The following is a 144,179-nucleotide window of genomic DNA, read 5'->3' as shown; positions in this document are numbered from 1 at the left end:
ATAACTCCTCTGACATACCAAGTGGTGCTAGTGGTGCTAGTGTTGGTGGTGGCGGCAGGCGGGTGAGTGGTATCTTGAGAGGTGCCTGAAGCTAAGCTGGAGGAGGATGTTGCGTCAAGGTTCCGAGCGGAAGCTGTAGAAGATTGGGTGTCCTGTGTTAGCCAGTCAACTATGTCCTCAGAACTTTTCAAGTTCAGGGTACGTGGCCTCTGAAAACTGGGCATTATTCTAGGGCCAAAAGGAATCACAGCACCACAACCACGATGGCCCCTGCGGGGTGGCCTGCCTCTGCCTGTCATTTTTTTTTGGATTAGTGGTACTATGCGTGCAAGCTACTGTGAGACCAGATATGAGTGGCACTGTGCAGTGGCAGAGGTTGGCAGAGTACACGCTGTAGGCCTGACACACCCGCTTGAAGACAACTAACTGCTATTCAATCTATAACAGTGAAAAACGTTTTTTGTTTTTAAATGCACTCTATTGTGATACCAGATATGAGTGGCAATGTGCACTGGCAGAGGTTGGCAGATTACACTCTGTTGGCCTGACACACCCGCTTGAAGACAAGTAACCGCTATTCAATCTATAACAGTTTTAAACGTTTTTTGTTTTTAAATGCATGCTATTGTGACACCAGATATGAGTGGCAATGTGGACTGGCAGAGGTTGGCAGAGTACACGCTGAAGGTCTGACACCCGCTTTAAGGACACTGACTGCTATTAGCTTACAGTGAAAAACGTTTTTTCTTTTTAAAGGCACGCTATAGTCACACCAGATATGAGTGGCAAAGTGCACTTGCAGAGGTTGGCAGAATACACGCTGAAGCCCTGACACCCAGACGCTTGCAGACAACTAACTGCTATTCAATCTATTACAGTGAAAACATTTTTTTTGTTTTTAAATGCAAGCCTAAGCTATTGTGACACCAGATATGAGTGGTGGCACTGGGCAAGTGGGCACAGTATCCACTGTGAGCCTGACACAGAGGCTGGCAGACAACTAACTGCTATTCAATCTATTACAGTGAAAAAAATGTTTTCTTTTTAAATGTCAAGCTTAAGCTATTGTGACACCAGATATGAGTGGTGGCACTGGGCAAGTGGGCACAGTATCCACTGTGAGCCTGACACAGAAGCTGGCAGGCAGGCAACTGCAATTACATTACACAGGAAAAAAAAAAGCAGACTGATGTTCTAGCCCTAAAAAGGGCTTTTTGGGGTGCTGTCCTTACAGCAGAGATCAGATGAGTCCTTCAGGACTCTAGTGGACACTGAATACCCTAGCCTAGCTATCAATTTCCCTATCAAATGAGCAGCAGCTACACTTTCCCTCCTCTATCTAAGAATGCAGCGTCAGAATTAATCTAAAATGGATGCTGTACAGGAGGTGGGAGGGTCTGGAAGGGAGGATCTGCTGCTAATTTGCTGGAATGTGACTGCTGACCGTGAGGCACAGGGTCAAAGTTTGCTCAATGATGACGAATAGGGGGCGGGTCGAACCGCGCATGTGTTCACCCGCCGTGGTGAACGCGAACACGCTATGTTCGCCAGGAACTATTCGCTAGCGAACAGTTCGGTACATCACTAATGCTGAACTAAATTAACGAGGTAAATGTGGGGCAGGTTCTGCAGGGTGTAAGGGACCTCTCGGACGATGGGGGACCCTAGGATATAAGCGGTCAGAGTAAGCTAGTGCTTCTGCCTGTTCCCCCCCCCCACCCTTGACCTGGCTGCTATTCACCCTATGCCTGTGCTGGCTACCAGAGTCCTGTGTGTAATGAGTGTCCCGCTTGGATCCACCGTAGCGCAGCAGGGCGAGGGATAACTCCAGCCCCCGGCTTGCGAGAGGGCGTGCAGCCCTGGACCGCCTTCTCTGGAACTTCTGGTCAGGTTTGTGGGTCTCTTGTTGGGCCGAAGTTTGGTGGCGTGTTTGAGTGTGGGTGGCTTTTTCATGCTTAAGAAGGTGGCTGCCTGTGGCCGGAGCCGCGTGGGTCTGTACTCGTGCTGTAGGTTTCGCTTTCGGTGGCGCCATTTTCGTGCTCCCTTCTTTCTGCGAGGTGTGCCTCGTGGCCGAGGGCGTGCGGTGAATGCTGTCGGTAGGTGCTCTTCCAGAGTGTGTGCCCCAGCCTGCCGTTCTGCCAGTTTCGTCCAGACGGCTGCAAATGTGGCCTCCAGCCGCGTGAGAATGTCGGACCAGTGTGCTTTGTCTTGTTGCTCCGGGGCATTTTCCACCATTTTGGTAAGCGTTGTTTGTGTGTGCTTCCCCCAGGGCTGTTGAGGTCTTTCAGGGACCAGGATGACCCCCGCCGGTCCATAGGGGGGGGAATGGGGTCCGATCGCCAGCTGTTTGCCTCTGAGGGAAACCGGGGAGCGGCCGTCTCCCCAGTGCCATGCAGGCTTGTAGGCCGTAGTTGTCGCTTCAGTGATTCTTGCAGGGATGGCATTGTATTTAGTGTCATCGTGAGCCCCGCTAGTTCACCTCTCAAATGGTGACCCTTTTGGGTCATTTGCGGGTCATTTGTGGCCTGTATGCAGCGATTTTTGCCTTGAAAAGCAGGAGCCATGCTGTTCTGCATCCTCTCTGTTCAGCGGCTAGGCCCGACTCCCCCCCCCTGTTTCGTATTTTGACTATTCTGACTTTCTGTATCCCTTTGACCTTGGCTTGTTTTCTCGTTCTTGTGTACCTGTGTATCCTTTGACCTTGTATTTCTCTGTTTTTCTCTCCTTTTAAGGCACACGTTAAGCTCGGCCACTCTAAGGTCTGGTATACGTAAACTGTCCTTCCTTCTATCCCTGTGTGTAGGGGTTACCCCATCCTGACTGTGACAAAGAAAGGACTATGACCAGAATCAGCACGGGGGGCATTATTTCCGGCAAATTCAGCCCAAGGAAAAAGGTCTGCCCATTTATCCAGGAGTTGAGACATCAAACAATGAAAATATTGTTCAAGGCTTTGATTAGTCCCCTTAGCCGCACCATTAGATTGGGCATGTAAGGCAGAGGAAAAGGCAAGTTCAATGCCCATCTCCTTGCAATAGCCCTTCCAAACTTTATAAATGAACCATGAACCCCTATCAGATTCTATAACATAGGCCATGCCATAGAGTCAAATTGTTTCTTTGATGAAGATGTGTGACAATTCAGAGGAAGATGGCAACTTCTTTAGGGGTATGAAGTGTGCCATTTTGGAGAAACGATCCACAACAACCAAAATTACTGTAAAACCCTTAGCTGGCAGATCAACAATAAACAATCCATGGATAATTGTGACCAAGGAACAGGTGGTACATGAAGGGTATGTAGAAGATACCTGATGGGATGGTTTAGATTGGGCGCATACACTGCAAGATTGAACCTATTGTGGTGGAATCTCGGTAAAAATAAATTTAGTAGGCCGAGATTACCACGTGGCATGTGTACGTGCATATGCTGACGTATCGATCAGTTGGTTGCACGAGGCAAGATACGATCAGTAGTGTACGGAGCATGTGCAAGGATACAGGATGTAGTATTCCCCTCCTCCATTGTGCTGGACAAGCCATGCGGTCAAGCAGGAAGTTAATTCTTATTTGTATTGATTGGTTAAGAGAATGTGCGGGTGGAGCTTAATATGGGAGGAGTTATGTGCCTATATAAGGAGCCTGCACTATTGTCCGGGGCTCAGAACTTGTGGTATTTTGGTGACGCTAGTCCCTCTGAGTCCCGATCGGTGATCCAATAAAGAATCTCTTCCTTCCTGAAGAAACCTGTGTCCATCTCTCTGTGCTTCGCTTCCGTCAGTTTCTCCGGTATCACTATCCTTTAACATCCTTCCTGAGGGACGACCACCAATATTGTACGAAAACCAATTTGATGGTTTTAGCTACACCCATATGACCAGCCAGGTTACTATAAAGAAAATCATGAAACACACGTCTTCTTAGGTTGGGGGGTACATAGTATTTGCCAAGAGGCTTATCTTCCAGCAGGGGGAGCTCTGACTCTGTATTAGATCAGGGGCAGCTCTGAATCTGTATTCCAGCAGGGGAAGCTCTATATTCCAGCAGGGGGAGCTCTGAATCTGTAATCCACAAGGGGGAGCTCTGACTCTGTATTAGAGGAGGGGGAGCTCTGACTCTGTATTACAGCAGGCGGAGCTCTGACTCTGTATTAGAGCAGGGGGAGCTCTGACTCTGTATTAGGGCAGGGGGAGCTCTGACTCTGTATTAGGGCAGGGGGAGCTCTGACTCTGTATTAGAGCAGGGGGAGCTCTGACTCTGTATTAGAGCAGGGGGAGCTCTGACTCTGTATTAGGGCAGGGTGAGCTCTGACTCTGTATTAGGGCAGGGGAGCTCTGACTCTGTATTAGAGCAGGGGGAGCTCTGACTCTGTATTAGGGCAGGGTGAGCTCTGACTCTGTATTAGGGCAGGGGAGCTCTGACTCTGTATTAGAGCAGGGGGAGCTCTGACTCTGTATTAGGGCAGGGTGAGCTCTGACTCTGTATTAGGGCAGGGTGAGCTCTGACTCTGTATTAGGGCAGGGGAGCTCTGACTCTGTATTAGAGCAGGGGGAGCTCTGACTCTGTATTAGGGCAGGGTGAGCTCTGACTCTGTATTAGGGCAGGGGAGCTCTGACTCTGTATTAGGGCAGGGGGAGCTGTGACTCTGTATTAGAGTGTGGTGGAATCTCGGTAAAAATAAATTTAGTAGGCCGAGATTACCACGTGGCATGTGTACGTGCATATGCTGACGTATCGATCAGTTGGTTGCACGAGGCAAGATACGATCAGTAGTGTACGGAGCATGTGCAAGAATACAGGATGTAGTATTCCCCCTCCTCCATTGTGCTGGATAAGCCATGCGGTCAAACAGGAAGTTAATTCTTATTTGTGTTGATTGGTTAAGAGAATGTGCGGGTGGAGCTTAATATGGGAGGAGTTATGTGCCTATATAAGGAGCCTGCACTATTGTCCAGGGCTCAGAATTTGCTGTATTTTGGTGACGCTAGTCCCTCTGAGTCCCGATCGGTGATCCAATAAAGAATCTCTTCCTTCCTGAAGAAACCTGTGTCCATCTCTCTGTGCTTGGCTTCCGTCAGTTTCTCCGGTATCATTTGGTGCATTGGCCGGGAAACTCATCGTTCAACGGTAGCTGAGAGGCAGAGGCGTGAGACGGTCTATCTTTGCCCACGTTCTCTATGGCTGCACCCCTGAACTTCTGCGTGGACCTCCCTTCGTCTCGGCGCCACTGGTCTGTTGTCCAGGAGATCATCGGCCTCTACGTGAGAAGTGCTGGGGTGTCCCCGTCGATGAGTGTGAACTCAGGTTCAGGAACGAGGAGGTAAGACAACTGCTGTTTTAGACGGCAGGACCCACTAGGGGTATACCGATTGTGCGGTAGGCCCAAAGGGGTTTTGAATCTGTGTATCTGCCCCCTCTGTCGGAGGGAAGGAGCGAAGGCGCACCGCTCGATCGAACGCTCTTTAGTCAGACCGTTTGATTTTGTTAGTCAGGCGGGGTCCTGGTGTAAATAGTCCTAGCCGGACACCGGTGTCTTGTCTAGACTAGCGTTCTAGGGTGTATATTACGTTCGCTAGGTCGGAGGGACCGGGAGACTAAGCGGCGCCTGTGTAAATTCGGTTCGCTAGCTCTCAACCTATCTGGGCTAAGTGGGAAGGCGTGTAAATTTGGAACCCACTAGACTTTTGATAGTGCGACTAAGAGGCGCCTGTGTAAATTCGGTTCTCTAGCTCGCTATATATGTGGTGATTGGGCAGTGTGGCTAACCAAAACGGGTGTATATAGTTTTAGGTAGTCCATCAAGGTACTGGCCAATAGTTTAGTTGGGAATTGTAAATGTGTTAACGATTGTTTAGTAAAGTGTATATCTTGTTAGATAGCGCGAGCTCAGCCGTCTAGCGAGAGTGTTAATAGTGTGTTGCTGTATTATAGTGCACGGTACCATAACCCTGTATATTTACTGACACTGTATATAAGTACTAATCATTGTCGTCCATTGCATGTTTAACACCATAACCACTAATAATTGTATTGTGACCTTAACTTGTGCTTTGACCTATGCTAACCGTACTGTAACTGCTATTTGTAAAAGACGATGTTACTGGGGTGTGTTATAGACGGGTAATTCGTATATAGAGAATTATAGCGTGGGTGACTGTATAGTTACGCCAAAGGGCATAATATTGATTATATAGTGACTGGTGTAGCAGCTGTGTGTGTACGGGAATTCCCTGAGTGTTTATTGTTATTGTGTACGTTTCACTTGGTAACCGTACCACGTGGTGCTGTTGCCAGAGGAAACGGGTGTGACTGTTGAATAGTACGCGTGTATAGTATTCGTTGTCGACGACGTTCCATTGTTAAGTATGGGTGCGTCGCAGTCAACGATCCCGGATCCCTTAGGTTGTATGGTGAAGAATTTTAAAAAGGGATTTAAAACTTGTGATTTTGGGGTTAAGATGTCTCCTGTACGTTTGGTCACTTTGTGTACTAGGGAGTGGCCTACTTTGGTTGCGGCATGGCCGCCACGTGGCAGTTTGGATCCAACTCTGGTACAGCGCTTACACGTGGCTGTATCAGGTAGGCCTGAACTTTACGGCCAGTTTCCTTATGTTGATTGTTGGAGACAGGCCGTAAATGACTCGCCAAAATGGCTCCGGACATGCCACGAGGAGCAGTGTCGCCTCATGGTAGCTAGGACTTGTTCGTCCACTAGGACTGGTGTTAGGCCCATTTTGGACACGCCCCCTGAGTCCGAGATCCCTATGCCGCCCCCTTACTTTCCGTTAAGAGGAAGTGACGCAAATGCAGGAAGACCTGCAGCCCTCCCCTCATTACCCCCATCCACTTCCGCTTCCTCCTCCAGTACAGGATCCACCCCCCCTCGTACTAAATCTCCCCTTCCGGAATCAGAACCAACCCCCATTAAAAACGAATACCCTGATTTGGCGCCACTTCAGACTTCCGGTCAAGCTTCATCTAGCTCGGCTCGAAGTGTTCTATTTACAACCTTTTCCCAAAACCAAGCTCCCACATCCCCATACCCTATTTCTCCCCGACTGGAATCCATGACTGACGCCCCTCCACGTAGCCCCATACAGACCCGACAGTTGACTGGTGCCCAACAATTAAAGCACTATCAGATGCCTCTTCGTCTGAATCCCGGGTCAGCCTATATCGATGCCGCAGGCCAAATGGCACATGCTGACCCAGTCTTCGTATATGTCCCATTTACCACAACCGATCTTTTAAACTGGAAGACCCACAATTCCTCGTATACCGAGAAACCACAAGCTATGACTGATCTGTTCACCTCAATAGTGCAGACACATAACCCGACATGGGCTGATTGCCAGCAGTTATTAATGACTTTATTTAACAATGAGGAAAGGACAAGAATAAATCAAGCAGCCATTAAAGCACTAGAGGATAAAGCCCGTACTTTAAACCAAGCCAATCCATCAGCATGGGCCGCAACACATTATCCCAACACTGATCCCGATTGGAACGTAAATGGTGCTGATATGGTTCAACTCAGAGCCTATAGAGACGCTATAATTGCTGGCATGAAAGCAGGAGGAAAGAAAGCCATTAACATGTCGAAGACAGTTGAGGTGATTCAGAAAAGTGATGAAGCGCCCAGTGTCTTTTATGACCGATTATTGGAGGCATACCGCTTGTATACCCCCTTTAATCCGGAAGACGCAGACAATTCCCGAATGGTTAACTCCGCCTTTGTCAGCCAAGCATACGGAGATATTAAGCGCAAGCTACAAAAGTTAGAAGGGTTTGCAGGTATGTCCATCAACCAACTAATGGAGGTAGCGAATAAGGTTTATATGAACAGGGATACAGAAAGTAAGAAAGAGGAAGAGCGCAAGATGCGTAAAAAGGCTGATATGCTAGCGGTAGCGATCGCAGGCGTAGATAGACGGGGCCCAGATAGAGGCGATAATAGATGGAGTAGGGAGCCTTTGAGTAGGAATCAGTGCGCGTATTGCAAGGAAGAAGGGCATTGGAGGAACGAATGTCCGCAAAGAGAGCAGTACGAGAGAGACCAACCCAGGACAGGCTATGGAAACTTTAGAGGCAGAGCGAGAGGTAGAGGAGGCCCCGGAGGGAGTAATGGTTATAGAGGGAGTAATGGGAACAGAGGAAGTGTTAGGGAAGACAGGTATATTCCAGCAGCGCAAAGGTCCCGCGATAGAGAAGGTAGGGACTTCGTAGGATTGGCTGACACGGTCATGGAGGACTATTGATACCGACCGGGCTCCATCCCCCTTGGTCGAGCGGAGCCTATGGTCGATGTATCAATAGGGGGGAAAAGGAGTGCGTTCATGATCGACACTGGTGCTGAACATTCAGTGGTGACTAATCTAGTTGCTCCTCCATCTGGAAGGACTATTACTGTGATAGGAGCAACTGGAAGAAGTGCTGAAAAACCGGTTCTTAAAAGTCGACTCTGTACATTGGGAGGCCACGTAATAAAACATCAATTCCTTTATATGCCTGAATGTCCAGTCCAATTGCTGGGACGTGATATGCTGTCAAAATTACAAGCGCAGATTACGTTCCTACCAAATGGAACAACATCTTTAAAGTTTAATGGACCTTCAGGTATCATGACATTATCTGTACCAAAGGAAGAAGAGTGGCGACTTTATACAGCGTTGACTAGCCAAAACCCTAGGAGTGATGAGACATTATTTAACATACCAGGAGTTTGGGCAGAGAACAACCCACCAGGACTGGCCCGCAATATTCCACCTATAAAAATTGAATTGAAACTTGGGGTTTATCCAGTGAGCCTAAGACAATACCACATCCCGCAGAAGGCTAAGAAGAACATTCAATCCTATCTGGATAAATTCATACGGTATGGTATCCTAAAATTCTGTACTTCCCCCTGGAACACCCCATTGCTGCCTGTTCAAAAGCCCGGTACAGATGAGTATCGACCTGTGCAGGACTTGAGAGCAGTCAATGATGCGGTTGTTAGTATACATCCAGTTGTACCCAATCCATATAACCTGCTTGCTTTAATTCCGGGCGGGGCTACTTACTTCACAGTCTTAGATCTCAAAGATGCCTTCTTTTGCCTCCGAATTGCCGCAGAAAGTCAATGTATTTTCGCTTTCCAATGGGAGAACGCTGTAACAGGCTCAAAACGCCAAATGACTTGGACAAGACTACCCCAAGGGTTTAAAAATTCACCTACCCTATTTGGTTCAGCCCTAAGTCAAGATCTACTGGATTTCGAGTCCATCCCAGGAGAGTGTGTCTTGTTACAATATGTAGATGACTTGTTGATAGCAGCAGTTACAAAAGAAATCTGTCAGCAAGCAACGCACGATCTACTGCACATTCTCTGGAAGGCAGGATACAAGGTGTCTAGAAAGAAGGCTCAGTTGTGTTTGCCAACTGTCAAGTATCTGGGATTCCATATCTCTGAAGGTCAAAGAATTATGGGGCCAGAGAGAAAAGAAGCTGTCTGCCAAATACCAATACCCAAGAATAGAAGACAAGTGCGAGAATTCTTGGGGGCAGCAGGCTTCTGTAGGATATGGATTCCCAGCTATGCGATACTAGCAAAACCTCTGTACGCAGCTATCAAAGGTACAGAGCACGACCCCTTCTTATGGACCCAAGAACAGCAAACGGCATTTGAAGATGTGAAGAAGGCTTTGATGAGTGCCCCAGCATTAGGTCTACCTGATCACACACGACCATTCTACCTGTATGTACATGAGCAAAGAAGAATGGCTGTGGGAGTATTGACACAGTACTTGGGATCATGGCAAAGACCTGTTGCCTATATGTCTAAACAATTGGATGCAGTGGCCAGCGGACTTCCACCTTGTCTAAGAGCCGTAGCTGCAGCCGCCCTGCTAGTAGCTGAAGCCGATAAACTCACTCTGGGTCAAGAACTTTATGTACGAGTCCCACATGCAGTACAGACGTTGTTGGATTACAAAGGAAATCATTGGTTTAGTAATAGCCGTATGACCATGTATCAAGCAATGTTGTGTGAAAACCCAAGAGTGCATTTAGAGACTGTAAACACCTTAAATCCAGCTACCCTTTTGCCACAACCTACTGAAAGTCAACATGATTGTTTGGAAGTAATGGATGAAGTATTTTCAAGTAGACCAGATCTTCGTGATTTTCCCATCCAGAACCCTGATGTTCAATATTATACCGACGGCAGTAGTTATGTGAAAGAAGGGATCCGCTATGCAGGATATGCAGTAACAACAATAGACAAGGTGATAGAAGCTCGGCCACTGGCGAAAGGAACATCAGCACAAAAGGCAGAATTAATAGCACTAACACGAGCGTTACAATTGGCTGAAGGTTTAAGAGTGAATATCTATACGGACTCTAAGTATGCGTTTTTAACCACTCATGCCCACGGAGCTTTGTATAAAGAAAGAGGACTACTGAATTCAGAAGGCAAAGAAATCAAGTACGCAGCTGAAATCCTACAACTATTGGAAGCAGTGTGGGAGCCGAAAGAAGTCGGTATCATACATTGTCGAGCGCATCTGAGAGGAGATGGTGATGTAACCAAGGGAAATCGGATGGCAGATAGTGCAGCTAAGCGTGCTGCTGAATCAGGAAGACAGGAGTATGTGGGGCATATAGCTGCTCTTATACCAACTCCACTGTCCCAATGGACTCCAGTTTATACAGCTCAAGAAAAGGAGTGGTTAAAGACTGAACCGGGAAAGTATCTGGAGAACAAGTGGTATCAGCTAGAAGATGGAAGAATAGTTATACCAGCATCACTAGCAGTAGAAATTGTCCAAAATTATCACAACGGGACACATTCTGGGAGAGACAGTACTGAAGAATCTCTCAGAAAACATTTCTACATACCAAGATTGTCCAACTTGACTCAGGCCATTGTACGCAGATGTGTAACGTGTGCTAAAAATAATGCAAGACAAGGACCAGTAAAGCCACCAGGAGTCCAGTTTATGGGGGGACTCCCCATGTCCGATCTACAAATAGACTTTACAGTGATGCCTAAATCGGGTGGACATCGTTACCTGCTGGTAATTGTGTGCACCTATTCAGGCTGGGTAGAAGCATGTCCTACTCGTACAGAGAAAGCAGGAGAAGTTGTAAGATTCCTGCTACGAGAAATAATACCCCGATATGGACTACCCTGTTCTATAGGATCGGACAATGGTCCAGCTTTTGTTCATCAGTGCCTACAACAACTGACTCATATGCTTGGTATAAAGTGGAGGCTTCATACTGCATATAGACCCCAGAGTTCTGGTAAGGTAGAGAGAATGAATAGAACTATAAAGAACCAGTTGGCTAAAATGTGTCAGGAAACCCAACTTAAGTGGAACGTTCTCTTACCCATAGCTCTATTGCGAATCCGCAGTACCCCTACCAGAAGGATGGGCCTCTCTCCTTTTGAAATTATGTATGGGCGACCACCTCCCGTACTTGGTAACTTAAGGGGGGATTTGAGTCAGTTGGGAGAAGGAATTACCCGGCAGCAGGTTGTAGAGTTGGGTAAGACTATGGAGGAGGTACAGAAATGGGTACAAGATAGATTACCTGTGAATATTTATCCCCCTGTTCATAGTTATCATCCAGGAGATCAAGTATGGATTAAAGAGTGGAATAATGTACCGTTAGGGCCCAAGTGGAGAGGTCCTTATGTTGTTCTTTTGTCTACCCCTACAGCGATAAAAGTAGCCGAAGTGACTCCGTGGATACATCACTCCAGGGTTAAGCCAGCAGCAGTCGATTCTTGGCAAGTTACAACAGATCCAGAGAATCCCTGCAAGATCCGGTTAAAACGCACTACTCAGTCGGAGTAACGAGGAATCGTGTGGATTACAAATTTTATTGTTACAGGTGTGAGTGAGAAGGCCATAATAAAGCCTGTCCGCTTACCAACACATAGTGTATAAGCCAGGAACGTCTCGAAGGGACACCTGTGAAGACGAGCAGAACTCCATTCCCTGCAGCCCTCACATCCTGGAAGCTGAGGTTCCATCGCACGGACGAAGACTGAGGATGACGGCGAAAGATGTGTTTTTTATAGTGTTTATTTATATGTGTTTTTATATTCAGGAAGGTAGAGGTACCGACACTCCTAGCTGTGAGGTATGCATTAAGACTACGAGAACAGGTAACCATATTTCCCAAACCCTAATTTGGCACTCACAATACGAGTGTAAAGGAGATGTATCGAGATGTAGATACTTAAATATAGACTATAGTGTGTGCCATTTAGGAGTAGGAGAACCTAAGTGCTTCAGTCCGGAGTATCAACCTCGTACAATTTGGTTGACTCTCAGGAATGGAGATCCTCAGGGGACCCTAATTAATAAGACGGTGTTAGAATCCGTACATTCTTCGGGTGTTCTGCTATTTGATGCGTGTAAAGCGATATCGAGTGGTAGAAAGCCGTGGAATGTATGTGGGGATCTTAGATGGGAGAGGACGTATGGATCTAACGATAAATATATTTGTCCCAGTAGTAAAAATAAATATGTAAGTCCTAGATGCCCAAATAAAGACTATAACTTTTGTCCATATTGGTCTTGTGTGGGGTGGGCGACTTGGGGACAGACAGTAGATAAAGACATGATAGTGACTAAGTTGCCGACTAGCCCATATTGTAAGTCTATGGAATGCAACCCAGTCCATATACTTATTAATAACCCCGACAAGTTCTTAGATAAGTATGGCAATTTATTTGGGTTTCAGATATACGGGACGGGTTTAGATCCTGGGACATTATTGTTTATAGGAATAGAGACTGATACGGTATCCTCCCAGACTCATCAAGTATACCATTCCTTTTACGAAGAGATGAGTATAGATAATAAGATCCCCCATAATGCTAAAAACCTGTTCATCGATTTAGCCGAAAGTATTGCCGGTAGTCTTAATGTTACCAACTGCTTTGTGTGTGGAGGTACTAACATGGGAGACCATTGGCCTTGGGAAGCAAAGGAGGTAATGTCCGGTTCTGAGGCAGTTGACCAACTAATATCTACACAAGCCGATTACCATATGAGTGTTAGAGGTAAATCTGAGTGGAGATTAAAGACCTCCATCATAGGTTATGTTTGCATAGCAAGGAAAGGAATAATGTATAATACTTCTGTAGGAGAATTAACTTGTCTAGGGCAAAAAGCTTATGATGATGATACAAAGAATACAACTTGGTGGTCGGCTTCAAATGTCTCAGAACCATCTAACCCGTTTGCTAGATACGCCAATTTAAAGGATGTGTGGTTTGATTTATCCATCACATCTACCTGGAGAGCCCCAGCAAATTTGTACTGGATCTGTGGTAAGAAAGCCTATTCGGAGTTGCCACAGGACTGGGAAGGGGCATGTGTGTTGGGTATGCTCAAACCATCCTTCTTCTTGTTACCAATTGAAACAGGTGAGACTTTAGGTGTTAAAGTGTATGATGTGAATCATAGGAAGAAAAGGGGACCCATAGAGATAGGCACCTGGGAAGATAATGAATGGCCTCCCCAGCGTATTATAGATTATTATGGGCCAGCCACGTGGGCTGAGGATGGTACCTTTGGTTACAGAACCCCTATTTATATGCTCAACCGTATTATAAGATTACAGGCGGTGGTTGAGATTATCACTAATGAGACATCACAAGCGCTCAATCTTCTAGCGAAGCATAACACCAGGATGAGGACAGCAGTCTACCAAAATAGATTAGCCTTGGATTACCTTTTGGCAGTAGAGGGAGGTGTATGTGGGAAGTTTAACCTGAGCAATTGCTGTCTTCAAATAGACGACGAAGGGCAAGCAATAGCTGAGCTTACTAGCCATATGGTTAAACTAGCGCATGTGCCTACTCAGGTATGGAAAGGGTACAATCCAAGTAGTTGGTTTGGTAGCTGGTATGAGTGGTTTGGAGGGCTTAAGGCAGTGGTAGGTGGAGTCCTACTAATTTTAATGTTGTGTCTACTCCTGCCGTGTCTTATACCCCTAGTAGTTAGGTCTGTGCAAAGCCTGATAGGAAGTATAGCAGAGAGGAAGGCTGCTGCACAGATAATGGCGATTTATAAGTATGAGGCTTTAGATCAGGGAGAACCAATGCAGGAAGATGAGTGTTGAAGATTCACATCATAAGATAAGTCTGGTCTGGTTCAAGGTAACTTGCGGTGTATGCAAACCAAGGTTATGTGATGCCTCAAGTAATTGTAAAATATCAAGAGGCATCAAAGGGGGGAATGTGGTGGAATCTCGGTAAAAATAAATTTAGTAGGCCGAGATTACCACGTGGCATGTGTACGTGCATATGCTGACGTATCGATCAGTTGGTTGCACGAGGCAAGATACGATCAGTAGTGTACGGAGCATGTGCAAGAATACAGGATGTAGTATTCCCCCTCCTCCATTGTGCTGGATAAGCCATGCGGTCAAACAGGAAGTTAATTCTTATTTGTGTTGATTGGTTAAGAGAATGTGCGGGTGGAGCTTAATATGGGAGGAGTTATGTGCCTATATAAGGAGCCTGCACTATTGTCCAGGGCTCAGAATTTGCTGTATTTTGGTGACGCTAGTCCCTCTGAGTCCCGATCGGTGATCCAATAAAGAATCTCTTCCTTCCTGAAGAAACCTGTGTCCATCTCTCTGTGCTTGGCTTCCGTCAGTTTCTCCGGTATCAAGAGCAGGCGGAGCTCTGACTCTGTATTAGGGCAGGGGGAGCTCTGACTCTGCATTAGGGCAGGGGGAGCTCTGACTCTGTATTAGGGCAGGGGAGCTCTGACTCTGTATTAGGTTTAATATGACGTTGGATAGCTTGAGATTTGCAGAAGTTGACAGATGACGTCGTTCTGTGACGTCATGCCGGTCACCTGAGTGCTAAACCCCTCACAGTCAGAGCCATAGACAGCAGCTCTGGACTCCACAGAAATGGCCGCCTGCCCAGGGACCCGCACGGGCTCGGGTGTTTGGAGCTCTACCTCCCTCACTCTGGGGACTGGCCCTTTAGAGATCTAAGCACTGGAGCAAGAACCCGCCGAGGACGCACTGCCGTAGTAAGCGGAAAGTCCCGCAGATTCCGCCTCGTTCTGGAATTCTGAGAGTCACCCGAGTTCAGACAGAAACACACACCAGCTGGCTCCCGGTACACTCCGTGAGGAAGAGCAGCGGCGGTTTGCTCGTGTGTTTAGCACTCTACATTACGTCACCCGGTGGGCCCAGGTTCCAGGGTGGGCGTGGCCTGGTGGTTTGACAGGCAGTCGCGCTGACCAATGGCTGGTGAGAGAGCAGTGTCCTTGGCCAATGAGAAGTGAGGAGGGCGGGACCGGCTCGTTCTGCTCTGACATGGCGGCGGCTCCCTGTACCGGGTGAGTGGAACCGACTGGGTCCGATATGACGTCATCCCAAAGCGCAGCGCGTCACCGGCTGCCCCCAGTATGACGGGAACCGGCGGGGGTTCGAGAGCCGCCCCCTGAGGGGTTAATATCCCCCCCCACCGCCCCCTGAGGGGTTAATATCCCCCCCCACCGCCCCCTGAGGGGTTAATATCCCCCCCACCGCCCCCTGAGGGGTTAATATCCCCCCCCACCGCCCCCTGAGGGGTTAATATCCCCCCCCCCACCGCCCCCTGAGGGGTTAATATCCCCCCCCCACCGCCCCCTGAGGGGTTAATATCCCCCCCCACCGCCCCCTGAGGGGTTAATATCCCCCCCACCGCCCCCTGAGGGGTTAATATCCCCCCCACCGCCCCCTGTGGGGTTAATATCCCCCCCCACCGCCCCCTGAGGGGTTAATATCCCCCCCCACCGCCCCCTGAGGGGTTAATATCCCCCCCCACCGCCCCCTGAGGGGTTAATATCCCCCCCCACCGCCCCCTGAGGGGTTAATATCCCCCCCCACCGCCCCCTGAGGGGTTAATATCCCCCCCCACCGCCCCCTGAGGGGTTAATATCCCCCCCACCGCCCCCTGAGGGGTTAATATCCCCCCCCACCGCCCCCTGAGGGGTTAATATCCCCCCCACCGCCCCCTGAGGGGTTAATATCCCCCCCACCGCCCCTGAGGGGTTAATATCCCCCCCCCACCGCCCCCTGAGGGGTTAATATCCCCCCCACCGCCCCCTGAGGGGTTAATATCCCCCCCCACCGCCCCCTGAGGGGTTAATATCCCCCCCCACCGCCCCCTGAGGGGTTAATATCCCCCCCCACCGCCCCCTGAGGGGTTAATATCCCCCCCCACCGCCCCCTGAGGGGTTAATATCCCCCCCCCACCGCCCCCTGAGGGGTTAATATCCCCCCCCCACCGCCCCCTGAGGGGTTAATATCCCCCCCCACCGCCCCCTGAGGGGTTAATATCCCCCCCCACCGCCCCCTGAGGGGTTAATATCCCCCCCCCACCGCCCCCTGAGGGGTTAATATCCCCCCCCCACCGCCCCCTGAGGGGTTAATATCCCCCCCCCACCGCCCCCTGAGGGGTTAATATCCCCCCCACCGCCCCCTGAGGGGTTAATATCCCCCCCACCGCCCCCTGAGGGGTTAATATCCCCCCCCCACCGCCCCCTGAGGGGTTAATATCCCCCCCACCGCCCCCTGAGGGGTTAATATACCGCCCCCTGAGGGGTTAATATTCCCCCCCCACCGCCCCCTGAGGGGTTAATATTCCCCCCCCACCGCCCCCTGAGGGGTTAATATCCCCCCCCACCGCCCCCTGAGGGGTTAATATCCCCCCCCACCGCCCCCTGAGGGGTTAATATCCCCCCCCACCGCCCCCTGAGGGGTTAATATCCCCCCCCACCGCCCCCTGAGGGGTTAATATCCCCCCCCACCGCCCCCTGAGGGGTTAATATACCGCCCCCTGAGGGGTTAATATTCCCCCCCCACCGCCCCCTGAGGGGTTAATATCCCCCCCCACCGCCCCCTGAGGGGTTAATATACCGCCCCCTGAGGGGTTAATATTCCCCCCCCACCGCCCCCTGAGGGGTTAATATCCCCCCCACCGCCCCCTGAGGGGTTAATATCCCCCCCACTGCCCCCTGAGGGGTTAATATCCCCCCCACTGCCCCCTGAGGGGTTAATATCCCCCCCACCGCCCCCTGAGGGGTTAATATCCCCCCCCACCGCCCCCTGAGGGGTTAATATCCCCCCCCACCGCCCCCTGAGGGGTTAATATCCCCCCCACCGCCCCCTTAGGGGTTAATATCCCCCCCCACCGCCCCCTGAGGGGTTAATATCCCCCCCCACCGCCCCCTGAGGGGTTAATATCCCCCCCCACCGCCCCCTGAGGGGTTAATATCCCCCCCCACCGCCCCCTGAGGGGTTAATATCCCCCCCACCGCCCCCTGAGGGGTTAATATCCCCCCCCACCGCCCCCTGAGGGGTTAATATCCCCCCCCACCGCCCCCTGAGGGGTTAATATCCCCCCCCACCGCCCCCTGAGGGGTTAATATCCCCCCCACCGCCCCCTGAGGGGTTAATATCCCCCCCCACCGCCCCCTGAGGGGTTAATATCCCCCCCCACCGCCCCCTGAGGGGTTAATATCCCCCCCACCGCCCCCTGAGGGGTTAATATCCCCCCCACCGCCCCCTGAGGGGTTAATATCCCCCCCCACCGCCCCCTGAGGGGTTAATATCCCCCCCCACCGCCCCCTGTGGGGTTACCCCACCGCCCCCTGTGGGGTTACCCCACCGCCCCCTGTGGGGTTACCCCACCGCCCCCTGTGGGGTTACCCCACCGCCCCCGTGAGGGGTTACCCCACCGCCCCCGTGAGGGGTTACCCCACCGCCCCCGTGAGGGGTTACCCCACCGCCCCCGTGAGGGGTTACCCCGCCGCCCCCGTGAGGGGTTACCCCGCCGCCCCCGTGAGGGGTTACCCCGCCGCCCCCGTGAGGGGTTACCCCGCCGCCCCCGTGAGGGGTTACCCCGCCGCCCCCGTGAGGGGTTACCCCGCCGCCCCCGTGAGGGGTTACCCCGCCGCCCCCGTGAGGGGTTACCCCGCCGCCCCCGTGAGGGGTTACCCCGCCGCCCCCGTGAGGGGTTACCCCGCCGCCCCCGTGAGGGGTTACCCCGCCGCCCCCGTGAGGGGTTACCCCGCCGCCCCCGTGAGGGGTTACCCCGCCGCCCCCGTGAGGGGTTACCCCGCCGCCCCCGTGAGGGGTTACCCCGCCGCCCCCGTGAGGGGTTACCCCGCCGCCCCCGTGAGGGGTTACCCCGCCGCCCCCGTGAGGGGTTACCCCGCCGCCCCCGTGAGGGGTTACCCCGCCGCCCCCGTGAGGGGTTACCCCGCCGCCCCCGTGAGGGGTTACCCCGCCGCCCCCGTGAGGGGTTACCCCGCCGCCCCCGTGAGGGGTTACCCCGCCGCCCCCGTGAGGGGTTACCCCGCCGCCCCCGTGAGGGGTTACCCCGCCGCCCCCGTGAGGGGTTACCCCGCCGCCCCCGTGAGGGGTTACCCCGCCGCCCCCGTGAGGGGTTACCCCGCCGCCCCCGTGAGGGGTTACCCCGCCGCCCCCGTGAGGGGTTACCCCGCCGCCCCCGTGAGGGGTTACCCCGCCGCCCCCGTGAGGGGTTACCCCGCCGCCCCCGTGAGGGGTTACCCCGCCGCCCCCGTGAGGGGTTACCCCGCCGCCCCCGTGAGGGGTTACCCCGCCGCCCCCGTGAGGGGTTACCCCGCCGCCCCCGTGAGGGGTTACCCCGCCGCCCCCGTGAGGGGTTACCCCGCCGCCCCCGTGAGGGGTTACCCCGCCGCCCCCGTGAGGGGTTACCCCGCCGCCCCCGTGAGGGGTTACCCCGCCGCCCCCGTGAGGGGTTACCCCGCCGCCCCCGTGAGGGGTTACCCCGCCGCCCCCGTGAGGGGTTACCCCGCCGCCCCCGTGAGGGGTTACCCCGCCGCCCCCGTGAGGGGTTACCCCGCCGCCCCCGTGAGGGGTTACCCCGCCGCCCCCGTGAGGGGTTACCCCGCCGCCCCCGTGAGGGGTTACCCCGCCGCCCCCGTGAGGGGTTACCCCGCCGCCCCCGTGAGGGGTTACCCCGCCGCCCCCGTGAGGGGTTACCCCGCCGCCCCCGTGAGGGGTTACCCCGCCGCCCCCGTGAGGGGTTACCCCGCCGCCCCCGTGAGGGGTTACCCCGCCGCCCCCGTGAGGGGTTACCCCGCCGCCCCCGTGAGGGGTTACCCCGCCGCCCCCGTGAGGGGTTACCCCGCCGCCCCCGTGAGGGGTTACCCCGCCGCCCCCGTGAGGGGTTACCCCGCCGCCCCCGTGAGGGGTTACCCCGCCGCCCCCGTGAGGGGTTACCCCGCCGCCCCCGTGAGGGGTTACCCCGCCGCCCCCGTGAGGGGTTAATATCTCCGCCGCCCCCGTGAGGGGTTAATATCTCCGCCGCCCCCGTGAGGGGTTAATATCTCCGCCGCCCCCGTGAGGGGTTAATATCTCCGCCGCCCCCGTGAGGGGTTAATATCTCCGCCGCCCCCGTGAGGGGTTAATATCTCCGCCGCCCCCGTGAGGGGTTAATATCTCCGCCGCCCCCGTGAGGGGTTAATATCTCCGCCGCCCCCGTGAGGGGTTAATATCTCCGCCGCCCCCGTGAGGGGTTAATATCCCCGCCGCCCCCGTGAGGGGTTAATATCCCCGCCGCCCCCGTGAGGGGTTAATATCCCCGCCGCCCCCGTGAGGGGTTAATATCCCCGCCGCCCCCGTGAGGGGTTAATATCCCCGCCGCCCCCGTGAGGGGTTAATATCCCCGCCGCCCCCGTGAGGGGTTAATATCCCCGCCGCCCCCGTGAGGGGTTAATATCTCCGCCGCCCCCGTGAGGGGTTAATATCTCCGCCGCCCCCGTGAGGGGTTAATATCTCCGCCGCCCCCGTGAGGGGTTAATATCTCCGCCGCCCCCGTGAGGGGTTAATATCTCCGCCGCCCCCGTGAGGGGTTAATATCTCCGCCGCCCCCGTGAGGGGTTAATATCTCCGCCGCCCCCGTGAGGGGTTAATATCCCCGCCGCCCCCGTGAGGGGTTAATATCCCCGCCGCCCCCGTGAGGGGTTAATATCCCCGCCGCCCCCGTGAGGGGTTAATATCCCCGCCGCCCCCGTGAGGGGTTAATATCCCCGCCGCCCCCGTGAGGGGTTAATATCCCCGCCGCCCCCGTGAGGGGTTAATATCCCCGCCGCCCCCGTGAGGGGTTAATATCCCCGCCGCCCCCGTGAGGGGTTAATATCCCCGCCGCCCCCGTGAGGGGTTAATATCCCCGCCGCCCCCGTGAGGGGTTAATATCTCCACCGCCCCCGTGAGGGGTTAATATCTCCACCGCCCCCGTGAGGGGTTAATATCTCCACCGCCGCCCCCGTGAGGGGTTAATATCCCCCCCCGCCGCCCCCTCGAGGGGTTAATATCCCCCCCCGCCGCCCCCTCGAGGGGTTAATATCCCCCCCGCCGCCCCCTCGAGGGGTTAATATCCCCCCCCGCCGCCCCCTCGAGGGGTTAATATCCCCCCCGCCGCCCCCTCGAGGGGTTAATATCCCCCCCCACCGCCCCCTCGAGGGGTTAATATCCCCCCCCACCGCCCCCTCGAGGGGTTAATATCCCCCCCACCGCCCCCTCGAGGGGTTAATATCCCCCCCCACCGCCCCTCGAGGGGTTAATATCCCCCCCACCGCCCCTCGAGGGGTTAATATCCCCCCCCCCACCGCCCCTCGAGGGGTTAATATCCCCCCCCACCGCCCCTCGAGGGGTTAATATCCCCCCCACCGCCCCTCGAGGGGTTAATATCCCCCCCCACCGCCCCCTCGAGGGGTTAATATCCCCCCCCACCGCCCCCTCGAGGGGTTAATATCCCCCCCCACCGCCCCCTCGAGGGGTTAATATCCCCCCCCACCGCCCCTCGAGGGGTTAATATCCCCCCCCACCGCCCCCTCGAGGGGTTAAACATCCCCCCCCACCGCCCCCTCGAGGGGTTAAACATCCCCCCCCACCGCCCCCTCGAGGGGTTAAACATCCCCCCCCACCGCCCCCTCGAGGGGTTAAACATCCCCCCCCACGCCCCCTCGAGGGGTTAAACATCCCCCCCCCCCCACCGCCCCCTCGAGGGGTTAAACATCCCCCCCCCCCACCGCCCCCTCGAGGGGTTAAACATCCACCGCCCCCTCGAGGGGTTAAACATCCCCCCCACCGCCCCCTCGAGGGGTTAAACATCCCCCCCCCCACCGCCCCCTCGAGGGGTTAAACATCCCTCCCCCACCGCCCCCTCGAGGGGTTAAACCCCCCCCCACCGCCCCCTCGAGGGGTTAATATCCCCCCCACCGCCCCTCGAGGGGTTAATATCCCCCCCCACTGTGAGAGGTTTATAAAGCCATGTGAGGGGTTAATATCACCCACGCCGCCCTGTGAGGGGTTAATGTCACACACACTACCCTGTGAGGGGTTAATTTAGCCCTGTGAGGGGTTAATAACATCAATCGGGCTCTATGTGGAGTCCATATATTAAAGGTTTTAACCCCTTCAGCGGCCTTGAGTAACATATATAGACTATAGAGGGCATAGTAATATGTAAAGTGTTTTATACAACTAATAAGCTGTTCTTTCCTTCATAGGTAGTGCACTAACTGCATTGAACGGATAGACACAAGGGCGAGAGGTGAGATATAACTAGTGCAATGCTTGTTTTAGGGCGAGAGGTGAGATATGTGAAGAAAATAGACTTGATTTCGGGATTTTCTTCTGTCAGTCGTTTAAGTTTTATTAATTTGGTAGATTAAACTACCAAACGCAGACCACCCTCTTGGCTCATTATCTACAAAGGGAACAGTCAATTGAGCGCTCTCTGGGCGGCCGCCGTTCGCATAGTCGAACGCTACGTGGAAGAGCAAACAGCGGCCATCTTGTTTGCATGAAAGGGAGCAGCGGGACTTGGTCGTCGAGTGTCTGGGACTAAAATATGACACTCGACTTCCCGAACACCGCTGAAAACATTCAAACGTCTGCTTCCTTTTGTTGCCGAACAGCTAGGAGAGCGCTGTTCGGTAGTTCGGTTCCCACGAACAAGGGGAACAATCGCTCTTATGAGCCAGGAGGCTCCGTTCGTGGTTTTATTAGTTTTTATGCACTTTTCAAAATTGACCTACCGCACACACTGAATTCATGGAACTGTTTTGGGCAGGAGCCTTGTGTGTGTGGTCGGTTAACTAAGACTTCCATACTTTTTGAGAACCCTTGAACCGATCTGGGTGAAATTTTAATATGTTGGTCTCCCAGATCGGGGCTATGGGGGGATATGTAATTTGTGGGGATACCTTGAGTGTAATGGGGTGTTCTAAGTTTTGGGGAAATTGTGTGTCCTTTGCCTGGAGATAATTGGGTTATCCTTAAACTTATCTAATTATCTCCCAGGCAGAGGAAGGGAGGGTTTTACTGTAAATCTGTGTTATGATTGGTTGTCACTTTTGTTTTCTGTGGGAGGTCCTCTTGCAGGAGGATTTCCATAAAAGCCAGTGTAACATCAATAAAACATTATTCCTGTTGTACCCTTCATGAAGTCTAGGCTCATGCTTGGGTAACCTTTTATTTGCTGGGGAGATTCATCTTGGAAGCTGCATTCATTTTTACTATTCCTTTACACCCTAACTGCAGCTATAATCACTTGTGCTCAGCAATTGGAAAGGGAATAGGCGAACTCAGTACCATAACCACTGAAGTTCGTAACAAGATATAACTAGCGCAGTGCGTGTTTTACAGCGAGAGGTGAGATGTAACTAGCGCAGTGCATGTTTTACAGCGAGAGGTGAGATGTAACTAGCGCAGTGCGTGTTTTACAGCAAGAGGTGAGAAATAACTAGGGCAGTGCGTGTTTTACAGCGAGAGGTGAGATATAACTAGCGCAGTGCGTGTTTTACAGCGAGAGGTGAGATATAACTAGCGCAGTGCGTGTTTTACAGCGAGAGGTGAGATGTAACTAGCGCAGTGCGTGTTTTACAGCGAGAGGTGAGATATAACTAGGGCAGTGCGTGTTTTACAGCGAGAGGTGAGATGTAACTAGCGCAGTGCGTGTTTTACAGCGAGAGGTGAGATATAACTAGCGCAGTGCGTGTTTTACAGCGAGAGGTGAGATGTAACTAGCGCAGTGCGTGTTTTACAGCGAGAGGTGAGATATAACTAGGGCAGTGCGTGTTTTACAGCGAGAGGTGAGATGTAACTAGCGCAGTGCGTGTTTTACAGCGAGAGGTGAGATATAACTAGGGCAGTGCGTGTTTTACAGCGAGAGGTGAGATATAACTAGCGCAGTGCGTGTTTTACAGCGAGAGGTGAGATATAACTAGCGCAGTGCGTGTTTTACAGCGAGAGGTGAGATATAACTAGCGCAGTGCGTGTTTTACAGCGAGAGGTGAGAACTAGCGCAGTGCGTGTTTTACAGCGAGAGGTAAGATATAACTAGGGCAGTGCGTGTTTTACAGCGAGAGGTGAGATGTAAGTAGCGCAGTGCGTGTTTTACAGCGAGAGGTGAGATATAACTAGCGCAGTGCGTGTTTTACAGCGAGAGGTGAGATGTAAGTAGCGCAGTGCGTGTTTTACAGCGAGAGGTGAGATATAACTAGCGCAGTGCGTGTTTTACAGCGAGAGGTGAGATATGACTATTTCAGAACGATTTCATATATAATACAAAACATATATAAAATGGCAAAATCCATATATATCAAATGCAAGTGTAAGCATATTTCACATACACAATGGATAGCCATATTAACTCGCATACCAACAATAAAACAGACACAAGGATATTCACTGCGACTGCGGAATCTATTTCCACGTTATCTTCTATTGTATTGAGGTGAGATATAACTAGCGTGTTGTGTCGTAGGGCGTTTAATCGTGGTAATCTCAACCCCCAGCTGCTGTTCGTTGGCAGTGTTTGCAGTTGTAGTCTGCTCTCTCGGCTTCTAGCTTATTCTCAGTTTCTTTACTAACTCCTCCCTGTTCTATGGCTCTCCTCTCTTCCCCATCTGTTGTGTTTTTTTGTTCCACCAAATGGTATGAACATGGTTTCTGTGTAATGCGCAGCTTGATACAGAGCGAAGGCCAGTGCATATGAGGGGGAGAGCAGAATGCACAGAGAGAAACAGGCAGCAGTCTCTAACGCAGAGGATCTGGTGCTTGTTTGTAATTGCTCATCTCTCTTTTGTCAAGGGACCAATGAAGCGCTCTCAGACTCCTCCTGGAACTATGGTAAATGGCGCCCTGCGTTCTCTCTCCCGGGAGCTGGGGAAGGGGAGCGCACTTATGCTTTCTGCACCTGTCCTGGAGCTGCCTAGCCCTGGGGCACGGTCCCCCATGCACCATGAAGGGACCAGATTGGCCAGCCAAAGTGACATCCAAACAGAAGGCAAGTCTGGAGGCACGGTCAAGGTGTACCTACCTAACCAGCAAAGAACGGTGGTAAGCTTTTTTTGGTTTTACTTACTCTTTCCGTGTCATGGCTTAGACCTGCTGGATCTCACTGCCTTTCCTGCCTGCCTGCCTTACAGCGTGCTCTGTTGTTTAGCCCATGTGTTGCTGATATTTGTTTCAGGTTAACGTGAAGCCTGGAATGACTGTCTATGATTCACTCGATAAGGCTTTGAAAGTGCGAGGCCTGAGTCAGGAGTGCTGCGCCGTTTATCGTCTCATACAGGGGTAAGAAAGGATAGGGAAAAAAACCAAAAAACACTGTGAGTGATCTTGGGTTGGTTAACAGGCCTCATTTAATTGTATTCTTGTTACAGCCGTAAAACAATCACAGATTGGGAGACCGATATTACCCCGCTCGTGGGAGAGGAGCTGATGGTGGAAGTGTTGGCTAATGTCCCTCTTTCGATGCACAATTTTGTGAGTGATTATCAGTAAAATATGATTTCTATTTATCAACCTCTGGTACATATACTGTCCTATTTAAATATATGCATTTAATTTTTTAAAATTTATTTCAGCTTGTTCCATTTTTAAGATTTTTTTTTTTTTGACATTCTTTATTTTAAAGTGAAATGGTTACAATACAGGTCAAGTAGTAGCAAGTAACACGGTGTAACAAGTTACTCAGGTCCGTAGGCTTTAGTTCCGATAGTGGTTTTAGGATTTCGGCTCGAGGTTTCCCTCCGTCTTGGACAGGCCCCAGTGCTCCGTTTCTCAGACCTACAGGGAGTGCAGAATTATTAGGCAAGTTGTATTTTTGAGGATTCATTTTATTATTGAACAACAACCATGTTCTCAATGAACCCAAAAAACTCATTAATATCAAAGCTGAATATTTTTGGAAGTAGTTTTTAGTTTGTTTTTAGTTATAGCTATTTTAGGGGGATATCTGTGTGTGCAGGTGACTATTACTGTGCATAATTATTAGGCAACTTAACAAAAAACAAATATATACCCATTTCAATTATTTATTTTTACCAGTGAAACCAATATAACATCTCAACATTCACAAATATACATTTCTAACATTCAAAAACATAACAAAAACAAACCAGTGACCAATATAGCCACCTTTCTTTGCAAGGACACTCAAAAGCCTGCCATCCATGGATTCTGTCAGTGTTTTGATCTGTTCACCATCAACATTGCGTGCAGCAGCATCCACAGCCTCCCAGACACTGTTCAGAGAGGTGTACTGTTTTCCCTCCTTGTAAATCTCACATTTGATGATGGACCACAGGTTCTCAATGCGGTTCAGATCAGGTGAACAAGGAGGCCATGTCATTAGATTTTCTTCTTTTATACCCTTTCTTGCCAGCCACGCTGTGGAGTACTTGGACGCGTGTGATGGAGCATTGTCCTGCATGAAAATCATGTTTTTCTTGAAGGATGCAGACTTCTTCCTGTACCACTGCTTGAAGAAGGTGTCTTCCAGAAACTGGGAGTTGAGCTTGACTCCATCCTCAACCCGAAAAGGCCCCACAAGCTCATCTTTGATGATACCAGCCCAAACCAGTACTCCACCTCCACCTTGCTGGCGTCTGAGTCGGACTGGAGCTCTCTGCCCTTTACCAATCCAGCCACGGGCCCATCCATCTGGCCCATCAAGACTCACTCTCATTTCATCAGTCCATAAAACCTTAGAAAAATCAGTCTTGACGTTTCAGCTTGTGTGTCTTGTTCAGTGGTGGTCGTCTTTCAGCCTTTCTTACCTTGGCCATGTCTCTGGGTATTGCACACCTTGTGCTTTCGGGCACTCCAGTGATGTTGCAGCTCTGAAATATGGGCAAACTGGTGGCAAGTGGCATCTTGGCAGCTGCACGCTTGACTTTTCTCAGTTCATGGGCAGTTATTTTGCGCCTTGGTTTCTCCACACGCTTCTTGCGACCCTGTTGACTATTTTGAATGAAACGCTTGATTGTTCGATGATCACGCTTCAGAAGCTTTGCAATTTTAAGAGTGCTGCATCCCTCTGCAATATATTTTTGACTTTTCTGAGCCTGTCAAGTCCTTCTTTTGACCCATTTTGCCAAAGGAAAGGAAGTTGCCTAATAATTATGCACACCTGATATAGGGTGTTGATGTCATTAGACCACACCCCTTCTCATTACAGAGATGCACATCACCTAATATGCTTAATTGGTAGTAGGCTTTCGAGCCTATACAGCTTGGAGTAAGACAACATGCATAAAGAGGATGATGTGGTCAAAATACTCATTTGCCTAATAATTCTGCATGCAGTGTAGAGCGCGTAATGGACCTGTGTGTTGGGCCTGCCTTTATGGGGGAATACGAAACAGTGTAAGACTTTTTTTTTTTTTTATACGTTATTGAGAATAAAATGTAAAAGTCTTAAAAAAATGGAAGAAGAAAAAAAATCAATCTATGTAATTCCTCTGCTATTTCTGACTGTCCGATGTTATTGGTATTTATATAGAGCCAAATATAGTTATAAAGAGAGCGCAAGTTGAAAATAAACGGCCGACGTAACAAGTCAATAGCCAATCAAGATAATATAATAAATGTCGTACCTCAGGTACTCAAACAATAATAGCTGCTAAAACAGAGAGAATTTTCCCAATTCTAAAAAACAAATATCATATAAGTTTCAGCGCTTATTCAGCAGTGTTTTAATGAGTTCTTCCTATGGAAATTATTATTATTTTATAACGTTTCCTCGTTCTGTCCATCCTGCAGGTGAGAAAGACCCATTTTAACTTGGCATTCTGTGACTTCTGCCTAAAGTTCCTGTTCCACGGTTTCCGTTGCCAGACGTGTGGTTATAAATTCCACCAGCATTGCAGCAGCAAGGTGCCCACGGCTTGCGTGGATATGACCAAACTCCCCAAACACATGTAAGTCGAATGATCCTGCTTCATATTGTCCTATATTTTAACCTGTGCTTTTTCCCTCATATTTTGTGATGGTGGCGTCACATGCAGATCGAAAGATATACGAACCCAAAACGCGGGTAGATATGCTCAGACGTATCTTCTGCTTGTGGGAGGTTGTACAGCAGCTGCTTCTGCTGCCATATTGTGTCATATGGCATGTAGACCATCAGTAAAAAATAGAAACATTTCATTAAAGGGGGTTTATACAGTGGTTTGAATTTACTTACAAAAGCTGTAAGCTGGTTTGTTGTGCGTTTGCTATGAAGCTCTGTGATTTATTTTTGATTTTTTTTTTTTGTATCGTTGTGTCTCCGCTGTCTTCACTCTCCCTTACACTGTGTGTGTTTCATTCATTCTGCCGTCTGACAGATATTGGCTATGAGGTAAATCCCAGAGTCAGTGTTTCATGAAATGTAGGAGGTTAAAACCAGTGTGACAGTAAGGAATGCTTAACTAGCCGTCCCTGTCAACACACACACAACTAGCCGTCCCTGTCAACACACACACACACACACAACTAGCCGTCCCTGTCAACACACACACACACACAACTAGCCGTCCCTGTCAACACACACACACACACACAACTAGCCGTCCCTGTCAACACACACACACACACACACACACAACTAGCCGTCCCTGTCAACACACACACACACACACACACACACACACATACAACTAGCCGTCCCTGTCAACACACACACACATACAACTAGCCGTCCCTGTCAACACACACACACACACACACACACACATACAACTAGCCGTCCCTGTCAACACACACACAAGTGGAGATTCACAGGGTAATTCATAACGAATACTATATTTTTGACATTATGTTACCTTTAATTTGTCAAGTGTTTCTGTTCCTTACATTGATCCGCCTTGGTGGTTGCGTCTATTATTGGACTTTTTCAGTTTCCTTATCTTGAGGGTGTTTGGGGTCACTGACCAGGAGGAAGCTTGATGACACTCTATGTATTTTGTGAGGGACTTCGAGGCTGTTATGATACATGTTTATCGTATTGTTGAGAATACTCACTGACTGTATTTTCTTCTGATTTTTGAAGGGTATCTGATTACCACGACTTCCCAGGATTTTATGACAATACCCCCAGTTTGTCCTACGAGCCCCTAACACCACAGCCACCCAGGTAATGAAGGACACTTTACTATATTATAAGCTTTTCCTTTTCATTTGTGTCCCTGGTTCCCACCCCATTCCATCTCTCCCTTTCACAGCCCTCGGACACAGCACCCAGGATCTGGTTCCTTTTCATTTCCCGGTGAGGGACCACCCCTGCAGAGACACCGTTCCACCTCTACCCCAAACGTTCATATTGACAGCACCACAGGCCCCGTGGATAACTCCATTATTGAGGTATCAGAAAAGTGTCACTTCCTGCTAATCCTGGTAGAATTGCGATCAGTTATAGAACGAGAGACCAGACTTGTCCATTCTGTCAGTGTCACTAGGCTATACGTCGCTGAGGGAGCTGTACAATACGACAGCAGTAACGTCTAGCCATGGTCCCCCACAGGTCTGTTAACAGTTACCTACTGTGTGTAGCAGGAAACCAACAATCCAGAGCAATTATAATCCACCTACAGAAATACCTAGACATCCCAAGGGCCAGTTCTTAACAGCAGCACAGATTGTGGGGCAGTACCACTGCTTGCTTTGGGTTTGTCACTGTTTTGTTGAAATGTGTACAAGATATACACTACCCTAAAAGCTGTTCATCAAGTCAACTCTTATTATAGAGCCGTATGTAGGTACTCCCGCCTCTTATTGTGGACGGGAGGTAGGTGCCCCCGCCTCTTATTGTGGACGGGAGGTAGGTGCCCCCGCCTCTTATTGTGGACGGGAGGTAGGTGCCCCCGCCTCTTATTGTGGACGGGAGGTAGGTGCCCCCGCCTCTTATTGTGGACTGGAGGTAGGTGCCCCCCCCGCCTCTTATTGTGGACGGGAGGTAGGTGCCCCCCGCCTCTTATTGTGGACGGGAGGTAGGTGCCCCCCGCCTCTTATTGTGGACGGGAGGTAGGTGCCCCCCCGCCTCTTATTGTGGACGGGAGGTAGGTGCCCCCCCGCCTCTTATTGTGGACGGGAGGTAGGTGCCCCCCGCCTCTTATTGTGGACGGGAGGTAGGTGCCCCCCGCCTCTTATTGTGGACTGGAGGTAGGTGCCCCCCCCGCCTCTTATTGTGGACTGGAGGTAGGTGCCCCCCCCCGCCTCTTATTGTGGACGGGAGGTAGGTGCCCCCCCCCGCCTCTTATTGTGGACGGGAGGTAGGTGCCCCCCCCCGCCTCTTATTGTGGACGGGAGGTAGGTGCCCCCCCCCCGCCTCTTATTGTGGACGGGAGGTAGGTGCCCCCCCCCCCGCCTCTTATTGTGGACGGGAGGTAGGTGCCCCCCCCCCGCCTCTTATTGTGGACGGGAGGTAGGTGCCCCCCCCCGCCTCTTATTGTGGACGGGAGGTAGGTGCCCCCCCCCGCCTCTTATTGTGGACGGGAGGTAGGTGCCCCCCCCCGCCTCTTATTGTGGACGGGAGGTAGGTGCCCCCCCCCGCCTCTTATTGTGGACGGGAGGTAGGTGCCCCCCCCCGCCTCTTATTGTGGACGGGAGGTAGGTGCCCCCCCCCCGCCTCTTATTGTGGACGGGAGGTAGGTGCCCCCCCCCCCGCCTCTTATTGTGGACGGGAGGTAGGTGCCCCCCCCGCCTCTTATTGTGGACGGGAGGTAGGTGCCCCCCCGCCTCTTATTGTGGACGGGAGGTAGGTGCCCCCCCGCCTCTTATTGTGGACGGGAGGTAGGTGCCCCCCCGCCTCTTATTGTGGACGGGAGGTAGGTGCCCCCCCGCCTCTTATTGTGGACGGGAGGTAGGTGCCCCCCCGCCTCTTATTGTGGACGGGAGGTAGGTGCCCCCCCGCCTCTTATTGTGGACGGGAGGTAGGTGCCCCCCCCCGCCTCTTATTGTGGACGGGAGGTAGGTGCCCCCCCCCGCCTCTTATTGTGGACGGGAGGTAGGTGCCCCCCCCCGCCTCTTATTGTGGACGGGAGGTAGGTGCCCCCCCCTGCCTCTTATTGTGGACGGGAGGTAGGTGCCCCCCCCCGCCTCTTATTGTGGACGGGAGGTAGGTGCCCCCCCCCCGCCTCTTATTGTGGACGGGAGGTAGGTGCCCCCCCGCCTCTTATTGTGGACGGGAGGTAGGTGCCCCCCCCGCCTCTTATTGTGGACGGGAGGTAGGTGCCCCCCCCGCCTCTTATTGTGGACGGGAGGTAGGTGCCCCCCCCCGCCTCTTATTGTGGACGGGAGGTAGGTGCCCCCCCCCGCCTCTTATTGTGGACGGGAGGTAGGTGCCCCCCCCCGCCTCTTATTGTGGACGGGAGGTAGGTGCCCCCCCCGCCTCTTATTGTGGACGGGAGGTAGGTGCCCCCCCGCCTCTTATTGTGGACGGGAGGTAGGTGCCCCCCCCCGCCTCTTATTGTGGACGGGAGGTAGGTGCCCCCCCCGCCTCTTATTGTGGACGGGAGGTAGGTGCCCCCCCGCCTCTAACATATTCATTTCCAGTAACTTGCTCCCCCCCACCTCCCATTCACTAGCTGTCTGTCTAGTTTTCGAATGTACAGTTTCTTTCTGTTTATTCAAACCCATCAAATCATTGATTTGTTATTTTCGCAGGAGGCGCTACGGAGCTCTGCAGTTTCCCGTGAGTATCTCTTCTTTTAATGTTATTAGCAGTGAGCGTGGCACGGCCAGTGGAATGTTATTAGCGGTGAGCATTGCATGGCCGTGGGTGGAATGGTATTGGCAGTGAGCGTGGCGCAGCCGGTGGAATGGTATTGGCAGTGAGCGTGGCGCGGCCGGTGGAATGGTATTGGCAGTGAGCGTGGCGCGGCCGGTGGAATGGTATTGTCAGTGAGCGTGGCACGGCCGGTGGAATGGTATTGGCAGTGAGCGTGGCACGGCCGGTGGAATGGTATTGGCAGTGAGCGTGGCACGGCCGGTGGAATGGTATTGGCAGTGAGCGTGGCACGGCCGGTGGAATGGTATTGGCAGTGAGCGTGGCACGGCCGGTGGAATGGTATTGGCAGTGAGCGTGGCACGGCCGGTGGAATGGTATTGGCAGTGAGCGTGGCACGGCCGGTGGAATGGTATTGGCAGTGAGCGTGGCACGGCCGGTGGAATGGTATTGGCAGTGAGCGTGGCACGGCCGGTGGAATGGTATTGGCAGTGAGCGTGGCACGGCCGGTGGAATGGTATTGGCAGTGAGCGTGGCACGGCCGGTGGAATGGTATTGGCAGTGAGCGTGGCACGGCCGGTGGAATGGTATTGGCAGTGAGCGTGGCACGGCCGGTGGAATGGTATTGGCAGTGAGCGTGGCACGGCCGGTGGAATGGTATTGGCAGTGAGCGTGGCACGGCCGGTGGAATGGTATTGGCAGTGAGCGTGGCACGGCCGGTGGAATGGTATTGGCAGTGAGCGTGGCACGGCCGGTGGAATGGTATTGGCAGTGAGCGTGGCACGGCCGGTGGAATGGTATTGGCAGTGAGCGTGGCACGGCCGGTGGAATGGTATTGGCAGTGAGCGTGGCACGGGCGGTGGAATGGTATTGGCAGTGAGCGTGGCACGGGCGGTGGAATGGTATTGGCAGTGAGCGTGGCACGGCCGGTGGAATGGTATTGGCAGTGAGCGTGGCACGGCCGGTGGAATGGTATTGGCAGTGAGCGTGGCACGGCCGGTGGAATGGTATTGGCAGTGAGCGTGGCACGGCCGGTGGAATGGTATTGGCAGTGAGCGTGGCATGGCCGGTGGAATGGTATTGGCAGTGAGCGTGGCATGGCCGGTGGAATGGTATTGGCAGTGAGCGTGGCATGGCCGGTGGAATGGTATTGGCAGTGAGTGTGGCACGGCTGGTGGAATGGTATTGGCAGTGAGCGTGGCACGGCCGGTGGAATGGTATTGGCAGTGAGCGTGGCCTCTGCGGGAGAGGTCTATTCTCACATTTGTACCCGTGGGGTTCACTCTGCTTCATTTCTGTGTCTGTATGGATTGGAGTTTTATTTTAAATCTATTGTTTTTCAGCCAGTGATGGGGGTCCTAAAAGTACTGCATCACATGGGAGCAAGTCTCCCCAAGCCAAGTCACCGGTGGAAACCACACGAGAACGAAAAACTTCAGCTTCTGATGAAAAGAAAAAGGTGGTGAGTTTCTTTTTGTAAAGACACGCTAAAACACAGACCGTGACGTGGGGTCGGTATGACCAGGTGTACTCTGGTAAAATGCTAGAAGTAGTTACAATAGAAGGTAATGACTTTCCTGCTAACTGCCTTCACAAAAATCCCATCTGTCCCCATGGCACAGTGTGCCCCGTGTAAGGTGCGGAGATCACCTGATACAGCCCCATGTACTCACCCAATGGTCCCTGGACATGTGCATTACCCTCTGACCAGCCAGTGATAGTCCGTTCCTGTGTGTCCTATGTACAATTTATTATAAACGGGAGCTCGCCAATCAATGGCACCTCTGCCAAGCGGCACTCGCGCTTTCAGAAACTCTGTTGATCCGACGCTGGAGGCAGCCTACCTTTAGAGAGCTCCCGTGGGCCCCCTGGCACCATAACAACTTCATTTAGATGAAGTTATTATTATGGTGACTGAAGTCTTCCTTTAAAGGACCGCTATAGTGCCAGGAAAACATACTCGTTTTCCTGGCACTATATTGCCCTGAGGGTGCCCCCACCCTCAGGGACCCCCTCCTGCCCGGCTCTGGAAAGGGGAAAAGGGTTAAAACTTACCTTTTTCCCGCGCTGGGCGGGGAGCTCTCTGCCTCCGATCCTCCTCCGTTCCGCCCCGTCGGCTGAATGCGCACGCGCGGCAAGAGCTGCGCGCGCATTCAGCCGGTCGCAAAGGAAAGCATTTACAATGCTTTCCTATGGACGCTTGCGTGCTCTCACTGTGATTTTCACCGTGAGAATCACACAAGCGCCTCTAGCGGCTGTCAGTGAGACAGCCACTAGAGGATTTGGGGGAAGGCTTAACCCATTTATAAACATAGCAGTTTCTCTGAAACTGCTATGTTTATAAAAAAATGGGTTAACCCTAGCTGGACCTGGCACCCAGACCACTTCATTAAGCTGAAGTGGTCTGGGTGCCTAGAGTGGTTCTTTAAAGAACAAATGCATAAAATGCAAAGTGAGGACATAGCACCAAAAAAAAAAAAAAAAAAGGGGTATATATAATGTTATATTGACAGGCTAATTCTTTGTCTGTAGTCTTAAAGATATTTTATTTTATTAGAAACCACTTGGCTACCGAGACTCTAGCTATTACTGGGAGGTGAACTACACGGAGGTGCTTATTCTGAAACGCATTGGCACAGGATCGTTTGGCACAGTATTTCGCGGCAAGTGGCATGGAGACGTGGCCGTTAAGATCCTCAAAGTCACCAATCCTACCGCAGAACAGATCCAGGCCTTCAAGAATGAAATGCAAGTTCTCAGGTAACTAGAAAAGCTCAGTGTTCCTGTGTCACTGCTATCGTGGACCTGTCACACTAAACTGGGTTTGTTTTATTGGTAGGAAAACCCGTCACGTTAACATCCTGCTGTTCATGGGATTCATGACGCGGCCGAACTTCGCAATAATCACACAGTGGTGTGAGGGGAGCAGCCTGTATCGCCACCTGCACGTGATTGAGACGCGCTTTGACATCTTCCAACTCATTGATATCGCTCGGCAAACAGCCCAAGGCATGGAGTGAGTAATCAGAGCGGCACACTTTGTCCGTTACCATGCCCGTGGTGGTAACGCTCCGTAATGTCTCATCCAGTGTAACTCTTCTACCATTCTCCGATTCCTTTCATGAAACCACCTTCCTCAATAGCTTTCTATTTATACCCAAATCATGATTTCTCCCTCCCCCCCCCCCCCCCCCCCAAACCCCACGGGTTTGCTAGTGGCAGCGTCTAGAAGGGTTTTGGTGTTAGAGCCTTATTTAATGTTGGAGCTCGCCCCGGGAACTCAAAGACCGTGCCTTCCCAGCTATAATGATAATACGGTGACTGCCATTCCATATTATGACTTGTAATTCTGTCTTTAATGTTCTAATAACCCACATATTTAATATGCATTGTGTGATCATAAATTAATAAATCATCCTTTTATCTTTTAGTTACCTCCATGCTAAGAATATCATTCACCGCGACCTGAAATCAAACAGTATCCTTATACTCTTTGTCCCTTGATTCTCTTCTGTCTCCTAAAGGGGGCAGCAGAGTCCTGTGTGTGCTGTTACTGCCAAGGACCATTTGGATAGATATGACATCCATCGCGGGCCATACAAAATTATCAGCTGAAAAATTAGCCTGTCTGTCTCTTTTACCCCTTCCACAGCCCCTCTGTTTCTTTTTGTACCTCCCCACCCCCTTTGTGTGTCCCCCAACCCCTCCATTCATGTGTCTCATTCCCCACAGCCCCCCATTTGTCTCATTCCCCCACCAGCCCTGAGAGGGCCACACCAGATGATTGCATGGGTTGGAACTTCCCCCATTGCCCCAGTCCTCCTATGTGTCTCATTCCACCAGTCCCCATGTATCTCATTCCCACAGCCTCCCAGTTTATCTTATTCCCCCAGTACCTTCATTCATGTGTCCCCTGTGTTACTGGGAACTGAACACATTCCAAATCCAGCTGCTCTGGATTGTAACTCCCATCAAAAGCTGGCTGAGCATGATGGGGTGCTGGTGTTCCAGAGGTTTTCTATTCTGCTTAAGAATGGAATGATTTCCTGCTGCAGTGAAACTGTGAGACCTCTATCAGTAGTTATTGGGTGAGATTTTAACTTTTAGTGTATTTCCCTTTAACTTGTGCACCAGACATCTTCCTGCACGAGGGTCTCACCGTAAAGATTGGTGACTTCGGCCTGGCCACAGTTAAGACACGGTGGAGTGGCTCACAGCAGGTGGAGCAGCCAAGTGGTTCCATCCTATGGATGGTGAGTGTTTGGTGTATTTTTGGTTTGCCATGTGCAGGATGATAAATTGAGAATTACCTTTTTTTTTTTTCCCTCCCTTGTCTCTCGAAGGCCCCAGAGGTGATCCGAATGCAGGAGAACAGCCCGTACAGCTTCCAGTCCGATGTATACGCCTATGGAGTGGTTCTGTATGAGCTTATGGCCGGACTGTTACCGTATGCCAACATCAATAACAGAGACCAGGTGAGTCGTCACATTCTGGTAATCTCTCCAAAGCAAATCCTGCTTGTAATGCAACCGGTTACGTCTTGGCTAATCACTCACAGTCCGTAGGATTTATTGTTACTATGGTTTTCTGTATAGCACAGGTGACAGTCACAGCGTCCAGACAATCGAAGCCCACGGAATGCTGGCAAATTGTTTCGGATTGGCTGCTGGCATCTCCCAGCTGCAATATGTTGTTCTAATCAATAACAAACTATGGTTAGATGGAAACATTAGACTGCTAGATTATTATCTAAGTGGGTTTATGGAAGAAGAATGTCAGGAAACAGATCACATTAGTGTGACACTACCATAGCTGGCTTTAGTGAGGGAGGTGGCTTTCTATAGTAATGGCCGCCTTCTTATGGCATGGAGTATGGAGAGAGCTGTAGGGACAGAATGTTTTACAAGATGGCGCCATGCCAAAAGACGCAATAGGTGACAGACAGGGAACAGGAGAATCGGCTGTTATAAAGCTCCTTTTCTCTGTTTGCACATTATATGATGGGGTGAGCAAATTCAGGAGCTTTCACCCTAGATTACAGAAGAAAGAGAGTCCAAAATCCTGATTTCCTGGCTGGATAAAAGGGGTGGGGGTGGCACTGATTGATTAATTTGCCTTTTACCCCAGGGCAGCAGTTGTATCTACCTAAGCTCTTTTTTATTTTTGTCACAGATCATTTTCATGGTGGGACGTGGCTACCTCTCTCCTGACCTCAGCAAAGTGTCGAATAATTGCCCCAAAGCAATGAAAAGGCTTCTGATTGACTGCTTAAAATTCAAGAGAGAAGAAAGGCCACTGTTTCCCCAGGTAAGGACACGATTCACGGAGGCTGCCACATAAAAAGTCTGTCTTAAAGAAGTTCACCAATGTGACTAATGTCCCTAATGGAGTCAATGGACACAAAGTCACATAGATCACTTCACCTTAATGGAGTGGTCTTGGTGTAGTCCCTTTAATTTTCACCCTGTGATGTAAAACATTGTGGTTTTATTACATACAGCAATGTTTCCACATCTGTAATGCCTGTCCTATGGGCAGCCACTAGTGGCACTTCCTGCCAACAGCCGATCATGTGACCAAATGTGGCTTTAGATTCAGTGCTGTTCTATAAGAAGCATTTGATTGGATGCCAGTGGCACTCGCTGTGCATGCACATTTAGTCCCCATTGCTTCTCTGAGTATTAAATGGACAAACGCGTGTGATGTGACCCCTCCACAAAGACCTCACGGGAGGTGTAGCAGCACAGCTCCAAAGGGAAAAAAGGAAGTTTTTTTTTTTTTTTTTTACACACACAGGGGGACTAATCTAAATGGAGATGGGCGCTATATGGCCCTACAGGTTTGCATTTGTAGTGCTGTAGCGCTCCTATAAGTGTCCTTTGGTCTGTGTGCGATGTATAACAACATTTTCTGTGTTCTGTCTATTGCCTGTGCTCACTTTGTCTCCTTTCTCACAGATTCTCTCATCCATTGAGCTGCTTCAACGAGCGCTGCCCAAGATTGAGCGCAGTGCGTCAGAACCTTCACTACACAGAGCAGTGAATTCTGAGGACCTAAACCCTTTCTTAGTGAACACCCTGCGACTTGTGCCCCAGTGATGGAGTTCTGATATCCTGGCCACTAGCCTACTGTGCATACAGCACCCCATGCTGCAGTACCTACAGATAATGTGACTGTGACGGGATCTTTCACATGTGACAAAGCTGGTGTCATTCTTTGCCGGGGTTGGATGTGGCTTTCTTCTTCTTCAGACACTTTGCTGGCTGTGTTTTCCCTCCGTATAAAGCTTTTTTTTTTTTTTAAATTGTACAAATTCCTCCACCCGCGACAAATAATCTTCATTCCGCTGTAGATGGGTCACCTGGCCGAATCCAGTGTCATAAGTCAGTCTGCCCACCTCTACAACTTGGTTTGCATCGTTAAATGCCCTTTTGTGAGCTCATGCAGAACATTAAAGCAATCTTTGGAATACTTTACCAGTTTTGGGCTGAGATGGGCAGCTGATCCTCCCATCTGAATCTTACAGTTATTTATCAGGAGTTCTGCGATTGGTCGCTAATTAGTGCGTATACATTGTAAACCATTCAACATGTGTCATGTGTATATATATTGCACCATGTTTAAAAAGCGCAGGAGGCATCGTTACACCCTGAAAACACTTTAGAACAAGTCTGTTGTGGCTTATAAAGTGGACTTTGAATTATACATGTGCCTTCCAACTTTGGAATTCTCCATGGACAAAATAAGCTCCTTTTGGATTAAAAATATTACCTATATAGTGACTAAATCTAATGCAATATTGTAAGAATGGTGTCAGGTGGTTACTGTGATGTGAACATCATACTTTAGCAAAATCAACTTTGAGCTTATTTCTTAGAATAGGGTAATTTCCCCATTTACAAGCCATTATTCGTCTCCCGGGAGATGGAGCTATTTATTGCAAGGACTAAAATGTGTCTGATTTGTGCTTCTGGAGCATTCTTTCGAGCGGCCGGGAGAAGCGGAGTCTCCTTTCGAGCGGCCGGGAGAAGCGGAGTCTCCTTTCGAGCGGCCGGGAGAAGCGGAGTCTCCTTTCGAGCGGCCGGGAGAAGCGGAGAATTCTTTGTAATTTTAATGGGGCCTTCTTGTTGGATGCACGTTATCCTGTATTTACTTTAATGCGAGGATTTTTTTAAATTAAGCCTGGTATGCTTGAGAAATGATGTGGAAATAAATAGAACTGTATGGTGAGGGCAGATACACAGAAATTTAAATGGATTTGTGTAATATATAGTTTTAAATAAAATACATTTGGTGTAATTGTAGTCTTTAATTATTGATGTTTTTTGGCTTTTACCGGGGACTTGCCGACTTGCTTTCTGATAATACCCATTCCCTGGGTCCTTTTGCTCAATGTTGTCATCAAAAATAATTTGTAGATGACTCCTACACCATGTAAATTGGTGTAAATGCCAAAACATTTTAACCTTTAACTAGATTTTTAAACAGCTCACCAAGATTACGCCCCTCTTGTGCATTGCTTAGTGGCTAATGTTTAGAAGGAGCGAAGACATGTCTGCTTGTATGTCTTTCATAATAAGCACCTTGACTGGTATATTGAATTTTTTTTTTATATTCCATCAAAATCTGATGAATGCGTTAAAAGGAAAAATAAACATTTTTCTAACCGAACGTTTTCCGTGTTTTAGATATAGGCCCCCACTTAAAAAAAAAAACTAGACGGATTTACTTCTTTAATGCCACACCAGCCTCGCCACAGCCACCCATCTCTGAGATTACCATTGATGATGATTTCAGCCACAAAGAAGTATTGAGTATTTACTGTGCAAATGCATCAATCGCTCTGCTGCACCAATCAGCATCTCCTCAAAGAGATGGATTATACCACAAACACTACATTTAGCTGCAGTAATTCTGGTGCTTACAGTGTCCTTTAAATACACTTACAAGAACGACTGATTCAAGAAAAATGAAAGAAAATATATATATATATATATATATACACACTCTCGCAGAAGTGAAGAACGTTGATTATATCGTAACAGGGTGGGATTTATTAGGCAGGATGTGAACAGTTGGTTCTTGAATTTCACGTGTTGGAAGCAGGAAAAATGGTCAAGCGACTCGATCTGAGTGACTTTGACAAATAGTGATGGTCAGAGCGGATCCAAAACGGCAAGTCTTGTGAGGTGTTCCCGGTATGCAGTGTTTAGTACCTACCAAAAGTGGTGAAAGGAATGGTGAACTGGCGTCAAGATCATGGGCGCCCAACCTTCATTAACGTACATGGGGGCACACTGTAGCCCGTCTCGTCTGATCATACAGGAGAGCTACTGTAGCTCAAACTGCTGAAAAACCTAATGCTGCCCATGACAAAGAGGTGTCAGGTGTGGATGTTCCTTAGACACATACCACCTACCTAGAGATTGTTGCAAACCAAGTACACCCCTTCAATGGAATATTGTTACCTAATGGCAGTGACCTCTTTCAGCAGGAGAACCCTGTCACACTGCAAATGTTGTTCAGGAATGATTTCAGGAACCTGACAGAGTTCAAGTTACCTTGGCCTCCAAATTCCCCAGATCACAACCTGATTCATTGGCACCCCACCACGCACCTTGCTGGACTTAAGCAGGGCTCGACAAATCCCGTTCGCCTAGGAATTTTGCCTTGGCACCTGGGATATGTGAGCCCGTTACCTTGGAGGCCGGCTGGGAAATTGTGGAGGCGGGTGGATAGCTGCACGAATAGTAGGCGGGCGGAGAGGGAGCTGTGATATCCCTGCTCTGCTCCTCGCTTGCCGATTGAGACCGGGGCCGGAATATGACGTCAGAGCAGGGATATCACAGCTCCCTCGCCGCCCGCCTCCACGACCCCCCAGCCAGTCGCCCACTGTACACCACGGGTATCAATACAAGCAGTGTGTGTCTGTTTGTCATGGTATGTATGGTTCTGTCTGTCATTGTGTGTGTGTGTGTTAAAGTAACGAGACCCCTTCCATTTGCAAGGAAAGTGTTTTTACTCACTTTTTTTTTTTCTTTATCCAAGCGGTGCTGGTCTCCACTCGACTGGCCCTTCCTCTATGGCTGAGATCTTCAATCTTGATTATCTCAGCCAATCCAATGTTTTCTCATAGAATTGGCTGCAAAACGCTGCACCAATCTGCATATCCTCAGAGATGCATTGAATCAATGCAACTCAGTACGGAATATTCAGCACCTCCATGCAGAGCGTAGACACGCTGAATAAAGGTGCTGCACACTGTACAACACTGACACAGGAAGCACCTCTAGTGACCATCCTAGTGTCACTAGGAAGCAATGTAAACACTGCCTTTTCTCATTAAGCGGTAGAGGTCCTGGTGACTATCGTGTCCCTTTAAGAATTGTATTTTTGTCGTTTTAATATAAAGCTATGTAAGTTTAAAAAAAAAAAAATCTGTCTTCTAGATTCAAAGCAAATTTGTCAAGCCATGACTTAAAGAATCTGCTACTAATGTCTTGATGCCAGATACAATAGGACACGTTCAGAGGTCTTGTGGAGTCCATGCCTCGATGCAGCACGAGGGGAACAAACAGTGATCACAGCACCATTAAAACCGCCTGTGTAATATCGTGTAAGGGTTTTAATTTGTTATTAGTAATTTCCTTGGCATACGGATGTTTGTGAACTACATTTCTCGTGACGCACTGCCACAATTTAATAAAATCTATATTTGAGTAATGTTATGGCTAACAGTGGGTCTGTGTCTGTATTATGATTGTTGTAGCCATATGTGGCCTAATTAGCTTAAAACAAACCCAGAGATTTAATTAAAGCCTTACGAGGACTTTTCTTGAGAAGTTCTGGAGATCTTGACTCTCAGAGATTGGAGACGTTCATGATATGAAGTATAATCCATTGTGTTTGCACTTTATTGATAAATGCCTTTATAAAGTGAGTGCAGTTTTAATGTTTTACTAAATTGTTATACGAACAATATCACACTGTGTGTACCTTCTTTGTTTTTAGTCTATACAGAGGCTGACAAGTGGAGAAGCTTGTATTCTTCTACGGCACTTCATCCAGTGATTTAAGGAAGTGCGTGTCTCTGGGTTTTGATTGCTTTGGTTAAAGACATTTATTGTGAATTCCATACCTTCGTTATTCACAACAGCAGGCACCTACCTTCTGCCTTATACAATACAGCCTCCAGTTAAGTATTAATAATTTCTTGTCCTTTGTACCGTTCTCTTACTGACCAGGTTACTAGAGAGCAGTGTTTTCCTTGTTAATGTGGTCCTTTTTGGGACATAGATGGACTGGTGGGATCTTACCATTGATTTGTAAAGGGGTACAATTATAAGAAGCTGAATGTCCCTTGACTAAAATGAAGGCCATTTGTCCTGTCATAGTTAAACCTTGGAGTAGGTCTCAATAAATGGAGCTTTGACCAGGAGACGTCTTGGTTCCTTGTTTTTCACCAGATTACAGACTGATAGATATGAGACCATTTTAGTAAACCTGATTGACTCACAATCCTTTCAATAAAATCCACGTTTTACTGTCTGAATTTTTATTTCTTTAGACAAGTCACATCTTATTGCCCCACTGGGTTCACATTATCACACAGACGCGTTCACAAACAATGACAGGCATCTCTCTGCACCTGAGGGCAGCGGTTAGTAACTTAATCATATATAATATATTACTCTTAATACAACATTATTTCACTACTTGAAAGGAACATGGCGCTCACTAACAATCTCGTCACAATATTTACTGCACAGCAAGCTTACGTTACACACAGTACAACAGTGTTACTTCCATACAAATAAGACATGGAGGGAGAGTGACAAAAGGTGGTGGTACAGAAGCATAGACTCAATAAGGGAAAATGGTCAGAGTGTGGCTGGGCTCTGATACGGCAGCAGAGGTCAGTCACTGGGGTGTAGAGCAGGGTCAAGGAAACTAGACCAGTAACAGAAATCTACTTAGAAGGGACTGTCACAGCAACTCACTAGACTGAATCAGAGAGAGACAAATACCGGAGGGATAGATAGCGAGAGTACTTGGGAGGAAGAGTGCAACACTGTGACTGCGTGAACTAGAAAGTGCGCAAACGGGCGCGATGTCTAATATTTTACGCTACTTTTGCTATGACGAGATTTGAAATATTAATATGTATGAATATATTATATATTTATATAAATACGAAGGACTGACACGCACAGACTCTGTATGGACGCCGCCGTCTGGGTGCTTTAGAAATCTTTAATTAAACTCAATCTGTATCACCTTTCTATACCCAGTGCGTACCACAAAGCATTGTGAGTGCCAGTACACATTCCTCTGTTGAGCCAAGCTGGAGCTGACAGATTTGTCCCTCTGCCTGGCTGATCTATAAGATATGTATATATATATATATAAATATTTTTTTTTTAATTATAGAAGTAATGTTATATCACCCCTGACAGAATAGATTTATCTCTTCCTCCCATAGTTTGCTTTCTCTCCATATCTATCTCTATTTGCACTTTCAGGATATAAGCCGTGCATACGCGTTGGGGACAAGAAACGCTGTGCCGGATGAAGGAGGTATGATGTGGTCAGAGGGGTAAGTGATGCTCGGAAACGTCCCCTCAGTCTGAAAAGAGACTAGCGAAAGATTTCCTCAGGTTCCGAATGGTTTCGGCTTTCACCTCATCGTGGCTAAGACTGGAACGTGGAGCTGGAGAGTCTGCAAGGGTGAAGGAGTTGGTGAGGGACTGGGACTTGCTGGACACGCACAATGAAAGGAACGTTAAAATGGAGAAGAGGTTGTCATAAAATTCGGAATGGGTGGTAAAGAATAATGGAACCAAGATCATGATTGAGGGTAGGAAATGGTAGTGAGGAGCATCAAAGCGATGGAAGCGTGATAAAGGACGGGGTGAGTGAGGGCGGATGAAGTCAGTAGAATGCACATGTTTGTATTGGGGAGAAGGAAAGTATAGGTGAGGGCAGATAGACAATAGAAGGGACATTTTGGTTTTATTGGGCAGCAGAGAATGGTTGGGACAGAAGGAGATGAGAACGTTAGAAGGGACATGGCATTGGGGAGCAGGGAAGGGTTGGGACAGAAGGAGATGAGAACGTTAGAAGGGACATGGCATTGGGGAGCAGGGAAGGGTTGGGACAGAAGGAGATGAGAACGTTAGAAGGGACATGGCATTGGGGAGCAGGGAAGGGTTGGGACAGAAGGAGATGAGAACGTTAGAAGGGACATGGCATTGGGGAGCAGGGAAGGGTTGGGACAGAAGGAGATGAGAACGTTAGAAGGGACATGGCATTGGGGAGCAGGGAAGGGTTGGGACAGAAGGAGATGAGAACGTTATAAGGGACATGGCATTGGGGAGCAGGGAAGGGTTGGGACAGAAGGAGATGAGAACGTTAGAAGGGACATGGCATTGGGGAGCAGGGTAGGGTTGGGACAGAAGGAGATGAGAACATTAGAAGGGACATGGCATTGGGGAGCAGGGAAGGGTTGGGACAGAAGGAGATGAGAACGTTAGAAGGGACATGGAATTGGGGAGCAGGAAAGGTTGGGTGGGGACAGATGAAGGGGAGATGAGGTAGTCAGTAGAAGGGACATGTTGGTTGTATTGGGGAGAAGGGAGTACGAGGAGGAAGAGAGAGAGAATGGACCGTTAAAGTCATGCATTATCAAACAGGGTTTGTGCCTTAGTCAATAAAATTACCTATATTATACCCATAGCCTTTGGCTCAAGGACCACAAGTACTTTTGTGTTTTTGCTTTTTCTTTTTGTTAATTTTTTATGATTCATGCTTAAAAGCATACCCTAAATATCTATAATTTTTGTGCTATATAATCCCAAAAATAGATATTTTTTAGACAGAATTTGCATTCACTAGCAAGATCACACATGGTCTAAGCAAGTTGTGATTGAGAAATTATAAGCAAAAAAATAAAAGCACCAAATGGTTCAGTCTGTGTCGATCTTTAGCTCAGTGATTCTGCATGCAACAAGGGATGCAAAATGTAATATATATGAAGCTGAAACCTGTGTGGCCCACCCTGAACCTCGGGGGTTCTTACTTCAGCTGCGGCTGGGGTGGGGGCAGCTCTGGGCCCGGCTTCTGAGCCAGCTGAGGCTTCTGAGTTCCACCAGGACGAGAGGACACCTGTCCAGGTCCCTGGGGGTTAGGCCTGGGTTGCTGGGTCATGGGTCGCTGAGGCTGCTGCGGCTGTTGTTGCTGTGTTGCTCCAGGAGCTGACTGACGTTGCTGAGGAGGGGGCTGCTGTCCCTGTTGGCGGATGCCCTGCTGTTGCTGCTGATGGGCAGGAGGAGGGGGCTTTTGCTGAGGTCCTGCTGGAACAGGTTGCCTTGGTGGGCCAGGCTGCCGGGGCTGCGGTGGCTGAGTTCCCACTGGTTTGGGGCCTGATGGCATTGGAGGGCCCTGCTGTTGACGCTGGGGTGACTGAGCCCCCTGAGAGCTTGGCTGCCTTTGGGGAGACTGTGATTGGCGAGGGCTTGGCTGTTGAGGCCGAGCCTGCTGCGGCTGCTGCTGAGGGATCATTTGTCTTTGTTGGGCCCCTGGGCTGGGAAGATTTGGTGGATGTGATGATGGCTGAGGCCCCAAACCTTGAAGTTGCTGACCCTGAGGGGCAGGCCTCTGCTGGGGAGGAGGCCCCTGGCGTTGAGGTGCCTGAGCGCTCTGAGGTCCACCTGTAAGGCACGAGAAAACACAGACCATGTGACCATTAACTCATACAACCTGCTACAACTTAACCTTCTTAATGTCTGCTGTCCCTCTTACCCAATCCCTCCACTGGCTTCTAATCAGTCCCAAAATACAATTCAAAGTTTTAAATCTTGTCTGGCAAGCTTAACTAATACTGACCCATTATATCTCTGCTCTCCTCTACAAATACTGTCAGGCCCAGGACTTAAACCTTTTCATTCCACTCCCATCTCCAGGACTTCTTCCGTATTGCCCCTATCGAGCTCTATTTTTACATTCTTCTACCCCATCTCCAGTTCTTCTCCAATGCTGCCCCTATTGAGCTTGTGAAGGATTTTCCATGTACTTGCCTGTGGGCCCTCAGTTAAACCCTCTCCCTGCTATTTTAATGCCTGTATCCATTCGGTTCAATATGTATGAAAGAAATGTATCCGTTTACCGAACAGAGACCACACACCCTGGGTAGCAATCAGCATTAGAACACAGAGAAACCGCAACTTAACTGCTACTAGGTGGCCGCCATTCGACATACGAACACATGGCGAGAACAAAGGATGGCGGCCATCTTAGAACTCACGAACGCGGTCAGCGGGACTTATGCAGGGATTGCCTGGAACTAATTTCGGCACGGTAACCATGCGAACGCCCGGTCCCCATGGAAGTCCTGGATGAATACGTTCCCCTCCACGAATTAAACTAGCGTTCGGTAGATAGAATCTACCGAATGAGGGGAACATTCACATGTAACCAGCTGCACCATACGAACTGTGGTTTTCGTGTAGTTAGATGCGAACGGAGACTGGCTCTTGCTACTGATTCTATGGAACTCTAGATCGGATACCTCCACATGGCAAGCCGGTCAAACTTCCACACGATGCGACACGGAAACTACCACACGATGCGACACGGAAACTACTGAACGGAAATTCGTGAAATTTGGATATATGACCACCAGTATCCTCAGCTACCCAGGGATGTTTGTATGTTGTATAAAAAGTACTTTTCTGAAATTGTTAAAAACTGTAAATGTTCTGGCCAGCAGATAATTGAGCTGTGTGTATTGTTAAAACTCAATTATCTAGCCTGGCCCAGAGGAGGAGTTTTATGTTGCATAAATTGTGAGTTCTGTGTGCCAGTAAATCAGTCTTGTTCCAGCATTAAGCTTTGGCTCATGTGTGGATTATTCGGCGATTCCAGGGATATTTCTACTCGTGGAGTATTGGGTGATTTTCTTTTATGGGAAGAAGGGAATACTTGACGGAATAACGGATTGTACCGTCACAACTGGTTGGCAGCGGCGGGATTTTCCCTTCTACTTCTGTACACCAGGATTCCAAGCAGACACTGGGAACAGTGAATGGAAGGCTGGTACACCCTGCTTAAAAGAAATACACTGAAAGAGCTACTGGAAGCTTGTGGAAGGATTGCTAGCAACAAAACCAAGCGGGTCATTATAGCAGAGTTAATGGAGCTAGACCGAGAGAACTTGGTTGCAGCAATGCCAGCGGTACAAGAGATGGAGACACCAGTGATTCAGGAGGAGGAATCACCAGCCAACAAAGAAATGAGGGAGAAACTAGCATGGTTCGGTCCGAACCCAATGGCTGACGTTATCCTGAAAGTTATGAGCCTTTTAGCGGAGGAGGCTAAACAAAAAAGAGACGCAGAGCTACAATTAAAGGTGGCAGCGGTCCAGCAGGCAGCAGCATATTCCCCAAACAGTGAGTACAACACAGCGGATACAAAGAAAATTCCGTTCGGCGCTTTTAAAGCTTTTAAAGGCCCGTTATGCAGTAACCCCAGAGTCCTACCGACAGAAGTTCAGGGACTCACGCAAAACCGCTAAAGATTCCTACGTGGAATGGGCATGCCAGTTATCCCTGTCGGCCTCAAACTGGATTAACAGTAGCCAGGCCACCACCGCGGAGGAGATTTTGCAACTGATGCTCCTGGAACAGTTTTACAACCATATCCAGGCAGATGTCAAAGATTGGGTGAGAGACCGCAGGCCCCTGTCTCTGCCAGAGGCCGCCAAGTTGGCGGATGAGTATGCAGATACTCGCAAAAATAACCCAGTCGCACCACGGGTACAGCCTCCAAAACCTTAAGTGCCATCACACCCACCAGCAGCCCGATACCAACCCCCTAACCGACCGGGGAATTCTAATTCTCGCTACCCACGACAGGATGTCAGTGAGCTCCATTGCTTCCGGTGCCAACAACTGGGTCACATCCGACAGAATTGCCCCATGGACAACCACACCAGGTCAAATTGGTCTCGACCTGGGTACCAGCAGCCACCAGCAGCAGCCCATTGTGTAGATTCAACTTGGGATCCCAAGGAGCTGGGTCAGGAAGAACCATTGGGCACCCTTTACGAAGCCCTCCTGGTGCAATCCACCGTCACAGACAATCGAAAACACCATTGCCAACTGGTTATGGTTAACGGCAAGACAGCACGGGGATTAAGAGACAGTGGTGCAACCATCACGCTAGTACAACGACATCTCATTAACGCATCGGAGAAGCCGGGGAAATCAATTCAAGTGGGCGTAATGAAGGATTTACCCTCGGAAGTCGTGTTGGGCAATGACATTGGGCCCCTGACTTCGGCGTTCGCCTCAACCACCGCTCAGGAGGCCCACGCAGTAACCACCAGAGCACAAAGTCGCGCTGCCGAGAGCCATCCGCTTCCTACTGAGACCCAGGTAAGCCAACCCGACCTACCCCTGACTATAGAACCCTTTCCCTGGGACACCCCAGAAGACTTTGGGCGGGAGGTGACCGGAGACCCTTCCCTCAAAAAGTATCGAGAAAAGGCCAGGAGGGGAACGGGGGGGGGGGGGGGGGAGTTAGAGAAGGAGCAGTTTATCTGGGAAAAAGGCCGCTTATACAGGCTCACCGAGACACGGGCTAACGCACCTGGGCCTAGGCAAAAGCGCCAACTGGTAGTTCCACGGAAATACCGGCGGGAGTTATTGCAAATTGGGCACGACGTCCCTCTGGCAGGACACTTGGGAATACGCAGGATGGGGTATCGGGTAACCCAGAACTTTTTCTGGCCTGGGGTATCCGATGACGTCCGGGCGTATTGCCAGAAGTGCGAGATATGTCAACGCATAGGTAAGAAGGGAGACCACCCAAAGGCTAAACTGGTCTCCATGCTCACAGTAGTAGATTACACCACCCGTTAACCCGAAGCAGTGGCCCTTTCTAACATACAGGCTCTGACGGTGGCAGATGCGCTAGTCAAGGTATTCAACCGAGTGGGCTTTCCCAAGGAGGTACTGTCCGACCAAGGTACACAGTTCACGGCCGAGTTAACCCAGCAGATATGGAAAGTCTGTGGAGTTAAATCCCTGACTAGTTCCCCATACCACCCCCAAACTAATGGCCTATGTGAGCGCTTCAACGGGACTCTAAAGCAAATGTTGAAGTCGTTCACGGGGGCGTACAAGGATTGGGAGCGATTCCTGCCACACCTTCTCTTTGCCTACAGAGAGGTGCCGCAGGAATCAACCGGATTCTCACCCTTCAAACTCTTATATGGGAGGCGGGTGAAGGGGCCTTTAGATCTTATCAAGGACCACTGGGAGGGGCAGACCGAGATAGAGGGAACGGTAGTCCTAGTACCAAAGAAGGACGGGACAACCCGCTTCTGTGTGGATTACCGTCGACTCAACGACAAAACAGTTTCGGACGCCTATCCAATGCCACGGATGGACGAACTGCTTGACCGTATCTCTGCAGGGAAGTATCTGACCACAACTGACCTATGTAAGGGATATTGGCAGATTCCCCTAGCGGAAGATGCCATACCCAAGTCTGCTTTCATCACCCCGTTCGGCCTATACCAATTCCGGGTTATGCCATTCGGGATGAAGAACGCCCCGGCCACCTTCCAACGGATGGTGGACCAATTACTGGGAGGTCTCCAGGACTACGCATGCGCCTACCTGGATGACATCGCCATCCATAGCGATACCTGGGAAGCACACCTCGAACACGTAGGGGTAGTATTAGATAGGATAAAGGGGGCCGGGCTGGCCCTGAAACCAGACAAGTGTCATTTGGGTATGGCGGAGGTACAATATTTGGGCCACCAAGTAGGATGCGGTAAGCAACGGCCGGAGCCGGCTAAGATCGAGGCCGTTGCCAAGTGGCCCACTCCCCAAACCAAGACACAAGTCATGGCTTTCTTGGGCACAGCCGGCTATTACAGACGCTTTGTACCCGACTATAGCGCCCTAGCCAAACCCCTGACCGACCTGACCAAAAAGAAGTTACCCCGACAAGTCCTGTGGTCCCCGGAATGCGAGGTGGCTTTCCAAGCACTAAAGAATGCTCTCGTTAATGCTCCAGTGTTGGTTACCCCAGATCCTAACAAAAGGTTTATTGTCCACACAGACGCTTCAATGTTTGGACTGGGGGCAGTACTAAGCCAGATCGGAGAGGATGGGGGGGGAGCACCCGGTGGTATACCTGAGTCGGAAGCTGTTGCCAAGGGAGTGTTTGGCCTTGGTATGGGCACTCAAAAAGCTCACACCCTACCTCTATGGCCGGGCCTTCACCCTCATCACGGATCACAATCCCTTAGTTTGGCTCAACCGGGTCTCAGGGGATAACGCCCGTTTGCTGCGCTGGAGACTGGGGTTACAGCCCTATGACTTTACTATTCATTATCGCCCAGGCAAGCAAAACGGGAATGCCGATGGACTGTCACGCCAAACGGACTTGGCAACAGATTAGAAACTTTGGAAAGTCCCGTCAACCCTATGGGACCAGGAAAGATCCAACCGAGTTGCCAGAGCAGGGAGAAAAGGGGGGGGCCATTGTGAAGGATTTTCCATGTACTTGCCTGTGGGCCCTCAGTTAAACCCTCTCCCTGCTATTTTAATGCCTGTATCCGTTCGGTTCAATATGTATGAAAGAAATGTATGAATGTGTATGAATGAGACCACACACCCTGGGTAGCAATCAGCATTAGAACACAGAGAAACCGCAACTTAACTGCTACTAGGTGGCCGCCATTCGACATACGAACACGTGGCGAGAACAAAGGATGGCGGCCATCTTAGAACTCACGAACGCGGTCAGCGGGACTTATGCAGGGATTGCCTGGAACTAATTTCGGCACGGCAACCATGCGAACGCCCGGTCCCCATGGAAGTCCTGGATGAATACGTTCCCCTCCACGAATCAAACTGGCGTTCGGTAGATAGAATCTACCGAATGAGGGGAACATTCACATGTAACCAGCTGCACCATACGAATGGTGGTTTTCGTGTAGATGCGAACGGAGACCGGCTCTTGCTAGTGATTCTATGGAACTCTAGATCGGATACCTCCACATGGCAAGCCGGTCAAACTTCCACACGATGCGACACGATGAGCTTTGGCTCATGTGTGGATTATTCGGCGATTCCAGGGATATTTCTACTCGTGGAGTATTGGGTGATTTTCTTTTATGGGAAGAAGGGAATACTTGACGGAATAACGGATTGTACCGTCACAGAGCTCTATCATTACTTCCTTCAACCCCCATCTTAAGGAATTCTCCTGTACTACCTCTTCCAGCTCTATCATTATGTCCTACCACTCCCATCTCCAGGACCTCTCCTGTACTGCCCCTATCCAGCTCTTTCAATATGTCCTACCACTTCCATCTCCAGGACCTCTCCCGTACTGCCCCTATCCAGCTCTATTATTATGTCCTACCACTCCCATCTCCAGGACCTCTCCCGTACTGCCCCTATCCAGCTCTATCATTATGTCCTACCACTTCCATCTCCAGGACCTCTCCCGTACTGCCCCTATCCAGCTCTATCATTATGTCCTACCATTCCCATCTCCAGGACCTCTCCCGTACTGCCCCTATCAAGCTCTATCATTATGTCCTCCCACTCCCATCTCCAGGACCTCTCCTGTACTGCCCCTATCCAGCTCTATCATTATGTCCTACCACTCCCATCTCCAGGACCTCTCCCGTACTGCCCCTATCCAGCTCTATCATTATGTCCTACCACTCCCATCTCCAGGACCTCTCCCGTACTGCCCCTATCAAGCTCTATCATTATGTCCTCCCACTCCCATCTCCAGGACCTCTCCTGTACTGCCCCTATCCAGCTCTATCATTATGTCCTACCACTCCCATCTCCAGGACCTCTTCCGTACTGCCCCTTTCCAGCTCTATCATTATGTCCTACCACTTCCACCTCCAGGACCTCTCCCGTACTGCTCATATCAAGCTCTATCATTATGTCCTACCACTCCTATTTTCAGGACTTCTCTCGTACTGCCCCTATCAATCTCTATCAATCATGGACATCTACCACCTTCCTACTTCTAGCCCCTCACACGGATTCACGAAAAACCCTTATCTGCTCCCATATTTGCCATCATGTCCTACCAAGTACTGTTTCTCTAACATGCAACTCCCTTCCTACCTTTTGCTATATTGTAAGCTCATAGGAGCAGGGTCCTCATTTCTTTTGTAGCAGGTAGGAACTACATGTATGTTACACTGTAATAGAACCCTCTTATATTCAACAACACTGCAGATTCTGCTGGTGATCTATAACAAATGAAACATGGGTAACAACGCCCTCCTTTCTCGCCTTCTTTGCTGCCTGGATTGCTATATAATTTCTATTTGAACTCTCTTATAGGAAACAGTAAGTAATCCAGTGTGAATTACAGCAGGTTACTAATATTTCATAGTGTTTCTGACTCAAAGTCAAACAAGGTATATTCGTCCCTATAATTAAAGAAGAATTCAATTTAATGAAATGCTGAATGGCACCAGATTGGGGAATCAAGCACAGTATTAACTATAATAATTTATGGAGTCATTATATATCAGTGGATCTGGGACATTTTACTCATTGTTGGAGACTTTCTAACTACCAGGTTGTCCTCACCTTGAGGTGGGGGTCTCTGCTGTTGAGCAGGGGCTGCAGGTCGGGCATGGACAGCTTGAGTCTAAAATAAAAGAGAGGTGACAATTAGAGAGACCAGTAAATGGAGTAAACTGTAACCGTGTCAATTTCTGCTCCTCTTCATGTACCTGTTGTGCTGGCCCGTGAATGGAGCGACTGGGTGAGGGGCTACGTTGCTGAACTTGGGACATCTTGGTCACCACGAGGTCTGCTATTAGCTGCCTGTCTTCCTCCTGCTGGTCCCCAATCAAAGGCATAGAGGAGCCGACCACCTGCATGAAGAGACGGAGAAAGAGTCACGGTAACGCAGAGAAACCCACCACCTGCATGGTGAAAGAGAGGCACGGTAACAGAGAGAAGCCACCGCCTGCATGGAGAGAGGGAGAAAGAGAGCCACAGTAACAGAGAGAACCCACCGCCTGTATGGAGAGAGGGAGAAAGAGAGCCACAGTAACAGAGAGAAGCCCACCGCCTGTATGAAGAGAGGGAGAAAGAGAGCCTCAGTAACAGAGAGAAGCCACCGCCTGCATGGAGAGAGGGAGAAAGAGAGCCACAGTAACAGAGAGAAGCCCACCGCCTGCATGGAGAGAGGGAGAAAGAGAGCCACGGTAACAGAGAGAGAGAGAAGCCCACCGCCTGCATGGAGAGAGGGAGAAAGAGAGCCACGGTAACAGAAAAAAGAGAAGCCCACCGCCTGTATGGAGAGAGGGAGAAAGAGAGCCACGGTAACAGAGAGAAGCCCACCGCCTGTATGGAGAGAGGGAGAAAGAGAGCCACGGTAACAGAGAGAGAAGCTCACCGCCTGCATGGAGAGAGGGAGAAAGAGAGCCACGGTAACAGAGAGAAGCCCACCGCCTGTATGGAGAGAGGGAGAAAGAGATCCACGGTAACAGAGAGAAGCCCACCGCCTGCATGGAGAGAGGGAGAAAGAGAGCCACGGTAACAGAGAGAGAAGCCCACCGCCTGTATGGAGAGAGGGAGAAAGAGAGCCACGGTAACAGAGAGAGAAGCCCACCGCCTGCATGGAGATAGGGAGAAAGAGAGCCACGGTAACAGAGAGAAGCCCAACGCCTGCATGGAAAGAGGGAGAAAGAGAGCCACGGTAACAGAGAGAGAAGCTTACCGCCTGCATGGAGAGAGGGAGAGAGAGCCACGGTAACAGAGAGAAGCCCACCGCCTGCATGGTAAGAGGGAGAAAGAGAGCCGCGGTAACAGAGAGAGTAGCCCACCGCCTGTATGGAGAGAGGGAGAAAGAGAGCCGCAGTAACAGAGAGAGAAGCTCACCGCCTGCATGGTAAGAGGGAGAAAGAGAGCCACGGTAACAGAGAGAAGCCCACTGCCTGCATGGAAAGAGGGAGAAAGAGAGCCACGGTAACAGAGAGAAGCCCACCGCCTGCATGGAAAGAGGGAGAAAGAGAGCCACGGTAACAGAGAGAGAAGCCTGCCGCCTGCATGGAAAGAGGGAGAAAGAGAGCCACGGTAACAGAGAAAGAAGCCCACCGCCTGCATGGAGAGAGGGAGAAAGAGAGCCGCGGTAACAGAGAGAAGCCCACCGCCAGCATGGAAAGAGGGAGAAAGAGAGCTGCAGTAACAGAGAGAGAAGCCCACCGCCTGCATGGAGACAAAGAGACCAACTGGTGTTGTGTGCAGCTAGAAAGAGACAATGGTGATGAGATCTGAAAGGAGATTGCACACAGTACACTGCACTCCCTCACTCCCATCCGATAGAAGCCACCAATGTGCACAGCTACTGTCTTTCCTCAAAAATAAGACAGTGTTTTATATAAATTTTTCCTCCGAAAAATGCACTAGGACTTATTTTTGGGGGAGATCTTATTTCAGGGAAAAACTTGTGCTAGAAAACAGGACTAAGTTCGGGGGAATTCCCCCAAACATAGACCAGTTCACTAGGGCATAGAATCCTGCAAATCTATGTTCGAAAAAACTTTCCCAAACATAGATTAGCGAATGACAAGGGCTTATTTTCAGGGTAGGGCTTATATTAGGAGCATCCCCCGAAAATAAGATAGGTTTTATTTTCCACGGATGTCTTATTTTCGGGGAAACACGGTAGGTGTCCTCTGCTCACCTCGATGATATGGTCCCTCCCATCCTTTCCATGAAGGGCCTCCACCGCACAGATATCTAAGCCACCAAATATTTCCGAACAGGCGTCGACCCATAGCTTGTACCTGAAACATGGCAAAACACATTCTCACACAAAGCACGTAGAGCACATCAATACATTCTTTATATAATAAAATGATTTTACATGGATTATACAAATACTGGGCTATATTCACTAATCGGAAGCTTGAGGAGGATTAAAAGGGAATTCAGAAAATGTCTCCATCTTGTGACTGACCTCACATACAAAACACTGAGCCAATCGTATTTACCAAATGAGCTACCTGTTCTAAACCCGACATATATTTGGGTTGTTACTCTGAATGATATATCCCCTTCTGTTGGAAGATAACTGCATAAAATCTAGTACTTTTGGAGGAAGGCCAAATGTTTAAGGAGGACTGACGCAAGTTTGTTATTATGGGCAGATGTTAAGCATTCACGATAGGCGTTCGCAATATGGCTTAAACCCTAACCCCAACCTTTTACCCCCTAATTCTAAACTTTTAACTTGCACTCACACTAAACCTAAACTTTTAATTCTTAACGTAACCCCAATCTTCTAACTCCCAAATGAACCCCCACAATAATGTAACATGCCGTCATCAAGGTCAAATCGCAGACCTTCTAGTACCTCCAATAACCCTCATTGTTCCAGGCCTTTTGCCTCCTAGCTTACCCACCATTGTCAATATAAACTCCCCAGGCCTTTTACCTCTTAGCATACCCACCATTGTCAATATAAATTCTTCAGACCTTTACCTCCTAGCTTACCCACCATTGTCAATATAAACTCCCCAGGCCTTTTACCTCCTATCTTACCCACCATTGTCAATATAAACTCCCCAGGCCTTTTACCTCCTAGCTTACCCACCACTGTCAATATAAACTCCCCAGGCCTTTTACCTCCTATCTTACCCACCATTGTCAAAATAAACTCCCCAGGCCTTTTACCTCCTAGCTTACCCACCATTGTCAATATAAACTCCCCAGGCATTTTACCTTGTAGCTTACCCACCATTATCAATATAAACTCCCCAGGCCTTTTACCTCCTAGCTTACCCACCATTGTTAATATAAACTCCCCAGGCCTTTTACCTCCTATCTTACCCACCATTGTCAATATAAACTCCCCAGGCCTTTTACCTCCTAGCTTACCCACCACTGTCAATATAAACTCCCCAGGCCTTTTACCTCCTATCTTACCCACCATTGTCAAAATAAACTCCCCAGGCCTTTTACCTCCTAGCTTACCCACCATTGTCAATATAAACTCCCCAGGCCTTTTACCTCCTAGCTTACCCACCACTGTCAATATAAACTCCCCAGGCCTTTTACCTCTTCGCATACCCACCATTGTCAATATAAATTCTCCAGACCTTTACCTCCTAGCTTACCCACCATTGTCAATATAAACTCCCCCGGCCTTTTACCTCCTACCTTACCCACCATTGTTAATATAAACTCCCCAGGCCTTTTACCTCCTAGCTTACCCACCATTGTTAATATAAACCACCCAGACCTTTACCTCCTAGCTTACCCACCATTGTTACTATAAATGCCCCAGGCCTTTTACCTCCTAGCTTACCCACCATTGTTAATATAAACTCCCCAGGCCTTTTACCTCCTAGCTTACCCACCATTGTCAATATAAACTTCCCAGGCATTTTACCTTGTAGCTTACCCACCATTATCAATATAAACTCCCCAGGCCTTTTACCTCCTAGCTTACCCACCATTGTCAAAATAAACTCCCCAGGCATTTTACCTTGTAGCTTACCCACCATTATCAATATAAACTCCCCAGGCCTTTTACCTCCTAGCTTACCCACCATTGTCAATATAAATTCCCCAGGCCTTTTAACTCCTAGCTTACCCACCATTGTTACTATAAACTCCCCAGGCCTTTTACCTCCTAGCTTACCCACCATTGTTACTATAAACTCCCCCGGCCTTTTACCTCCTAGCTTACCCACCATTGTCAATATAAACTTCCCAGGCATTTTACCTTGTAGCTTACCCACCATTATCAATATAAACTCCCCAGGCCTTTTACCTCCTAGCTTACCCACCATTGTCAAAATAAACTCCCCAGGCATTTTACCTTGTAGCTTACCCACCATTGTTACTATAAACTCCCCAGGCCTTTTACCTCCTAGCTTACCCACCATTGTTACTATAAACTCCCCCGGCCTTTTACCTCCTAGCTTACCCACCATTGTCAATATAAATTCCCCAGGCCTTTTACCTCCTAGATTACCCACCATTGTCAATATAAACTTCCCAGGCCTTTTACCTCCTAGCTTACCCACCATTGTTACTATAAACTCCCCAGGCCTTTTACCTCCTAGCTTACCCACCATTGTTAATATAAACCACCCAGGCCTTTTAACTCCTAGCTTACCCACCATTGTTACTATAAACTTCCCAGGCCTTTTAGCTCCTAGCTTACCCACCATTGTTACTATAAACTTCCCAGGCCTTTTAGCTCCTAGCTTACCCGCCATTGTTACTATAAACTTCCCAGGCCTTTTAGCTCCTAGCTTACCCACCATTGTTACTATAAACGCCCCAGGCCTTTTAGCTCCTAGCTTACCCGCCATTGTTAATGTAATCCATCCCAAACTTTCGAAACCCTACCCTGACCTCCATCAAATCTAGCATTTTATTCTAATTTTTCTTTTTTATTTGATGATTAGTGAATATACTCCATAACATGATGATTGCTTTTATTCTACTAATTGGTTATTCTTTAATTCCTCTCCCACCATGGACCTATTATTAAATAGACCACTAGGTGTCACTGTTGGATGATTATTTTGCCTCAGGATCTGCTCTTTGATTTACACATTATGGAACCCACCATGCCTGGTAAACTCAGAATTAAACCTGCTGTACGGATGCTGTGCTGCTGTCATTGCAGAGTCTGCTGTAGCCGGAAGGGAGCTCAACAGCGACATTATATGGAATTAAACATAGCAGTTCTGTAATTTACCACAATCTCTGCTGAGTGCACAGTTATTATAAAGCTGCTGAGTGCACAGTTATTATAAAGCTGCTGAGTGCACAGTTATTATAAAGCTGCTGAGTTCATTGGTATTCTAAAGCTGCTGAGTTCATTGGTATTCTAAAGCTGCTGAGTTCGCAGTTATTCTAAAGCTGCTGAGTTCGCAGTTATTCTAAAGCTGCTGAGTTCAGTTATTATAAAGCTCTTGCATTCACAGTTATTATAAAGCTGCAGATTGCACTATTATAAAGCTACTGAGTGCACTGTTATTATAAAGCTGCCGAGTTCACAGTTATTCTAAAGCTGCTGAGTGCACAGTTATTCTAAAGCTGCTGAGTTCACAGTTATTCTAAAGCTGCTGAGTTCACAGTTATTATAAAGCTGCTGAGTTCATTGGTATTCTAAAGCTGCTGAGTTCACTGTTATTATAAAGCTGCTGAGTTCACTGTTATTATAAAGCTGCTGAGTTCACTGTTATTATAAAGCTGCTGAATTCAGTGTTATTATAAAGCTGCTGAGTGCACTTTTATGAAGCTGTTGAGTGCACTGTTATTATAAAGCTGCTGAGTTCACTATTATAAAGCTGCTGAGTTCACTATTATAAAGCTGCTGAGTGCACTTTTATGAAGCTGCGGAGTGCACTGTTATTATAAAGCTGCTGAGTTCAGTTATTATAGAGCTGCTGAGTTCACTGTTATTGAGCTGCTGAATTCACGGTTATTATAAAGCTGCAAAGCTCACTGTTATTATGGAGCTGCTGGGTTCACTAGTATAAAGTTGCTGAACTCACTGTTATTATAAAGATGTTGAGCTCACTATTATTGTAAAGCTGCTGAGCTCAGTTATTATAAAGCTGTTGAGTTCACTATTTTAAAGCAGTTGAGTTCACTATTACAGAGCTGCTGAGTGCACTATTATAAAGCTGCTGAGTTCACTGTTATTATAAAGCAGTTGCGTTCACTATTACAGGGCTGCTGAGTTCACAGTTATTATAAAGCTGCTGAGTTCACTGTTATTATGACGCTGTTTAGTTCACTATTATAGAGCTGCTGAATGCACTGTTATTATAAAGATGTTGAGCTCACTATTATTGTAAAGCTGCTGAGCTCACAGTTATTATAAAGCTGTTGCGTTCACTATTACAGAGCTGCTGAGTTCACTGTTATTATAAAGCTGCTGAGTTCACTGTTATTATAAAGTTGCTGAGTTCACTATTATTATAATGTTGCTGAGTTCACTGTTATTATGATGCTGTTGAGTTCACTATTATAAAGCTGCTTAGTGCACTGTTATTATAAAGCTGTTGAGTTCACTATTATAAATCTGCGGAGTTCACTGTTATTATAAAGCAGTTGCGTTCACTATTACAGAGCTGCTGAGTTCACTGTTATTATAAAGCTGCTGAGTTCACTGTTATTATAAAGCTGCTGAGTTCACTGTTATTATAAAGCTGCTGAGTTCACTGTTATTATAAAGCTGCTGAGTTCACGATTATAGAGCTGCTGAGTGCACTGTTTTTATAAAGCTGTTGAGTTCACTATTATAAATCTGCGGAGTTCACTGTTATTATAAAGCAGTTGCGTTCACTATTACAGAGCTGCTGAGTTCACTGTGATTGTAATGCTGCCGAGTTTACTTTTATAAATCTGCGGAGTTCACTGTTATCATAGAGCTCCTGAATTTACTTTTATTATAGAGCTGCTGTGTTTACAACGAACCTGTTTTATATAGAACTAAACAATAGAGAGAAGAAGCAAAAGGGTGAACCATTAAGTAGGTGAACCCCTCTGAAAGCCGAGTAACTCAGATAAAACGTAACTTTTCATTAATATAGTGTAAAAAAATGTTTAATGTAATAAATAATAAGAATGGGCAGAGTCAAAGGAGCTTCTGCTTCAATAGGAGTAAATAAAGCTCCTAAATCACATAAGGAAAAAATAAAATAATAAAGAAATGTAACCGTATTACTCGGATAACAGAAAGAAAGAAATAATAAGAATTGAATAATATCACTCTGTGAGTCAGTGGTAGATAGAAGTAAGAGGAAATACTGCAGGAAGTAGATACGGAATAACAGCCAATGTAACAAATGCTGCCAGTCTAATAAATAGAGAGGAGGGACAAAGATAAATGGTATATATAGGCAGGAGATGGTATATACAGGCAGGAGATGGTATATATAGGCAGGAGATCGTATATACAGGCAGGGGATGGTATATACAGGCAGGGGATGGTATATATAGGCAGGAGATGGTATATATAGGCAGGAGATGGTATATATAGGCAGGAGATGGTATATACAGGCAGGAGATGGTATATACAGGCAGGAGATGGTATATATAGGCAGGGGATGGTATATATAGGCAGGAGATGGTATATATAGGCAGGAGATGGTATATATAGGCAGGAGATTGTATATATAGGCTGGAGATGGTATATACAGGCAGGGGATGGTATATATAGGCAGGAGATGGTATATATAGGCAGGAGATTGTATATATAGGCTGGAGATGGTATATACAGGCAGGGGATGGTATATATAGGCAGGAGATGGTATATATAGGCAGGAGATTGTATATATAGGCTGGAGATGGTATATACAGGCAGGAGATGGTATATATAGGCAGGAGATGGTATATATAGGCAGGAGATGGTATATACAGGCAGGAGATGGTATATACAGGCAGGAGATTGTATATATAGGCAGGAGATTGTATATATAGGCTGGAGATGGTATATACAGGCAGGAGATGGTATATATAGGCAGGAGATGGTATATATAGGCAGGAGATGGTATATACAGGCAGGAGATGGTATATACAGGCAGGAGATTGTATATATAGGCAGGAGATGGTATATATAGGCAGGAGATGGTATATACAGGCAGGAGATGGTATATACAGGCAGGAGATTGTATATATAGGCAGGAGATGGTATATATAGGCAGGAGATGGTATATATAGGCAGGAGATGGTATATATAGGCAGGGGATGGTATATATAGGCAGGAGATGGTATATACAGGCAGGAGATGGTATATATAGGCAGGAGATGGTATATATAGGCAGGAGATGGTATATACAGGCAGGAGATGGTATATATAGGCAGGAGATGGTATATATAGGCAGGAGATGGTATATATAGGCAGGAGATTGTATGTATAGGCAGGAGATGGTGTATATATAGGCAGGAGATGGTATATATATACACACAATCTCCTGCCTATATATACCATCCCCTGCCTATATATACCATCTCCTGCCTGTATATACCATCTCCTGCCTATATATACCATCTCCTGCCTATATACGCCATCTCCTGCCTGTATATACCATCTCCTGCCTATATATACCATCTCCTGCCTATATATACCATCTCCTGCCTGTATATACCATCTCCTGCCTGTATATACCATCCCCTGCCTATATATACCATATCCTGCCTGTATATACCATCTCCTGCCTATATATACAATCTCCTGCCTATATATACCATCTCCTGCCTATATATACCATCCCCTGCCTGTATATACCATCTCCTGCCTATATATACCATTTATCTTTGTCCCTCCTCTCTATTTATTAGACTGGCAGCATTTGTTACATTGGCTGTTATCCCGTATCTACTTCCTGCAGTATTTCCTTCTTACTTCTATCTACCACTGACTCACAGAGTGATATTATTCAATTCTTATTATTTCTTTCTTTCTGTTATCCGAGTAATACGGTTACATTTCTTTATTATTTTATTTTTTCCTTATGTGATTTAGGAGCTTTATTTACTCCTATTGAAGCAGAAGCTCCTTTGACTCTGCCCACTCTTATTATTTATTACATTAAACATTTTTTTACACTATATTAATGAAAAGTTACGTTTTATCTGAGTTACTCGGCTTTCAGAGGGGTTCACCCTTTTGCTTCTTCTCTCTATTGTTTAGTTCATTGATCCTGGGGGTTCCACCCCCCCCCTCCCCTCAGGTTTCTCCCTGATGGGTTTTTTGCTTTTTCTATATTTCACCTGTTTCATATAGAACTCAGCACCGAGGTTATCGTTAGTAAATGGGCTATATTTTTTTTTAATAAAATAACGAATTAGCGGCCTCACCTTTCAGATACTGCGATCTGCTCTAACATGGCGGAACCCGTGTTGGTCTTCCAGTTTCCAGAGATGGATGTTCTCCTGATTGGGGGCAGAATAAATGTAACAGTGTTAGTTAGATCTACCCCAGCACTTACCCTTCATCCCTACATGCATTGGGGTAACATTCAGAGCACTGAGTTAACTCTTCCACATGATCCTGAGTGACATCCTGCATACACAACTCTGCAATGGCTTTAACCCCTGGAGCTCCCTACTACCAGACTGTAGCTCACTGCTACCAGACTGCACAGGTTTTAACCCCTGGAGCTCTAACCCAGACTGTACAGGTATTAACCCCTCGTGCTCTAACCCAGACTGTACAGGTATTAACCCCTGGAGCTCTAACCCAGACTGTACAGGTATTAACCCCTCGAGCTCTAACCCAGACTGTACAGGTATTAACCCCTGGAGCTCTAACCCAGACTGCGCAGGTATTAACCCCTGGAGCTCTAACCCAGACTGCACAGGTATTAACCCCTGGAGCTCTAACCCAGACTGTACAGGTATTAACCCCTCGAGCTCTAACCCAGACTGCACAGGTATTAACCCCTGGAGCTCTAACCCAGACTGTACAGGTATTAACCCCTCGAGCTCTAACCCAGACTGCACAGGTATTAACCCCTCGTGCTCTAACCCAGACTGTACAGGTATTAACCCCTCGAGCTCTAACCCAGACTGTACAGGTATTAACCCCTCGAGCTCTAACCCAGACTGCACAGGTATTAACCCCATGAGCTCTAACCCAGACTGTACAGGTATTAACCCCTCGAGCTCTAACCCAGACTGTACAGGTATTAACCCCTCGAGCTCTAACCCAGACTGTACAGGTATTAACCCCTGGAGCTCTAACCCAGACTGCGCAGGTATTAACCCCTGGAGCTCTAACCCAGACTGTACAGGTATTAACCCCTGGAGCTCTAACCCAGACTGCGCAGGTATTAACCCCTGGAGCTCTAACCCAGACTGTACAGGTATTAACCCCTCGAGCTCTAACCCAGACTGTACAGGTATTAACCCCTGGAGCTCTAACCCAGACTGCGCAGGTATTAACCCCTGGAGCTCTAACCCAGACTGTACAGGTATTAACCCCTCGTGCTCTAACCCAGACTGTACAGGTATTAACCCCTCGAGCTCTAACCCAGACTGCACAGGTATTAACCCCTCGAGCTCTAACCCAGACTGCACAGGTATTAACCCCATGAGCTCTAACCCAGACTGTACAGGTATTAACCCCTCGAGCTCTAACCCAGACTGTACAGGTATTAACCCCTGGAGCTCTAACCCAGACTGTACAGGTATTAACCCCTGGAGCTCTAACCCAGACTGCGCAGGTATTAACCCCTGGAGCTCTAACCCAGACTGTACAGGTATTAACCCCTGGAGCTCTAACCCAGACTGCGCAGGTATTAACCCCTGGAGCTCTAACCCAGACTGTACAGGTATTAACCCCTGGAGCTCTAACCCAGACTGCGCAGGTATTAACCCCTGGAGCTCTAACCCAGACTGCGCAGGTATTAACCCCTCGTGCTCTAACCCAGACTGTACAGGTATTAACCCCTCGAGCTCTAACCCAGACTGCACAGGTATTAACCCCTCGAGCTCTAACCCAGACTGTACAGGTATTAACCCCTCGAGCTCTAACCCAGACTGTACAGGTATTAACCCCTCGAGCTCTAACCCAGACTGTACAGGTATTAACCCCTCGAGCTCTAACCCAGACTGCACAGGTATTAACCCCTGGAGCTCTAACCCAGACTGTACAGGTATTAACCCCTCGAGCTCTAACCCAGACTGTACAGGTATTAACCCCTGGAGCTCTAACCCAGACTGTACAGGTATTAACCCCTCGAGCTCTAACCCAGACTGCACAGGTATTAACCCCTCGAGCTCTAACCCAGACTGTACAGGTATTAACCCCTCGAGCTCTAACCCAGACTGCACAGGTATTAACCCCTGGAGCTCTAACCCAGACTGTACAGGTATTAACCCCTCGAGCTCTAACCCAGACTGTACAGGTATTAACCCCTCGAGCTCTAACCCAGACTGTACAGGTATTAACCCCTCGAGCTCTAACCCAGACTGTACAGGTATTAACCCCTCGAGCTCTAACCCAGACTGTACAGGTATTAACCCCTCGAGCTCTAACCCAGACTGCACAGGTATTAACCCCTGGAGCTCTAACCCAGACTGTACAGGTATTAACCCCTCGAGCTCTAACCCAGACTGCACAGGTATTAACCCCTCGAGCTCTAACCCAGACTGTACAGGTATTAACCCCTCGAGCTCTAACCCAGACTGTACAGGTATTAACCCCTCGAGCTCTAACCCAGACTGTACAGGTATTAACCCCTCGAGCTCTAACCCAGACTGCACAGGTATTAACCCCTGGAGCTCTAACCCAGACTGTACAGGTATTAACCCCTCGAGCTCTAACCCAGACTGTACAGGTATTAACCCCTGGAGCTCTAACCCAGACTGTACAGGTATTAACCCCTCGAGCTCTAACCCAGACTGCACAGGTATTAACCCCTCGAGCTCTAACCCAGACTGTACAGGTATTAACCCCTCGAGCTCTAACCCAGACTGCACAGGTATTAACCCCTGGAGCTCTAACCCAGACTGCACAGGTATTAACCCCTCGTGCTCTAACCCAGACTGTACAGGTATTAACCCCTGGAGCTCTAACCCAGACTGTACAGGTATTAACCCCATGAGCTCTAACCCAGACTGTACAGGTATTAACCCCTCGAGCTCTAACCCAGACTGTACAGGTATTAACCCCTCGAGCTCTAACCCAGACTGCACAGGTATTAACCCCTCGAGCTCTAACCCAGACTGTACAGGTATTAACCCCTCGAGCTCTAACCCAGACTGCACAGGTATTAACCCCTCGTGCTCTAACCCAGACTGTACAGGTATTAACCCCTGGAGCTCTAACCCAGACTGCACAGGTATTAACCCCTCGAGCTCTAACCCAGACTGCACAGGTATTAACCCCTCGAGCTCTAACCCAGACTGTACAGGTATTAACCCCATGAGCTCTAACCCAGACTGTACAGGTATTAACCCCTGGAGCTCTAACCCAGACTGCACAGGTATTAACCCCTCAAACTCTAACCCAGACTGTACAGGTATTAACCCCTCGAGCTCTAACCCAGACTGCACAGGTATTAACCCCTCGAGCTCTAACCCAGACTGCACAGGTATTAACCCCTCGAGCTCTAACCCAGACTGTACAGGTATTAACCCCTCGAGCTCTAACCCAGACTGCACAGGTATTAACCCCTCGTGCTCTAACCCAGACTGTACAGGTATTAACCCCTGGAGCTCTAACCCAGACTGCACAGGTATTAACCCCTCGAGCTCTAACCCAGACTGCACAGGTATTAACCCCTCGAGCTCTAACCCAGACTGTACAGGTATTAACCCCTGGAGCTCTAACCCAGACTGCACAGGTATTAACCCCTCGTGCTCTAACCCAGACTGCACAGGTATTAACCCCTGGAGCTCTAACCCAGACTGCACAGGTATTAACCCCTGGAGCTCTAACCCAGACTGTACAGGTATTAACCCCTGGAGCTCTAACCCAGACTGCACAGGTATTAACCCCTCGAGCTCTAACCCAGACAGCACAGGTATTAACCCCTGGAGCTCTAACCCAGACTGTACAGGTATTAACCCCTCGAGCTCTAACCCAGACAGCACAGGTATTAACCCCTCGAGCTCTAACCCAGACTGCGCAGGTATTAACCCCTCGAGCTCTAACCCAGACTGCACAGGTATTAACCCCTGGAGCTCTAACCCAGACTGCGCAGGTATTAACCCCTCGAGCTCTAACCCAGACTGCACAGGTATTAACCCCTGGAGCTCTAACCCAGACTGCACAGGTATTAACCCCTCGAGCTCTAACCCAGACTGCACAGGTATTAACCCCTGGAGCTCTAACCCAGACTGCACAGGTATTAACCCCTCGAGCTCTAACCCAGACAGCACAGGTATTAACCCCTCGAGCTCTAACCCAGACTGTACAGGTATTAACCCCTCGAGCTCTAACCCAGACTGCACAGGTATTAACCCCTCGTGCTCTAACCCAGACTGTACAGGTATTAACCCCTGGAGCTCTAACCCAGACTGCACAGGTATTAACCCCTCGAGCTCTAACCCAGACTGCACAGGTATTAACCCCTCGAGCTCTAACCCAGACTGTACAGGTATTAACCCCTGGAGCTCTAACCCAGACTGCACAGGTATTAACCCCTCGTGCTCTAACCCAGACTGCACAGGTATTAACCCCTGGAGCTCTAACCCAGACTGCACAGGTATTAACCCCTGGAGCTCTAACCCAGACTGTACAGGTATTAACCCCTGGAGCTCTAACCCAGACTGCACAGGTATTAACCCCTCGAGCTCTAACCCAGACAGCACAGGTATTAACCCCTGGAGCTCTAACCCAGACTGTACAGGTATTAACCCCTCGAGCTCTAACCCAGACAGCACAGGTATTAACCCCTCGAGCTCTAACCCAGACTGCGCAGGTATTAACCCCTCGAGCTCTAACCCAGACTGCACAGGTATTAACCCCTGGAGCTCTAACCCAGACTGCGCAGGTATTAACCCCTGGAGCTCTAACCCAGACTGCACAGGTATTAACCCCTCGAGCTCTAACCCAGACTGCACAGGTATTAACCCCTCAAGCTCTAACCCAGACTGCACAGGTATTAACCCCTGGAGCTCTAACCCAGACTGCACAGGTATTAACCCCTCGAGCTCTAACCCAGACAGCACAGGTATTAACCCCTCGAGCTCTAACCCAGACTGCAGAATAAACGAACCCACTCCATTAAAGAGCCGGTAATACTTTTATTACTGAGCTTTATTAATGGGAGTTGTAGAAAGCGGATGAGGGAATTGAACTGTAATGCCGAAACTGTTGAAATATTAAGCTTTCAGCTATTTTGGAATAAGAATTGCAATTTCCCCAATACCCATTTAGTGAATAATTAGTCATTGCAGTGCCAGTCGTCTTACTACGCTCGTTACACAGCATTATGGGTATTATGGGTCACATTCAGACCTCCCAAGTGAAACCATTTGTGGGGAAATGTGTTTAATTACTACGGAGGGTTGAGAAATCATGGATTGTTTCCTTGTGATCAGTCAGTCAGTCATACATTGATAATACGAGCCACAGCAGGTCAGCCCAAAAAGCAGATCCCCAGATGGTTTAAAACTACAGCTTCCATGATGCTTTGCCATTCTAAAGACATACAAAGCATCATGGGAGTTGTAGTTTAAAAACATCTGGGGGTCTGCTTTTTGGGCTGCCCTGAGCTACAAAGCTTGTGCTAGATATCTATGTAAGAAGGTGCCGAGGCGGGACTCTCACACCGCCCGTTACCATATTGTGTCTCCTGTAGGAGCCTCCTGCCCAAGGAGTATGGACTACGGGCCATGTATAAAGACTTGGCTCTGTCACTGGGATACTGGAATCTCTTTATTCCCCTTGTTCGCAAATCATGTTTAGGTTTGACTAGAACATTGTACTCCTCCCATTCTAAATATGATATTAAACACAAGGGTTTATCTTTATGTTGTTTTTACTGCGTTAATGATCAATAACATGTCAAATAAATTAACTCCTCAGTTAGGAGGTATAGGCCATATGGTTGAAGCCAGCTAGTTTACATTGGAACTAGACAGCCAGGCATCTCAAGTGTAGCATCTCACACGTTGCAGAGCCTTTGATTAATCAAAGGATCAATCCATGTTGTAAACCGTCTGCCCCTTTCACAATTAAATTATCCCCTTTTGAAATATTAAAATGTGTTGGTGGGATGTTTGGAACTATTGTAGAATTTCTGTACCTGAGAGATAATTAAATTAAAGAGGCTTCCTCATGCGATTATCTCTCAGGCACAGAGGTTCATGGGAGGGATTACCCTGTAATTTTGTGTTGAAAACCCCTTTGCAGAGGACTTTGCATAAAAGGCACAATACTCTAGGTGAGATATCACCGGGGATCTATAAAGTGCTATCACTATCTCTCTATGTCCTCCTGGGATCTGCTCTATAGAACTGAACACAATACTCTAGGTGAGATATTACCGGGGATCTATAAAGTACTATCACTACCTCTCTATGTCCTCCTGGGATCTGCTCTATAGAACTGAACACAATACTCTAGGTGAGATATTACCGGGGATCTATAAAGTACTATCACTACCTCTCTATGTCCTCCCAGGATCTGCTCTATAGAACTGAACACAATACTCTAGGTGAGATATTACCGGGGATCTATGAAGTACTATCACTATCTCTCTATGTCCTTCTGGGATCTGCTCTATAGAACTGAACACAATACTCTAGGTGAGATCTTACCAGGGATCTATAAAGTACTATCACTACCTCTCTATGTCCTTCTGGGATCTGCTCTATAGAACTGAACACAATACTCTGGGTGAGATATTACCGGGGATCTATAAAGTGCTATCACTACCTCTCTATATCCTCCTGGGATCTGCTCTATAGAACTGAACACAATACTCTAGGTGAGATATTACCGGGGATCTATGAAGTACTATCACTACCTCTCTATGTCCTTCTGGGATCTGCTCTATAGAACTGAACACAATACTCTAGGTGAGATCTTACCAGGGATCTATAAAGTACTATCACTACCTCTCTGTGTCCTCCTGGGATCTGCTCTATAGAACTGAACACAATACTCTAGGTGAGATCTTACCAGGAATCTATAAAGTACTATCACTACCTCTCTGTGTCCTCCTGGGATCTGCTCTATAGAACTGAACACAATACTCTAGGTGATATCTTACCGGGGATCTATGAAGTACTATCACTACCTCTCTATATCCTTCTGGGATCTGCTCTATAGAACTGAACACAATACTCTAGGTGAGATCTTACCAGGGACCTATAAAGTATTATCACTACCTCTCTATGTCCTCCTGGGATCTGCTCTATAGAACTGAACACAATACTCTAGGTGATATCTTACCGGGGATCTATGAAGTACTATCACTACCTCTCTATATCCTTCTGGGATCTGCTCTATAGAACTTAACACAATACTCTAGGTGAGATCTTACCAGGGTTCTAAAAAACACTATCACTACCTCTCTATGTCCTCCTTGGACCTGCTCTATAGAACTGAACACAATACTCTAGGTGAGATATTACCGGGGATCTATAAAGTACTATCATTACCTCTCTATATCCTCCTGGGATCTGCTCTATAGAACTGAACACAATACTCTAGGTGGGATCTATAAAGTACTATCACTTCCTCTCTATGTCATCCTGGGATCTGCTCTATAGAACTGAACACAATACTCTAGGTGAGATCTTACCGAGGATCCATAAAGTGCTATCACTACCTCTCTATGTCCTCCTGGGATCTGCTCTATAGAACTGAACACAATACTCTAGGTGAGATCTTACCAGGGATCTATAAAGTGCTATCACTACCTCTCTATGTCCTGAGATCTGCTCTATAGAACTGAACACAATACTCTAGGTGAGATCTTACCAGGGATCTATAAAGTACTATCACTACCTCTCTGTGTCCTCCTGGGATCTGCTCTATGGAACTGAACACAATACTCTAGGTGAGATCTTACCGGGGATCTATAAAGTACTATCACTACCTCTCTATGTCCTGAGATCTGCTCTATAGAACTGAACACAATACTCTAGGTGAGATCTTATCAGGGATCTATAAAGTGCTATCACTACCTCTCTATGTCCTGAGATCTGCTCTATAGAACTGAACACAATACTCTAGGTGAGATCTTACCGAGGATCTATAAAGTACTATCACTACCTCTCTATGTCCTCCTGGGATCTGCTCTATAGAACTGAACACAATACTCTAGGTGAGATCTTACCAGGGATCTATAAAGTGCTATCACTACCTCTCTATGTCCTCCTGGGATCTGCTCTATAGAACTGAACACAATACTCTAGGTGAGATCTTACCAGGGATCTATAAAGTGCTATCACTACCTCTCTATGTCCTCCTGGGATCTGCTCTATAGAACTGAACACAATACTCTAGGTGAGATCTTACCAGGGATCTATAAAGTGCTATCACTACCTCTCTATGTCCTGAGATCTGCTCTATAGAACTGAACACAATACTCTAGGTGAGATCTTACCAGGGATCTATAAAGTACTATCACTACCTCTCTGTGTCCTCCTGGGATCTGCTCTATGGAACTGAACACAATACTCTAGGTGAGATCTTACCGGGGATCTATAAAGTACTATCACTACCTCTCTATGTCCTGGGATCTGCTCTATGGAACTGAACACAATACTCTAGGTGAGATCTTACCGGGGATCTATAAAGTACTATCACTACCTCTCTATGTCCTGGGATCTGCTCTATAGAACTGAACACAATACTCTGGGTGAGATCTTACCAGGGATCTATAAAGTACTATCACTACCTCTCTATGTCCTCCTGGGATCTGCTCTATGGAACTGAACACAATACTCTGGGTGAGATCTTAAAAGCAATCAGTAAAACAGAAAGCAAACTGTTAATAGCATGAGTGTTTGGATTGAAATGTATCACAAAGTTAAAAAAATCTTTAAAATGACCCAAACCAGCTAGAGTGCAATATAAAACCTCATGGAAACTGGCAAGTTACTCTATATTTCCTATATTATGCTACGGAAATCTGAGAACATTTCAAAGTACAAGAGAGAAACTGTAGGATGTTTTTTTATGTCCGTAGAGAGATATAAATATAGATCTGTTATTTTTTGGGGTTTGGGTATCAAAACATTCATGAGAGAAGTTTCCATTTGCTAATCTGACTCCTTAGAATAACAAGTCGCGGCTATTTACAGTTACGCTGTGCGAGGTATGGACCCTGACCTGATCTGGGATAAGTCCATGTCGGACATCTATTTGTTTCTAGATAAAACAACATAAATAAATCAGGCCACCTCTGCCATTAACATCATAAAGATCCCAAAAAGGTCTTCTGCTGAAACACCAGCCAGCCATCTGCACCATCAGCACAGAATAAGGCATGTTGCAGTTTGTCACCTAATGTCCAATAGGATGCCTATTCGTCATGCAATCATGCTACCTCCTGGCAAACAAATTATTTTGATTTCCTTTTAGTAACTCAGGACTAAAGTGCCCTCGCTGGGAGGATAAGACACTGGGTTTCGATGATTCTCTCCATTAATAGCACAGGAAAGGGAGAGGCTGATATTATATTCAATGAAACTTGAAAAACCTGCAGAGCAGTGAGAGATATTAGGGTGACACAGATAGACAGGACAGACAGACAGAAGAGCAGGTGTAGCGAGGTTCGAGATATTGGCAAACATTGGGTAATCCACTTCCCCTTACTGGGCAGAGCCCTGGCCTACAATGCTCGTATGTACAAAGATACCCAGCATGCGGAACGATTTCTCCTGATTAGAAGACCTCTTTCCATCTTCCCCAGGGATGTTCCACAAAGGCTTTTTGTAGACAGGACAGAGGGTGATAGTCTAAAGATCCCAAAACATTTTACCTATAGTAAAAGCCTGAAATGTCAAAGGATGGGGAACACCGAATCAGGTACAGAATCAGCACCAGAACCATGCAGTCGGGCTGTTCTCCAAGCACTCAATCCTTACCAAAATGAGCAGTCAGGTTCTGCTTAAATTTATTCCAGCCATGAAAAGCTGCAAGTTGAGGAGTTATTTATATAAAGAAGGTCGACGTAATGTCACGGCAGACAAAATAGATCTTGTGCTTACTCACATATAGGCTTTGTAGTTCGTTCCGATCTTCTGGATACGGACGTCATACTTGGCATCGATGAAAGGCTCTGACGTAGCGTAGGTCTTGGTCAGGGCGACCACACTGGCGATGTCTTGAAAGTCATACTGATTGTCCACCTTGACCTGATTTAAATATTAAAGGTCTAAAATTATATAAAGTCACAATGAATTGTAAAAAATATAAAACATAAACCAAATAATAGTAAACAAACAGAAAAGAGGAAGAGTAAAAAGCACGCAGGGGACGCCGGCAGAGACATCAATCCACACATTTATCGGAAAGATAGACGGCATTGAGCAACATTAAACTAACTGCCTCCGTCACTCAGGGTGAACATTTCATCATATGGTTAAAGTACCTTCATACTTTCTCCCTAATGTACCAACAGAGAGACCTTCCTGTCCTCTCTGTGACCTCAAACCACATTGTATTTCTATTACTGAGTGACCTTCTTCTTACACCTGACCTGAGGTCAGAATGTCTCTTGTGATTTCCACCAGCTCACAGAGTGACCCCCTGCCCTTTCCCTGATTCAGGGGTTACCGACCGCTCACAGAGTGACCCCCTGCCCTTTCCCTGATTCAGGGGTTACCGACCGCTCACAGAGTGACTCCCTGCCCTCTCCCTGATTCAGGGGTTAACGCCCGTTCACAGAGTGACCCCATGCCCTTTCCCTGATTCAGGGGTTACCGCCCGCTCACAGAGTGACTCCCTGCCCTCTCCCTGATTCAGGGGTTACCGCCCGCTCACAGAGTGACCCCCTGCCCTTTCCCTGATTCAGGGGTTACCACCCGCTCACAGAGTGACTCCCTGCCCTTTCCCTGATTCAGGGGTTACCGTCCGCTCACAGAGTGACCCACTGCCCTTTCCCTGATTCAGGGGTTACCGCCCGCTCACAGAGTGACTCCCTGCCCTTTCCCTGATTCAGGGGTTACCGCCCGCTCACAGAGTGACTCCCTGCCCTTTCCCTGATTCAGGGGTTACCGCCTGCTCACAGAGTGACTCCCTGCCCTCTCCCTGATTCAGGGGTTACCACCCGCTCACAGAGTGACCCCCTGCCCTCTCCCTGATTCAGGGGTTACCGCCCGCTCACAGAGTGACCCCCTGCCCTCTCCCTGATTCAGGGGTTACCGCCCGCTTACAGAGTGACCCCCTGCCCTTTTCCTGATTCAGGGGTTACCGCCCGCTTACAGAGTGACCCCCTGCCCTCCCCTGGTTTGGGTGTCTTTGCCTTACCTTGCCCATTCCGGAATGTGCATGTCCCATTTTAATCACGACTGGGAATTTTGAGGCGGTGAGCTGGGGAAAAAAAAAAATGTGAGAGACATTTTAAAGCAGTGGCGGGCATTAAACACGCACCTGCATCCATGCACATACCTTTCTGTGCTCTTACATTCACATACATACAGGACCCAGTATACAGAATATCACAGAGTACTAGGCGTTATATTGAACACATGCTATGTCCCAGAGCATTATTATTATTATTATTATTATTAATATAGCCATTTATATAGCTCCAGCAGATTCCGTAGCGCTTTACAATATTATAAAATGGGGATAATTAACAATAAATGAGACAATTACTAAAATTTACAGGAACAATAGGTTGAAGAGGGCCCTGCTCAAACAAGCTTACATTCTATAGGAGGTGGGGGTGTAAAACACAACAGGACAGGAGGTAGCAGTCAAATAAAGTGGAGTGAAGCAGAGCTGGAGGAGAGTGCTGCCCTATAGGAGAGAGCAAGAGACAGGTATACTCTGGGAGGCCATAAGCTTTCCTAAAGAGATGGGTTTTAAGGCACTTCTTAAATAATTGAAGACTAGGGGAGAGTCTGATGGCGGTGGGCAGGCTATTCCATAGGAAGAGAGCCGCCCGCGAGAATTCCTGCAAGCGCGAGTTGGCAGTACGGGTGTGAGCAGCGGACAGGAGAAGGTCACGGGCAGAGCGGAGAGACAGAGAAGGGGCCTACCTATGGATCTGTGAGGAGATATAAGAGGGGCTAGAATTGGTCAATGCTTTATAGGTATGGGTTAGCATTTAGAATTGACTCCTATAGGATACAGGAAGCCAATGTGAGGACTGACAGAGGGGTGAGGTGTGAGAGGACCGACTAGAGAGGAAAATCAGTCTGGCGGCAGCATTAATTACAGACTGTAGCGGGGCAATACAACTTTTTGGAAGACCAATTAGGAGAGAGTTACAATAGTCCATGCGAGAGATTACTAGAGCATGGACAAGCTCCTTGGTAGCATCTTGCGTAAGATAGGGGTGGATGCGGGCAATGTTTTTCAGGTGGAATCCACAGGATTTGGTAACAGACTGGATGTGAGGCTCAAAGGTGAGGCCAGACTCAAGTATAACGCCAAGACAGTGCACTTGCAAGGATGGACTGATGTGGGTACCATATATATATATATAAACCCAATAGTTATGGTACTAGGCGTTATATATATATAAACCCAATAGTTATGGTACTAGGCGTTTTATATATATATATAAACCCAATAGTTATGGTACTAGGCGTTATATATATATATAAACCCAATAGTTATGGTACTAGGCGTTTTATATATATATATATATATATATATATATAAACCCAATAGTTATGGTACTAGGCGTTATATATATATATATATATAAACCCAATAGTTATGGTACTAGGCGTTATATATATATATATATATATAAACCCAATAGTTATGGTACTAGGCGTTATATATATATATATATATAAACCCAATAGTTATGGTACTAGGCGTTTTATATATATATATATATATATATAAACCCAATAGTTATGGTACTAGGCGTTTTATATGTATATATTAACCCAATAGTTATGGTACTAGGCGTTTTATATATATAAACCCAATAGTTATGGTACTAGGCGTTATATATATATAAACCCAATAGTTATGGTACTAGGCTTTTTATATATATATAAACCCAATAGTTATGGTACTAGGCGTTTTATATATATATATAAACCCAATAGTTATGGTACTAGGCGTTATATATATATAAACCCAATAGTTATGGTACTAGGCGTTTTATATATATATAAACCCAATAGTTATGGTACTAGGCGTTATATATATATATATATAAACCCAATAGTTATGGTACTAGGCGTTATATTTATATATATAAACCCAATAGTTATGGTACTAGGCGTTTTATATATATATATATATATAAACCCAATAGTTATGGTACTAGGCGTTTTATATATATATATATATATAAACCCAATAGTTATGGTACTAGGCGTTATATATATATATATATATAAACCCAATAGTTATGGTACTAGGCGTTATATATATATATATAAACCCAATAGTTATGGTACTAGGCGTTATATATATATAAACCCAATAGTTATGGTACTAGGCGTTTTATATATATATAAACCCAATAGTTATGGTACTAGGCGTTACATATATATATATATAAACCCAATAGTTATGGTACTAGGCGTTTTATATATATATATATATATAAACCCAATAGTTATGGTACTAGGCGTTTTATATATATATATATATATAAACCCAATAGTTATGGTACTAGGCGTTATATATATATATATATATATAAACCCAATAGTTATGGTACTAGGCGTTATATATATATATATAAACCCAATAGTTATGGTACTAGGCGTTATATATATATAAACCCAATAGTTATGGTACTAGGCGTTTTATATATATATAAACCCAATAGTTATGGTACTAGGCGTTACATATATATATATATAAACCCAATAGTTATGGTACTAGGCGTTTTATATATATATATATATATATAAACCCAATAGTTATGGTACTAGGCGTTTTATATATATATATATATAAACCCAATAGTTATGGTACTAGGCGTTATATATATATATATAAACCCAATAGTTATGGTACTAGGCGTTATATATATATATATAAACCCAATAGTTATGGTACTAGGCGTTATATATATATATATAAACCCAATAGTTATGGTACTAGGCGTTTTATATATATATATAAACCCAATAGTTATGGTACTAGGCGTTTTATATGTATATATTAACCCAATAGTTATGGTACTAGGCGTTTTATATATATAAACCCAATAGTTATGGTACTAGGCGTTTTATATATATATATATATATATATATAAACCCAATAGTTATGGTACTAGGCGTTATATATATATATAAACCCAATAGTTATGGTACTAGGCGTTATATATATATATATATATAAACCCAATAGTTATGGTACTATGCATTTTATATATATATATATAAACCCAATAGTTATGGTACTAGGCGTTTTATATATATAAACCCAATAGTTATGGTACTAGGCGTTATATATATATATAAACCCAATAGTTATGGTACTAGGCGTTTTATATATATATAAACCCAATAGTTATGGTACTAGGCGTTATATATATATATATAAACCCAATAGTTATGGTACTAGGCGTTTTATATATATAAACCCAATAGTTATGGTACTAGGCATTTTATATATATAAACCCAATAGTTATGGTACTAGGCGTTTTATATATATATAAACCCAATAGTTATGGTACTAGGCGTTATATATATATAAAAACCCAATAGTTATGGTACTAGGCGTTTTATATATATATATATATATATATAAACCCAATAGTTATGGTACTAGGCGTTTTATATATATATATATAAACCCAATAGTTATGGTACTAGGCGTTATATATATATAAACCCAATAGTTATGGTACTAGGCGTTATATATATATAAACCCAATAGTTATGGTACTAGGCGTTATATATATATATATATAAAAACCCAATAGTTATGGTACTCTAGGCGTTTTATATATATATATATTAACCCAATAGTTATGGTACTAGGCGTTTTATATATATATATATATATATATATATATATATATATATATATATTAACCCAATAGTTATGGTACTAGGCGTTTTATATATATATATATAAACCCAATAGTTATGGTACTAGGCGTTATATATATATATAAACCCAATAGTTATGGTACTAGGCGTTATATATATATATATATATATAAACCCAATAGTTATGGTACTAGGCATTTTATATATATATATAAACCCAATAGTTATGGTACTAGGCGTTATATATATATATAAAAACCCAATAGTTATGGTGTAGGCGTTTTATATATATATATAAACCCAATAGTTATGGTACTAGGCGTTTTATATATATATAAACCCAATAGTTATGGTACTAGGCGTTATATATATATATATATATAAACCCAATAGTTATGGTACTAGGCGTTATATATATATAAACCCAATAGTTATGGTACTAGGCGTTATATATATATATATAAAAACCCAATAGTTATGGTACTAGGCGTTTTATATATATATATATATAAACCCAATAGTTATGGTACTAGGCATTTTATATATATATATAAACCCAATAGTTATGGTACTAGGCGTTTTATATATATATATATATATATATAAACCCAATAGTTATGGTACTAGGCATTTTATATATATATATAAACCCAATAGTTATGGTACTAGGCGTTATATATATATATAAAAACCCAATAGTTATGGTGTAGGCGTTTTATATATATATATAAACCCAATAGTTATGGTACTAGGCGTTTTATATATATATAAACCGAATAGTTATGGTAGTAGGCGTTATATATATATATATATTAACCCAATAGTTATGGTACTAGGCGTTTTATATATATATATATTAACCCAATAGTTATGGTACTAGGCGTTTTATATATATAAACCCAATAGTTATGGTACTAGGCGTTTTATATATATATAAACCCAATAGTTATGGTACTAGGCGTTATATATATATATTAACCCAATAGTTATGGTACTAGGCGTTTTATATATATATATTAACCCAATAGTTATGGTACTAGGCGTTATATATATATATATATAAACCCAATAGTTATGGTACTAGGCGTTATATATATATATATAAACCCAATAGTTATGGTACTAGGCGTTATATATATATATAAACCCAATAGTTATGGTACTAGGCGTTATATATATATATTAACCCAATAGTTATGGTAGTAGGCGTTTTATATATATATATATATAAACCCAATAGTTATGGTACTAGGCGTTTTATATATATATATAAACCCAATAGTTATGGTACTAGGCGTTTTATATATATATATTAACCCAATAGTTATGGTACTAGGCGTTATATATATATATATATAAACCCAATAGTTATGGTACTAGGCGTTATATATATATATATAAACCCAATAGTTATGGTACTAGGCGTTTTATATATATTAACCCAATAGTTATGGTACTAGGCGTTATATATATATATAAACCCAATAGTTATGGTACTAGGCGTTTTATATATATATAAACCCAATAGTTATGGTACTAGGCGTTATATATATATATAAACCCAATAGTTATGGTACTAGGCGTTATATATATATAAACCCAATAGTTATGGTACTAGGCGTTATATATATATATATGTGATACCAGGCTGTGGGGGTCCTGGCTCTATACAGAATATTCTGGCCTGGCTGACAAGCATTTGATGTATGAGGTGATGTACAGAGAGTGTCTGTATGTCTCTTTCAATCCCATTTCCATTTATTACGTTAATCCCGCACATACTGGTCCCCATCGGCTCTGTACAAGGATTGCATCACGCATTATTCCTGTGTGAAGACCCAGGGAAAGTGAAAGGGCTGTGGGGGTGATTCAGGCTGCGCTCTCTGCTCCCTGTGTCTGTGAGTTTAGTGGGTTTGCGTGTGCTAATACAGGAAGCTGGGGGAATGCAGATGGCCCAGTCAGTCTCTCCGTCTCTTGCGGTTTCTCACTCTGTCTTGTGGTGAAGGAGAGACTGAGCTGGCACCACACCGGGCAAGCTTCTATTACTGCACGCATCACCAGAGAGAATTAACCTTTTCATGGAATGAGATCCGAGATACTGCCAGGAAGGAATGTTCGATACATAAATAGTTACAATGTAAATCTCAATACAGCTTTCACAGATATTAATTGAAATAACACAATAACACAGTATAGTATTCAACAGGTTTCCGAAAACGTGGTTTTTTTTTTATTCAAAGTTTATTGAAGTGAGAATTGCATACATTAGGAAAATGCCCTATACTGAAAATGCGAGAGAGTATCACAACATCTTATAGGATCGACATGAGTTTGGAAGTGACAACATAATGATGCAGCCATATTGTTTGCAGCTGTAGTACATATGCTGGTTTTGTAACGGTAACAAAGGTAAAATAATAGGAGTATCAATATAATGCTAGGCCTGCAAACCTCTGGTTCGGGTTACGCTAGGATAACATTACACAGCTGTGGGCCGAATCGTATGTTCTTAAGGTAGTGTGTTGGTGAAACCGTGTGGTGCGACGTAGCTAGTGTCAGCGGTGCAAAGTTTTAGTGCCCAATATTAAGAATTTAGTTACATACTTAGCAGGTCGGGTTTCTTGTGTTATGAGGTGTCTGGGTCTGAGTGTCAGTCTCTGGCGTGACCAGGTTAGGGTGTGTAACGGCACCCCAGGCATAAAAGGGGTTAAAAGCCGTTTAGTAGATCTTCCCCTTCCAGAGACACAGGCACAGCTACTGCAGAACCCCAAACTCCCGAACAGGATACCAAGTAGCACTCCAAACTCCCGAACTGGAACCTCACGAATAGCTACTAGCAGACGAACAGGAAAAGCTCCCAAGCGGCTTACACTCCTAGCAATCAGTCTCTATCAGCATACAGTAAATCCCCCCAAGAACGAGACAAAGCTCCGTGTTGAGGGTCAAGCAGTGGTCAGTTTTAATTAACACTCACAGACTTTTATGCAAGTCCCCATGCAAGGGGACATCCCAAAGGGAGGGACAACATGTAACCAATCCCGTACTGTAAAAACATAAAACACACCCAGCACAAACACATAAAATCCTCCCCTCTGCCTGTGATATAATTACTGAACACAATGGGTTAATGTAATTTATCATAGGCAGGAAAAATACAGTTTTTACAGCATATTCATAACTTCTAAAATATACATCACATTCACATAAATTATATATTCACAATCAATCCATTCAGGGGAACAACATATCAAAAAATGGCATGAATCAGACCAGGGGTTCAGAAGTTAGTAAAGTATCTTTTGGGGCCTGGCATGCAGCATGGCTATCTGGCCCAAACCGGTTTTACAGAGCCCTCTATCCTGGAGACAATGGGTAAATAATCCAATTATATCCAGGGATAGAGGCAAACTCCATTGAGCACATGTTACCAGTAAAACACAAAAGGATACAAAAATACATAACTGCTATCATACTGAATTGAAAGGGCCCAATCTCCCAGGGCCATAGTCCAAAGGCAGCAGGCGGGCAACCAGGCTTCTCCAATGCAATGTGGCGAGATTGTTCTCGTCACAGGGTGGTTCGTTCTTTGCTCGTGGGCATGCATAGGTGCATATATGTGTGTAGCGTTGTATGAGTTTTCTCCCTGAGTTGGGGGAGGGGATGCTCATGTGGGTTTCTCTGTGTAGTCTTGTATCATATTTCAATTGTGTTGTTGGTGGGTTGGGTAGAGAGAGTGGATAGTGCTCTCAATGACGAGTCCAGGTTGGGGATGCTCCTCAAGAATCTCATCAGTTGGTGGTATGTGAAGCGGATTAGCAGGTTGTGTGGAGTGTGTGGGACTAGTTCTGCTAGAGGTGTGATCGTGCCCTGTTTATATACATCTTTCAATCTACAGGGAGATGGTAGTCCCAGGGCCGTAGTGTAGCAGCTGGACGTCGCTGGGCAGAATTGTGGGTTGTGCGATATGGGGCACAGTGGTGTCAGCTCCGGGGCCATATATTTGTGTGCTGACACTCTCCTCCAGACTGTCATGGTGGCGTTCAAAGTTGGATGTTTACTCGGTATCGCACCAGCCATGCTTTTCGGTAGCCATAGTAGAAGGGGTAGGGGCGTCTGTGTGAAGCTCGCCTCTATGGAGACCCAGAGTTTGTCTTTCAGGGCGTGTGTCCATTCTATCAGTCTCTGAAGGTGAATGGCTTGCCGATATTTAGTCAGGTCCAGTAGTCCCAATCCCCCGTGTTGCTTGGGCTTAGTAAGGGTAGCAAAGTTTAGCCTCACCTTCTTGCAATGCCAGACGTACTCTGTAATCGTTTTGCGGATCTGTGAGAGAAATGTTTTGGGAATGTCAATCGGTAGGGTTTGCAGGAGATACATTCATCTTGAGTACACTGATCCTGCCGAGCCATGTAATATGAGGGAGTGTCCATGATCTCAGGTCCTTTTGTATCCTCTCAAGGAGGGGGGGAAGTTGATGCAGTAGATGTCTGACAGTTCCGCCGACAGCCAAACCCCCAAATATTTAATTGCCTCCCCGTTCCACTGGAAGGGGAGCTTGACCCTCAAAGAGGTCACCATCGCTTGGGGGCATCCTACATTTAGGATCTCGGATTATGAGAAATTGATTTTTAAGTTGGACAGTCTTCCGTAGATGTTGAATTGATGCATAAGCTGTCTCACGGAGGACTCCGGATTTGTAGTGGTGAACAGGAGGTCATTCGCGTATGCCGAGACTTTGCTCTCCCCCCATTTTCCCCCTATTCCTGCTATTTGAGGGTGTGCTCTTATGGAATTTAGAAACGGTTCTAGGCTGATAAAGAGCAGGGGTGACAGCGGGCATCCCTGTCTAGAGCCGTTTTTAATATCAAATGGTCTTGAAACAATTCCGTTGACCTGTACTCGAGCGGCTGGGGCGGCATACAGGGCAGAGATCCATGCCATCATGTGCGGTCCCACGCCTATGTATTCAAGCGTGGACAGTAAGAAGGACCAATCAACCCTGTCAAACGCCTTCTCCGCATCTGTCAAGACCAATACGGCGGGCGAACATCTGTGTCATGCCGTGTGAATCAGGTTGAGTGCTTTGATTGCATTATGCCTCTTCCCTTATGTTGTGCCTGCGGCTCCTGTTATCCAGGTCCTCAACATGGAGGCGCAGGTCGTGTAGGTGTCTGGAATGTGCAGCGGTGGCTGTCACTGCAGGGCATTGCTGGTCTGGGCCCTTGTTTTCCAGGATCATCACCCGCACTTCCAGCGCTGTAAGAGACAAGCTGAGGGTCGAACTTTCAGTGTGCAGCGTGGACTTGACTTCCTCCAGGAGGGATTGCAAGTCCTTTTTTTAAGGCAAGGAGGCAAAAAGGGCATACCAGTCCAGTGTTGGCGAGGTGTGCATGCTGGCTTCCGTTTGGGGGCCATCTTCCGATAGTGTTGATCTCAGTGAGGAAGGTGCCATATTGGAGGCCTCGTCCTGCGTGAGTAAGTCTCCTGGGGTTTGCAAGTAACTCCGTATCGAGGAGTGGGGGTTGTTCCCCTGTGTTCTCGGCCTGGAGGGGATCATTTGCGCTCATTTTGTGCATCCCATAGGTGCCAAATAGTGCTGATTATACGTGCTTATTTGCAGTCAGGGGCGGAGCTGAGGAATCAGGCGGCCATGTTCGTCCGGCACCAAGCAACGCCTCACCGAAAATGTTGTTAATGCAACTCATCAGCCTGAGGTTGGTTACTGGCTTGTTATGGAGGCTTGGCGAATACATCAAACATAAAGTCCAAGGAATCCATTTTAAAAATGCAATAATGAGGCAAAATGTGATTCTTTGTTGAAATTATTTGCATATGCCCACCCAGAATCCCTTGCGGTAGTAACATCACTGCAAATGTGAGATTCCTGTGGGAAAATCAAGTCTTATGGCTTGACTGGTGTGCAGATCTTTGTTTAACAATGTATTGATCACACGCACACACGCATTAATGTTGGTGTATATGCATTAATGTGGGTGAGTGTGTGTGTGTGTATATATATACCAGTGGAGCTTTCCCAATGATAGTTTCCCCTTGTGGGACTCTAAACATCCCAAACATAGACCGCATTATAAGTTCTATATATACACACAAATATGGGCATATACACCCGCTGCATATCTTTATGAATGAGGTTTATATGTTCAGAGATATTTGAGGAGAGTCTATGGAAGTCGTTTAGACAGTATGAATTGCACTTAGCATCTCCCATGTTAACATTAGTGTAAGGCCCATCGATACTGGAGTTCTGTGACATAATTAGTGTAGGACCACCGATACTGGGGTACTGTGACGTAATTAGTGTAAGGCCCATCGATACTGGAGTTATGTGACATAATTAGTGTAGGACCACCGATACTGGGGTACTGTGACGTAATTAGTGTCAGACCTACTGATACTGGGGTACTGTGACGTAATTAGTGTCAGACCTACTGATACCGGGGTACTGTGACGTAATTAGTGTAGGACCAACCGATACTGGGGTACTGTGAAGTAATTAGTGTAGGACCCACTGATACTGGGGTACTGTGACGTAATTAGTGTAGGACCCACCGATACTGGGGTACTGTGAAGTAATTAGTGTAGGACCCACCGATACTGGGGTACTGTGACGTAATTAGTGTAGGGCCCACCAATACTGGGGTACTGTGACATAATCAGTGTAGGGCCCACCAATACTGGGGTACTGTGACGTAATTAGTGTAGGGCCCACCAATAGTGGGGTACTGTGACGTAATTCGTGTAGAGCCCACCAAAACTGGGGTACTGTGACGTAATTAGTGTAAGGCCCATCGATACTGGAGTTCTGTGGCATAATTAGTGTAGGACCACCGATACTGGGGTACTGTGACGTAATTAGTGTCAGACCTACTGATACTGGGGTACTGTGACGTAATTAGTGTCAGACCTACGATACTGGGGTACTGTGACGTAATTAGTGTAGGACCAACCGATACTGGGGTACTGTGATGTAATTAGTGTAGGACCAACCGATACTGGGGTACTGTGACGTAATAAAGTGTAGGACCTACTGATACTGGGGTACTGCAACGTAATTAGTGTAGGACTCACCGATACTTGGATACTGTGACGTAATTAGTGTAGGACCAACCGATACTGAAGTACTGTGACGTAATTAGTGTAGGACCTACTGATATTGAGGTACTGTGACGTAATTAGTGTAGGACCTACTGGTATTGGGGTACTGCGACGTAATTAGTGTAGGACTCACCGATACTTGGATACTGTGACGTAATTAGTGTAGGACCAACTGATATTGGGGTACTGTGATGTAATTAGTGTAGGACCTACTGATATTGGGGTACTGTGACGTAATTAGTGTAGGACTCACCGATACTTGGATACTGTGACGTAATTAGTGTAGGACCAACCGATACTGGGGTACTGTGACGTAATTAGTGTAGGACCTACTGATATTGGGGTACTGTGATGTAATTAGTGTAGGACCAACCGATACTGGGGTACTGTGACGTAATTAGTGTAGGACCTACTGATATTGGGGTACTGTGATGTAATTAGTGTAGGACCTACTGATACTGGGGTACTGTGACGTAATTAGTGTAGGACCTACTGATATTGGGGTACTGTGATGTAATTAGTGTAGGACCTACTGATACTGGGGTACTGTGACGTAATTAGTGTAGGACCTACTGATATTGGGGTACTGTGACGTAATTAGTGTAGGACCTACTGATATTGGGGTACTGTGACGTAATTAGAGTAGGACCTACTGATATTGGGGTACTGTGACGTAATTAGAGTAGGACCTACTGATATTGGGGTACTGTGACGTAATTAGATTAGGACCTACTGATATTGGGGTACTGTGATGTATATATTTTGCTCTTTACGGCAGCACCACTCTTTAGAAATGCATGTTCTGGGTGTGCCCCTAATTATCTTTGTTCTGTTCTAGGGGTGTATACTGTGTGTATGAGGTGTATGCGTATGTGTGTATGACATGTAAGTGTATATGTATGTATATTATGTGTAAATGCACACATATATATATATATATATATATAGTGTATATGTATGTATATTATGTGTAAATGCACACATATATATATATATATATATATATATGTGTGCATTTACACATAATATACATACATATACACTTACATGTCATACACACATACGTGTGTGTGTGTGTGTGTGTGTGTGTACTATGTGTGAATGTAGGTGTATGTATTGTAACACACCACCTCTTTTCCAGGTGGAATTTTGTCACAGATCTTGTAACCACAGCCTTCTAGGGTAATGAAAGTCCAGGACACATCCAGCTTTTCAGATTTATTCAGTGAAATATATATACAGGTGTTTCAAAATGAAAAATAAACAAAACAAAATCCCTTGCTCCTGCTTGAGCACTTACTATACACAGCAAATCCCTATCTGGAATTGGGTGGCTTTCCCACTTGCCAATTTACAAAAAGTATAACTACAAGATACCATTCCTCTGGCTTTTTGTAGCGGAGCTGCAATATGAAATCCCAATATCTCCGCTGGTAAAAGAAGGTAATCCAAGGAAAGCGCTGAAAATGAAGGCAATATCCCAAATCCCCCAGTAACCAGACAAAACACAGTTCTGGGAGTCAACTGACGATTTTATTCACAAGCTCCAGTATTTATGTGGTTCCCCATGCAAGGGGTTTCCTTACTGACTTTACAGGGGTTGTACAGTAGGGGACTACATGGGGAACTTAACATATAGAACATTTCTCCCACCATGCACTGCTGTACTAGAGGGATACTCCCACTAGAATATCCTGTTAAGTAGATTGTCCCTCCGTACAGCAGAACTGGCCTTTTACATAAAAATCCATAACTTTTATTTTATTCATGTCACTGTACCGAATGACCGTTCGGCAGATAGCTGGGGTCAGAGCGCACACTTCGTGAAGTACCGCTCAGATCCCCACACAATCAGCCGAACACCGCACGAAATATACTTTAACATACATTCATCATAAAAGTCACGAATACATAAGTGGGGAAAAAGTACCGAAAGACCGGCGCTCCCGAACGGCCTGGAAGTACAGTGGTGTTCATGCCGTCGAGTAGACGATTTTAGTTCCAGGCACTCGATGACCAAACACCGCTGGGCACAAAGGAAATCCAAGATGGCCGCCGTGGTCGGTAGCCGAACGACGGCCACCCGGGAATCAATTAACAGCCGATATATACAATGTTACGATCGGTTAATGGGAGCCACACAAGCCCCCTGTGTGTGGGCTCCCATTCGGTACTTTGTTCGTTTCACGAACAGTGTTGAAAATCACTGTTCGTGAAACTACCATATGAATGCTAGCGGCTTTCGTGCCACTAGCATACGAATTCCCTCTTTCACATTTTAAACAGATACATCAAGCTGCATATATAAACCAGTATTTTTCGGGCAGCCCTTAAAGTGACACAAAATAGTCGGAAGTGGCTAGGTTTGCCACACTTTTCCTCCTCACTCGGCAGCATGCTGATCCCTTCTTTTTAAAAGACTGCTAGCTAATTGATCAGATACAGGTGAGGTGCAATTAGACATAAGTGAAACTACTAAGCAAAATAAAAGTTCTGGTCCGACTGTTACTTAGCAGCTGGTGCTATTGGAGCACTGGCCCACCCTGCTCTCCAAGTGCTCTGGCCCACCCTGCTCTCCAAGTGCTCCTCCCCAGGGACCCATACCGTGGTTTGCAGAGTACCAGTAATGCATCTTGCAAACATCTCTCCCTGGGACATTTAACTCTCAAACCTCAGGCTGCTGTTCAGTAAATCAGGCCTAATGTATATGCCATCAACTATCAAACCACATTTTCTCTCACAGTATATGTGTGTATATTATGTGTTCATGCAGGTGTAAGTGTATATATGTATATATGAGGTGTGAATGAGGTGTGTGTGTGTGTGTGTGTATATTATGTGTTAATACAGATGTAAATGTATGTATACATATATAAAATGTGCAATATAGATATGTGTTCTATATATGTATAAAATGTGAATGAGGTGTATGTATATATTAAATGTACATGTAGGTGTGTATATATGAAGTGTACATGTAGGTGTGTGTGTATATATTAAGTGTACATGTAGGTGTGTGTGTATATTAAGTGTACAGGTAGGGGTGTGTGTATATATTAAGTGTACATGTAGGTGTGTGTGTGTGAATATTAAGTGTACATGTAGGGGCAAATTAAATCTGAATAATTCCATACCAGTATGGTACCAGTATGGTATTCCACAATATGAATAATTCTCCAGTGAAGCCTTAATCAAAACATATCTAACATTGCCTATTTTCTATAGATTTTCTATTACAATCATTTGGATTTCAGTGAATATCTCTGTAAATGCATTCTGTGTATGGATAATTGCTGAATGCCTTTGGGTGGTAGTATATGGTATTATATAATATGTTTTACCATCTTGTTCTTTATTTGACGAATCACTACAGAAACAAATCCAATGGCCGAGGACCATTTAGATATAGATCTACAATGAAGTACTGATTTCTCCTATCAATGTGTAGCAGATTAACCCTGGGATGTCAGCTGTGAACTGATATGGATCCCACGTCAAGCCTACATGAACTTTTTCCTAATCCCAATTACACCCGTGTATTCCTTCTTACAATAAACAGGTCAACTGACGTGGTTACAACCGACTCTGATCTGAGGACGTGTTTTGTTTAAAAACCACACATGGCTTTTTATTGGTCCATTGCTGCAATTATTTCGCTCTCAGACCTGTTTTTAGCCCCCGCAAGCCCCTGCACAAGATAAATATATCCTACATTTACTGTCAGAATAAAACCCTGTGAATTTCTCCAGGATTCCTGGTTGGGGTTTAGGTCTGTGTTGTGGTTCTCAGCAGATTCCAGCCAAGCTGCCTGCAGCTAGGTTCCCACTGTACAGATCCCGGATTGTGAAAGTAGACAATGTAAGTCTGTTCTGGGAGATCAGCGTAGGAGGGGGGCGACACATATAACCATTTTTACACTTTCCATATAAAATACTTTAGAATAAGGTTAGGGAAAACCCCAGGAAATGACAACATTTCATGCAGCTCCTCTTACTGGCATTCTACAGTCAACGACGTCAGCAGCACGAGGTCAGACTGATAGATGGGGTGACGCAATGGGCAGCATGGACTTTCTCCCTACATCGTCCCACTCCCATTATTTACTATTAATCACATGACATCACAGAGTTCAGTTACAGACTATGTGCGACCCCGGTAATACTCCCAGTTACAGACTGTATGTGTGACCCCGGTAATACTCTCAGTTACAGACTGTATGTGTGACCCCGGTAATACTCTCAGTTACAGACTGTATGTGCGACCCCGGTAATACTCCCAGTTACAGACTGTATGTGTGACCCCGGTAATACTCCCAGTTACAGACTATGTGCGACCCCGGTAATACTCCCAGTAACAGACTGTATGTGCGACCCCGGTAATACTCCCAGTTACAGACTATGTGCGACCCCGGTAATACTCCCAGTTACAGACTGTATGTGCGACCCCGGTAATACTCCCAGTAACAGACTGTATGTGCGACCCCGGTAATACTCCCAGTTACAGACTGTATGTGCAACCCCGGTAATACTCCCAGTTACAGACTATGTGCGACCCCGGTAATACTCCCAGTTACAGACTGTATGTGCGACCCCGGTAATACTCCCAGTTACAGACTGTATGTGCAACCCCGGTAATACTCCCAGTTACAGACTGTATGTGCAACCCCGGTAATACTCCCAGTTACAGACTGTATGTGCGACCCCGGTAATACTCCCAGTTACAGACTGTATGTGCAACCCCGGTAATACTCCCAGTTACAGACTGTATGTGCAACCCCGGTAATACTCCCAGTTACAGACTGTATGTGTGACCCCGGTAATACTCCCAGTTACAGACTGTATGTGTGACCCCGGTAATACTCCCAGTTACAGACTGTATGTGCGACCCCGGTAATACTCCCAGTTACAGACTGTATGTGTGACCCCGGTAATACTCCCAGTTACAGACTGTATGTGCGACCCCGGTAATACTCCCAGTAACAGACTGTATGTGTGACCCCGGTAATACTCCCAGTTACAGACTGTATGTGCAACCCCGGTAATACTCCCAGTTACAGACTGTATGTGCAACCCCGGTAATACTCCCAGTTACAGACTGTATGTGCAACCCCGGTAATACTCCCAGTTACAGACTGTATGTGTGACCCCGGTAATACTCCCAGTTACAGACTGTATGTGCAACTCCGGTAATACTCCTAGTTACAGACTGTATGTGCGACCCCGGTAATACTCCCAGTTACAGACTGTATGTGTGACCCCGGTAATACTCCCAGTTACAGACTGTATGCGTGACCCCGGTAATACTCCCAGTTACAGACTGTATGTGTGACCCCGGTAATACTCCCAGTTACAGACTATATGTGCAACCCCGGTAATACTCCCAGTTACAGACTGTATGTGTGACCCCGGTAATACTCCCAGTTACAGACTGTATGTGCAACCCCGGTAATACTCCTAGTTACAGATTGTATGTGCAACCCCGGTAATACTCCCAGTTACAGACTGTATGTGCGACCCCGGTAATACTCCCAGTTACAGACTGTATGTGTGACCCCGGTAATACTCTCAGTAACAGACTGTATGTGTGACCCCGGTAATACTCCCAGTTACAGACTGTATGTGTGACCCCGGTAATACTCTCAGTAACAGACTGTATGTGTGACCCCGGTAATACTCCCAGTTACAGACTGTATGTGTGACCCCGGTAATACTCTCAGTAACAGACTGTATGTGTGACCCCGGTAATACTCCCAGTTACAGACTGTATGTGTGACCCCGGTAATACTCTCAGTAACAGACTGTATGTGTGACCCCGGTAATACTCCCAGTTACAGACTGTATGTGTGACCCCGGTAATACTCTCAGTAACAGACTGTATGTGTGACCCCAGTAATACTCCCAGTTACAGACTGTATGTGTGACCCCGGTAATACTCTCAGTAACAGACTGTATGTGCAACCCCGGTAATACTCCCAGTTACAGACTGTATGTGCAACCCCGGTAATACTCCTAGTTACAGACTGTATGTGCAACCCCGGTAATACTCCCAGTTACAGACTGTATGTGCAACCCCGGTAATACTCTCAGTAACAGACTGTATGTGCAACCCCGGTAATACTCCCAGTTACAGACTGTATGTGCAACCCTGGTAATACTCCCAGTTACAGACTGTATGTGTGACCCCGGTAATACTCTCAGTAACAGACTGTATGTGCAACCCCGGTAATACTCCCAGTTACAGACTGTATGTGCGACCCCGGTAATACTCCCAGTTACAGACTGTATGTGCAACCCCGGTAATACTCCCAGTTACAGACTGTATGTGTGACCCCGGTAATACTCCCAGTTACAGACTGTATGTGCGACCCCGGTAATACTCTCAGTTACAGACTGTATGTGTGACCCCGGTAATACTCCCAGTTACAGACGATATGTGTGACCCCGGTAATACTCCCAGTTACAGACTGTATGTGCGACCCCGGTAATACTCTCAGTTACAGACTGTATGTGCGACCCCGGTAATACTCTCAGCTAAAGACTGTATGTGCGACCCCGGTAATACTCCCAGTTACAGACTGTATGTGTGACCCCGGCTAATACTCTCAGTTACAGACTGCATGTGTGACCCCGGTAATACTCCCAGTTACAGACTGTATGTGCGACCCCGGTAATACTCCCAGTTACAGACTGTATGTGCGACCCCGGTAATACTCCCAGTTACAGACTGTATGTGTGACCCCGGCTAATACTCTCTGTTACAGACTGTATGTGCAACCCCGGTAATACTCCCAGTTACAGACTGTATGTGTGACCCCGGCTAATACTCTCAGTTACAGACTGCATGTGTGACCACGGTAATACTCCCAGTTACAGACTATATGTGCGACCCCGGTAATACTCCCAGTTACAGACTGTATGTGCAACCCCGGTAATACTCCCAGTTACAGACAGTATGTGTGACCACGGCTAATACTCTCAGTTACAGACTGTATGTGTGACCCCGGCTAATACTCTCAGTTACAGACTGTATGTGTGACCCCGGTAATACTCTCAGTTACAGACTGTATGTGTGACCCCGGTAATACTCTCAGTTACAGACTGTATGTGCGACCCCGGTAATACTCCCAGTTACAGACTGTATGTGTGACCCCGGTAATACTCCCAGTTACAGACTGTATGTGTGACCCCGGTAATACTCTCAGTTACAGTGTATCATTTCCCAGCTCTTCCTGTTTTGAAATCTCTGACTAAGAGGGAAGGGTGCTTGATCTGGGATTTTGGCCAATCAGATCACAGGAGGGAGTGGGTGAGGGGAGCTTTAAATTCCAGGGGTAGAGAAGAGAGAGGCAGTCCTGAGAGTGAAGCACACTGACAGTCCTGTGATCAGGTAAATGGATCAAACCGAGCTACATTAACTGGGCACGCTCTGTGCTTACTGCCAGGAACCAAGGATGTACTGCCGGAGCCTGCACCGCACCACCTAACCCTTTCACTGCCGGAGCCTGCACCGCATCACCTAACCCTTTCACTGCCGGAGCCTGGACTGCACAGCCTAACCCTTTCACTGCCGGATCACAGCATCACCTAACCCTTTCACTGCCGGATCACAGCATCACCTAACCCTTTCCCTGCCAGGCCACACATAGCATCCTTTAACCCTTTCCCTGCCAGACCACACATAGCATCCTTTAACCCTTTCCCTGCCAGACCACACATGGCGTCCTTTAACCCTTTCACTGCCAAAGCATTGCACATCACACAAGTCCCCTGCTAGAGTCCAGCACATCATCATTTAACCTCTTCCATTGCACAGCCCTGCACTTAACCAGTTTGTTTCTAAAGGCATATATAGCATTGATTAACCCCTTCTGTTCAGCAGTGTTTAATTTCTTATTTTCCAGAACCCTTAGCACTGCTTAATAGTTTAACCTCTTTCATTCCAGCACATTATATTCTCTTTCGGGCAAGTACAGCAGCTGTTAATCCTTAGCTTGCCAAAGCAGAGCATGCATTCAATTATGGTACAATTTGGGTCGGTTCCAGCCCTGAGTGTGTCTTTAACCTCACTTGTACAACAAATACCCCGAGTATGTTCTTGTTTAACCCATTGTGTCTCTGTCTGCAGCTGGATTGATAGTGATTGGACAACATGTTCTCCATTCTGAGGCTGATGATTTTCGGTTGCTTGAGTCAGATCGCTCTGAGCTGTACGTGTGGCCCTAAACATCCCCAGTCAGCATATTGTGACTCGGCTGTCGGTAAGTTCACACTCATCACACTATAACTGCCCTGAGAGACCGCTATGTGCAAGGGAGAGACAGCCATAAGACTGGGAGAATCTACAGAGACAGCCAGGAGAGTGTATTAGAGAGGAGAATGTCAGAAGACTTTAAGAATTCATAGAGACAGACTAAATCTATAGAGACTGCCAAGAGACTGAGGGGGGGATCTATAGAAAGCCATGGTAGAAGGGAAGTTTAGAGAGACATCCAGAGACAAGTGGAGATTAGAGAGATAACTAGGTAGCTGTGTGAGACAGCCAAGAACCATAGGGAAACAAACATTATAATCTGCCATTCACGCTTTGTAGTGTCCTCCGGAGTGTGGTGGGCTGTGTGGGAACAGCGTGGGCTGTGATGGAGTGTGGTGGGAACAGAGTGGGCTGTGATGGAGTGTGGTGGGATGTGTGGGAACAGAGTGGGCTGTGATGGAGTGTGGTGGGCTGTGTGGGAACAGGGTGGGCTGAGATGGAGTGTGGTGGGAATAGGGTGGGATGTGTGGGAGTAGGGTGGGCTGTGATGGAGTGTGGAAGGAATAGGGTGGGCTGTGATGGAGTGTGGTGGGCTGTGTAGGGAATGGGGTGGGCTGTGAAGGAGTGTGGTGGGCCATGAGGAAGTGGTGTGGTGGGCAGTGCAAGATTTGGGTGGAAGTGTGGTGGGCTGTGACGGAGGGGTGTGGTGGGCAGTGCGAGAATCGGGTGGAAGTGTGGTGGGCTGTGAGGGAGGGGTGTGGTGGGCTGTATGAAAGTATTGGCATACAAAAGCCAATTGGGACTTTGCTCTACTCCCACAGCTTTAGGGGACAGAAGACACAGGTATTTACTAAGAATTGAATGGGAGAGTCACACACTGGTTTATCCACCTGGCTGTTATTAGTAGCGCATTGTCTGCAGGGGGTTTACTGTCTGTCTGTCTGTCTGTCTGCAGTTATACGGGCAAAGTTTGTTGGCCAATCCAAGAGTGAGAAACAAGAGCAATGGATGCAGTATGAAGTGAAACCCACCAAGGTAAGAACTACGTCCTCAATCCCCCAAAACGTGCATATAACCCCCTACTCCTCTCCAACCAAAACCACATTGCACCATTCTGGATACAGAACAATCTGTAGAAATCCCTGGGACATTCCAGTGGTTTCCATGGTGACTGCACCAGAATCAGTGATTATAGAGAGACCGTGGCACTGTCAGACTAACCGCGCAGACTCTGCAGGAAGGCACGTTCTATACACCATTCCTGCATAGTGATTTAACCCCAGGCTGTGACTGCACAGTGCGAGCATGGCTCCACTATCACGCTAATTAGTGACTGGACAGCCTTGTGTTAATACATCGAATGACAATCACAGTGTTTAAGGGAAGGTTACTCTGGAGCAGTTATTATCACTTAACTTAATCACAAATAAACCTCTCACTGTGTCTACACTCAGTGACCTCTCTCTGAGCGCTCTGTCACATTCCGTTCTCTAACCATCACTCTGCCTGCACTCACACCCCTCTCACTGTCTCTCTGCCTGCACTCACACCCCTCTCACTGTCTCTCTGCCTGCACTCACACCCCTCTCACTGTCTCTCTGCCTGCACTCACACCCCTCTCACTGTCTCTCTGCCTGCACTCACACTCAACTCACTGTCTCTCTGCCTGCACTCACACCCCTCTCACTGTCTCTCTGCCTGCACTCACACCCCTCTCACTGTCTCTCTGCCTGCACTCACACCCCTCTCACTGTCTCTCTGCCTGCACTCACACCCCACTCACTGTCTCTCTGCCTGCACTCACACCCCTCTCACTGTCTCTCTGCCTGCACTCACTGTCTCTCTGCCTACACTCACTCCTCCCATGCAGTTTCCATGACGATATACTTGTATTACACTAGGTTTTCAAGGCTCCGGATAATGTTGGAGAGATCGAGTTTGTGCACACAGCCAGGGAGGACAGTATGTGTGGATATATCCATCAATCTAAGAACAGGTCCGAGGAATTCCTCATTACTGGTAAGTCATTGTCTCACAACGCAGTCTGACCCTCCCGACCTGGCACTATATAACCTGACCCTCCCGGCCTGGCGCTCTATAACCTGACCCTCCCAGCCTGGCGCTCTATAACCTGACCCTCCCAGCCTGGCGCTATATAACCTGACCCTCCCGGCCTGGCGCTATATAACCTGACCCTCCCGGCCTGGCGCTATATAACCTGACCCTCCCGGCCTGGCGCTATATAACCTGACCCTCCCGGCCTGGCGCTATATAACCTGACCCTCCCGGCCTGGCGCTATATAACCTGACCCTCCCGGCCTGGCGCTATATAACCTGACCCTCCCGGCCTGACGCTATATAACCTGACCCCGCCTGCCTGGTGCTATATAACCTGACCCTCCCTGCCTGGCGCTATATAACCTGACCCCGCCTGCCTGGTGCTATATAGCCTGACCCTCCCGGCCTGGCGCTATATAACCTGACCCTCCCGGCCTGGCGCTATATAACCTGACCCTCCCGGCCTGGTGCTATATAACCTGATCCCGGCCTGCCTGGCACTATATAGCCTGACCTCCCCGCCTGGCGCTATATAACCTGACCCCGGCCTGCCTGGCGCTATATAACCTGACACCCTCCCCACCTGGTGCTATATAACCTGACCCCGCCTGCCTGGCGCTATATACTCTGACCCCACATGGCGCTATATAACCTGACCCCGCCTGCCTGGCGCTATATACTCTGACCCCACATGGCGCTATATAACCTGACCCCGGCCTGCCTGGCACTATGTAACCTGCTCCTCACCTGCCGCCATATAGCCTGACCTCCTCACCTGCCGCCATATAGCCTGACCTCCCCGTCTGGCACCATATAACCTGACCCTGCCTGCTTGGCGCAATATAGCCCGACCCTTCCTGCCGGAGCGCTAAATAACCTGCCCCTCCCTGCCTGGTGCTATATAACCTGCCCCTCCCTGCCTGGCGCTATATAACCTGACCCTCCCTGCCTGGCGCTATATAACCTGACCCTCCCTGCCTGGCGCTATATAACCTGACCCTCCCTGCCTGGCGCTATATAACCTGACCCCGCCTGCCTGGCGCTATATAACCTGCCCCTCCCTGCCTGGCGCTATATAACCTGCCCCTCCCTGCCGGAGTGCTATATAACCTGCCCCTCCCTGCCGGAGCTCTATATAACCTGCCCCTCCCTGCCGCCATATAGCCTGACCTCCCCGCCTGGTGCTATATAACCTGCCCCTACCTGCTGCCATATAGCCTGACCTCCCCGCCTGGTGCTATATAACATGCCCCTCCTGCCGCCATATAGCCTGACCTCCCCGCCTGGTGCTATATAACATGCTCTTCCCCGCCGCCATATAGCCAGACCTCCCCGCCTGGTGCTATATAACATGCCCCTCCCCGCCGCCATATAGCCAGACCTCCCCGCCTGGCACCATATAGCCTGACCCCACCTGCCTGACACTATATAACCTGACCCCGCGTGGCGCTATATAACCTAACGTTCTGTGCTCCATTCCAGCTGTGGTTATTAATCCCTTATCTCTTTGTATTGTGCAGGATATGTTGTGAATAATGTAGTGGTTATTAATTCCTGCGGATTCATTGCTCCCTGGGCCTCCCTGAGCTTTTCTCAAAAGAGAGGATTCCAGCAGGTGTATGAAAAGGGCTGCACATGCAAGGTAGGTTCACATTCCCCATCACCTACTTGACGGTGTGGTGTATAAACTGATGGGCCCATCTTTGCAGTGGGTCTCGGTGGGGTCCACCTGCGCAGTGGGTCTCGGTGGGGTCCACCTCCGCAGTGGGTCTCGGTGGGGTCCACCTGCGCAGTGGGTCTCGGTGGGGTCCACCTGCGCAGTGGGTCTCGGTGGGGTCCACCTGCGCAGTGGGTCTCGGTGGGGTCCACCTGCGCAGTGGGTCTCGGTGGGGTCCACCTGCGCAGTGGGTCTCGGTGGGGTCCACCTGCGCAGTTTTTCTGGATTGCAGATCAGTGTAAATGCCTTGTGGTGTAATACAAAAAACCCGTCTATTCTAAGTAGAGTTAACATTCTTTTATTGATTGTAATACCTGCTGTAGTTTCTAACTGTAATAATCTTTTGTCTGCAGATTGTCCCTTGTTACAGCATGCCATGTGAGGTGACATCGGACAGCCAGTGTCTCTGGACTGATCCATTTATGCAGAAAAACCAGCAAGCCCGTGACCTGGCCTGTTTGGATAAAGGCAATGGACTGTGTGTGTGGGAGAACCAGAAGTATCGATTACTCACCACTCTCAGCAAATCCAAGAAACATTAAGGTGCCCCGGAGAGAGTAACACTGCACTGCCAACACAATCCTTGTCTATGTCTAACACACTCACACATGTTCTCTGTAACTGTGCTGAAGCCATGGAAAGGCCTAACTTGCCTGCAGGGGGCAGTGTGGAAACGAAAACTGCTTATTAGACTGCTGCGTCCTACATTGTGTGCAAGCTGTACACATTAATTAGGGGCTCGGAAGATATTCACTCACACAGCTGGATTGCACAATTCTTTTCATATATTTATCCTGTTACATAGCTTGTCACAATGACTCAGATTTTCTTTAATAAACTTTTTTGTATGTAAATATGTCTACTATAATATGACGTGAACAATAAGGTCGTCTGTCAAAGAAACGTACAAATAACACGCAGGGTATGCGATACAGACTGTAATATAACACACGGGGTATGCGATACAGACTGTAATATAACACGTGGGGTATGTGATACAGACTGTAATATAACACGTGGGGTATGAGATACAGACTGTAATATAACACGTGGGGTATGCGATACAGACTGTAATATAACACACGGGGTATGCGATACAGACTGTAATATAACACACGGGGTATGCGATACAGACTGTAATATAACACACGGGGTATGCGATACAGACTGTAATATAACACACGGGGTATGCGATACAGACTGTAATATAACACACGGGGTATGCGATACAGACTGTAATATAACATGAGATACAGATGGTAAGAGAATGTACAGAATTGTGAAATCTGGGTTAAAACTGAAAGAAAATGATGCCTCTGCACTGGGAGAAACAGGCTTCTAATATAAAATGGGCAGAAAGCCACATGTGGTTCTCTAAGCCACAGCTGGTTGAAATCATACAGTCTATACAAATTCCAAGACACACACATATTTCCGATGGAGGAAACGGACTGCACGCTATACAGATCATTCAAGGCAATGCAGGTATTCAGGAAATGAATGTGGAGGTGTGACCAGGCGAAGCCAAGTCCTGTGGTGGGCTTGTATCAACTGACTTGTGACTCACCATTTCTTTGTGGTTGGGGTAATAGGTTTGCTCAATCAGAGGAAACTCCTCCGGTCCTAGCTTCTTCTGTAGACGGACCATCTGGGAGAACTGTACGAGAAGTAAACATGATTAGCCCAAGATGGGAATAAGAGAGTTAACCCAGGTTGGGAATGAGAGAGAATTAGCTCAGTTAGGTTAGGAATAAGAGATAATTAGCTCATGCTGGGAATGACAGAAAATTAGCTTTGTATGAGAGATTTAGCTCAGGTTAGGATTGTAGATAATTAGCTAAGGTTAAGAATGGGACAGAAATAGGTGGGACAAATGAGCTAGGACCGATGAGCGGCGCGATACGCAGGCCATGTGACTCATTAACGAGCGCCCTATGCATTTGCAGACTGGGTTATGAATAAATTACGGTCATGTGATGCAAATGACCAATCAGACGTTTTGTTTTTGTTTGATTACGTGACCAAGGAATGATTCATTCCCAGCAGTCACTTTGTCAATCTTCTAATGTGAGAGGTTAGGAAATGCATGAAATCTGCAGTATATTTTACTATTTTACATGAAAACCCATTTTTTTATCCCCTTTAAATGCTGGCTTGGTCTCACTATGTAGTCTGCAAACAGTGGCACATACTGGCGATACTCACCACCCAGGGCTTGTCACAGAAGTTATACACAGAGTGCAGCGAGTTGAGGCCTGGTACTCCGGCATACTGAAGACCAATCACCAAGCTACGGAAGTCGCCATTGCGAGCCATGCTGAATGCGTGCTGGCGGATTAGCACAAAGTCTGGCTTTAATGACCTGCGGGAAACAAGCACGGACAGTAACTGCACATCTACAGACGTCACTGAGCAACCAGGAGCTCACAATGTGATCAACAGATGCAAGCTATATTCTACGTGTATAAATGGAGAGAATTACTCACTACAAATGGAGAAAACATGGGAAAGAATCTCAATTCAGCTGAAATGGGGTATATTCATTTTTCTACTCTACTGGCCTAAGCTTTGCAAGTCTTTCCTCAACCCACCACAATTCATTGTTCAGTAGATAATAACCTATTACAAAGTGTCGTGCCCATATATCTGTGACATCATGTTATTTAAACGCGCTATGTTGTAAGCGAGACTGCTTGATGATGTCACAAGTAAACTTATAGAAATGATGACTTTCTAGGGGTAACTTGGGCACAAACTGCATATTGTACGCTGGTTACATCTGCAACAGGATTCGCTGCACAATAGCAGACAATACCGGACGAGAAAGTAAATCACCCGCCAGAGTGTCTGTAATAACCAGGGAAAAGCGCAATCCATCTCTATGTACTGTGTATAGAAATGTCAATAAACAGACAGATATCTAGCCCGCAGTATTATCACCTTGGGATAAAGAGCCGCTCGAACAGTTTAATCAATATATTAAATCATTACTCCGTTCTAAATCAGAATGCAGCGATTTGTTAATCAATTAGAATGAATCAAGCAAGTAAAAACCCTGGATGGAACGGGTCCATGTGTGCTCAATGTCAGAGTCCAGGAGGTCACAGAGCCCAGGGCCTTTGCCAGCTATTCGCTATCTCTATCCTGCGTGGTGCCATCCCTGCTGTAGCGGAGCGCTGGTTCAGCCTGCCCTAAGCTGGTACTCCAACAGCTACTCAGGAAGAAGCAGGGTATTACAAGAAGAACAGCATAAGCAGCAAGCAAATCCACGAATCTCCCATCACCCTTCCCAATAACTGGACAACACTTAGTATCAGGAGCAGAACTGGTTTTTAATGGTCACACACTCTGCTTTTATGCAATTCTTCCATGCAAGGGAGACACCCACATAGAATTGACAATCAGCCAATCAATAGATAAATACAGTACACATATTCCCTCCACTCAGCATGAGAGATAACTTAATTATCTTTAAGTTGTAAAAACACATTTTTCCCCAATTCTTGAATATACCCCAAAACCATAACATACACCCATAATTTACGTATCCCCAGATAGCCCCGATCTGGGTGAACAACATACTGAAAAATCACCCAGATCGGTTCAGGGGTTCGCCAATTTCCTGGAAGTCTTAGTTTTACCGACCGCACACGAGGTGTATGCCCAAAATAGTTCCACGCGAAAGAGCTGTGCGGTCGGTCTCCGTTCGAGTAGCCAAAACATGCGAAATCCTGGGGCTAGAGCGTTCGTGGCTTAGTTCGGCATAATCCCCTCGTTCGTATTAGTTATTCTCAGAGAATACCGCTCTGTTCGGGTGGGTTTTCACGAACTTACACGATGTTGGAGGTTTTAGCGGCCGTCCGATTTGGGTTCGGACCGTCCGATTTGGGTTCCAGACACTCGACGACCAAACCCTGCTGGTGTAATTCGTATGCCAAGATGGCCGCCACCACGTGTTCGTCTACACGAACGGCGGCCACCCAGAGGATCACACAGGGGTTCGGGCATCTGCGGTTAACCAGATATGCAGACGGTTAATAGGGTCAATTGGTGCCACACTCCTCTCCTGGGTGATCGGGTCGTTCGGTACTTTGTTCGTTTGTCGAACTATATAGTGTAATCCAATATAAATGTTATTAGTACCGAACAACTAGACGAAATATCACAGTAACACAGTGTTGCAATGGAGGGATACAATAAAACAGAACAAAGTACATACACAGCAGTATGGACAGCCTCTAGTACCAAAAAAGGGGTACTGAACTATAGCCCATTCCGCTACACTGCTCCCCCGTGACCACAAGCTGGCATATACAGTCTGATCCTTCACGGATCAGCTTGGGAATGTCTGGGGTTGCTCACGGATCATTTTTCCAAGTCAGTTTGTCTAGACAACCTGTCAGCATTTCCGTTCTTTTTCCCTGAATGTTGAAATCAAATGGCTGCAGCGCCAAACTCCAGCGCAATAGCCTGGCGTTGTCCCCAGCCACCCAGTTCAACGGGTTGTGATCCGTGAGCAAAGAAAAGGGCTGTCCATACAAGTACGGCTGTAACTTTGTAAGGGCCCACACCACAGCCAGACATTCCATCTCGATGGCGGGGTAGCTTACTTCTCTTGGTAACAGCTTCCGAGTGATGTAAGCCACGGGATGTTCTCCGCCATTGGCCCCGACTTGGCTCAGTACTGCCCCCAATCCAAACATAGAAGCGTCTATGTGAACAAGAAAACGTTTAGTTGCATTGGGAGCTGCCAATAGGGGCATTTATAAGGGCATTTTTCAACTGCTGGAATGTCTGCTCACACTCCGGGTCCAGGTCACTTGGCGGGGAAGGTTCTTCCAGGTAAGATCAGTAAAGGGCTTGGCCAGGGCGCTATAATTGGGCACAAACTTCCTATAGTACCCTGCCGATCCTAAAAAGGCTAACACCTGAATCTTAGTTCTGGGAGTTGGACACTGGACTACAGCCTCTACTTCAGCTGGCTCAGCCTTCTGCTGCCCACATCCTACTCGATGTCCCAGGTACTGCACCTCGGCCATTCCTATAGTACATTTGGCAGGCTTCAGAGTTAAGCCTGCTTCCCTAATTCTGTCCAGAACCGCTCCTATATGGGCCGAGTGTTCTTGCTAAAAATGGCGATATCATCTAAATATGCGTAGGTATAGTCTTGGAACCCGTCTAGGAATTGGTATAAGCCGAATGGTGTGACAAAGGCTGGCTTAGGGTTAGCTTCAGGGGCTAGGGGGATCTGCCAATACCCCTTAAAAAGATTGATTGTAGGGAGGTATTGCCCCCTGGTCATCCTGTCCAACAGATCGTCTATCCTAGGCATAGGATAGGCATCGGACACTGTCTTCTCATTTAGCCTCCGGTAGGCCACGCAGAAGCGGGTCGTACCGTCTGGCTTGGGTACGAGGACAACTGAGGAGGCCCAGTGGCTGTCAGATGCAGCATCTAATGGATCTCCTTGCGCATGTTTTCCCGTACTGCCTCAGGGATGCGGTATGGGGTCTGGCGCATTGGGAGTTGACCTGGTATCTCTACTTGGTGAATGGCCAGAGAACTGTATCCAGGTACATTAGAGAAGGTGTCTTTCTTCTCTCTTAACAATTGTTGTACTTCCATCCGCTCCTGTGGGCTCAACCGATCTCCCAATTTGACCTCTTCTATCTCACCAGACAGACTTCCGTCCCCTAAGAGGTCTGGAAGGAGAAGGTTGTCAAAATCTTCAGAGGTAGGTGTGCATATTGCGGTCACCTCCTCTGAGCACTCATGGTAGGGCTTCAGCATGTTCACATGGAGCATGTGTCGCCCCCCTGACCCTGCAAATGGACCAATTATATAGGTGGTGTCACATCTCTGTTCCAACACTTTATAAGGGCCCTGCCAGGCAGCCTGTAATTTACCATGTTGGACAGGTTATAAAACTAGAACTTTCTGTCCGACCTGAAAGCCACGGTCCCTGGCTCCCCGATCATACCATGTGCGCTGACGGTTCTAGGCCACCTGGAGGTTTTCCTGTACCGATCTAGTTAATTACTCCAGTCGGACCCGGAATTCCAGCACATATGGTATGATGGGAGTACCGTCCTGGCTACGGTCTCCCTCCCAATGTTCCCTGATGAGGTCTAAGGGTCCTCGCACCCGCCTCCCAAACAGTAATTCAAGCGGGGAAAATCCTGTGGATTCCTGCGGCACCTCCCGGTATGCAAACAGGAGATGTGGCAGGAATCTCTCCCAGTCCTGATGGGTTTCGGCGAATGTTCGGAGCATCTGTTTCAACGTTCAGTTAAAACGTTGACAAAGCACATTGGTCTGGGGATGGTAGGGGGCACTGACTATCGGCTTAATGCAACAGATCTTCCAGAGGTGGTGTGTAATCTCCGCTGTGAATTGAGTACCCCGATCCAAAATTATCTCCCTGGGTAACCCCATTCGGGAGAAAATCCGCATGAGGGCCTTAGCTATAGTTTCAGCGTGGATATTAGTTAAGGCCACCGCCCCTGGTTACCTGGTAGCGTAGTCCACCACTGTCAAGATATACTTCTTGCCAGAGGGGCTAGGCTTGACTAATGGACCTACTATATCCACTGCTATACGGCTGAAGGATTCCTCGATTATGGGTAATGGGTGTAACTTAGCTTTTCGGCAATCCCCCCTCTTACCTACTCTCTGGTACGTATCACAGGTCTGGCAATATCTCCTGACTTCCTGATTAATCCCTGGCCAAAAGAAATTCTGGGTAAGTCGGTACCGGGTGCGACTTACTCCTAAAAGTCCGGATATCCGGAGTAACTCCTGTCGGTACCGCTGAGGTACCACTAGCTGTCTAGTGGGAATCGGTTCAGACCCGGCTACTAGTTTCTCTGATTCCCTGTACAATAACTTCTTGTCCCACACAAATCTCTCCGCCTCCGCCCCGGGTTGGTCAGAGGTGACCCTGTCTCTATACACTTGTAGCGTGGGGTCTGTGGTCACCTCTGCCTCAAACTCGCTAGGGGCAGCCCAGGAAACACACTCTAGGGATGGGGTAATGTTTCTTACCTGATCCTTCGGGTGTGAGTTGTGGTCCTGGGTGCAGGCCTGTTGCCGGGTAACAACCGGGTATGCTTCTCCATAAATCATACATCCCTGGATAGCCCTGATCTGGGTGAACAACATATCCAAAAATCACCCAGATAAGAGAAGGGGTTCAAAAGTTTTATTGAAGTCATATTTGACTGACCGCAAGCATGGCTTTCATGCCCAAAACAGTTCCACAGATTTAGGCTGTGTGGCCGGTCTATCTTCTCCTCTATCCTGGAGATAATTGGCTTAAGTGGCTGTGGTAACTTAATTATCTCCAGGTAAAGAAAATATCTCCAAGTCAAAACTGTTACAAAAATCACATAAAAATACATAACTCATATAATACAATGTTTAACCTATATGTCCAACATATCCCCAGATAGCTTGGATCTAAGCGCTCCAATGTTAAAAGTGCCCTATAGTACAAGTAAGGGTGAGGTCAGAAAATAGCAAGGGCTGATGGGAGATTGAGGAGGGACAAAGCAGCCAGTTTTAACTGGTCAGGCAGTGTTCCTGGGACAATAGAACAGGAAAAAGGGGGAGGGGAAGAGGCACATTTTCCCATGGAAGTCACTTTTTAGCCTGTCTTTTTGCAGGGCAGGGCCCATAGTCTCCAAAATCTCATGAAGGGGAGTTTGTCAGAGATGGATACAGTACACATATTCCCTCCCTCAGCATGAGAGATAACTTAATTATCTTTAAGTTGTAAAACACTAATTTTTCCCCAATTCTTGAATATACCCCAAAACCATAACATACACCCATAATTTACGTATCCCCAGATAGCCCCGATCTGGGTGAACAACATAATGAAAAATCACCCAGATCGGTTCAGGGGTTCGCCAATTTCCTGGAAGTCTTAGTTTTACCGACCGCAAACGAGGTGTATGCCCAAAATAGTTCCACACGAAAGGGCTGTGCGGTTGGTCTCTGTTTGAGTAGCCAAAACATGCAAAATCCTAGGGCTAGGGCATTCGTGGCTTAGTTCGGCATAATCCCCTCGTTCGTATTAGTTATTCTTAGAGAATACCGCTCTGTTCGGGTGGGTTTTCACGAACATATACGATGTTGGAGGTTTTAGCGGTGTTCGTACCGTCGAGTGCCCAATTTGGGTTCCAGACACTCGATGACACTCGATGACCAAACCCTGCTGGTGTAATTTGTATGCCAAGATGGCTGCCACCACGTGTTCGTCTACACGAATGACGGCCACCCAGAGGAGCACACAGGGGTTCAGGCATCTGCGGTTAACCAGATATGCAGAAGGTTAATAGGGTCAATTGGTGCCACACTCCTCTCCTGGGTGGCCGGGTCGATCGGTACTTTGTTCGTTTGTCGAACCATATAGTGTAATCCAATATAAATGTTATTAGTACCGAACAACTAGACAAAATATCACAGTAACACAGTGTTGCAATGGAGGGATACAATAAAACAGAACAAAGTACACACACAGCGGTATGGACAGCCTCTAGTACCAAAAAAGGGGTACTGAACTATAGCCCATTCCGCTACACCTGGATGAAACATGTCCATGTCTGGTCAGAGTCCAGGAGGCCATAGAGCCTGGGGAATCTGTCAGCTATTCGCCATCTCTATCCTGCAATGTGCCATCCCTGGATGGAACGTGTCCATGTGTGGTCAGAGTCCAGGAGGGCACAGAGCCTGTAGACCCGGCCAGCTATTCACTATCTCTATCCTGCGATGTTCCATCCCATCCATGTGTGGTCAGAGTCCAGGAGGCCATAGAGCCTGGGGAATCTTTCAGCTATTCGACATCTCTATTCTGCAATGTGCCATCCCTGGATAGAACGTGTCAATGTGTGGTCAGAGTCCAGGAGGGTACAGAGCCTGTAGACCCGGCCAGCTATTCACTATCTCTATCCTGCGATGTGCCATCCCTGGATGGAACGTGTCCATGTGTGGTCAGAGTCCAGGAGATCACAGTGCCTGGGGACTCGCCCAGATATTCGCTATCTCTATCCTGCGATGTGCCATTCCTGGATGAAACATTGACATTGACCAGACATGGACAATGTCAGAGTCCAGGAGGCCACAGAGCCTGGGGAATTGGCCAGCTATTCGCTATCTCTATTCTGTGATGTGCATTAATGTAGTCTGTTCCGCACTCACCTCATCACCTTCACTCCATTTCTCAAAACCTCCAAATCCACAGAGAAATTGCCGTTGGAGTGTGCTACGAGATTCAAGTCACAGAACTCAGCCTGAAACACAATGAGTGGTAATGAAGGGCAGATAGTGTTAATATAGAGCAATCAGCAGATACAATAGTAAAATTTGGTACATGTGGATGGTTCATAGTTTAAGAAAATACAGTTAACATGCCGGAAGGGGTAGAATAGAGGTAACATACAGGAAGGGGTAGAAGAGAGGTAACATACAGTAAGGGGTAGAAGAGAGGTAACATGCAGGTAGGAGTAGAAGAGAGGTAACATGCAGGTAGGAGTAGAAGAGAGGTAACATACAGTAAGGGGTAGAAGAGAGGTTACAAACAGTATGGGGTAGAAGAGAGGTTACATACAGTATGGGGTAGAAGAGAGGTTACATACAGTATGGGGTAGAAGAGAGGTAACATACAGTAAGGGGTAGAAGAGAGGTAACATTGAGTAAGGGGTAGAATAGAGATTGTGGCGAAAGCCACTTCGCCACTGGGGTTTGGAGGGGACTACTTGCCAGCCTTTTACCCTGTGACTATGGCCCCTTTAATTTATTGTGGTTGAGAGACCCTATTTGTGGCTATTGGTTCTTTAAACAATGGTTCCTCAAAATCCTGAACAGTCGACGTGGCCGCCATTCGAACATGTGGTGGCGGCCATCTTTTTTACATGGACCAAAACCGCGAATATACTTCAGGGGGACTTAGCCGCGAATGCCCTGGAACTATTTTCGGCATGAAAACCTCATGGTTCCTGGTCGGTCCTCCAGCGGCACTTCTATGGAACTATTTTAAGCATGAGACTTCCATAAAATTTCTAAATCCCTTATCTGATCTGGGTGATTTTTGGATACGTTGCTACAGCTGATCCTGCTATACTCTCCTGGAGGAGAGTTACCCACTGGAACCTGGAGCCTTGTCGTAGGTCCAGGGTGGGCAGAAGACGGCGAGACCCCAACCAAGCTGCGGTGGTTAGTGGGGTCTGCAGTGCTTATGGTCCTTGGTGAGCACGAGGAGCATCCGTCGGCAAACGGTCTGTCACAGAGATAACATACAGTAAGGGGTAGAAGAGAGGTAACATACAGGGAGGGGTATAATAGAGGTAACATACAGGGAGGGGTAGAATAGAGGTAACATACAGTAAGGGATAGAATAGAGGTAACATACAGGGAGGGGTAGAATAGAGGTAACATACAGGGATTAATATGAGAGATTGTATGTATATTTTGTGAGTTATGAATATTGTATGAAACTGTATTTTCCTGCATGTGATAATTAAGTTAACCCATTGTGAACAGTAATTATATCACAGGCAGAGGGGAGGGTTTGTTTGTCCTAACTGGGAGTGTCTGAGTGTATTATTATGTGTTTGATTGGCTGTTCTACAAAACCATGTGGGTGGTAACTGTGTGTAAAAACTTGCATAAAAGAAAGCCCTTTGGTGCTGATTAAATAGATCTTCTTGACCCTCTAACTCGCAGCCTTGCCTCGTGTTTGTAGGGGACAGCTATAATCACTACAGGGATTGCTATGCTCTGCATACTCCCTTGGCTACTGAGCTCTTGTAAGAGCTCTTGTTCCTGATCCTGCTTCGCTCTACAGAAGGAAGAGGTTCACCCACTGGAACCTGGAGCCTAGTCATAGGTCCAGGGTGGATAGCAGACGGCGAGATCACAGCCCAGCAGCGGCGGTTCGTGGAGTCTGCAGTACTTATGGTGTCTACAGTGCTGATGGTTTGGTGAGCGCTAGGAGCATCCTTTCTATGGTCCAACTTTCAGCTAGCCTGGAGACAACCATAACATTTCATGGCAGCGGTGGGATGGCGTCCTAGCGCAAGGAGCAGCACTGGTATCGTATGAGAGTTTATTGAGGGCAACGCTAGCCACTGCGCAGCGTCCCTACCTACAGCAGCATGGAGCTAGCAAGACCCTGGACAGCAGCCAGTGAAAAGCACCTCAACCTGATATGTCGCTATGAGGGTGCAGATTTCGTTAAAGAAGTAAAAAGGCGGCTAATCCGGTATGGTCCAGACCCTGTGCAGGAGGTGGTCAGTCGAATCATGCAGGAATTGTATACTGAGAACCATGCGGCACGGGACTATGAGTGCAAACTGTGGAGCTGGAGGATATGGGCACCCAGACTCCAGCGGCAGAATAAGTTACAGGGAGAGGAGAGCGGACCTCATAGACTGGTCCTGGGAGGACCCCCAGCAGGCAGGTGGAGATGGGACCAACGTCTCTCTACCGGCCCTACAGGGATGCTGGGCAGTCGGCCCAGATCCCCAGGGGCAGACCCAATTACAGGGAGAGGAGAGCATCAACCTCTCTCCCCAGCGGCAGGGTAAGTGTCAGGGAGAAGAGACAGCCGGTCTCTCTCCCCAGCAGCACTATGTTCCACAGGGAGCGGAGCGCATCGACCTCCCTCCCCAGCAGCCGTGTGGAGAGGGTGAGGAGACAACCGGCCTCTCTTCCCAGCAGCAGTATGTTCTACAGGGAGCAGAGAGCATCGACCTCCCTCCCCAACGGCAGAAGGAGTATCAGAAGGAGGAGGTAAGCCAATTCTCCACTAGCTAACGCCTACCTTGGTCCCAGGGTTAACAGAGGGGATGTTAACACCCACGTTCCCCTTGCTACAGGGCAGGACTATGCCCCAATCCCCTCAGCAGAAGAGTTGGCAGTTGGGCAGAGTGCAGTTGACCTCTGCCCTCCCTTTTTCCCTTGTCCAGAGCCTGACGTCATGCAGGCTATCCCAGCGGAAGAGCTGGCATCAGGGCAGAGCACCTGGTCATAGGTCCAGGGTGGATAGCAGACGGAGAGATCACAGCCCAGCAGCGGCGGTTCATGGAGTCTGCAGTACTTATGGTGTCTACAGTGCTGATGGTCCTTTGGTGAGCGCTAGGAGCATCCTTTCTATGGTCCAACTTTCAGCTAGCCTGGAGGCAACCGTAACAGGGTAGAATAGAGGTAACATACAGGAAGGGGTAGAAGAGAGGTAACATACAGTAAGGGGTAGAAGAGAGGTAACATACAGGAAGGGGTAGAAGAGAGGTAACATACAGGGAGGGATAGAAGAGAGGTAACATACAGGGAGGGGTAGAAGAGAGGTAACATACAGGGAGGGGTAGAAGAGAGGTTACATACAGGAAGGGGTAGAATAGAGGTAACATACAGTATGGGGTAGAAGAGTGGTAACATTCAGGGAGGGTAGAATAGAGGTAACATATAGTAAGGGGTAGAATAGAGGTAACATATAGTAAGGGGTAGAAGAGAGGTAACGTACAGTAAGGGGTAGAAGAGCGGTAACGTACAGTAAGGGGGTAGAATAGAGGTAACATACAGTAATGGGTAGAATAGAGGTAGCATACAGTAAGGGGTAGAATATAGGTAACATACAGGGAGTGGGTAGAAGAGAGGTAACATACAGGGAGGGGTAGAAGAGAGGTAACATATGGGAATATGATGAAGCCTTTAACAGGTGAAACACGTAAAGTGGGTCCCTCTGAAGATATTTGATACTGCTTTTATTGTTTTTATTTAATAAATGGTAAATGTTTATATTTACAAATTTATTTTTTCACCTTCATTTTATTCACTTCCTGGCACCATCATATTTGGGGATTATAACACCTATGCTGTATACACTAGAGCAAGTTCTGCTCTAGTAAATGTGAGTACATTACTCTATTCTCTTTTGAACACTAAAAAGTACTTACTTCACTATTAGAATATTTTTCTATGTTTTTATATATGACCTGCATACTCCACCTTATCCGAGATACCAGAGACGTCTAGACCTACATATATCCTTAGACGGGGATTGTTCCATCCATGCGCATCACAGCTGAGCTCTAAATTAGCTCTAGCAAATGTGAGTGATATTATTTAAGATTTTTCTAGTATTCACCAACTGGACATACCATATTGCACTATTCCACATATTGCATGTATTCCTTTGTCTTTTTTGTTTCTGATGTCAATTGTGTGTACAATTCCAAAAGATTTGTGTACGTATACACCTTTTATTTATACTGTTTGGGGCGCGGTCCCCTTCTACTCTTTGTCTATATTGAGGTAATAAGCAGTAAGTACAGATATTGGAGTAATATACAGTGTGACAGACCCATCTGTCTTTAAAATACTTTTATTCCTCCTTGGTTCGTCTGTTTGTTCGTCTAATTGACTGTCCGTACAGCCCTTTAGTTTATTTACCCTTTTCCCGAATAAACTGCCGAACGGCCGGCCACCCAGCGTGGAAGTGTTCTGCTGGTTAACCTCTTGGCCTCATTAGAACGTTGTGGTTAACCGCAGCTACTTCCTAATTGTTGAATGTCAGGTGGGTGGTCGTCGTTCGTATTCCGACCATGAGGCGGCGGCCATCTTGGACGTACGAATGCCCAGCGGTGTTCGTCGACAATTTCATGGAACTAAAAACGGACACTATTTCTCATGAACACCACTGAAGCTGCCGACCTCCCATCTTCTGATCATCCCGCATACGAACGTCGGCCCGTTCGGTACTTTGTCTACACGAATGGACTTACCCCGGATAGCTACGCCTAGAACTCAGGAACCACCTGGAACAACTGTCTCTGATGGTAAGAGAGAACCTCCAGGCGACCCAGGGGAGACAGAAGCGCTGGTACGATCGGGGTGCCTGACAGCGGGTCTTCCAGGTGGGGCAGAAGGTACTCATGCTCAAACCTGTGAAGACAGATAAGATGCAAGCATCTTGGCAGGGCCCGTATAAAGTGGTAGCTCAGGTATGTGATTCTACCTATATTATTGATCCTAAGACCAAGAAGTCTAGGATACACTTAGTCGGATATAGGTCTGAGTACAATGTTTCTTTTGAAACCATAAATGTATTAAATCATAAGCATGAATATATAAAAAAAAGAGAAAAAATAATAAACACACTAATAAACCAAGAGGAGAAAATGGAGCTCAGTGAGCTATATGGGAAGTCTAACTCAAAGCTAATACTGAGGTATTGCTAAAGGACATTTAAATGCCCAGTATATGAAAAGAGAAAAGATGAATAAACAGCCTCCAGAGGAGCTAGAAATATCTCTCAAGTATAAGGCATAACATCTCAAGTATGAGGCAACTGCTCAGCCAAAGTCTAATACAAAAGACACCCTCCAGCCCCAGTAATAGTAGCCCTCCAAAATAGACAGGAACAGATAAAGCACGTTGTATCAGTGCTACAATGTTATACACACTAACTAGTGCTACGAGTAACAGTCCTGTATAGAGAGGGCTATCTGGGAGACAGGAATCCCTAGCTAAACTTAGTTCAAATATGGCTCCAACTCCCCATAGCTAAATAAACACCCCAAACAGTGTGGAAATGAAAAGTGCAGTGATTATAAAATCATCCTATCGCCTAACGCGTTTCGGCGCTACAAGAAGCGCCTTTCTCAAAGGCTATCAATGAGGGTAATCGTTTGAGCGGGCATTTAAGTCCCGAGTGACATAGTTAATGAACCAATCAGAAGGTTACGTGGGCGGCGTTACGTATACACGCCTACCCACCAGGATAGTACCACCTTTCTGTCAGACGTCCATGATCGCGCCAATCGGAATGAGGTGGGTGGAGCTAAGTGCCGAACATGGAAACACATATGAATTGTGTTGCCATGGACACAAGCTTTCGCCCACCATGGTAAAGGGATAACTTGGGCATTCTGATCGGAGCTTGTTTATATATCAATAGTCAGCGGGCATTTATACTGCACTGCCAACATAAACCAGATATGTGCTGCAGAAATGCAGTCTCCAATCTTTTACCGGTAGTAATAGCTACTATAAATCTAGAAAGAGGCAAACAAAAGTCTCCCCTATACCCCATAGTTATTTTACTACTATTGATATATAAACAAGCTCCGATCAGAATGCCCAAGTTATCCCTTTACCATGGTGGGCGAAAGCTTGTGTCCATGGCAACACAATTCATATGTGTTTCCATGTTCGGCACTTAGCTCCGCCCACCTCATTCCGATTGGCGCGATCATGGACGTCTGACAGAAAGGTGGTACTATCCTGGTGGGTAGGCGTGTATACGTAACGCCGCCCACGTAACCTTCTGATTGGTTCATTAACTATGTCACTCAGGACTTAAATACCCGCTCAAACGATTACCCTCATTGATAGCCTTTGAGAAAGGCGCTTCTTGTAGCGCCGAAACGCGTTAGGCGATAGGATGATTTTATAATCACTGCACTTTTCATTTCCACACTGTTTGGGGTGTTTATTTAGCTATGGGGAGTTGGAGCCATATTTGAACTAAGTTTAGCTAGGGATTCCTGTCTCCCAGATAGCCCTCTCTATACAGGACTGTTACTCGTAGCACTAGTTAGTGTGTATAACATTGTAGCACTGATACAACGTGCTTTATCTGTTCCTGTCTATTTTGGAGGGCTACTATTACTGGGGCTGGAGGGTGTCTTTTGTATTAGACTTTGGCTGAGCAGTTGCCTCATACTTGAGATGTTATGCCTTATACTTGAGAGATATTTCTAGCTCCTCTGGAGGCTGTTTATTCATCTTTTCTCTTTTCATATACTGGGCATTTAAATGTCCTTTAGCAATACCTCAGTATTAGCTTTGAGTTAGACTTCCCATATAGCTCACTGAGCTCCATTTTCTCCTCTTGGTTTATTAGTGTGTTTATTATTTTTTCTCTTTTTTTTATATATTCATGCTTATGATTTAATACATTTATGGTTTCAAAAGAAACATTGTACTCAGACCTATATCCGACTAAGTGTATCCTAGACTTCTTGGTCTTAGGATCACTTTTCTTTTTTCTCCTTTGCAGTACATATTAAGGGTTACCCCCTTCTTGGATATGGTCTGGACACACTCCATTGTCCCTGTTTAAGGGATATTTTCTTTTTCTGTTTTACCTATATTATTGCCAGGTGTGCAGATGAAAGGATCCAGCGATCCTTTCATGTGAACATGCTGAAGGAGTATCAGGAAAGACAGGAGAATGTCGCTGCAGTGTGTGGCCCTGCTGGAGACGACTCTGAAAGTTTACCTCTTCCCTACTTACTAGAGAAGGATCCCCAGACTGACCTCACTAGTCTTGTACAGCTAGGGGATCATTGAACACTCAGACAGTCCTTGGGCCTCGCCTGTAGTCCTGGTGCCTAAGAAAGATAGGACCACCTGGTTCTGTGTGGACTACAGGCGGCTCAACAAGAAGACTACCTGTGGTCTCCAGCTTGTGAAGCCGCGTTTCTTGCTCTCAAACAAGTCCTTGTAAATGCCCCTGTCTTGGCTGCCCCAGTACCTAACAAAGTTTTCTTGTCCAGACGCTTCCATGTTTGGACTAGGGGCAGTGCTGAGCCAAGTCGGAGAGGATGGAGGAGAGCACCCTGTCGCAGAAAATTACTACCCCAAGAAGTGAGCTATGCGGCAGTGGAAAAAGAATGTTTGGCCCTGGTTTGGGCACTGAAAAAACTGAATCGCCTATTTGTACAGACAGGAATTTTTCCTTGTGACTGGCCACAACCCATTGGTCTGGCTTAACCGGGTTTCAGGAGACAATGGCAGCTTGCTGCGGTGGAGCTTAGCCTTGCAACCTTATAACTTCACCATCAGCTACAGACCCGGGAAAGCAGAATGGAAATGCTGATGGGTTGTCCCGACAAACAGACATCACTCCGGCCTCCTAGTTCCGGTCATCCCCAAGTTGACCCGCAAAGGATCAAGCCGGGTATGCCGGAGTGTCCCACAAGGAGGGAGCCATGTGACAGACCCATCTGTCTTTAAAATACTTTTATTCCTCCTTGGTTCGTGTGTTCGTCTTATTGACTGTCCGTACAGCCCTTTAGTTTATTTACCCTTTTCCCAAATAAACTGCTGAACGGCCGGCCACCCAGCATGGAAGTGTGCTGCTGGTTAACCTCTTGGCCTCATTAGAACGTTGTGGTTAACCGCAGACACTTCCTAATTGTTGAATATCGGTTGGGTGGTCGTCGTTCGTATGCCGACCACGAGGTGGCGGCCATCTTGGACGTACAAATGCCCAGCGATGTTCGTCGACGATTTCATGGAACTAAAAACGGACACTATTTCTCACGAACACCGCTACAGCCGCCAACCTCCCGTCTACTGATCATCCCGCATACGAACGCCGGCCCGTTCGGTACTTTGTCTACACGAATGGACTTACCCCGGATAGCTACTGTCACGATTCGGGGAACCCAACACGCTAACACACACACAGAAAAGGTGCAGTACCGGACCTTAGAGTGGCCGGGCTAAGCACACAAAGAATAGTCAGGAGACAAGCCGAGTAAGGGGAACCAGAAGACAGAATAACGAGAAACAAGCCGAGGTCAAAGGGTAGGAGAAAGTCACAAAGTCAGATTAACAAGCCAGAGAGTACGTAACCAGAAACACAAGTTCAGTAGCAATACTAGCAAGCAAAGACCACAACAGGGCAGGGAGGAACAGGAAAGGTTAGTATTTAAACCATAAGGTTAATTCTGATTGGATAATTTCCAATCAGAATTAACAATCACACGTGGGAGATATCTAAACCTCCCACTGTGATTGAGGCACTGTGCCTTTAACGCCGGGTCAGGTAACTGACCCCGGCGTGTAATATATTGGGCGGTCTCCCAGCGTGCAGCGTCATGCATACTGCCCCTGGGGGACGTGGAGGAAGACGCGGGCGGCATCCGAGGCTGGAAGGATGCCGCTCGCCGAGCCCACGAGGAGGAGGGGACCGCGGACGGCTGGAGGGTGAGTACTGCGAGCGGAGTGCAGCCTCCCCTCGCAGCCGCCCGCATATCCCAACATTACCCCCCTCGAAGACCGCCCGGAGGGCAGGAAGCAGAAGGCTTCAAAGGAAACCGGGCATGAAAGGAGTGGACCAAAGAGGGAGCGTGCAGATCAGAGCTCGAAACCCAAGACCGCTCCTCAGGGCCGTACCCCTTCCAATCCACCAGATATTGCAGCCGACCCCTAGAAACATGAGAGTCAAGAAGGGCAGCCACCTCGTACACGTCACTAGGGACAGCGCGAGGGGAAACGGGCCGCCCGAAGGGACGAGAGAACCGGTAACACAGCAAGGGCTTCAAAAGCGAGACGTGAAACGTGTTCGGAATACGCATGGAAGGAGGCAGGTCAAGGGAGTAGGAAACGGGGTTAACCCTACGTAACACCTTGTAGGGACCAAGAAATCTGGGAGCAAATTTCATCGAGGGAACCTTGAGACGGAGGTTCTTGGAGGACAACCATACCCTATCACCCGGAACATAAGAAGGGGCCGCAACCCTACGGCGATCAGCAAACTTCTTCTCAGCAGCTGCTGAACGAGACAGCGCAACATGGACCTGATCCCACATCTTCCGCAAAGAGGCGAGGTGCTGGTCCAAGGCGGGCATTCCCTTGTCGGAGAACGCACCGGGAAGGACAGAAGGCCGAAACCCATAAGCAACCTCAAAAGGACTTAAGCCAGTAGACGAATGAGACACCGTATTCCTGGCAAATTCAGCCCACGGAAGGAGGAGAGACCAGTCGTCCTGGTGCGCATTAGTGAAGCAGCGCAAATACAATTCCACAGACTGATTAGCACGTTCGGCCACACCATTAGATTGTGGGTGATAGGAGGAAGTGAACGACAAGGAGACCCCCATCTCAGCACAAAAGCCCCTCCAAAACCGAGAGACAAATTGAGGGCCCCTGTCAGATATGATATCCTGAGGTACCCCATGCAAGCGGAACACTTCTTTGGCAAACACCTGAGCTAGCTGAACCGCAGAAGGCAGTTTCTTAAGCGGAATAAAGTGCGCCATTTTAGAGAACCTATCCGTCACAGTCAATATCACTGTCTGACCATCAGAAAGAGGAAGGTCTACAATGAAATCCATGGATAAGTGGGTCCATGGTTTCTTGGGTATAGATAGAGGCATCAGTAGACCCTGGGGTCTTACATTAGGGGACTTACACTGCGTACAGACCCGACAAGCCTGTACAAAATCCACTACGTCTCGCTTAAGTGAAGGCCACCAGAACTGTTGAAGGAGGCCCTTATAGGTTTTGGTAACCCCCGGATGACCAGCAGTTTTAGTGGTGTGAAATAAAGTTAACAACTTTTTTCTGTCATTTGCTTTAACGTATAGTTTACCAACCGGCGTCTCAGGGGGTGCTTGGGTTTGGTATGTCTTAATACTATCAAGGAAAGGAGACGAAACAACCAAACGGGTAGCAGCTATTATCTGAGACGCAGGTACAATAGGTACAGGAGTCGGGTTAACAAATTCTAACGGTTCATGCTGTCGAGAGATAGCGTCAGCTTTGGCATTACGGCAACCAGGTCTATGGGTAATAACGTATTGGAAGCGTGAAAGAAATAGAGACCATCTAGCCTGCCGGGCAGATAACCTTCTAGCATCAGCTATATAGGAGAGGTTTTATGATCTGTTATAACCATAATTTTATTTCTAGAACCCTCTAATAAGTACCTCCATTCCTTAAAAGCTAACACAATAGCTAATAGTTCCCTGTTCCCAACATCGTAATTCTTTTCTGGATCAGACAACCTTTTAGAAAAATAACAACAGGGATGGAGGGGTTTGTCATACGACAACCTCTGTGACAGTACTGCTCCCACACCCGACTCAGAAGCGTCTACTTCCATAACAAAGGGAAGAGAAGGATTAGGGTGGTGCAGCACTGGAGCAGAGGCAAATGCCTTTTTGAGAGTTTCGAAGGCCTTAAGGGCTTCAGGAGTCCAAACCCTAGGATGTAGACCTTTTTTTGTCAGCTTCGTTATAGGAGAGATAAGTGGTGAAATGTTTTTTTATAAATTTCCTATAATAGTTGGCAAATCCTATAAAACGCTGGATAGCCTTCAGTCCTTGGGGAAGTGGCCAGGACAGTATGGCTTCCAATTTAGCAGGATCCATACTGAAACCCTGTTCAGTAATTATATATCCAAGTAATTGCACAGAGGTCTGATCGAATAAACATTTTTCTAACTTACAATAGAGTCCGTTCTGTAATAACTTTTTGAGCACCATCCTAACATGGTTATGGTGTGACTTCAAATCAGGAGAATACACAAGTATGTCGTCAAGGTACACCACGGCACAGACATGCAATAGATCCCTAAGGACATAATTTATGAGGTCCTGAAACACAGCAGGAGCATTACACAGTCCAAAAGGCATGACCAGATATTCGTAATGCCCACTGCGCGTATTGAACGCTGTCTTCCCCTCGTCATTCTCCTTTATATGGACAAGGTTATAAGCCCCCCTGAGGTCTAATTTAGTGAAGAACTTAGAACCTTTAACACGATCAAACAACTCAGTGATGAGGGGGATAGGGTAGGCGTTTTTAATCGTTATATTGTTCAGACCCCTGTAGTCTATACATGGCCTCAAATCGCCCTCCTTCTTTGCCACAAAGAAGAAACCAGCACCAGCAGGGGAGGAGGACCTTCTAATAAAACCTTTACTTAGGGATTCCCGTATGTACTCCTCCATGATCTGGTTTTCTTTCTCAGAAAGAGGGTAGACCTTGCCCCTAGGAGGCATAGTACCTGGTAACAGGTTTATGGCACAGTCATATTCACGATGTGGAGGTAGCTTATCTGCCTCCCTTTTTTCAAAAACCAATGCAAGGTCTGCATAAACAGAAGGGACAGAAACCGAAAGTGGTTTAGCCGTGGGCACGTTGAGTAAACAAACAGGACGTACATGAGCCATACAGTCTCGTTGACAAGATTCCACCCAGGAGAGTATATCTAAACAACCCCAATCAAGTACAGGGTTGTGTTTAACTAACCAGGGAAAACCCAGAACGATGGAGGCAGTAGGAGAGTCAATTATTTGGAAGGTTAACCTTTCCTTGTGCAAAGCACCCACAGACATAACTATTTCCTTGGTTTCATGGGTCACCAGAGGTTTCTCAAGTGGTCTACCATCTATGGCCTCAACGGCCAAGGGTGTAGCCTTTCGGATCAAAGTCAGGGCTGCGGTTTTGGCAAAGTTCTCATCCATAAGGTTGTCTGCCGCACCTGAATCGATCAAGGCTTTGGTTGTTATAGTGGTTTTATTGACCAAAAGAGAAACCGTAATAAACGGTCTGGAGATGGACACATGAGGGGACAAAGTCATAACACCTGAGGCCGACTCCTCTCTAGGCCTTAGGTGCTGCAGTTTCCCTGTACTTTAGGGCAGGCATTACAGTGGTGCCCCTTCTTCCCACAATAAAGGCATAACCCCTCCCTTCTACGGTACGCTCTTTCGGCCTCAGTTAACCCCGTAGCACACAATTGCATGGGTTCGGGGGATGGTTGCCTATGAGCGGGTAACGCTAGTAGTGCAGTACTGGGTAGAGCAGGTAACACCCGTGTATCCAGCCGTCTTTGACTACGCCTCTCTCTAATACGGTTATCAATAAGAATCATATAGTCTATAAGATCATCCAGAAGAACAGGCAATTCCCTGGATGCTATTTCATCCAGTATGTAAGCGGCCAAACCCTCCTGAAAGGCCGTTACGAGGGCGTCATTATTCCAAACCACTTCAGCTGCTAGAGTGCGGAATTCGATAGTGTAATCCGCTACAGATCTATTACCCTGTCGGACCCTAAGCAGAGCTTTGCCAGCAGAAGCAACCCTGCCGGGTTGATCAAACATGCGTTTGAAAGCTGTCAGAAAATCTGCAAAGGACATAGGAGACGTATTCTCCCACATGAGGTTGGCCCATGCTAAAGCTCTCCCGGACAAGTGGTTTATCAAAAAGGCAATTTTAGATCTGTCAGTGGGATAGGAACGTGGATTCATCACCAAATGGATGTCGATTTGGTTGAGGAAACCACGACACAATGCTGGGTCACCGCTGTAGCGCTGTGGCGGCGTCATATGAACTACATGAGCAGGAACGGGTACTGGAGTGGGAATGGGTTCGGGCACAGCAGCAGCAGCCTCCTGAACGGCAGGCTGCAAGTGTGCAGTACGAGCCAGTATGGTTTGCAAAGCTTGAGCAAACTGATCCATACGGTGGTCCAAGCCATCCATTCTAGCCTCCTGATTAACTAGGTGTTGTGGTATGTCAGCAGGTTCCATTATGGCCCTGTTGTAATGTCACGATTCGGGGAACCCAACACGCTAACACACACACAGAAAAGGTGCAGTACCGGACCTTAGAGTGGCCGGGCTATGCACACAAAGAATAGTCAGGAGACAAGCCGAGTAAGGGGAACCAGAAGACAGAATAACGAGAAACAAGCCGAGGTCAAAGGGTAGGAGAAAGTCACAAAGTCAGATTAACAAGCCAGAGAGTACGTAACCAGAAACACAAGTTCAGTAGCAATACTAGCAAGCAAAGACCACAACAGGGCAGGGAGGAACAGGAAAGGTAAGTATTTAAACCATAAGGTTAATTCTGATTGGATAATTTCCAATTAGAATTAACAATCACACGTGGGAGATATCTAAACCTCCCACTGTGATTGAGGCACTGTGCCTTTAACGCCGGGTCAGGTGACTGACCCCGGCGTGTAATATATTGGGCGGTCTCCCAGCGTGCAGCGTCTTGCATGCTGCTGCTGGGGGATGTGGAGGAAGACGCGGGCGGCATCCGAGGCTGGAAGGATGCCGCTCGCCGAGCCCACGAGGAGGAGGGGACTGCGGACGGCTGGAGGGTGAGTACTGCGAGCAGAGTGCAGCCTCCCCTCGCAGCCGCCCGCAGGATCCCGACAGCTACGCCATGGAGCCCATTCGTATACCGTAAGAATATGTGAAAGACTTTGGCTCCATGGCGATTGGACTGTATGTATTTGATCTGAGTGCCATTCGGTAATAATGTGCGCTCAGATCTAAGCTATCTGGTGATACATAAATGTGTATAGTGCATTCGGTAGTTTGCAAGTTATATACTTTGATGTATTTTTATTGTCATGCCTAAAATTTAGTTTTGCCTCTGTCCTTGGAGATAATTGGATTACTTCCCAATTATCTCCAGGATAGAGAGGAGGGTTCTGTACAGTAAATGGGGAGTGTTTATAGCCAAAGTGTTTCCATTGGCTACTGCATTATATTTGTCACAGTTTTCCACCAGGTTCCTTAGGGGAGTGTCCACCTGGTGGAAGCCCGGGCTGGAAGCCCCGATTAAACAGATCACTGTTTGACCCCCAACACGGAGCCTTGTCTCGTTCTTGGGGGGATTTTTTATTCGCATGATTTCCTGTTCGGCTATTTGGTTCGTGGATTATTTTGTATGTTTCCTGTTCGGCTAATTGGAGCTTTCGTTAGCTGCTTCTCCATTCGGAAGGTGAACGTCCTTAGCGGTGTTAACCCCTCTTATACCTGGGTGTACCGTAATATACAGTAAGTACAGATATATTGGAGTAATATACAGTTAGTACAGGTATATTGGGGTAATATACATTGAGTGCAGGTATATTGGTGTAATATACAGTGAGTGCTGGTATATTGAGGTAATATACAGTGAGTACAGGTATATTGGTGAAATATACAGTGAGTGCTGGTATATTGAGATAATATACAGTAAGTACCGGTATATTGGTGTAATATACAGTGATTGCTGGTATATTGAGATAATATACAGTAAGTACCGGTATATTGGTGAAATATACAGTGAGTGCTGGTATATTGAGATAATATACAGTAAGTACAGATATATTGGGGTAATATACAGTGAGTGCAGGTATATTGGGATAATAATATACATTGAGTGCAGGTATATTGGTGTAATATACAGTGAGTGCAGGTATATTGAGGTAATATACAGTACGTACATTGGGGTGATATACAGTAAGTACAGGTATATTGGGGTTATATACAGTAAGTACAGCTATATTGGGTTAATATACAGTAAGTACAGGTATATTGGGGTTATATACAGTAAGTACAGCTATATTGGGTTAATATACAGTAAGTACAGATATATTGGGATAATAATATACATTGAGTGCAGGTATATTGGTGTAATATACAGTGAGTGCAGGTATATTGAGGTAATATACAGTACGTACATTGGGGTGATATACAGTAAGTACAGGTATATTGGGGTGATATACAGTAAGTACAGGTATATTGGGATAATAATATACATTGAGTGCAGGTATATTGGGGTGATATACAGTAAGTACAGGTATATTGGGATAATAATATACATTGAGTGCAGGTATATTGGGTGATATACAGTAAGTACAGGTATATTGGGATAATAATATACATTGAGTGCAGGTATATTGGTGTAATATACAGTGAGTGCAGGTATATTGAGGTAATATACAGTACGTACATTGGGGTGATATACAGTAAGTACAGGTATATTGGGGTTATATACAGTAAGTACAGCTATATTGGGTTAATATACAGTAAGTACAGGTATATTGGGGTTATATACAGTAAGTACAGCTATATTGGGTTAATATACAGTAAGTACAGATATATTGGGATAATAATATACATTGAGTGCAGGTATATTGGTGTAATATACAGTGAGTGCAGGTATATTGAGGTAATATACAGTACGTACATTGGGGTGATATACAGTAAGTACAGGTATATTGGGGTGATATACAGTAAGTACAGGTATATTGGGATAATAATATACATTGAGTGCAGGTATATTGGGGTGATATACAGTAAGTACAGGTATATTGGGATAATAATATACATTGAGTGCAGGTATATTGGGTGATATACAGTAAGTACAGGTATATTGGGGTGATATACAGTAAGTACAGTTATATTGGGGTGATATACAGTAAGTACAGGTATATTGGGGTGATATACAGTAAATGCAGGTATATTGAGGTTATATACAGTAAGTACAGGTATATTGGGATAATAATATACATTGAGTGCAGGTATATTGGGGTGATATACAGTAAGTACAGGTATATTGGGATAATAATATACATTGAGTGCAGGTATATTGGGTGATATACAGTAAGTACAGGTATATTGGGGTGATATACAGTAAGTACAGTTATATTGGGGTGATATACAGTAAGTACAGGTATATTGGGATAATAATATACAGTGAGTGCAGGTATATTGGGGTGATATACAGTAAGTACAGTTATATTGGGGTGATATACAGTAAGTACAGGTATATTGGGGTGATATACAGTAAATGCAGGTATATTGGGGTTATATACAGTAAGTACAGGTATATTGGGATAATAATATACATTGAGTGCAGGTATATTGGGGTGATATACAGTAAGTACAGGTATATTGGGGTGATATACAGTAAATGCAGGTATATTGGGGTTATATACAGTAAGTACAGGTATATTGGGATAATAATATACATTGAGTGCAGGTATATTGGGGTGATATACAGTAAGTACAGGTATATTGGGGTGATATACAGTAAATGCAGGTATATTGGGGTTATATACAGTAAGTACAGGTATATTGGGATAATAATATACATTGAGTGCAGGTATATTGGGGTGATATACAGTAAGTACAGGTATATTGGGATAATAATATACATTGAGTGCAGGTATATTGGGATAATAATATACATTGAGTGCAGGTATATTGGGGTGATATACAGTAAGTAAAGGTATATTGGGATAATAATATACATTGAGTGCAGGTATATTGGGGTGATATACAGTAAGTACAGGTATATTGGGGTTATATACAGTAAGTACAGGTATATTGGGATAATAATATACATTGAGTGCAGGTATATTGGGGTGATATACAGTAAGTACAGGTGTACTGGGTTAATTTACAGAAATTATAATATATATTAAGGTATAGGCAAAGAAATGCACATTTTATAATAATCACTCTTACTTGTTCCACTTTTATGTCAAATTCTCCATTGATTTTCCTTCCCTTAAAATGTTTTGACCTGTAAATACAGTGATAGACAGTTAGTGAAATCAGTAATAGAGGCGGTTAGTGAATACAGTGATAGACATTAAATACAGTGATAGAGGCGGTTAGTGAATACAGTGATAGACAGTAAATACAGTGATAGAGGCGGTTAGTGAATACAGTGATAGACAGTAAATACAGTGATAGAGGCGGTTAGTGAATACAGTGATAGACATTAAATACAGTGATAGAGGCGGTTAGTGAATGCAGTGATAGACAGTAAATACAGTGATAGAGACGGTTAGTGAATGCAGTGATAGACATTAAATACAGTGATAGAGACGGTTAGTGAATACAGTGATAGACAGTAAATACAGTGATAGAGGCGGTTAGTGAATGCAGTGATAGACAGTAAATACAGTGATAGAGACGGTTAGTGAATGCAGTGATAGACATTAAATACAGTGATAGAGGCGGTTAGTGAATGCAGTGCTAGACAGTAAATACAGTGATAGAGACGGTTAGTGAATGCAGTGATAGACAGTAAATACAGTGATAGAGACGGTTAGTGAATGCAGTGATAGACATTAAATACAGTGATAGAGACGGTTAGCGAATGCAGTGATAGACAGTTGGTGAAATCAGTAATAGAGGCCTTAGTGAATACAGTGATAGACAGTGAATGAAGTGATAGAGACGGTTAGTGAATGCAGTGATAGACAGTGAATGAAGAGATAGAGACGGTTAGTGAATGCAGTAATAGACAGCGAATGAAGTGATAGAGACGGTTAGTGAATGCAGTGATAGACAGTGAATGAAGTGATAGAGACAGTTAGTGAATGCAGTGATAGACAGTGAATGAAGTGATAGAGACGGTTAGTGAATGCAGTGATAGACAGTGAATGAAGTGATAGAGACAGTTAGTGAATGCAGTGATAGACAGTGAATGAAGTGATAGAGACGGTTAGTGAATGCAGTGATAGACAGTGAATGAAGTGATAGAGACGGTTAGTGAATACAGTGATAGACAGTGAATGAAGTGATAGAGACGGTTAGTGAATGCAGTGATAGACAGTGAATGCACTGATAGACAGTGAATGAAGTGATAGAGACGGTTAGTGAATGCAGTGATAGACAGTGAATGCAGTGATAGACAGTGAATGAATTGATAGAGACGGTTAGTAAATGCAGTGATAGACAGTGAATGAAGTGATAGAGACGGTTAGTGAATGCAGTGATAGACAGTGAATGCAGTGATAGACAGTGAATGAAGTGATAGAGACGGTTAGTAAATGCAGTGATAGACAGTGAATGAAGTGATAGAGACGGTTAGTGAATGCAGTGATAGACAGTGAATGAAGTGATAGAGACGGTTAGTAAATGCAGTGATAGACAGTGAATGAAGTGATAGAGACGGTTAGTGAATGCAGTGATAGACAGTGAATGAAGTGATAGACAGTGAATGAAGTGATAGAGACGGTTAGTAAATGCAGTGATAGACAGTGAATGAAGTGATAGAGACGGTTAGTGAATGCAGTGATAGACAGTGAATGAAGTGATAGAGACGGTTAGTAAATGCAGTGATAGACAGTGAATGAAGTGATAGAGACGGTTAGTGAATGCAGTGATAGACAGTGAATGAAGTGATAGAGACAGTTAGTGAATGCAGTGATAGACAGTGAATGAAGTGATAGAGACGGTTAGTGAATGCAGTAATAGACAGCGAATGAAGTGATAGAGACGGTTAGTGTCACATGCTGTGGCTAGTTGAAAAGTTGTGAATACTTATATATGGGGAACATTCAGCGCCTCAATGCAGAGCGTAAGTGCTACACACTGGCCGTCTGAGTGGCTGTAGCGTCCATTAAAGAATTGTATTTTTCTCATTGTAAAATAAGGCTTCATTAGTTTAAAAAATAAATAAAAAACGGACTCCTAGATTCAAAGCAAATTTGTCAAACCCTGATATATATATAGATCGATAGGCAGTCATGGGAAAAATAAAGTACACCCTCTGAATTCTATGGTCTTACATATCAGGACTTACAACAATAATCTATTCCTTGGGTAAATACAACCTCAGATGAACAACACATGACATATTACACCGTGATATTACACCGTCATGATTTTATTGAAAGCAGGGGTAGTCAACCTTTTAATACCTACCGCCCCCTTTTGTATCTTTGTTGATGGTAAAATTTCCTTACCACCCACCAGTGCTGCAGTAATTTTATAGCGCAATTTTGTTTTGTTTGTTTTTTAGAAATGTTTTTTCAAATATGTGCTTAGATTTATCATTGTTTTTCATTTTTTTTTTCTATTTTATATTCTACTTTTTTTTCTATGTGCGTCTGTGAGGTGCTGTATGTGTGAAGGGGCAGTGTGTGTGAAGGGTGCTGTGTTTATGTGAAGGGTGCAGTGTGTGTGTGTGAAGGGTGCAGTTTGTGTGTGTGAAGGGTGTAGTGTGTGTGTTTGAAGGGTGCTGTGCATGAGAGGGGCAGTGTGTGTGAGGGGTGCAGTGGGTAGGGGGGTGCAGTGTGTGTGTGTGTGTGTGAAGGGGGCAGTGTGCGTGTGTGAAGGGGGCAGTGTGCGTGTGTGAAGGGTGCAGTGTGCGTGAAGGGTGCTGTGTGTGAGAAGGGTGTTGTGTGTGAGAAGGATGCTGTGTGAGTTTGAGAAGGGTGCTGTGTATGTGTGAGAAGGGTGCTGTGTGTGTGTGTTAAGGATGCTGTGTATGTGTCAGAGGTTCTGTCTGTGTGTGGGGGGGGGTGGTGCAGTGTGTGTGAGGGGGCAGTCTGTGTGTGTGTGACGGGTGCATAGGGTCTATGCTGTGTGTAGATGGGTTAGATGTGAAAATCTATTTTAATGTCTCCCCTCCCTTCTTCATAGCTTTTACCAGGGAAGGCCGGCCTTGGTCCATGGCAATCAAAGCCCACTGGGCGTTTCCTGCAGAACCCACCACCGCCCACCTGAAATCCCAAACTGCCCACTAGTGGGCGGTAGGGACCAGGTTGACTACCCCTGATTTAAAGGATTACTATAGTGTCAGGAAAACAAAGCGGTTTTCCTGACACTATAGTGCCCTGAGGGTGCCCCCACCCTCTGGGACCCCCTCCTGTGGTGCTGAAGGTGTTAAAACCCCTTCAGCAGCTTACCATATTCCAGCGATGGGCTTCCTTTGGCGCTGTGACCTCTCCTCCCCCATCCAACGTCAGCAGAACCGAATGCGCATGCACGGCAAGTGCCGCGCGCATTCAAAGTGTCCCTAGAAAAGCATTTTTGCAATGCTTTCCTATAGACGCGAAACGTGCCTCCAGCGTCGCAGTTGCGCCTCGAGTGGCTGTCCGGAAGACAGCCACTAGAGGCTGGATTAACCCCAAATGTAAACATAGCAGTTTCTCTGAAGGGTTAAAACCTGAGGGACCTGCACCCAGACCACTTCATTGAGCTGGCAAAATGGAGAAGCCGTGTGTGACACCTTTATAGCGGAGCTGCAATATGAAATCCCAATATCTCCGCTGGTTAAGAAAGTAATCCAAAGTAAAGCGCTGGAAATGAAGGCAATATCCCAAATCCCCCAGTAACCGGACGAAACACAGTGCTGGGAGTCAACTGAGTTTTTTATTCACAAGCTCCAGTATTTATGTGATTCCCCATGCAAGGGGTTTCCTTAGTCACATTACAGGGGTATTACAGAAGTGGACTACATGGGAAACTTAATTTACAGAGCATTTCTCCCACCATGCACTGCTGTACGAGAGGGATACTCCCACTAGAATATCCGGTTAATGGATTATCCCTCCGTACAGCAGAACCGGGTTTTAACATAAAAATATATAACTTTTACTTTATTCGTGTGATATTAATGAATGACTGTTCGGTAGATAGCTGGGGTCTAAGCACATACTTCGTGCGAGTACCGCTCAGATCCCAGCTTAAATAACAGAACGGCGCACGAAAACAGACTTTATATTACATTCTCCTAAAAGTACCTAAAAACACCGATTGGGGAACCCAATACTAAAAGACCGGAGCTCCCGAACGGCCTGGAAGTCCAGCGGTGTTCGCGCCATCGAGTAGACGATTTTAGTTCCAGGTGCTCGACGACCAAACACCGCTGGGCTAACAAAGGATCCAAGATGGCCGACCGCCGCGTGGTCGGTAGTTGAACGACGGCCACCCAGGAAAGTACTTAACAACAGATTTCAACAATGTTGCAATCCGTTAATTGGAGCCACATGACCCTCTATGTGTGGGCTCTTGTTCGGTACTTGATTTGTTTCACGAACAGCCGATAAAGTTGGCATTAAGCTTTGGCTCATGTGTGGATTATTTGGCGATACCAGCGATATTTATTCCTGTGGATTATTATTATTCTGCTATTAGGAGAAAGGGAATACTGGATGGTGATACAGATGACTACCGTCACACATACACATTATACCGACACATACTGCATATATATACACATTATACCGACACATACTGCACATATATACATATTATATTGATACATACTGCACATATATACACATTATACCGATACATACTGCACATATATACACATTATATCGATACATACTGCACATATATACACATTATATCGATACATACTGCACATATATACATATTATATCGATACACACTGCACATACATACACATTATATCGATACATACTGCACATATATACACATTATACCGATACATACTGCACATATATACACATTATATCGATACATACTGCACATATATACACATTATACCGATACATACTGCACATATATACACATTATACCGATACATACTGCACATACATACACATTATATCGATACATACTGCACATACATACACATTATATCGATACATACTGCACATATTATACCGATACATACTGCACATATATACACATTATATCGATACATACTGCACATATATACACATTATATCGATACATACTGCACATATATACACATTATATCGATACATACTGCACATATATACACATTATATCGATACATACTGCACACGTGTGGCTGAAACGTAGATCTTGTCGTGTTACTGTGAATTGGTTTCACATCCAAGAGTGGTAAGTGCACGGGTTTATTCGATTCCATGTTTCATGTACCTCCACTATGGTTTATTCCTTGCTGTCCTTTTAATGAGTGGAGCCCCCTGCTGGTGATGCTTTTACTAAATGCAGATTATTTCCTTCCAGTAGAAGGTGAAAGGGGCAATTTCTATATTTTCCAAGCACATCGGTATATAATGTGAAGTGATGTGTAATGAGTTTAACAATATAATGATATGCCCTCTCTTCCCTGCACAAGGGAAATCAATGAGCTGATCAGCGCAGTCCCTCTGGGATTGTCCTTTGCATTGTCCGTCCTGCAGGGAAAGCATTTATTTTCACCTGCCAATTTACTATGATATTGTAACGTGATCAGGCCACAACGAATCCGAGTTACACTACGATACTAGAATCACTGAGTGCGTGTTTTGTAATGAAGTGTGAATGATGCGGGCCCGTGTGAGCACGTTTAGCCTCACTGACCGGAAAGACATATTTATATAGAATCGATATCATCTATTCCTGCGCTCTGTATCACGTACAATAGAGTGCTATCGACATCCATATTATATGGGTGTAATAAATCTGCTCCCAGGATATAGGACTGGGAGCCAGCAGTCGAGCAGTATAATATATAATGTCACAACAGAGGCAGTTTATTGTCACTGATTCACACACATTTTAACATTATATTAAATGTAAACTTTTAATTCATAAACAGACTGTGGAGGAAAACCGTCCAGGAACTTCCAAACAATATGTGAACTGCAGGCTAATGTCACGTCAGGAAAACTGTGCACAATGGCTGTGTCACTCAGTGTATGAGTGTGTCACTCAGTGTGTCTGTGTGTGTGTTTGTATCAATCAGTGTTTGTGTGTGTGTGTCACTCAGTGTGTGTATGTGTGTATATCACTCGGTGAGAGTGTGTGTCACATTTAGTTTGTTTGTGCATGTCACTCAGTGTGTGTGTGTGTGTCACACATAAATAAACAGCAATCTAGGATGTATACCCCGACACATATACAAATCTGTGTACAATACTATAAGGATGAGTCCTGGAGGGGTGATTGCAGGAATTCAGTCACAGAGGGCTTACGTGGGATCCACTTCCAGGCAGATAGTGTGCCTGTACAATGACGGCAGAAGCAGCTCTTGGAAGGAAGAAGATATAGGGATTAGAGTGATGCAGCGTGACAATGCATCATGCGCTCCCACAGAGCAGATAAAAGCAGAGGACAGAATTCAGCTTTCTTTTGTGCATGTAACAGGGAAATGAACAGAGAACACGACCTGACAAACAGACTGCCGCAGTCTGCAGGCCACAGGCACCAGGCCGAGCAATGCGGTCACTGCCTCCTATAATAATAGCTGCACCCATTATCAATGCTGCCATTCCTGTCTCCCTCCGAGGACTGACAGTCCTTCCACAATGACAAATACCCAGCACCCCCCGGCTACAGCAACCCACAAACACTCGCTGTGTGAATGAAGGGAACCGGGCATCGCTCTGTGTTAGTTAGAATGGAGGGAGCCGGGCATCGCTCTGTGTTAGTTAGAATGGAGGGAGCCGGGTATCGCTCTGTGTTAGTTAGAATGGAGGGAGCCGGGTATCGCTCTGTGTTAGTTAGAATGGAGGGAGCCGGGTATCGCTCTGTGTTAGTTAGAATGGAGGGAGCTGGTTATCGCTCTGTGTTAGTTAGAATGGAGGGAGCCGGGTATCGCTCTGTGTTAGTTAGAATGGAGGGAGCCGGGTATCGCTCTGTGTTAGTTAGAATGGAGGGAGCCGGGCATCGCTCTGTGTTAGTTAGAATGGAGGGAGCCGGGTATCGCTCTGTGTTAGTTAGAATGGAGGGAGCCGGGCATCGCTCTGTGTTAGTTAGAATGGAGGGAGCCGGGCATCGCTCTGTGTTAGTTAGAAGGAGGGAGCCGGGTATCGCTCTGTGTTAGTTAGAATGGAGGGAGCTGGGTATCGCTCTGTGTTAGTTAGAATGGAGGGAGCCGGGCATCGCTCTGTGTTAGTTAGAATGGAGGGAGCCGGGCATCGCTCTGTGTTAGTTAGAATGGAGGGAGCCGGGTATCGCTCTGTCTTAGTTAGAATGGAGGGAGCCGGGCATCGCTCTGTGTTAGTTAGAATGGAGGGAGCCGGGTATCGCTCTGTGTTAGTTAGAATGGAGGGAGCCGGGCATCGCTCTGTGTTAGTTAGAATGGAGGGAGCCGGGTATCGCTCTGTGTTAGTTAGAATGGAGGGGGCCGGGTATCGCTCTGTGTTAGTTAGAATGGAGGGAGCCGGGTATCGCTCTGTGTTAGTTAGAATGGAGGGAGCCGGGTATCGCTCTGTGTTAGTTAGAATGAAGGGAGCTGGGCATCGCTCTGTGTTAGAATGAAGGGAGCCGGGTATCGCTCTGTGTTAGTTAGAATGGAGGGAGCTGGTTATCGCTCTGTGTTAGTTAGAATGGAGGGAGCCGGGTATCGCTCTGTGTTAGTTAGAATGGAGGGAGCCGGGTATCGCTCTGTGTTAGTTAGAATGGAGGGAGCCGGGTATCGCTCTGTGTTAGTTAGAATGGAGGGAGCCGGGCATCGCTCTGTGTTAGTTAGAATGGAGGGAGACGGGTATCGCTCTGTGTTAGTTAGAATGAAGGGAGCCGGGCATCGCTCTGTGTTAGTTAGAATGGAGGGAGCCGGGCATCGCTCTGTGTTAGTTAGAATGGAGGGAGCCGGGTATCGCTCTGTCTTAGTTAGAATGGAGGGAGCCGGGTATCGCTCTGTGTTAGTTAGAATGGAGGGAGCTGGGTATCGCTCTGTGTTAGTTAGAATGGAGGGAGCCGGGTATCGCTCTGCCTTAGTTAGAATGGAGGGAGCCGGGTATCGCTCTGTGTTAGTTAGAATGGAGGGAGCCGGGTATCGCTCTGTGTTAGTTAGAATGGAGGGAGCCGGGTATCGCTCTGTGTTAGTTAGAATGGAGGGAGCCGGGTATCGCTCTGTGTTAGTTAGAATGGAGGGAGACGGGTATCGCTCTGTGTTAGTTAGAATGGAGGGAGCCGGGTATCGCTCTGTGTTAGTTAGAATGGAGGGAGCCGGGTATCGCTCTGTGTTAGTTAGAATGGAGGGAGCCGGGTATCGCTCTGTGTTAGTTAGAATGGAGGGAGCCGGGTATCACTCTGTGTTAGTTAGAATGGAGGGAGCCGGGTATCGCTCTGTGTTAGTTAGAATGGAGGGAGCCGGGTATCGCTCTGTGTTAGTTAGAATGAAGGGAGCCGGGTATCGCTCTGTGTTAGTTAGAATGGAGGGAGCCGGGTATCGCTCTGTGTTAGTTAGAATGGAGGGAGCCGGGTATCGCTCTGTGTTAGTTAGAATGGAGGGAGCTGGGTATCGCTCTGTGTTAGTTAGAATGGAGGGAGCTGGTTATCGCTCTGTGTTAGTTAGAATGGAGGGAGCCGGGTATCGCTCTGTGTTAGTTAGAATGGAGGGAGCCGGTTATCGCTCTGTGTTAGTTAGAATGGAGGGAGCTGGGTATCGCTCTGTGTTAGTTAGAATGGAGGGTGTAACGGATCACCTGGCACCCCGACTTGGTACCTCCGTTAATGGATGCTCCTAGCGCTTCCTGAGGACTCCAAGCACTCCACCAGACACCATAAGCACCGCAGGCTGCAGCTATCTCCCTTCAGAACGAAGCAGGAACAAGCTATTTTACCGGTCTGGGGACATAGTCTTAAAGGGGCATTGTTCAGCAAAGTCACAATATGTCCCCAGACGGTTCTTAAAGGGCCATACACACCAATAAAAGTCCATAAGTTTTCAGGGGCCATAGTCTTAAAGGGTATTGTTACCCAAAGTCTCAATAGGTCCCCAGACAGTTCTTAAAGGGCCAGCAGCAGTACAATAAAATACCATTCACTGTACTTAAAGGGCCAGCAGTCGCACGATAAAATACAATATGCCCCAAATATGTCCAGGGGCCATAGTCGCAGGGCAGGAGGCTAGCAACCAGGCTTCTCCAGTTCACAGTGGCGAAGTTGGTTTCGCCACAATTCTCCCCTTTTCCAATTAGACTAACAGGGTATCTGACCTCCTGCCGGTCAGTGCCCTGGTTAGTCCAGCAACCCACCCACAATAAACCGTTACTACACCTGGGTGAGGGAGAATCTTGTCCAGGTTCAGGTGCCTCACCATGGCTGTGTGGGGGACTGGTAGGCTGCCTTGGTAGGTTGCTGAGGGGGCAGAGACCAGCGGTACTCTGTCCTGTTGCCAGCACTACCACGGGAGTAGTCTGGTTGGAGCCTGGTTGCTGGAGACCGACTGTCTCCCCTTGAGTTACACAGCTCTGCTGCTGGAGACCGACTGTCTCCCCTTTAGTTACACAGCTCTGCTGCTGGAGACCGACTGTCTCCCCTTGAGTTACACAACTCTGCTGCTGGAGACCGACTGTCTCCCCTTTAGTTACACAGCTCTGCTGCTGGAGACAGACTGTCTCCCCTTTGGCTAAACAGCCCTGTTGTGGGGGGGCAGGACCGACCGTCCCTACCCCCTGTGCTGGAAGTGCAGAGACCACGGTCCCATCTGCACAGGTGTGGGGCTTACAGTCTCCCCCTGGTACATTAAGCTGCCGCTGGGGAGAGGTGGTAACCAGCTCCTCTCCCATTAGAACACTCTGCCGCTGGGGAATGGAGACTGGGCTCCCTATTCCCTGCACATCAATGATCCGCTGCTGGGGAGAGGTGGTAGCAAGCTCCTCTCCCATACATACTTTCCGCCTTTGTGGAGGGAGACTGACTGTCTCTCCTCCCAATACATTGTCCTGCTGCTGGGGGGGGAGGTCGATGCTCTCCACTTTCTGTAACTCCAGCTCTAGTTGGGGATCTGGGCCGGTTGCCCAGCATCCCTGTAGGGCCGGTGGAGAGATCTCGGTCCCATCTCCACCTGCCTGCAGGGGGTCCTCCCAGGACCAGTCTATGAGGTCCTCTACCTCGGGTACCTCTGGTTGCTGTTGGGGAGGGAGACCGGTTGTCTCTTCCTCCAATAACCCATTCTGCCGCTGAGGAGTGAGACCGACTGTCTCCCCTCCCTGTAAAACATACTGCCGCTGGGGATCTGGGCCGGGTGCCCAGCATCCCTGTAGGGCCGGTAGAGAGACCTCGGTCCCATCTCCACCGGCCACTTCGGTTTCTTCCTCGTCCCACTCTACCTGTGGCTGGAGTTTCTCCCAACGTGCCCACTGGCCTTCCCTCAACGCCCTGTGTTGTAGGTTCCGGGTCACCATGTCCCACACGAACCGCACGTATTTCTCCTCTGGATTGGGTCCGTAAAACTTCAGGCGCAACCCTACCATCGTGCCAAACTCTAGTACGGAGTAGCTATACGCCATGCTAGCTGTAGCCACTGCTGGTTCCATTATGTTGCTGAAGATAGGGACGCTGCACAACTCCACACGTTACCGGTGTCTCTGAGCTGCTTCTCCTCGCACTAGGACGCCATCCCACCGCTTGCCACCAATGTAACAGATCACCTGGCACCCCGACTTGGTACCTCCGTTAATGGATGCTCCTAGCGCTTCCTGAGGACTCCAAGCACTCCACCAGACACCATAAGCACCGCAGGCTGCAGCTATCTCCCTTCAGAACGAAGCAGGAACAAGCTATTTTACCGGTCTGGGGACATAGTCTTAAAGGGGCATTGTTCAGCAAAGTCACAATATGTCCCCAGACGGTTCTTAAAGGGCCATACACACCAATAAAAGTCCATACGTTTTCAGGGGCCATAGTCTTAAAGGGTATTGTTACCCAAAGTCTCAATAGGTCCCCAGACAGTTCTTAAAGGGCCAGCAGCAGTACAATAAAATACCATTCACTGTACTTAAAGGGCCAGCAGTCGCACGATAAAATACAATATGCCCCAAATATGTCCAGGGGCCATAGTCGCAGGGCAGGAGGCTAGCAACCAGGCTTCTCCAGTTCACAGTGGCGAAGTTGGTTTCGCCACAGAGGGAGCCGGGTATCGCTCTGTGTTAGTTAGAATGGAGGGAGCTGGTTATCGCTCTGTGTTAGTTAGAATGGAGGGAGCTGGGTATCGCTCTGTGTTAGTTAGAATGGAGGGGGCTGGGTATCGCTCTCTCAGGTTTATTCACTGAATATGAATACAGTCTAGATGGGTCTGTCCAGGGAATATCAGGACTTTGGTGAATAATGCTATCTGTGTTACAGAAACTGGAAGGAGATGGGCCTAATTAATACTTGGTACTGACTGCAGTAAGAGCAGACTGTTATCTGTACAGAACATATTTGTGGAAAGAGTGGGCGAGGTGGCAAATTACTTATCACATTCCTTTAAAACTGATTAAAACTGTTTGCTAATCTGAGTCTGCAGATATCGAGATAATGAGGACATATAAACCGTCATAAAACTGCTCTGTGCCCCTCCCACATCTGCTGTACACTATGAGTGTGTCCCAGGGGTCCACCACAACAAAGCTCACAGTAATGTTCTGTGTGTGTGTCCCAGAGCTCCGCATTAACTCTCACTGTAATGTGCAGATTGTATCACAGAGCTCCACAGCAATAACTCTCACTGTAATGTGCAGATTGTATCACAGAGCTCCACAGCAATAACTCTCACTGTAATGTGCAGATTTTACGTATCACAGAGCTCCACAGCAATAACTCTCACTGTAATGTGCAGATTTTACGTATCACAGAGCTCCACGGCATTAACTCTCACTGTAATGTGCAGATTGTACGTATCACAGAGCTCCACAGCATTAACTCTCACTGTAATGTGCAGATTGTATCACAGAGCTCCACAGCAATAACTCTCACTGTAATGTGCAGATTGTATCAGAGCTCCACAGCAATAACTCTCACTGTAATGTGCAGATTTTACGTATCACAGAGCTCCACGGCATTAACTCTCACTGTAATGTGCAGATTGTACGTATCACAGAGCTCCACGGCATTAACTCTCACTGTAATGTGTCTGACTGTATCACAGAGCTCCACAGCAATAACTCTCACTGTAATCATTTCTTCTTCTTCCAAATGCGATTGTAAAAGTGATGCCGTATAGGGTGGGGGAAATCGTGTTCATGACCACCACAACGTCAGTGTTACAAAGCTTGGGCATCAGATATTCTACGCGTTAATAGCTGAACTTGGTAATAAAAATACAGTCCCTCACTAATACAGGCTGATTACAAAGGGAGAGGAATGAAACTTAATCCAAATGTCTGCACAATCACCTGACAAATAAAAAGTGTAAAGTGAAGAATAGATTGATAAATGCACTGCATAAAAAATGGCGGAATATGTGCAGAGCAGCAGATGAAAATAACCCGACAGACTGAATGAAAAGTGACAAAAACGCATAACTAAAGGCCCGACAAAGGAGAGGAACTATCTGCTAAACAGGGAGCTTATTCTAAATATTCGCTGCTTTCACAAAATCTCCCACTAGCTTTGAGTCCCTTCAATCCATATCACATTAGATTGCTCAGGATAAAAAAATATGTATATATATTTATATCAATTAAACGGATTTTACACGCTATCCCTTCCCTAAACCTGCTATTTAATGAATAATATTAATGGGGACTGCCATGTGTCTAGAGACTAACCTGGAGAGTAACATCACTAATTAGCCTAATAATCCTGCCAGCCGGTCTATGGGCTGCTGGTACATTGATTGGCAATACGATACATGGGAAGTATGTCTGGCGCTAACACAGCGAAGGCTGCCATAGGCAAAACTCTCCTTCCTGGAAATCCACAGTGGAGGGTACTTTATTATTATTATTATTATTATTAAAGCGCCAACAAACTCCACAGCGCTGCACAACAACAAAACAAATTTCAACAGTGGCAGCTAAATACTATAGAAAATAATGATGCTGTGACAGATTGCATTTATCTCTATCTCCCAGTCTCTCTCTCTCACCCTCTATCTCCCAGTCTCTCTCTCCCAGTCTCTCTCTCTCTATGATCCTCTATTTCCCAGTCTCTCTCTCTCTATGATCCTCTATCTCCCAGTCTCTCTCTCTCCCACCCTCTATCTCCCAGTCTCTCTTTCTCACCCTCTATCTCCCAGTCTCTCTCTCTCTATGATCCTCTATCTGCCAGTCTCTCTCTCTCTATGATCCTCTATCTCCCAGTCTCTCTCTCTCCCACCCTCTATTTCCCAGTCTCTCTTTCTCACACCCTCTATCTCCCAGTCTCTCTCTCTCACCCTCTATCTCCCAGTCTCTCTCTATGATCCTCTATTTCCCAGTCTCTCTCTCTCTATGATCCTCTATCTCCCAGTCTCTCTCTCACACCCTCTATCTCCCAGTCTCTCTTTCTCACACCCTCTATCTCCCAGTCTCTCTTTCTCACACCCTCTATCTCCCAGTCTCTCTCTCTCTCTCTCTATGATCCTCTATTTCCCAGTCTCTCTCACCCTCTATCTCCCAGTCTCTCTCTCTCTCTCTATGACCCTCTATCTCCCAGTCTCTCTCTCTCTATGACCCTCTATCTCCCAGTCTCTCTCTCTCTCTCTATGACCCTCTATCTCCCAGTCTCTCTCTCTCTCTATGATCCTCTATCTCCCAGTCTCTCTCTCTATGATCCTCTATTTCCCAGTCTCTCTCTCTCTCACCCTCTATCTCCCAGTCTCTCTCTCTCTCTCTCTATGACCCTCTATCTCCCAGTCTCTCTCTCTCTCTCTATGACCCTCTATCTCCCAGTCTCTCTCTCTCTCTATGACCCTCTATCTCCCAGTCTCTCTCTCTCTCTCTATGACCCTCTATCTCCCAGTCGCTCTCTATGACCCTCTATCTCCCAGTCGCTCTCTATGACCCTCTATCTCCCAGTCGCTCTCTATGATCCTCTATCTCCCAGTCTCTCTCTCTATGATCCTCTATCTCCCAGTCTCTCTCTCTCTCTCTATGACCCTCTATCTCCCAGTCTCTCTCTATGATCCTCTATCTCCCAGTCTCTCCCTATGACCCTCTATCTCCCAGTCTCTCTCTATGATCCTCTATCTCCCAGTCTCTCTCTATGATCCTCTATCTCCCAGTCTCTCCCTATGATCCTCTATCTCCCAGTCTCTCTCTATGATCCTCTATCTCCCAGTCTCTCCCTATGATCCTCTATCTCCCAGTCTCTCCCTATGACCCTCTATCTCCCAGTCTCTCCCTATGACCCTCTATCTCCCAGTCTCTCTCTATGATCCTCTATCTCCCAGTCTCTCTCTATGATCCTCTATCTCCCAGTCTCTCTCTATGATCCTCTATCTCCCAGTCTCTCCCTATGATCCTCTATCTCCCAGTCTCTCCCTATGACCCTCTATCTCCCAGTCTCTCCCTATGACCCTCTATCTCCCAGTCTCTCTCTATGATCCTCTATCTCCCAGTCTCTCTCTATGATCCTCTATCTCCCAGTCTCTCTCTATGATCCTCTATCTCCCAGTCTCTCTCTATGATCCTCTATCTCCCAGTCTCTCTCTCTCTCTCTCTCTATGACCCTCTATCTCCCAGTCTCTCTCTATGACCCTCTATCTCCCAGTCTCTCTCTATGACCCTCTATCTCCCAGTCTCTCCCTATGACCCTCTATCTCCCAGTCTCTCTCTATGATCCTCTATCTCCCAGTCTCTCCCTATGATCCTCTATCTCCCAGTCTCTCTCTATGATCCTCTATCTCCCAGTCTCTCCCTATGACCCTCTATCTCCCAGTCTCTCTCTATGATCCTCTATCTCCCAGTCTCTCTCTATGATCCTCTATCTCCCAGTCTCTCTCTATGATCCTCTATCTCCCAGTCTCTCTCTATGATCCTCTATCTCCCAGTCTCTCTCTCTCTCTCTATGACCCTCTATCTCCCAGTCTCTCTCTATGATCCTCTATCTTCCAGTCTCTCTCTATGATCCTCTATCTTCCAGTCTCTCTCTATGATCCTCTATCTCCCAGTCTCTCTCTATGATCCTCTATCTCCCAGTCTCTCTCTATGATCCTCTATCTCCCAGTCTCTCTCTCTCTCTCTATGACCCTCTATCTTCCAGTCTCTCTCTATGATCCTCTATCTTCCAGTCTCTCTCTATGATCCTCTATCTTCCAGTCTCTCTCTATGATCCTCTATCTCCCAGTCTCTCTCTATGACCCTCTATCTTCCAGTCTCTCTCTATGATCCTCTATCTCCCAGTCTCTCTCTATGACCCTCTATCTTCCAGTCTCTCTCTATGATCCTCTATCTCCCAGTCTCTCTCTATGACCCTCTATCTCCCAGTCTCTCCCTATGACCCTCTATCTCCCAGTCTCTCCCTATGACCCTCTATCTCCCAGTCTCTCCCTATGACCCTCTATCTCCCAGTCTCTCCCTATGATCCTCTATCTCCCAGTCTCTCTCTCTCTCTATGACCCTCTATCTCCCAGTCTCTCTCTATGATCCTCTATCTCCCAGTCTCTCTATATGATCCTCTATCTCCCAGTCTCTCTCTATGATCCTCTATCTCCCAGTCTCTCTCTCTCTCTCTCTCTCTCTCTATGATCCTCTATCTCCCAGTATCTCCCTATGATCCTCTATCTCCCAGTCTCTCTCTATGATCCTCTATCTTCCAGTCTCTCTCTATGATCCTCTATCTCCCAGTCTCTCTCTATGATCCTCTATCTCCCAGTCTCTCTCTATGATCCTCTATCTCCCAGTCTCTCTCTATGATCCTCTATCTCCCAGTCTCTCTCTATCTCCCAGTCTCTCCCTATGATCCTCTATCTCCCAGTCTCTCTCTATGATCCTCTATCTCCCAGTCTCTCTCTATGATCCTCTATCTCCCAGTCTCTCTCTCTCTCTCTCTCTCTCTCTCTCTCTCTATGACCCTCTATCTCCCAGTCTCTCCCTATGACCCTCTATCTCCCAGTCTCTCTCTATGACCCTCTATCTCCCAGTCTCTCCCTATGATCCTCTATCTCCCAGTCTCTCCCTATGATCCTCTATCTCCCAGTCTCTCCCTATGACCCTCTATCTCCCAGTCTCTCTCTCTCTATGACCACGTCCACGTCCCCTGCTCTCCCCAAGACATACTATTCCTTTTCATTTCCATTACCCAATATATGACTCAATAATCATTGCAACACAATTCTCTACCAGCCATAAATCCCAACACTCCCAAACAGTCCCCAATGGATCCAATAGTTTTAAAATGCTTCAAACAGTCAACATGTTATTCCTGCAATCCCCCAATACGCTAACAAGGCCCCCCAATATCCTGCAGTCCATATAGTTACCATTCTCCTGAATATCCACTTTTTTCTTCACTGTTCCCCTCTCTTGTCAAGTGGTGCCCACCACTCTTTGTAGACCAGATTTTTCTGCAATAATCACGACCTTGGTACTCCTTTGAAAATCACTTCAAAACCACTGTAATGCACCCACCCCGTTTCACCCTCCACCATTATCATTTACTAACCTTCCCAGTGTCAAGGGCCTCATGCAATGCCCTCTCCTTCACCTCTGCTACTGACCCCACTGTATCCCACTGCAATGCCTCCCACTCCATGTAGTTCTCCATACCCAAGTGCCCGATACTCACCAGTCGGTATGGGGTTCGTCTATGACCAGCAGTACTTTGGACCCACGGGTCCCTGGTCCACCCATGGTGGCTGTGGATACCTGCTCACTGAGGGCGGCTGTAGTCTGTTTCACGGCATTAGACAAAGATGAGAAGAAGCCCCCACCACCCCCTGCACTGGGGTCAGGTGAAACAGCTGGGGGGCCCGGAGAGGCAGCAGGTGGAGCGGGGGTCTCTGGTCGCTGCAGGTCACTCATGTACCCATTGGGCAGATTGGCCATAAAGTTACTGTCTGACAGACGGCGCCGCAGGTAATTCATCATGAGTTGCCGGTTGAGTCTAGGATGGAGAACAAGGATATAGAGCCCTGAGAATTGGGGAGCCCAGGGATGGAGCCCTGAGTATTGGGGAGACCAGGGATGTAGCCCTGAGAATTGGGGAGCCCAGGGATAGAGTCCTGAGAATTGAGGAGCCCAGGGATTGAGCCCTTAGGCTTGGGGAGCCTAGAGATTGAGCCCTTGGACTTGGTGAGGTGAGGGATAGACCCGTGAGAATTAGGGATCCAAGGAATACAGCCCTGTAATTTGGGGAGCGCAGGGAAGGAGCTCTCAGTTTTGGGGAGCTCAAAGATGGAGCTCTCAGTTTTGGGGAACCCAGGGATGGAGCTCTCAATTTTGGGGAGCCCAGGGATGAAGCTCTCGGATTTGGGGAGCCCAGGGATGAAGCTCTCAATTTTGAGGAGCCAGGGATGAAGCTCTCAATTTTGAGGTGCCCAGGGATGGAGCTCTCAGTTTTGGGGAGCCCTGGGATGGAACTCTCAGATTTGGGGAGCCCTGGGATGGAGCTCTCGGTTTGGGGGAGCCCTGGGATGGAGCTCTCGGTTTGGGGGAGCCCTGGGATGGAGCTCTCGGTTTGGGGGAGCCCTGGGATGGAGCTCTCGGTTTTGGGGAACCCTGGGATGGAGCACTCGGTTTTGGGGAACCCTGGGATGGAGCACTCGGTTTGGGGGAGCTTAGTGATGGAGTTCTCGGTTTGGGGGAGCCCTGGGATGGAGCTCTCGGTTTGGGGGAGCTCAGTGATGGAGCTCTCGGTTTGGGGGAGCCCTGGGATGGAGCTCTCGGATTTGGGGGAGCACTGGGATGGAGCTCTTGGATTTGGGGAGCTCAGTGATGGAGCTCTCGGATTTGGGGGAGCCCTGGGATGGAGCTTTTGGATTTGGGGAGCTCAGTGATGGAGCTCTCGGATTTGGGGAGCTCAGTGATGGAGCTCTCGGTTTGGGGGAGCCCTGGGATGGAGCACTCGGTTTGGGGGAGCTCAGTGATGGAGCTCTCGGTTTGGGGGAGCCCTGGGATGGAGCACTCGGATTTGGGGAGCCCTGGGATGGAGCTCTTGGATTTGGGGAGCTCAGTGATGGAGCTCTCGGATTTGGGGAGCCCTGGGATGGAGCTCTTGGATTTGGGGAGCCCGGGAAGGGAGCCGGTAGGGGTGTAGGGGGCCGGGGATCAGGCGGCGGGGGCCGGTTTGGACAGGGGGAAGCTGGCCGGGGCTGCTCCCAATCTGTCTCCTCGGCGACCGAGCACGAAGAGCATCCTCTCCTCCCCCTCTCACTTGGTACGCCCTGCGGTATTCTGCTCCCCCGCGCACAAAGTGAGACGCTCCACACTAACAGGCGGCTGCCGGGAGCTGGGAGAGTCCAACCGGGAAATGGGGGAGCAGGGCGGAGATGGTGAATCACCTGCATCCCGTGTCTTGTCATCTCAGTGATGCGCAGAATGGTTCAGTCCGGTACCCAGTGGAGGAGGGGAGGATGGAGACAGATACAGAAAGAGAGAGATACAGAAAGAGAGAGATACAGAGAGAGAGAGAGAGAGATACAGAGAGAGAGAGAGAGATACAGAGAGAGAGAGAGAGATACAGAGAGAGAGAGATACAGAGAGAGAGAGATACAGAGAGAGAGAGAGAGAGATACAGAGAGAGAGAGAGAGAGAGAGATACAGAGAGAGAGAGAGAGATACAGAGAGAGAGAGAGAGAGAGATACAGAGAGAGAGAGAGATACAGAGAGAGAGAGAGAGAGAGATACAGAGAGAGAGAGAGATACAGAGAGAGCTACAGAAAGAGAGAGAGCTACAGAAAGAGAGAGAGCTACAGAAAGAGAGAGAGAGATACAGAGAGAGAGAGAGAGATACAGAGAGAGAGAGAGAGAGATACAGAAAGAGAGAGAGCTACAGAAAGAGAGAGAGAGATACAGAGAGAGAGAGAGAGATACAGAGAGAGAGAGAGAGAGAGATACATAAAGAGAGAGAGAGAGATACACAGAGAGAGAGAGCTACAGAAAGAGAGATAGAGATACAGAAAGAGAGAGAGAGATACAGAGAGAGAGAGAGAGAGATACAGAGAGAGAGAGAGAGAGATACAGTGAGAGAGAGAGAGATACAGAGAGAGAGAGAGAGAGATACAGAGAGAGAGAGAGAGATACAGAAAGAGAGAGAGATATACAGAAAGAGAGATACAGAGAGAGAGAGAGATACAGAGAGAGAGAGAGAGATACAGAGAGAGAGAGAGATACAGAAAGAGAGAGAGATATACAGAGAGAGAGAGAGAGATACAGAGAGAGAGAGAGAGATACAGAAAGAGAGAGAGATATACAGAAAGAGAGAGAGAGATACAGAGAGAGAGAGAGATACAGAAAGAGAGAGAGAGATACAGAAAGAGAGAGAGAGATACAGAGAGAGAGATACAGAGAGAGGGAGAGATACAGAAAGAGAGAGAGAGAGATACAGAAAGAGAGAGAGATATACAGAGAGAGAGATACAGAGATACAGAGAGAGAGAGAGATACACAGAGAGAGAGAGAGAGAGAGATACAGAGAGAGAGATACAGAGAGAGAGAGATACAGAAAGAGAGAGATACAGAGAGAGAGAGATACAGAAAGAGAGAGAGATACAGAGAGAGAGATATACAGAGAGAGAGAGAGATACAGAGAGAGAGAGATACAGAAAGAGAGAGATACAGAGAGAGAGAGATACAGAAAGAGAGAGAGATACAGAGAGAGAGAGAGAGATACAGAGAGACAGGGACAGAGAGAGAGAGATACAGAGAGAGAGGGAGATACAGAAAGAGAGAGAGAGATACAGAGAGAGAGAGAGAGATACAGAGACACAGGGACAGAGAGAGAGATACAGAGAGACAGGGACAGAGAGAGAGAGAGATACAGAAAGAGAGAGAAACACAGAGAGAGATACAGAAAGAGAGAGAGAGATACAGATAGAGAGAGATAGATACAGAAAGAGTGAGAGCGATACAGAGAGAGAGAGCTACAGAGAGAGAGAAAGAGAGAGAGCTACAGAAAGAGAGAGAGATACAGAAAGAGAGAGAGAGAGAGATATACAGAGAGACAGGGACAGAGAGAGAGAGATACAGATACAGAGATAGACAGTGGGAGAGAGAGAGAGAGAGACAGATACAGAGATAGACAGGGGGAGAGAGAGAGAGACATACAGAGATAGACAGGGGAGAGAGAGAGAGACAGATACAGAGATAGACAGGGAAGATAGAGACAGATACAGAGATAGACAGGGGAGAGAGAGATATAGATAGAGAGAGAGACAGGGGGAGAGAGAGACAGATACAGAGAGAGAGATACGGGGGAGAGAGAGAGACAGGGGGAGAGAGAGACAGATACACAGAGAGAGAGACAGGGGGAGAGAGAGAGAGAGACAGAAGGAGAGAGAGAGAGAGCTCTAGAGAGACGGGGGAGAGAGAGATACAGATACAGAGATAGACAGGGGGAGAGATAGACAGGGGGAGAGAGAGACAGATACAGAGATAGACAGGGGGAGAGAGAGAGACAGATACAGAGATAGACAGGGGAGAGAGAGACAGATACAGAGATAGACAGGGAGAGAGAGAGAAAGAGACAGATACAGAGATAGACAGGGGGAGAGAGAGAGAGACAGATACAGAGATAGACAGGGGAGAGAGAGATATATAGATAGAGAGAGATACAGGGAGAGAGAGAGACAGGGGGAGAGAGAGACAGATACAGAGAGACAGACAGGGAGAGAGAGACAGATACAGAGAGAGAGAGAGAGATACAGGGGGAGAGAGAGAGATACGGGGGAGAGAGAGAGACATGGAGAGAGAGACAGGGAGAGAGATACAGAGGGAGAGAGATACAGAGAGAGAGAGACAGGGGGAGAGAGATACGGAGGGAGGGAGAGAGACAGGGAGAGAGAGAGAGATACAGAGATAGACAGGGGAGAGAGAGACAGGGAGAGAGAGATATACAGAGAGATATATATACAGAGAGAGAGGGAGAGAGAGAGAGACAGGGGGAGAGAGAGATACAGAGAGGGGGAGAGAGAGATACAGAGAGGGGGGGAGACAGATACAGAGAGAGAGATATAAGGGGAGACAGAGATACATAGGGAGAGAGAGAGAGAGAGACATAGGGAGAATGGAGATGCAGAGAGAGATAGAGGGTAGGGATGTGCTTGGGCAAAAAATTCAGTTCGCCACTTCGGTTCGGTAATCCGAAATTCGGGAATTCCCTAACCCTAACCTATCCCCTACCCTAACCCCAACCCCAACCCTACGGACCGAAACGAATTGCACATGTCTAATAGAGGGAGAGACATAAGGAGATATATATATATATATAGAGAGAGAGATATGAGAGATATACAGGGATATATATATATATATATATATATATATATATATATATATATATATGGAGAGAGAGACAGTCATTGTGGTGGCCTCTCTGATGAGAAGAAGGGTTTTGCCGCCAGAGATGTTCTTTCCACCTAGTTGGAGGGATGCTGTAGAGCAACACTCCAACCAGAAGAGAGAGGGAGAGCTGGTATAGCCTTTTCTCAGAAACATGAGACAAGGCTCTATTCTGTGAGATAACTGGTTTTAATGGAGCCACACACGGCCTTTTATGGCAATCCCCATGCAAGGGGCACTCCCCTCTGGACCTGAGAGTAGACTACAGTAAACACAATCATACAATGGCATTGGCTCTCAGGTCCAGGACACTCCCATACACAAACAATGTAATCCCTCCTCTGTGCTTGGGAGATAATTGAATAAGGCATTGTATTCACATAACCCAATTATCTCCAAACACAGACAAAATATACTTTTACACAGTATCCTGAAAGTACCGCCAAAACTCATGGAAACCTCACTAAAGTTATATCCCCTGATAGCCCCGACCTGGGGGACCAACATATCCAAACATCACCAAGATCGGTTCAGGGGTTCGTTATTCCCATGGAAGTCCCATTTTGACCGACTGCTCCTGCCCAAAAGAGTTTCACGAAATCAGGCTGTGCGGTCGGTCTATTTTGGGAACACATAAAATAGTCAAAATACCGAACATAATTGTTCGTATGGATACTTGGTTGATATATCTGGTTTGGGAGTTTATTCCTACCGAACACCGCTCTTTTTATACGAATCTAGGCGAACGCATGAAGGTATGGAAGTCCCAGCGGTGTTCGCGCCGTTGAGTGTCTGATTATAGTTCCATGCACTCGACGACCAAACACCGCTGTATATATTCACGGCTAAAGAATATATACAGAGGTGATCAAAGTTAATGAGGAGCACACTCCACACACGGGTGGTCTGGTCGTTCAGTAGGGGAATAAAATACAGAATAAACTAAAGGGAAGGCAATGTCCCGAACTCATAGGGGAATGAAATGAAGGGGTTTTCCGTCCAGGGACAGGGTGATCCGTCACAGGAAGGGAGAGAGAGAGATAGGGAGATACAAGGAGATAGATAGATAGGGAAATACAGAGAGAGAGACATAGGGAGAATGGAGATACAGAGAGAGATAAAGGGAGAGAGAGACATGGGGAGATACAGAGGGAGATAGAGGGATAGAGAGAAATGGGGAGATACAGGGAGAGGGAGAGAGCGAGATACATAGGGAGCTGTATATATAGGAAGAGAGAGAGACATAGGGAGAATGGAGATACAGAGAGAGATAGAAGGATAGAGAGAAATGGGGAGATACAGGGAGAGGGAGAGAGCGAGATACATAGGAAGCTGTATATATAGGAAGAGAGAGAGACAAGGGGAGAATGGAGATACAGAGAGAGTTAGAGGGAGAGAGACATGGGGAGATACAGGGAGAGAGAGAGAGAGAGAGAGAGAGAGACCACTAGTTCCATAAAATCAGAAACTAAGTGGTCCTGGAAGTCTCACCGGTGTTCGGGCCGTTGAGTGTCCGAAAATAGTTCCATACACTCAACGACAAAACACTGCTGGACACGTTCGACCAAACAAGATGGCCGCCACCACGTGTTCGTGCATACGAATCGACGGCCACCCAGTGAACCACTTAGAATGTTCAGAGTTGCGGTCAGAGCAGTGTCAATAAGGTCAATTGGCGGCACACGACTGCTTTGGGTGGTCCAAGGGTTTGGTGTAACATTCGGTATACGAACCAGCTGGGTAAAGTACGGGGGAGAGAGAAACATAGGGAGATATGGGGGAGAGAGAGATATACAGAGGGAGAGAGAGGTAGGAATATATAGAGAGAGAGGCATACAGGGAGAGAGAGAGAGACATACAGGGATATATAGGGGCGTGGCCGGACACCGCGCGGAATGGAGGCACACTGACGGAGCTCCGC

At 47.1% G+C, this 144,179-nt stretch overlaps 3 protein-coding genes across 7 annotated transcripts; 2 read left to right on the top strand and 1 right to left on the bottom strand.

Annotated features, from left to right (window-relative positions):
• The first annotated feature begins 15,273 nt into the window (after positions 1-15,273).
• On the top strand, positions 15,274-38,355 carry ARAF (A-Raf proto-oncogene, serine/threonine kinase). 2 transcript variants are annotated; one of them, XM_063433080.1, is made up of 17 exons: positions 15,274-15,361; positions 21,569-21,612; positions 24,156-24,404; positions 24,538-24,641; positions 24,731-24,833; positions 27,114-27,271; positions 28,384-28,467; positions 28,556-28,694; positions 30,996-31,023; positions 32,400-32,515; positions 33,614-33,816; positions 33,896-34,072; positions 34,488-34,534; positions 35,191-35,309; positions 35,400-35,531; positions 36,229-36,363; positions 37,014-38,355. In XM_063433080.1, exons 3-17 carry the CDS (start codon positions 24,162-24,164, stop codon positions 37,152-37,154), a joined length of 1,929 nt encoding a protein of 642 aa, XP_063289150.1. In that variant the 5' UTR covers positions 15,274-15,361; positions 21,569-21,612; positions 24,156-24,161; the 3' UTR covers positions 37,155-38,355. The 2 variants fall into 2 exon arrangements, with proteins under 2 accessions (XP_063289150.1, XP_063289149.1); XM_063433079.1 differs by having other exon boundaries at positions 15,275-15,361; positions 32,400-32,518.
• A 3,239-nt stretch (positions 38,356-41,594) lies between these two features.
• Positions 41,595-137,849, bottom strand: SYN1 (synapsin I). Of its 4 annotated transcripts, none has more exons than XM_063433075.1 (13): positions 137,548-137,849; positions 120,910-120,967; positions 104,052-104,143; positions 97,056-97,212; positions 96,418-96,507; positions 72,037-72,099; positions 70,780-70,922; positions 60,957-61,031; positions 53,809-53,911; positions 51,848-51,991; positions 51,702-51,762; positions 44,135-44,765; positions 41,595-42,813 (listed from the first exon to the last, which is right to left on the bottom strand). In XM_063433075.1, exons 1-13 carry the CDS (start codon positions 137,847-137,849, stop codon positions 42,678-42,680), a joined length of 2,055 nt encoding a protein of 684 aa, XP_063289145.1. In that variant the 3' UTR covers positions 41,595-42,677. The 4 variants fall into 4 exon arrangements, with proteins under 4 accessions (XP_063289145.1, XP_063289146.1, XP_063289147.1 ...); XM_063433076.1 differs by having other exon boundaries at positions 41,595-42,775; XM_063433077.1 differs by having other exon boundaries at positions 42,699-42,775; positions 44,100-44,765.
• On the top strand, positions 90,130-95,688 carry TIMP1 (TIMP metallopeptidase inhibitor 1). The gene is made up of 6 exons (XM_063431809.1): positions 90,130-90,211; positions 90,950-91,082; positions 92,031-92,110; positions 92,977-93,094; positions 94,654-94,775; positions 95,204-95,688. Exons 2-6 carry the CDS (start codon positions 90,974-90,976, stop codon positions 95,390-95,392), a joined length of 618 nt encoding a protein of 205 aa, XP_063287879.1. The 5' UTR covers positions 90,130-90,211; positions 90,950-90,973; the 3' UTR covers positions 95,393-95,688.
• Positions 137,850-144,179: the final 6,330 nt, after the last annotated feature.

Source organism: Pelobates fuscus, chromosome 9 (assembly GCF_036172605.1).
Source record: "Pelobates fuscus isolate aPelFus1 chromosome 9, aPelFus1.pri, whole genome shotgun sequence".
In the NCBI taxonomy this organism is placed as follows: Eukaryota; Metazoa; Chordata; class Amphibia; order Anura; family Pelobatidae; genus Pelobates; species Pelobates fuscus.
Note: the sequence above shows the minus strand (reverse complement) of the source record. Positions and strands in the feature narration are given on the sequence as shown.

What these genes read in the sequence shown, in the direction of transcription:
- ARAF (XM_063433079.1), top strand. Translation starts at nt 24,162, where the DNA reads ATGAAGCGCTCTCAGACTCCTCCTGGAACTATGGTAAATGGCGCCCTG. An exon ending in ACCAAACTCCCCAAACACAT is followed by an intron (nt 27,272 to 28,383) that starts GTAAGTCGAATG and finishes TGATTTTTGAAG; the next exon opens with GGTATCTGATTACCACGACT. An exon ending in CCGCGACCTGAAATCAAACA is followed by an intron (nt 34,535 to 35,190) that starts GTATCCTTATAC and finishes CTTGTGCACCAG; the next exon opens with ACATCTTCCTGCACGAGGGT.
- TIMP1 (XM_063431809.1), top strand. Translation starts at nt 90,974, where the DNA reads ATGTTCTCCATTCTGAGGCTGATGATTTTCGGTTGCTTGAGTCAGATC. An exon ending in CGAGGAATTCCTCATTACTG is followed by an intron (nt 93,095 to 94,653) that starts GTAAGTCATTGT and finishes TGTATTGTGCAG; the next exon opens with GATATGTTGTGAATAATGTA. An exon ending in AAAAGGGCTGCACATGCAAG is followed by an intron (nt 94,776 to 95,203) that starts GTAGGTTCACAT and finishes TTTTGTCTGCAG; the next exon opens with ATTGTCCCTTGTTACAGCAT.
- SYN1 (XM_063433075.1), bottom strand. Translation starts at nt 137,849, where the DNA reads ATGATGAATTACCTGCGGCGCCGTCTGTCAGACAGTAACTTTATGGCC. An exon ending in TTGACATAAAAGTGGAACAA is followed by an intron (nt 104,144 to 120,909) that starts GTAAGAGTGATT and finishes ATTGTGTTTCAG; the next exon opens with GCTGAGTTCTGTGACTTGAA. An exon ending in CCACCCCAGCCGCAGCTGAA is followed by an intron (nt 42,814 to 44,134) that starts GTAAGAACCCCC and finishes GTGCGTGTCCAG; the next exon opens with CAAGTCCCAGTCCCTCACCA.